Below are 143,629 nucleotides of genomic sequence, written 5' to 3' on the forward strand. Positions count from 1 at the left end.
AGGAGAGGACCTGAACAAATCGCTTCCATGACTCACAGCCAAGTAGGTAGCCGTCATGTTAGCATAATGGAAATGGCAGTGATGTCAAATTTACATGTTGTTCAATTGTCAATACTTCGGGATTCTCCTACTTCCACTCTTAAATCGTTGCCCGATATTATAAAACCAGATTTCAATATCTATTTGCTTTGCAAGATCTGAAGGTTGTTACGGCAGAAAATATTGCCGTGGTGGTTATTGGAAATACGAAGGGCAAAACTGCCTGTAGACTTTCTTCACTCAGGTCCTATTGAAATGAATGGGAGCCGTGTGGGAGCTCCTAATCATTTCAGTGGTGCTTTCCAGAATAACATCTCCATGGACCATGTCCTGAAGCAGGGGCAGGTAGGAGAACTGTCGGGATCTACTAGATGTGATTTGATCTCCATTCTGACTCCCATTTGCTTAGCCTCAGCAAAATGACTTTTCCTTCTTTTGTCAATTATGTTGTTCAAATGAAGAAAGCTTGAGGTGGTGGCAGAAACCAAGAATGGATTTTTATGCAAAAGGATTGTGAGCTTAGGAAGTGGAAGAGGGCAAGCAGAATATAAAATGGAAGAATGGTATAAAGAGGTGTGGAATATAGCTATTAAAGATAGATTAACATGTACCATTAAGGTAAGACGGGGAATGTGCAGGAGAAATGATTTTGAGGAGAGAGAGGGCGTTTGTAGAATTTGTACTGTTAAAACCGAAAGGGGTCAAACCATCGCAAGTGGTGTTGAAATTTTGGGAGGTTGGATAGTTACAATGGAATGGTCTCGGTGGTGCAGTGCACATTTTTATTCCTATTTATTTATGATTATAGTCAAAATAATTTTCAAAAAAGAACTGAGGGAAAAAAGGATTGTGAGCCTAACTCTTTTTAAAATCATATTTTATTGAATTTTCAAAATAATAATAATAACATATACACTCTAATACATTGTGAATTTTCCTTTTGTTTATTGACCTCCCACCCCGTTTTCCACAGGATTTTTTATTGCTGCACCTTTGCTGAACCTTATCTTCTGCCCCACAACACAACGATCTCCAATTCCTTCCATTGCTCACAGTTCAAATCCTGCTTGTTTGTTCGGCACACTAAAATATTTCTTAATAATCCGAAAAAGGCTTCCATTCTTGCATAAAACAATCATCATTAGGTGATTGTGACCTCAGCTCTTGTACTGAAAAGAGATTCCTGGGCAGAGAATGCGGGCCTTAATTCTAAGAGCAATTTGCCCTCCCATTATTTTGCTTCTGGTTCTTATTGGTGGATCTTGGGGTTCTTCTTAAAAACAACAACAACACAAAACCCCCAAAAGTGGATCCCACATGCCAGAAGTCTTCCTTCCCCTGCCCTAGAGGATCCTTTGAAATTCAGCAGTGTAGTGTATTGCAAGAGAGTTGGGAAGCCTGGTGGGAGCTGCTAGATCAATAAACATAAGAACGAGTGTAGTGCAAGCTAATGAGATTATTGTTGCAGAGAAAGGAAGTTGCGCAGTGAGAGAGAGAGAGAGAATGTTCCTGCCAGCGCCATAAATCTCAAGCAGATGCTCGGCATTTAATTTTTACTACAGGGTCCCTGCGCCGGATAGTTGGGAAACGACTATAAATATCTGCTTTTTTTATTATGTCTCTGTGAAGGCAAGAAAACACCGCAAAGGGAAGGAGAGCTCACAGTGTGTCGTTTGACGGGGAGCCCCCAGCTTTAGGAAGCACGAACCCACAATTTTATGAGCTGGACCCCCAGGCTAAGCTAAAAGGAAATCGCTCCCCAAGACAATTTAGCCTCCTGTACATCCGATTCTCAGGTACCGGTCATTCCATAGGTTCGAGACAACTCTCTTTGTATGCTCTGTGCTCCATGACAGCAATGGCGGCTTCATAATTCAGTATCCTAAGGGCCACATTCTTAATGTGATAGATATTTGCCTTACGACACAAATGTGACAAGATCAGTGTATTATTTAAAGAATGCATTGTAATTTGGGGGGGGGGCGTCTAAAGAAGCGAAATGAAGTTACCAGGGCCGGATTTAGATTTGATGAAGCCCTAAGCTATTGAAGGTAATGGGGCCCTGAGATGTCCAGCTGTCCTGCGTCAACAATTTTTTGCTGTTTTTTGTGTTGAATATATGCTATATGGTAATTCATGGACCTGATAGGGAACTAAAGACATTTGCGCATAACAAAATATATATTTTATCAAAGTAATTGTTGAACTGAAATACAACTGGAAATGTACATCCAGGTTTTTTCGCTTAATTTTTTTTGGGTGGGCCCCAACAGAGTGGGGCCCTAAGTTATAGCTTTTTTAGCTTATACGTAAATCTGGCATTGGAAGTTACAGGGAACCAGGAAGAGGCCCTTCTTGGTAGTGGCGCCCACCCTGTGGAACGCCCTCACATCAGATGTCAAAGAAATAAACAACTATCTGACGTTTAAAAGACATCTGTTGGCAGCCCTGTTTAGGGAAGATTTAAATGACTGATGTTTTAATGTATTTTTAATCTTTTGTTGGAAGCTGCCCAGAGTGACTAGGAAAACTCAGCCAGATGGGGGGGTTTAAAGAAATTATTATTATTATTATTATTATTATTATTATTATTATTATGGATTTGTGGGGGAACTCAACACCCTGGCTGGTCTCCTCAGGCTGGAGCATGTGCTTGCCCAGAGTTTTGCAAACCAATCTGATCTTTTGATGTTATTGCAGCTTTATAAACCAACAGACAAATAAAATTCAATTGGACAGTAAAAGGTTTTCATTGTCTAATCTATTTAAATGATAGCTATCTGCATGCAACTGAATTAGCAGAAAAAAATTAAAGCTGTGCTTTGCTTTAAAACTGGCAAGGGAATTATTATTATTGTTGTTGTTGTTAATTTATATACCATCCTATACCCACAGGTCTGAGGGCGGTTCACAGGATAAAATCACGATATAGAAACACAAAATACACAATCAAAATAAAAACAAGAACAACCCAGTAACACCCTCTCAACTAATCAGAGAGGGAAAACAGAATTTAAAGCACATATTCACAATATTTCTAACAAAGCGTATAAATATAAGCATCCATCAGACATCGTCAAGGAGTAGATTAAAAGATCAATTTAACTGTCTTTCAAATAAAAACATTTTAGCCAATGGTCCCGTCCATCTCCACCAATTGCAACCATTCATAGAAGCTCTTTGATCCAGAGGAGGCTTCTATGAAGGCCCTCTGGGAGGCAATCCTCTATCATCCCTCCCTTCCTTTGCTCCCATCCCCAAATCTGATCCAAGGGTTGGTGCAACCTTTGGGACGGAATTTGGTGGGAGCAGGAGAGATGGCCTTGAGGGCTGCAAGAGAAAGGTGGCATTTGCAAAAACTGCCTCCTACCTGTTAAGTTGTGGGTGAACCTATCAGACAACACAGTGATTTTTCAAACACCTCTTGTTTATTCACAGGCCAGAACAGAACTGAGCTGAAGGGTTCAGCCAACCTGCTTATATAGAGCTCAACTACAACGCAACAGTAACCACTTTCTGTAACTATCCAACCACTGAACGTCACTTTCAATTCCTTATTTGCATATGTGGACCTGAGTGAAAACTATCTACAGTATCCCCCTGCTGGCCCAGGGTGAGAACTTCAGTACATAACACTACCATCCATGAAACTGGGGTTTGGGGTGGGGGCTCGTAGGGTCCAGTCCCACTGTGTATATTCCTCCACCCAGTGGCAACATGAGAAAAATAACTGGGGAGGGGGGCCCAGAAGGAGCAAAGCATATTTCTAGGTGAACAAGGAAGAAAAATAACAGCACGTGCTAATGACAGGAGTTCAGAAATGGGGGGCAGGAAAATAAATGCAGGGTGATCTCCTTTAATTGGGGGGGGGTCATTTGTCCCCCTCCTGTGCGAAGCCTGTCACAAAAACATTCAGCCTTCATTATTTTATATCTTAAAGCGAAGTGTGGGCTGTGGAGATATTTTGTTTGTTTGTTTCATAAAAAATTATGCACTGCTTGATTGTAAAACAAAAACAAAAACCAACTCAAAGCAGTTTACAAAATACACACACAAGTTAAAGTACTACAGTGGTACCTCAGGTTAAGAACTTAATTCGTTCTGGAGGTCCATTCTTAACCTGAAATTGTTCTTAACCTGAGGTACCACTTTAACTAATGGGGCCTCCCGCTGCGGCCGCGCGATTTCTGTTCTCGTCCTGAAGCAAAGTTCTTAACCCAAGGTACTATTTCTGGGTTAGCGGAGTCTGTAACCTGAAGTGTCTGTAACCTGAGGTACCACTGTATTAAAATTACCTGAAATTTCTAAGCCTCTGGGGAGGGTTACCAAAACAGGAATGATTTGAGCACGTGCCAAAAAGATACAGAGATGCGGATGCACACAAACAAATAATGCATATACAGGTATACACTCCTACAGTGCTTTTTTTCTGGGGGTACACAGGGGTACGCATACCCCTAAGCATTTTGTGAATCTAAATTTGGCCTCATTGAGGGGCAGTATTTCAGTACGAGTAGGAAAATGAGAGTACCCCTAAACTTTTTTTAAAAAAAGAAAAAAGCAGAACTAATGTTAGCAGGCAGAACATCCAACACAGCTATAACCATATTGGTTCTAAGGTTGGGAGGAAAGGCAGGCAGCTGACAAATGTGCCACAGAGGGAGGGGAGACGGGAAATGTGGGCTGCCCCATAGATCACCGTGTTACAAGCTTGCGCAGGGAAGGAAGTGGTTTTCTGTAACTGATAATTTCTTATTTAAAAGCCTAGAAAGCGGGGAATGATAGCAGTGATTGTTTGTGGTATATTCCTGCCATCTAGTGGCAAATTGGAAACATTAGTGGAAATTGATAGCTGCTTCCTTTGCTTGCTTGCTTGCTTGCTTGCTTCCTAGAATTAAATAAGGGATCATAGAATTGTGTAATTGTAAGGTTGGAAGGGGAAGGGATGTGGGTGGCGCTGTGGGTTAAACCACAGAGCCTAGGACTTGCCGATCAGAAGGTTGGCGGTTCAAATCCCCATGACGGGGTGAGCTCCCGTTGCTCGGTCCCTGCTCCTGCCCCCCTAGCAGTTCAAAAGCATGTGAGTGCAAGTAGATAAATAGGTACCGCTCCGGCGGGAAGGTAAACGGCCTTTCGGTGCGCTGCTCTGGTTCGCCAGAAGGGCTTAGTCATGCTGGCCACATGACCTGGAAGCTGTACGCCGGCTCCCTCGGCCAGTAAAGCGAGATGAGCGCCGCAACCCCAGAGTCGGCCACGACTGGACCTAATGGTCAGGGGTCCCTTTACCTACCTTTTTAAGGTTGGAAGGGACCACAAGGGTCATCTAGCCCAACCCGCTTCAATGCAGGAATCTTTTTCCCAGTGTGGGGCTTGAACCCACCATGTTCTACCAACGGAACTATGGTTTTCTCTTTCACTCAAGAAAGGCTCATAAAACAAACAGGCCTGCAGCCTCCTTGAACATGCAAGGTTAATGGGAGCCATAGGAAGGCAGAATGCAAGACACTGTATTGTATTTGGTCTTTAAACATTGCGTTTATAATCCACCTTTTTCTCCAAGGAACTGCAAGTGGTCATCATGTATGTGGTTCTCCCCCAACGCCACAACAACCCTGTGAGGTAGGCCAGGGTGAGAGGCAGTGATTGTGACCCAACGTCACCAAGCGAGCCTCATGACCAAGTGGGAATTTGAATCCTGTCTCGCAGGTCTTAGTCTGACACAAATCAATACACAGTGCTGCCTATTTATTTATTTCTGACTTGGAAAATGGGCTCTGCAAAACACCTATTATTATAATTACTTTATACCACATAATGCCAAAATAGGATTTTAAATGGCTCAGGACCACAGTGCCTCAAGGGCTGCCTCTCCCCACGTGAACCGATCTGGACTCTGAGATCATCTTCTGAGGCCCTTCTCCGTGTGCCTCCTCCATGAGAGGTCCAGGGGGTGGCAACACGAGAATGGGGCCTTTTCTTCTTCTTTTTTTATAATTAATTTTTATTCAAATTTCCAATAACCAATCCAGTTACAATTTAACATCCAATTTAACTATACATCTTATAGACTTCCGTCAGCCTATCTGACAATTTCCATAATTTTCACAACTTTTCACATTCCTTAAATTTATGTTGCACTTTAACAATCCTTATTTTATCTTTTCATTTAAGCGACATTCCTTACTATTCTCTTCACAAAGCTTCCTGAAATCCAACAAGCGTTATTTCCTGATCACACATAGTTTTGATATACTCTGTAAATTTGTTCCAGTCCTCGGTGAATCTCTGATCGCGTTGGTTTCGAATTTTACATGTTAATTTGTCCATTTCTGCGTATTCCATCAATTTCATTCTCCATTCCTCCCTCGTTGGCATTTCTTCCTGTTTCCATTTTTGGGCCATCAAAATTCTAGCAGCTGCAACTGAATATCTAAATAACTTCACATCTTTCTTTTCAACATCGTTACCTAATATGCCTAGTAACAATGCTTCTGGTTTCTTTACAAAAGTATATCTCAGCATTTTTTTCATCTCGAGACGAGAGAATGGGGCCATTTCTGCAGTGGCTTCCCATTTGTGCAATGCTCTCCCTAGGGACAGATCCTGAAGCTGAGGCTCCAATACTTTGGCCACCTCATGAGAAGAGAAGACTCCCTGGAAAAGACCCTGATGTTGGGAAAGATGGAGGGCACAAGGAGAAGGGGGCGACAGAGGACGAGATGGTTGGACAGTGTTCTCGAAGTTACCAGCATGAGTTTGACCAAACTGCGGGAGGCAGTGGAAGACAGGAGGGCCTGGCGTGCTCTGGTCCATGGGGTCACGAAGAGTCGGACACAACTAAACGACTAAACAGCAACTCCCTAGGGAAAATACAAAACACAATTGTATAGAAAAGAAAAAGAGCAAAAGTAATAGAAAAAGAGTAACTTATAACACTCTCTATCACATTTATATTGTATACATCTTATCATTTATCTACACATAGAAAGGCAGACTCCCTTCCTGTCTATGTCCTCTTTGATCCATCATAAAGGAATACATCCCTCACTATTAGCCATAGGTCCAGTCATGGCCGACTCTGGGGTTGCTGCGCTCATCTCGCTTTATTGGCTGAAGGAGCCGGTGTACAGCTTCCGGGTCATGTGGCCAGCATGACTAAGCCGCTTCTGGCGAACCAGAGCAGCACACGGAAACGCCGTTTACCTTCCCGCCGGAGCGGTACCTATTTATCTACTTGCACTTTGACGTGCTTTCGCACTGCTAGGGTGGCAGGAGCAGGGACTGAGCAACAGGAGCTCACCCTGTTGTGGGGATTCTAATCGCCGACCTTCTGATCAGCAAGCCCAAGGCTCTGTGGTTTAACCCACAGCGCCACCCGCGTCCCTCACTATTAGCCATACTGGCTGGTACAGATGAGAATTGGAGTCTGCCCACATCTGGGTTGCCACCATTTCCCCATCCCTGTATTTATGACGGCCAACACCTTTGCCTGTTTGTGCGATTCATTTATTCCAGAAGGGTGCCTCTCATTAATGGACATTTTTGCAATGGGTGCTGCCAAAACTGATGCTGCCAAACCAAACCAGCCCTCCCAGAGCATCCCCAGTGGGACAGCGGTGGCCTCAGCCTGAGAAGACACCTGTTCCTGGCTTTGCTCTCCTCCCGAGTGAAGGAATGGCAGTGCCAGGCCACAGACCTTGGCAGCGGTACAGCACTTGGAGCCTGGTCTGCAAAGGATCCTTCTCGTCTCTGCCTGCCCTCTTCGTAGCCTGCAGGAGAAGTCGAGATCTGTGTGCAGAGGAAAAGTGTGAAGACTTTGCCCCCTTGTACAGAGTCTCTCTCTCTCTCTCTCTCCCTCTCTCTCTCTGTGTATATGTGGCAGGGGACTGGAAGAGGTCAGGCGGAATCCGGAGCCTGGGAAAGCTTTCTTTTGCAACGGGAAGGATGTGGAGCTCCCTGCATGCTGCCACCGAGCCCAGCTACGCAAGGGGCAACAGGAGCCGTTCCTGGGTGCTGGCCGTGGGGGTGGCAGTTGGCGTGTTCCTCCTCGGATTCCTCATTGGTATGGTGCAGGCTGAGCCAAGAGTCTCGTTTTATCTGCGAAAGGGCTTGGAGAGGAGGAGGCTGGAGGTCGAATTGCATGCGCTGCTGCTCTGTCACTCATTACGGGAGGGAAATAATTGCCTTCACATTCCAGGGAGCGAGTTCTCCTCCTGGAACTTGTTAGGAGGGGGAAGAAGAAAGTTGTTTAAAAAGTTGTTTTAGTCTGCAAGCAAGAAGCTTTGTTTCTTTAAAGATCTGAACAGATGAGTTTTTTTAAAAGACATGGAAAGCTCTCGCCTTCCTCTCTTGCAGCTTACTAAGAACAGGCAAAGTGGATTTGCGGTATTCGCTCAGCAGCATAAGTCAGTGGCTTTTAAAAAGCGGAAAGATTCATGGAGGGCAAAGTCAACAGTGACAAGCTGTGATCATTCAAGAGAACCTCTGCATACAGCAGCAAAATACCTTTGAGTGCTGGTAGCTAAGGACAGAGTGCTGTTTTTGTGGCTTGCTTGTGGGTTTGGCAGAGGGGCTGGTATGGTTGTGGTTGCACTTTACCTGCTGAGAGTAAGCCCCCTTGAATACTGAAGGGACTTACTTCTGAGTAATGTTGTGCCATTTTATTGTTGTTAGCCGCCCTGAGCCCGGCTTCGGCTGGGGAGGGCGGGATATAAATAAAATTTATTATTATTATTATTATTATTATTATTATTATTATTATTATTAAACATGCAGGTGGACTGGACTGCAGGTGGATCTTTGATCTGATGTGCCAAGGCATTGCTTGTGTCCGTCTGTTCTCTTGCCTGTTAAAGGCACATTTGCTTTGCTTTGAACAGAACAGAACAAAAACAAAATTCAATTTCTGCGTGTTAAAATCATTTCAGACTTCTCTACTCCATCCCTTTGCGTCTTCAAGGGGAGACTCCCATTGCTTATGGAGCCTAATGGCACCGCAGACATACACTCAGTATCGTCAGGCTTTGGGGACAAAAAAAACCTGTGGGGCACCTCAAAAACAAACCCATGAGAACTGGACATGCTCAGTGGGTTCCTTGTGTTTTGGATTCCTGAATGGAAGCACTTCACACTGCAACATTTTGTTGCAGGGTCCTGCTTGCTATTTATTTACACTAGAACCAACGCGCATAAATAAACCCTTTACAAAGGCTGCATGCACACAATTAAAGCTCATGTCTTATCCCCCAAAATCCTGGGTATTGTGGCTTGTTGAGGGTGCTGGGAATTGTAGCTTCATGAGGGGTGAACTACAGCGCCTAGGGGGGTTTTTTTGGGGGGGGAGAATTGTGCTTTAACCCGTGCTTCAAATGTCTGGTAGACATTAACCCTAGGTGAACAAACCAAAATGGTATGCATTTGCCCCAAAGGAGCTTATAATTTATTTATTTATTTTAAAATAAAGACTATAGAGGGAGGGGACAAAGAAACAAATTAGGAGGGGAAAATGTTTCTCTCTCCAGCCTTCCCAGTTTCTGAAATTGTAGCAATCAGTAAAAATGAATGGATTTCCTTTGGCATTTTTTCATATTCCATGAAGGTGAATGCATGGTTAACATTTGTTGTTGTTGTTGTTTAGTCGTTTAGTCGTGTCCGACTCTTCGTGACCCCATGGACCAGAGCACGCCAGGCACCTCTGTCCTCCACTACCTCCCGCAGTTTAGTCAAACTCATGCTGGTAACCTCGAAAACACTATCCAACCATCTCATCCTCTGTCGCCCCCTTCTCCTTGTGCCCTCCATCTTTCCCAGCATCAGTGTCTTCTCCAGGGAGTCTTCTCTTCTCATGAGGTGGCCAAAGTACTGGAGCCTCAGCTTCACGATCTGTCCTTCCAGTGAGCACTCAGGGCTGATTTCATTAAGAATGGATGCATTTGATCTTCTTGCAGTCCATGGGACTCTCAAGAGTCTTCTCCAGCACCATAATTCAAAAGCATCAATTCTTCGGCGATCAGCCTTCTTTATGGTCCAGCTCTCACTTCCATACATCACTACTGGGAAAACCATGGCTTTAACTATACGGACCTTTGTTGGCAAGGTGACGTCTCTACTTCTCAAGATGCTGTCTAGGCCTGTCATTGCCCTTCTCCCAAGAAGCAGGCGTCTTTTAATTTCGTGGCTGCTGTCACCATCTGCAGTGATCATGGAGCCCAAGAAAGTAAAATCTCTCACTGCCTCCATTTCTTCCCCTTCTATTTGCCAGGAGGTGATGGGACCAGTGGCCATGATCTTCGTTTTTTTGATGTTGAGCTTCAGACCATATTTTGCCCTCTCCTCTTTCACCCTCATTAAAAGGCCCTTTAATTCCTCCTCACTTTCTGCCATCAAGGTTGTGTCATCTGCATATCTGAGGTTGTTGATATTTCTTCCGGCAATCTTAATTCCGGCTTGGGATTCATCCAGCCCAGCCTTTCGCATGATGTATTCTGCGTATAAATTAAATAAGCAGGGAGACAAAATACAGCCTTGTTGTACGCCTTTCCCAATTTTGAACCAATCAGTTGTTCCATATCCAGTTCTAACTGTAGCTTCTTGTCCCACATAGAGATTTCTCAGGAGACAGATGAGGTGATCAGGCACTCCCATTTCTTTAAGAACTTGCCATAGTTTGCTGTGGTTGACAGTCAAAGGCTTTTGCATAGTCAATGAAGCAGAAGTAGATGTCTTTCTGGAACTCTCTAGCTTTCTCCATAATCCAGCGCATGTTTGCAATTTGGTCTCTGGTTCCTCTGCCTCTTCTAAATCCAGCTTGCACTTCTGGGAGTTCTCGATCCACATACTGTTTGAGCCTTCCTTGTAGAATTTTAAGCATAACCTTGCTAGCGTGTGAAATGAGTGCAATTGTGCGGTAGTTGGAGCATTCTTTGGCACTGCCCTTCTTTGGGATTGGGATGTAGACTGATCTTCTCCAATCTTCTGGCCACTGCTGAGTTTTCCAAATTTGCTGGCATATTGAGTGTAGCACCTTAACAGCATCATCTTTTAAAATTTTAAATAGTTCAGCTGGAATACCATCACTTCCACTGGCCTTGTTATTTGCAGTGCTTTCTAAGGCCCATTTGACTTCACTTTCCAGGATGTCTGGCTCAAGGTCAGCAACCACACTACCTGGGGTGTACGAGACATCCATATCTTTCTGGTATAATTCCTCTGTGTATTCTTGCCACCTCTTCTTGATGTCTTCTGCTTCTGTTAGGTCCTTACCACTTTTGTCCTTTATTATGGTAATCTTTGTACGAAATGTTCCTTTCATATCTCCAATTTTCTTGAACAGATCTCTGGTTCTTCCCATTCTGTTGTTTTCCTCTATTTGTTTGCACTGCTCGTTTAAGAAGGCCTTCTTGTCTCTCCTTGCTATTCTTTGGAAATCTGCATTCAATTTCCTGTATCTTTCACTATCTCCCTCGCATTTTGCTTGCCTTCTCTCCTCCGCTATTTGTAAGGCCTCGTTGGACAGCCACTTTGCTTTCTTGCATTTCCTTTTCATTGGGATGGTTTTCGTTGCTGCCTCCTGTACAATGTTACGAGCCTCCATCCATAGTTCTTCAGGCACTCTGTCCAGCAAATCTAAATCCTTAAACCTGTTCCTCACTTCCACTGTGTATTCATAAGGGATTTGACTTAGATTGTATCTTACCAGCCCAGTGGTTTTTCCTACTTTCTTCAGTTTAAGCTTGAATTTTGCTATAAGAAGCTGATGATCTGAGCCACAGTCAGCTCCAGGTCTTGTTTTTGCTGACTGTATAGAGCTTCTCCATCTTTGGCTGCAGAGAATATAATCAATCTGATTTCGATACTGCCCATCTGGTGATGTCCATGTGTAGAGACGTCTCTTGTGTTGTTGGAAAAGCGTGTTTGTGATGACCAGCTTGTTCTCTTGACAGAACTCTATTAGCCTTTGCCCTGCTTCGTTTTGATCTCCAAGGCCAAACTTGCCAGTTGTTCCTTTTATCTCTTGATTCCCTACTTTAGCATTCCAATCCCCTATAATGAGAAGAACGTCCTTCTTTGGTGTCACTTCTATAAGGTCTTGTAAGTCTTCATAAAATTGGTCTATTTCAGTTTCTTCAGCACCAGTGGTTGGTGCATAAACTTGGATTACTGTGATGTTAAAAGGTCTGCCTTGGATTCGTATCGAGGTCATTCTATCATTTTTGAGATTGCATCCCAGTACAGTTTTCGCCACTCTTTTGTTGACTATGAGGGCCACTCCATTTCTTTTACGGGTTTCTTGCCCACAGTAGTAGATGTGATGGTCATCCGAACTGAATTCGCCCATTCCCGTCCATTTTAGTTCACTGATGCCCAGGATGTCAATATTTATTCTTGCCATCTCATTTTTGACCACCTCCAACTTACCTAGGTTCATGGTTCTTACATTCCAGGTTCCTATGCAATATTTTTCTTTACAGCATTGGACTTTCCTTTTGCTTCCAGGCATATCCGCAACTGAGCGTCCTTTCGGCTTTGGCCCAGCCGCTTCATCAGCTGCATGGTTAACATTATGAACCTCAAAGGTTGTATGGCTAAAACTCACTCCGTAACAAGCAAATGGCCTTTAAGCCATGTCTGTCTAGGATTTGGGTCTTCAGTCAATGAGTTGACACTGCCACCGGCATGTTGGATTCCATGTTTTTAAGCAGATGGGTGGACTAGAAGACCCTTGGGGTCCCTTGCAAATGTACAATTCTGTGATGGCAGGTGCAGTTGTTGCAGCTCTCTCTGGTCTATCTTGCAGGTTGGCTGAGCAAACCTGAAGGTCAATTGACAGCAACAGGTTCTCACGAGAAGATGAAGAAGGCGTTTATGACAGAAATGAAAGCTGCAAATATCAAGCAATTTTTATAGTAAGCAAAGTGCACTGCGTTGATTTGTGTGTGTGCCTTTAAATTGACCCAGAAACCACTTTTTGCGACTCTTTTGGAACAAGGTGGTTTTAGCAAATGACAATAAGCTCAGTCACCAGAGATCTATCAGAAATGGTAGATTTCTGATCTCTGATTCTAGTTATACAGGATTATTTATTTGTTTGGAATCTTTACTTTTCCCATCCCAAGGGGGGAAAAAACAAGACAGGGCAAAAGAGAATTAGATTGATGCCTAAATTCACCCCCAAGCTGGTGATACATAATAGCTTTTTTGAGAGTTAGAAGTGGCAAGATAAGGGGTTCATTGTCTGCGATGTGCACACTCATTTCTTTTGTCTGGCTATCATCCCTGATCAAACACTAGAAAAAAAAGAAAAGACTGATGCACAGTCCTGAACTTGTGGCACTGAACTGAAAAATAACAACCCTGTATTTGAATAACAGATACAAGAAGGCAGATATGGGTAACTGCTCTAGCCATGCATCTCTATGGTGAAAATATTCCTGGTATATGCTGTCATTTTTAGGTAAAAGTAAAGGGACCCCTGACCATTAGGTCCAGTCGTAGCCGACTCTGGGATTGCGGCACTCATCTTGCTTTATTGGCCGAGAGAGCCGGCGTACAGCTTCCAGGTCATATGGCCAGCATGACTAAGCCACTTCTGGCGAACCAGAGCAGCGCACAGAAATGCCTTTTACCTTCCCGCCGGAGCGGTACCTATTTATCTACTTGCACTTTGAGGTGCTTTCGAACTGCTAGGTGGGCAGGAGCAGGGACCGAGCAATGGGAGCTCACCCCCTTGCGGGGATCCGAATCACCGACCTACTGATCGGCAAGTCCTAGGCTCTGTGGTTTAACCCACAGCGCCACCCGCATCCCTTGTCATTTTTAGAGACTGCCTTAAATTAGATACTTCAAGTGCATTGCAGCTAGGAGCCCTTAAGTAAGGGGTAGGTAACCTCCAGGAGGAAAAAAAGAGGAAAAATTAAAAGTAGACTGGGCTTAAGGCTTAAGCCAACCAGACCCATGTAGCTTTCCTATGTACAAGAAGCTGGTGTAAATTTACATCAGATGTAAACCCTGTTCAGCAGCAGGGCTGTTGCTCTTCCTATGCCTGGTAGAGGGAAAGCAAGCCTTTAAAATAATGTTCTTTGCCAAGCAGGCAGGCGAGATGTTCTGGCCTTGCCTCAGCCAGATTCAGCTTAGCTGGTTGAGCTGCAGGTGAGCCAGGATGAACAAGCTATACTGAAGTACCTCTGATGGTGCCAGGACTGCAGGCTAAAATATATTTTTCAGTTTGGTAGCATTTCCTGAGATTAACTTAGCGGCATACATTTGTAATTACAGCGTTTTTAGTCCATGGTAGCATTTAGTAATCAAAAAGCTGGCACGCAGAGCACGTTTTCAAGTAGGAAAGAAAACTATCGCTCAGACTTATTTAGCAAATGAGTCAATGTTCCAGTTATAAATGCTAATATGTTGACGTTTGTCCACCCACTGCCAGCTCAGTGTGTTTTGTGATTGTTAAGCAGTGTTAAAGAGGAACCTTTCCCTCCTTTTATTCATACTTGTTCATGAGGGTGTGTTACACATTTTAGATGCCTACAAAATAGATGCAGGCTGAAGGAAGGAATGAATGAATCTTTATTTGCGTCAGCCATCGGCCATAGCAATAAACCAACAATACAATATACAATGCCACTTAAAGGCCAAAAGAATAAGCATGTAGGTTTGAATTGCTTAGTCAATCACAGTTTTATTTAAGCACATAAGAACCTTAGACAAGCCTGCTGGATTAGGTCAATGGCCCATCTAAGTCCAGCATCATGTTCTCAAAGTGGCCAGGCCAGATGTCTGTGAGATACCTCTGTCAAGTCTGAGCCAAGGGGTGAGCTGGAGTTCTATGCGCTACACGCATAATACCCGCATTCAGGATCCAAGCAATAGAGCATTTCCTCTCCTGTGGTTTCCAGCAACTGGTGAATTCCTGCCTCCAACCGGAGCTTTGCATCTCCAGAATTGCTTTTGGCCAAGTTGTAGATCTATCCTTAGAGATGCAGAGAGGTTCTAATTCACTTCTTGCCCATTGTGCAACAAATCCGAGTTAAGCAGAAAGCATAGCTCATATATAATAATAATTTATTATTTGTACCCCGCCCATCTGGCTGGGTTTCCCCAGCCACTCTGGGCGGCTTCCAGCAAAATATTAAAATACAGTAATTCATCAGATATTCAAAGCTTCCCTTAACAGGGCTGCCTTCAGATGTCTTCTAAAGGTCAGATAGTTGGGAGGGCGTTCCACAGGGCAGGCGCCACTACCAAGAAGGCCCTCTGCCTGGTTCCCTGCAGCCTCACTTCTTGTAGTGAGGGAACCACCAGAAGCCCCTTGGAGCTGGACCTCAGTGTCCGGGCTGAACAATGGGGGTGGAGACGTTCCTTCAGGTATCCGGGCCGAGGCTGTTTAGGGCTTTAGCAAGCATGCCAACCGGCCAAACCAACCAACATACTTAGGGTACATTTCAGAACATTCTCAAGACGAGGTAACCCCATGCCATCAAAGGCCCATGGGCAGCACCTAAAAATGATCAGGGTGGAGCCCACAAGGTGGAGATGAAGTTAGTGCTGAGCTGGTAATAGTCTGGAAGCGCATCCTGTGTATTTTATCTTATCTTAAACTTCTTGTACAATGAGTTGGTAGCTTTTTCCTTTTTCTTTTTTTTTGCCACAAAGCAGTTTAGAAACCTGCGAGAGAAAAATAATTAACCTGCACGGTTGCAGGGCTGAGAGAGATTGGAAATGTGCAGTAGTTCAAATCAGCCAGAGGGCACCAGGTTGCGGAAGGCTGCCTTAAACAAAGAAACAGAAATAGTGATGGTGCGAGCTGAGTGACTGAAGAGGTAACAGGGCCTAGGGATTGAGGAGTGTCCAGAATCTAGGCAGAAGCTGATGCAGGAGAGGAAGGATGATGAGAAGCAGAGATGGGTCAGGCTTGTGAAGAAGCCTTGGTGTCTCCCCATCCGGCTGCGACAAGCTCTCTTCCTGTTTGGTCTCCCAGAACCAGGAGAGGCATGAAGCGGGAGAAGCAAAGAGAGAGAGACAGATGCAGTCTCTGATTGCTTGGGGGGAGCTGGAGAGGAGGAGACATACCTGGCTGTGGGAAGTTGTGGATCTTTAGTCTCAGCAATTTGATTCATGAGAGCAAGACATGGGCATAGCCAAAGGGGGGGGCAGGGGGACAACTGCCCCCCCCCCCTAGATCAAGTAAAACAATAGGAGGTCCCAACTAAAGAAGAATGGCAACTTAAACTGATGGAATATGCGCAGCTTGCGGACCTAACATATAGAATAAGAGAACAAGGAGAACATACGTATAAAGAAGATTGGAAAATGTTTATTGAATATATGGGGGGAGATTGTGTACACTTGAAAACGTTGGCAGCATTAAGATAAATTCAACAGTGTAAATAAGTTTTGATGGATGTAATAATGGAATAGTGAATGGTTTCGTTTATGTAAAATATGCAGGGATTTATGATATGCAAAGTGAAGCATAGAAAGAGAAGAAGGGAAGTTATTGGTATCTTAAGGTTGTTTAATATTCTAAATTGCAAAACAGAATATGTATATGTATATGTATATGTATAATGTGTGTGTGTGTGTGTGTGTGTAAATACTTAACTAACTGACCAGTCACATCAGTTTTGCTCCCCTAACAAAGTCCTGCCCCCCCAAAAAAAATCCTGGCTACATCCATGGAGCAAAACCTGTTTCTGTGCTCATTAGGCCTGACACTCTTTTAGACATCCTGTTTTGCTATTAAAGAGTTAACTCCTGCTGGATTGGTGTGATTTGCTGCTGGCTCGCTCCTGTCAGTGACCCACCTTTGGTCAAGATGGTCACCTGGCTGTGATTTGTGCAACTTGCACAGCGAGGACCGACGTCCAACAGCAGCAGCAAGCCCAATGAAAAAATAAGTAAATGTGATTTCATTCATTATACCCTTCTCCTCTTTTGCAGTAATTTCACTCGGCTGCCTCACTTGGCAGGCACACCAGAGAACCTGCTCCTGGCCAAACAAATACAGGCCCAGTGGAAGGAATTTGGCCTGGATTCTGTTCAACTGGCTGCCTACGACGTTCTGCTGTCCTACCCAAATGAAACAAATCCCAACTACATCTCAATTGTGGATGACCAAGGGCATGAGGTAAAGGGGAGAGGGAGAGAAAATGGATTTCCCCATCTGGCTTTAGCGTTTTTTTAAGTCAACCATCCCTGTCCCTTTCAGAACATTCAGTTTAACAGATAACGATGCAGTTATGAGAGGTAAATTCTGCTGAGCTTTGAAAAGAGGAAAACACCTGGAAGAGATCTTTTCTCCAGGTGAACCTGCCCACACTTTGAGGTGACGATTCCTTAAATGCCAGTGTGGTGTAGTGGTTAAGAGCGGTGGACTCGTAATCTGGTGAACCGGGTTCGATTCCCCGCTCCTCCACATGCAGCTGTTGGGTAACCTTAAGCTAGTCACACTTCTCTGAGGTCTCTCAGCCTCACTCACCTTGCAGAGTGTTTGTTGTGAGGGAGGAAGGGAAAGGAGATGGTTAGTCGCTTTGAGACTCCTTAGGGTAGTGATACAGCGGGAGATCAAATCCAAACTCTTCTTAAATGGCTTTCCCACCTTCCCCCAAAAGGAGTTCACACCAGCAGTGGAACAAAGCGAATAGAATAAAATGAAAACATATTTTATAGCTTTTAATTTCAGTCACATACCCTCACAGGTAATAATTTCAAGGATGCCAGGGTAGTGTCTTTCAGCCGTCAAATGCCTGGGTGAATAGTACTGTATTTCCATTCCTTCTGAATGTTAATAATGAGGAAGACAGGCACATCTCTCCAGAGAGAGCCTTCTTTGTCACAGAATCCCAACCTTTCCTCAGATATATATGCCCAGTGCCTACTTTCTGTGTGCATTGTGGAGGGAGGGACTGACCACATTTTCTTTTCTCAAGCTTTTAGCAACATCTTCTCTCATTCTGCTAGGTTGTTTGCTTACAGTTGTGATACCCCAAGTTGATTTTGGGGCCTGGTCATAGATGCCACCTGCAGCCCTAACATGAATGCAATGCGGGACGTTAACTGCGATTCCTGAATTGCAGGCGGTTGGACCAGAAGGGAAACCCTTTGGATCCTTTCCAACTCCACAATTCTATGAAATTTAACAAATGGACTGACAACATGATAGCGCTCGCAACCTATGAACGGACTGCTTACAGACGTTGACTTGGATCAATATGGCAATATTTGGAATGAGCTTCTATGAAATGTAGTAGGCTATTAATATTTGCATATGTCTTAGGATAAGAGTATCAATTTCATATAAGAATGTATGGGCTAGGGTGTTTTCCATATATTGTATATATTCGTATACTGCTTCTTTCTATGTGTTTTTGAGCCTTTTTCTTTTTTATTTTCTTTTTCCACATACATCACTTTATTTCTTTATATTCAAAACCTTTGCAATTAAAATATTAATACTGGGGAAAACAATTATATGAAATTAGTCTAAACCTGACCTTAATATTCTGCCTCCTCCTCTGCTCCCTCTTAACTGCCCAGATTTTCAACACCTCATTATCTGAGCCTCTCCCTCCGGGGTATACACACATTGAAGATGTTGTTCCACCCTACAGTGCTTTCTCTGCTCAGGGCATGCCGGAGGTAAGGACTGATGTGGGGTAATGGGTTGTGTGAATGTGCCCTTTGGTTATGCGAATGACCCTCTCTCTCTGGATCAGGAGTGGTGATCACTTTTCAGATCCAGTGTCTCTTTCCCTTGTGTGCAACCTTCTGGGGACCACGTACCAGAGGTGGGCGGGGCCAGAGGCAAGAGTAGGCGGAGCATCTGATGTAAATTTTTTACTTTAGTGCAGCAGTAAGCTAGTTTCCGCACATACACACACTCTGCCCTCCACCCAGACAAGCAGGAGGCATGGTCAGATCTTAAGGACATATTCCAAGTAGGCAGATGTGTGTGCATCCAAGGCAGCAAGCGGTGTGGTCTGGGGAAGATTCAGGGGCCAGATAGAGAGACCTCGGGAGCCACATGTGGTCCTCCTAACCTGAGTGTCAGGGGCTGGTCTGAATCGGAAGATTGGGGAATGGAGTCACAGGGAGATCAGCTCCTAACAGAAGAGGAGGAAGACTATTTGCCTCCCCTGCTTCCAGCGTTTCCAGAAACAGAGAGACAGGTAGACACAGCAGCTGCTCAGTTGAGAGGAGCTACCCAGCTATGAGATAGTAGCTAAGCAACCAGAAGGGAGGGAGCAGCTGGGTGATACATCAATAGAGAGTGGGGGAACCCCTCCCCCCCTGAACTCAGAGGTCCAAACCTGTCAAAGAACAAAGGAGACGCAGAGGGGGAGGAACTTCCCGTTGGCACGCTTCTTGCTGTGGAAGTGGGGAGGAGTCAGAGTAAGGCAGTATGGTGTAGTGGTTAAGAGCGGCAGACTTTTAATCTGGTGAACCAGGTTCGCTTCCCCGCTCCTCCACATGCAGCTGCTGGGTGACCTTGGGCTAGTCACACTTCTCTGAAGTCTCTCAGCCCCGCTCACCTCACAGAGTGTTTGTTGTGGGGGAGGAAGGGAAAGGAGAATGTTAGCCGCTTTGAGACTCCTTAGGGTAATGATATAGCAGGATATCAAATCCAAACTCTTCTTCTATCCTTGCGGAGGGTTGCCTGCTTGTGCTTGCAACATAATGCTGTAATAAAAGGCCTATAAATCTACCAAATGCTCGTTAATTCTTATCATTGAGCTCCCAGAAGAGAGAGGGGAACTTGAGTACCTGACACTGAGGTTCTCCACCCCTGCTCTAGGTTTTTATATCTCCCAAGTTTGTTGCTATACAAGAGGATTGTGACTAAACTTGATGGCCAGCAAGAATTTCAAGCTACTAGGTTTCTGCCTCACCTCTCCTGCCTAGGTGGGAGCTAAAATAAGCCAGTTCCTAAATTTGGGTATCTGGGCTGGATCTACACTGACCTGTTTAACATTATTTTCCCCCATTAGACTAATAATAGATATATCATTCTGAAACATCACGGGCTATACTTGTTGATTAAAAGGTTTACTACCTTGGTTTGTTGGTTTGGCAAATGAAAGTTATACCCGGCCACACTGTTTTCCAAAACACTGTTTCTTTCCCTGCTGATGATTTCTGGTTGCTCTGCTCTGCCCTCCAGTATCACATTTTAATTCTCCCTCCCTCCATTTTTAAATAAAATTTATTTAATCATTTTTTCAATACAAACAACAACCGCAAAAGACACATACAACAAAAACCATAATAATACTAATAGCACAATTTGACAATTCAGATTTGAATACACTGATATACCTATGACTACACCTTTTTAACAATATTTTCCCACCTCTCTCTCCTCCCCCTACTTCCCACCACTATCCACCTTATCGCTTAAATATTCCTTCCAGATTTCTTCATATTTATCCATTCTTAATTTGCGTCAACATGCAATTCGTTCATATGTAGCTAATCTGTCCATATTATAAATCCATGTGCTCAATGGAATCTTTTTGCCACAAAATTCTCGCTCCCTCTGTGTCCTTTGTTATCTGCACATGCCACCACCCCTCAAATTCCACTGGAGGGCGGTCAGCGTTTGAATGCAGTGGAACATTACACAGGGACATATATAGAAGCATAAGACACAGGGACCAATATAGCAGCATAAAACTATTAAAAACTAAGTGATAAAAAAGGCAAGGTGATAAAGCATTATGAACATAAAAAGTAGGATGGCATGTGCCCATCTACATTATCAAAACCCTGCCTTAAACCTTCCTTAACGTTAAAAACCATGAGTGTAGATCTGTCCCTCATCAGAGAAAGATATTTTTGAAAAAGATATGAGGGTTCTTTTGTGCTCCCTAGGAAGAAGCAGCCCCCCAGAACTGCAAAGGCATACAGCTGATATTGGGGGAACTGCTGTTGGCTGAAAGATTCTGGGCACCACAAACTGATGTTTTAGCATTATACAGAGCAAACAGCAATCTGGGGAAACCCGACTGCTGTTTATCCGATTCAGTGCTAAACCACAGGTTTTCCCAGGGGAAATGGCAGGGCAAACTGGCGTGGATGAACCCTTGATCTTGACACAAGAATAGCGCATTGTTGGTAGATTTATTCTGCTCTAGTTTGTATTCTGCTGCTTCTCCAATGCCATCATATTGGGTGCATTCACACAGAAGCATATTCTTTTTTCCCTCCGTTGTTTTCTGCTATTCTCTGCATTTGAGCTTTCAGATGCCACAAAAACTTCTGGAAATATAGCAGAATATAACTTAGTGCAAGTTTAGCACTCATATCTGTGTTCTGTGCAAGTAAAGGTATGGTAAAGTAAAGGACCCCTCGGGGGTTAAGTCCAGTCAAATGTGACTATGGGGCTGTCGCTTTTCAGGCTGAGCAAGCCGGCGTTTGTCCACAGACCGCTTTCCGGGTCATGTGGCCAGCAGGACTAAACCACTTCTGGCACAATGGGGCACTGTGCCGAGTGCCAGAGCGCACAGAAACGCTGTTTACCTTCCTGCCACAGTAGTACCTATTTATCTACTTGCGCCGGTGTGCTTTCGAACTGCTAAGTGGGCAGAAGCTGGGACAGAGCAACAGGAGCTCACACCGTTGCAGGGATTCGAACCGCTGTCCTTCTGATCTGTGCAAGTAATACAGAATTCAGCACTAAACTTCTTCTATCGAGCAGGCTCTTCTTACATTCTGGTGTTCTTATACCCCAGGGAGATCTGGTTTACGTGAACTATGGAAGCATAGAAGATTTCCAAAGGTTAGAACGAGAGCTCGGAATTAATTGCTCTGGGAAAATTGTCATTGTCAGATATGGGAAAATCTTCAGAGGAAACAAGGTAATAATGATTATATCCCATCTCAGAGTGTAGGGGATGCTTTGACACACAGACGGAATTTGCCCAAATGTGAGAGCTGCTTTTATATTGTTAAAACAACAACTACGAAGGCAGAAACTTACGGAGAGTAACTTAATACTGATGTGTGATATTTGGATATTTTTTCAGGTGAACATAACAACAGTGAAGGAGGGATCTCAGCATAGAGGAGGGCCTGGGGGCACTTTGATCATGCCCCCCAACACACCCATTTCACAGAAGGAAAATGGGGAATTCTCAAAATGCACACACTTCAAAACCAGTAGAACAAGTACAGTGGTAGCTTGCTTCTCAAACTCAATCCATTCCGGGAGTCCGTTTGACTTCTGAAACCATTTGAAAACCAAGGCACAGCTTCTGATTGGCTGCAGGAGCTTCCTGCACTCAAGCGGAAGCCGTGTCGGACGTTTGGCTTCTGAAAAACATTCGCATACTGGAACAGCTACTTCCGGGTTTGCGGCGTTTGGGAGCTAATTTGTTCTGCAGCTGAGCCGTTCAGGAACCAAGGTACCCCTGTACAACAAAAACCTTGCACCCCTTTGAACAGAAACAGAACCTGCAAAGCATTCCCACAACAAGCAAACAAAAAACACCTCCCAAACATTTTTTATCTTAAACATTAATGTTTGGGAGGTGTTTTTTGTTTGCTTGTTGTGGGAATGGACGGCCAGGGAACCCTTGGAGGCAGCAAGGATGCTATGGTGCCCACCAGTACCACATTGGGGACTCCAGGTTTAGGGGGCAATCCTATGTCCTGATTCCCCATGATAAATAGGATGCAGCCAATTTCCAGCTCAGGCAGCTGATTCCTGGCTCTGCCAGCATTAAGTCTCCAACCTCAGTTCAACCAATGAACACGCCACCGGTGTAGCTTGCTGATCCCGCCTCAGCCAGGGCTCAGACAGCTAAGCCAAAGCTCGCTGAACAAAGGCCAGTGCCAGTCCCCAAAAAGAGGTGTTCTGGCGGAGCTATGTGGATGGGACCAGCGAGGGCAGGGGCTGAGGCTGTATCCTGGCAACTCAGCACAGAATACTAATTTAAAAGGCTTGTTTTCTGACTGCCAGCCTTTGGCAGAGCAGCAACCTGCTGCTGAACAGGGTTTGGACGTGCTGTAATTTTACACCAGCCTAACTTACGCCGGCATCTCACACATAGAATTACTTCTTTAGTGTTGGAGCTCATGATTTCCTTACGCCTTCGGTCCTGGTTGGCAGAAGTTCTGGAGAGCTGGTCCAATACATTTTGTTGCCCGAAGCGAACAGCAAGAAGCCAGCTCTCCACCTGCCTCCCCACCAGTGTCCAGGGCTGGATTTAGGTTTGATGAGGCCCTAAGCTACTGGAGATAATGGGGCCCTTGATATGTCCAGCTGTCCTTTGTCAACCACAAATTGACATTGTTTTTTGTGTTGAATGTGTGCTATATGGTAATTTATGGACCTAATAGGTATCTAAAGCCATTTGCACATAACAAAATATGTATTTTATCAAAGTAATTGTTGAACTGAAATTAATCTGGAATGGATTAATCTCTTTTGCATTACTTTCTATGGGAAAGTGCGGCTTGGTTTTGGAATGCTTTGGTTTTGGAACAGACTTCCAAAATGGATTAAGTCTGAGAACCAAGGTACCACTGTATATAGAAATGAGCAAACCAGTGATATTTTAGGGAGCAGGCTAGCAGGCGGGGCCCATTACTTACATCATAGGAGCCTACCCAACACAGAACACTGTTGCTGTATGTAGGTTTTATTTTATTTGTTTTTTATCTTATATTTTGGAAATGTACATCCAGGTTCTTTTCCTTTCAATTTTTTTGTGGCTCCCAAGAGAGTGCAGCCTTAAGCTATAGCTTGTTTAGGTTATGCATAAATCTGGCACTGCAAGTGGTTCAGCAGTGGAATCTTATTTGAGCACTGGGATCTGGTGGGGATGGGATAGAATCCCATTAGGTTAGGATTTCAATGCAAACCTACCTCCTTTGCACTGCCTAAAACTGTATGCAAAAATGAAGCGCAGTGGTCTGAATTATGTGATGCAGTTCTCCAACCAAATAATGTGTACAAAAATGTTATATTGGGGAGGAGGGATGTGTGCATAAAAACATGAAAATATATTTTAAAAAATAGCATGAACTGCATAGTTTTAGGGTAAATTGCTTGCAAAAAAAAGCCCTAACATGTTGATGAATTTTCATGAGCTTTTTTTTAAAAAAGAAACAAACTGATCCAGAACAGTAGAGAACTAACATAAGACTGGAAACTGGGATAAATTGGAAGCAATAGATTCATCCATCCCTAGAGACTGCTGACACCATCAAACTTTGAAGGCAGCATATTAGGGAATGTCGTACGCAAACTGGGGGGGGGGGAATGTCCCCATTGGCTGCTATGGTGTCTGGCTGTGTCCACAGATAAAGACTTGGCCATCTCTGGCAACTACCAGGCTGTGCCATATGGAGGCAGCCTCTCACCTTTGCACGAAGGAACAAACTAACAGCAGCATCAATGTGATTCCCGCCCCCACCAGGTGAAGAATGCTGCTGCTGCTGGTGCCAAAGGGGTCATTTTATACTCCGACCCAGCTGACTCTTGTGCCCCTGGAGTAGAGCCTTACCCAGCAGGGTGGAATCTTCCGGAAGGTGGAGCTCAGCGTGGGAATGTCCTGATTCTGGATGGTGCTGGGGACCCCCTCACGCCGGGGTATCCCGCCAAAGGTGAATGAGACTGAAAATTGCATGGCTTTATTTTGCATTCCCCCATTGCATTAGAGGGATACATTCTGAAATGTGGTTAACCGGGGATTGGGGGAAATGGCAAGACAATGCCATAAGGTGATATATGTTTGGAAGGATAGTGGAGATTGCGGATTATAATCGCAGTTCTGTATCCCAGATTTAGGGACACGGGTGGCGCTGTGGGTTAAACCACAGAGCCTAGGACTTGCCAATCAGAAGGCCGGCGGTTTGAATCCCACGACGGGGTGAGCTCCCGTTGCTCGGTCCCTGCTCCTGCCCACCTAGCAATTCGAAAGCACGTCAAAGTGCAAGTAGATCAATAGGTACCGCTCCGGCGGGAAGGTAAACGGCCACATGACCCGGAAGCTGTATACTGGCTCCCTCGGCCAATAAAGCGAGATGAGCGCCACAACCCCAGAGTCAGTCACAACTGGACCTAATGGTCAGAGGTCCCTTTACCTTTATCCCAGATTTAAACTGGATTAGCAGTGTTTCCTCTGCTCAGGAAAATTTAGGAATGTTTTTTCCCCCATTCCTCAGAAAAGTTTATTTGTGTATGCCACTACTGCAGCCCATATTTTGTTAGTCCCAAAATGGAAAATGAGCGAGGCCCCAGCTAAAGAAGAATGGTAACTTAAGCTGACAGAATATGTGCAGCTTGCAGATTTACCATATAGAATAAGAGAACAAGAAGAACGCATGTTTAGAGAAGATTGGAAAATGTTTATTGACTATATGGAGGGAAATTGTGTACACTTGGAAATGTTGGCAGCATCAAGATGAATTCAGCAGTGTAAATAAGCTTTGATAGATGTAATAATGGAATGCTGAATGGTTTCATTTATGCAAAATATGCAGGGGTTTATGATATGCAAAATGAACCGTGGAAAGAGAAGAAGGGAAGTCATTGATATTTTAACGATGTTTAAATGAGTATTCTAAATTGTAAAACAGAAAATTTAATAAAAATTAGAGAGAGAGAGAGGAAGCCAGGGCTCTCTAGAAGAGGGATGGGGAAGAGGTGGCCTACCAGATGCACCAGCAGTTGCGCCTCCTTTTCCTTTCCCATCATGCACCAGCTTCAGTGCAGAGATCCTTTCTTATGGGGCATTTTATGCAGATCAGGAAGCGCAAGGAACGGGCTAGACTGCAGAATGCTGGAGAAATGTTTTTAGTGGGAACAAAAACGCATGCGCTCCCCATGACCACCTTACTTTGATAAGATAAGCCCAAGCCTGCACCCACCTAAACTCGAAAGGGCTCTGAGAAACAGTGGAAATGTCTTTCACAGGGGGAAAAGGGGTTTGAGAAGTTGGAGCACAGTAAGCAAACAATATTGACAGTACCGAACCATCTGCCAATGAGTGATTCCTTTTATATGACAAACCTGCGGGCGAGGTTTCTTGCTTTTAACTTGGCTGGCAAGGAGTTTGAAGCCCTTCGTAATTAAGCAATATTGTAATTAAATACCTGGGGTGATACTCCAAAACATTTCTCTTCAAAGGAACTGCTAATGGTTTCTGGTAGCTGCCAGACTTTCTATTGCACACAAAAAAATGGAAGAACTTAAATGATGTGCCTCTTGATCATTGTGGCATAAGAACTTATGAAACCTCGGAATTGCTGAAAAGATAACTCACGGGATTCATGTGGTGGAAGGCAAAGAACCAGCAGAACAATTTTATGCAACTTGGTGGGACTTTTTCATCCTTACCTGCACCTAAAAAAAGAAATACGGTCCTCCAAAATTATGCTTTTGTTTAATGTATCTATACTTACCGTTGTTGCATAAGCAACTTTCTGGTGACTTTCTGCATACTTGTGTTGGAAACTTAATTAATTAATTAATAAGCGAGCAATGTTGTAATTATTATTTTCAATATTTCCTCACCCCACCCCTTGACCCAGAGTACACCTACCGCTACGATGAAGCCCAGGCGACAGCCCAGTTGAACATTCCTGTCCACCCTATCGGTTACCATGATGCTGAGATGTTGCTGAGGTAAGCACACCCGGTGGTTAACATTTACAGGTTTAGTCGATTCCACAATCAGCTTGTGGGCCAGCATGGCAGGTTTCATTCACCTTGCTCCCACCCAGCCCGGGCACCAACAGATGCGCAACACCACTGGTGTTTACTCCCGAAGCCTATATAAAAAATGGCAAAGGACTGTACAGTCTATTTACAATTGTTTGTCTCCCCCCTCCCCCGCTCTTATATTGCTTTCAGGTAGGCAAAGTTATTGCCCTTCCACAGTGATGAAACATATCTGATACATAAACCACTGAGCCTCTTGGGCTTGCCGATCTGAAAGTTGGCAGTTCGAATCCCCGTGACAGGGTGATTCCTGTTGCTCTGTCCCAGCTCCTGCCAACCTAGCAGTTTGAAAGCACACCAGTGCAAGTAGATAAATAGGTACTGCTATGGTGGGAAGGTAAATGGCGTTTCTGTGCGCTCCGGTTTCCGTCACAGTGTTCTGTTGTGCCAGAGGAGTTTAGTCATGCTGGCCACATGACCCGGAAAGCTGTCTGTGTACAAACGCCAGCTCCCTCGGCCTGAAAGCAAGATGAGCACAGCAACCCCATAGTCGCCTTTGACTGGACTTAATCGTCCAGGGGTCCTTTACCTTTACCTATGTATCAAACTCCTTTCCTATGTGATGTTTGCCATAATGCACCGCTGTGTTTTGTCTTGACTCAATCAACTGTGATTTCTGTACTTGCCTTGCCAATTATGGGATTGTTCGTCTGCTTGCAGAGCCTGATTTCTGTGTAAGGGTAAGATCTGCAGTGCTGTGAAAGCATAAATATGCAGGCTAGCAAAGCTTTCCCTTTCTCAACAGACTGTCACTTTCCCCAGCACTACAAAAAGGGTCAGGCTAGTCGGTTAAACAAACACCACACCCTTGATTTACTGATAAGCCCTGCATTCGTCACTGAACAAGGTAGAACCCACATATACCCAAGTGACTTGTTTATTTTTGAAAGGGCTCGGAGCAGAGCCATTGAGCTTTCCAGAGCATGGCTTAGCTCCAAGACATCAATCTCCAGTAAGCTAAAGCCAGTTAAAATCCTAAATGTCCAGTTTTGAGCAAAAGGTTAACTTGTGCGTCTACTCACAGTGACTGACAAAGCCAGCCGGGGTTACCGTTCCCAGGCCGAGACCAGTTCCTTGACATTGGAGGTGCCTATCTGAAGATATGTGGGGCAACAAATAATTACAAATTATAGGAAAATTAATAGGGAGGGAGGAGGATGGACAGAAAACAGGGAAATGGCTTTCAAAAAAACTATTTCACTTCAAGCATCAAGGAAGCTGATGGAAAAGAGACTTATCTGCACTATACTTAAAGAGTCCTTGTATTAGAACAATTAGTTATAAGAGAGATCATTCTTTTTTAAAAAAAAAACATTAAGAGAACACTCTGTGCTGGTACATGTTTTTCATCCTTTCCCCACTTTTCCTTGTCTTACAATGGCAGAAACCTTGAGCCAAAAAGAGAAAAGTCAAGGGGTGGGAGAGGAAACCAGGGCTTAATATAGCGAACAAAAAGGTCATAGAATCATAGAATTGTAGACCCCAAGAGTCATGATTTTAAGATGAAGAGTGCCATGCTTTACCGACTGAGCTGTCCTAGCAGCTTCGGAGATGAAGTTCTCAAATATATTTTCAAAGAACACATTCCCCTCTTTTCCTAAATTTATCATGAACTTTATTCTCACTGTGGCAAGTTTGGGTTTCTTGAAGTATGTGGTTCATTGTGTAACTCCCAGTCCCTTTTCTGCAACTCCATCTTAGATGCTGCCCCCTGCCCCAGTTTAAGCTATGATGCTAAACCTGCTTGTTAGGAAGCAAACCACATTGACCACAGTGGGATTTCTTTCTCACTTAGACATGCATTGGGTTATGTGATAATAATAATAATTTTTTATTTATACCCCACCCTTCCCGGTTCAAAAACCAGGCTCAGGGCGGCTAACAACAAGTTTAAAACAATTATAAAAGCAGCATAAAATACAGTATAAAAACATGAATAACAATAAAATTCAAAAATCAATTTAGGGAAAATAAGCATTAGATAATCCCCAGGGCTAGCTGGCTAAATTGGTCCTACTTGGGCCAGTGAGGAGGCCAGGGGAGAATTAGCTGTGGGGTCTCAGAGCAGGTAATCTTCATAAAAGGGGAGGAGGAGGGAAGAGAAGGGAAATAAAAGATCAGGCTGAATTCAAATTAAAGGCCAAGTGGAATAGTTCTGTCTTACAGGCCCAACAGAAGGAGGTTAAATCCTGAAGGGCCCTAGTCTCATGGGACAGAGCATTCCACCAGGTCGGAGCCATCACTGAAAAGGCCCTGGCCCTGGTGGAGGATCGTCTGACTTCCTTAGGGCCCGGGACCCCTAAACTATGGTTGTTCATGGACCTTAAGGTCCTCTGCGGGGCATACAAGGAGAGGCGGTCCCGTAAATACGTTCTGTTGCCATAGAATCCTAGTTGGAAGGAACCTGAAGATCATCTAGTTCAACCCCCTGGGATTCAGGAATCTTTCACCAAATGTGGGGCTTGAACCCACAACCCCCTAGGTTAAGAGTCCCACGCTCTACCAACTGAGCCATGAGTGATCTTGTCAATGTATGTCTACGTGGTTGTCAGCCACATTATTGCACTAGGAAGATTTTTGCTTGCAGTCTTCCCACAGAGGTTTGGTTGGCTGCTAGTGGGAAGTAAAAGATGAGCTTGCCAAAGCCTCAATGACACACTGGGCAATAGATATAGGTCACAATATAGATTTTAACCTCTGGGGGGAAAACTCTGGAAAAGCAATTTGAAGTTCACAGCATGTTCCTCTTTGAAGGAGAACTACTTGAAAATGATTTACAGATGGTGTTTAACTTCGAGTAGGCTTGCTAATACGTATGAGACTGACTCAGATAAGTGCTGGAGATGTAATGAGTTTGAGGGAATGAGAGCCAGTGTGGTGTAGTGGTTAAGAGCGGTAGACTCGTAATCTGGGGAACCGGGTTCGCCTCCCCGCTCCTCCACATGCAGCTGCTGGGTGACCTTGGGCTAGTCACACTTCTTTGAAGTCTCTCAGCCCCACTCACCTCACAGAGTGTTTGTTGTGGGGGAGGAAGGGAAAGGAGAACGTTAGCCGCTTTGCGACTCCTTCAGGTAGTGATAAAGCGGGATATCAAATCCAAACTCTCCTTCTCCTTCTCCTTCTCCTTCTCCTTCTCCTTCTCCTTCTCCTTCTCCTTCTCCTTCTCCTCCTCCTCCTTCTCCTTCTCCTTCCTCTTCTTCTTCTTCTTCTTCTTCTTCTTCTTCTTCTTCTTTCACATGTGGTAGACTTGTAAAAGGGTAAAAGAGTACAGTGGACGCTCGGGTTGCGAACGTGATCCATGCGGGATGCACGTTCACAACCCGCAGTGTTCGCAACCCGCGTCTCTGCGTCTGCGCATGCGTGGGTTGCAATTTGGTGCTTCTGCGCATGCACGACCACCGAAACCCGGAAGTAACCCATTTCGGTACTTCCAGGTTTTGGCAGTCCGCAACCCGAAAAAACACAACCTGAAGCATCTGTAATCCGAGGTGTGACTGTATTGGGGAATGATCCATAATGAATTAAAAAAATGTTTAAAAGTACTTCCCCTCCCCCCCCAAAAAAACCCAGAGTCCTTTCTTTTGGGGATAATTCAGACTGAAATTCCCAGGTGTCAAAAAAGGTTATTTATGTATGTCACTACTGCAGCCCGTGTTTTATTAGCCCAAAAATGGAAAACGAGCGAGGTCCCAACCAAAGAAGAATGGCAACTTAAGTTGACAGAATATGTGCAGCTTGCAGACTTAACATATAGAATAAGAGAACAAGAAGAACATACGTTTAGAGAAGATTGGAAAACATTTATTGAATATACGGGAAATAACTGTATAACTTAATGCTGTATAAGTTAATGCTGGCAGCATTAAGATAAGTTCAACAGTGTAAATAAGGTATGATGGATGTAATAATGGAATGCTGAATGGTATAGTTTCTGTAAACTAGGCAATGATTTATGATATGTAAAATGAACCATGGAAAGAGAAGAAGGGAAGTCATTGATATTTTAAGGATGTAAAAACGAGTACTTTAAATTGTAAAACAGAAATTTTTTTAAAAAAATATTATATACAAACATTTGGTTGGTTGCTGTGAAAACAGGATATTGGACTAGATGGGCAAAACACCTTATCCAGAAGGCTCTTTTTTATGTTCTGATGTTGCTTATGGCACAGAAGGGCATAAACAGGGAGAGCAATTTATCCCTTTTGGGGAGAACTAGCCATCTGAGTGGCACCACAGCAGTAAAGGCCCTACTCTGTGCCTTAGCAGTTCTGACATTGGAACACTACTAAATTTGGATCAAGGCCTTATTTGATGGTGTGGGGAAATAGGGAGGTGAAAGAGAGAAGTTTTTCCCCTTAGAGATGAAAATCCCGGGCCGTTAAAGAGAGGGGGAAATACCTTGAATCTGGGAGTTAATAGGGAAGGAGTGCAAATATTTTAAGACTGGTGAGACATGTTCTTTGTGAGCCCAGCTCCATTCTGTGACGCTCCATTCTGCGCAGGGCAGAATTTTCTTAAGGAAATGTATAAGATGATGGCAGAATCAGAAGTACACACACAACACTTAATAAAATAAAAGGAAGTGGGATTTTGGAGGGAGGATTTCTGATGAGACATGGAAATAAGATTGGTGGCTGGTCCCTTCCAAAACTCCACGTCTTTATCATGAAAAAAGCTTCCACAAAGCTCTTGTTGTCTAAAAGAATGAGCTACCTATTTCCAGAAGTTGAAGATAAATATTGGGTATATCAAGGTGTAAGAGCTGACTTGGTGCTTATTTTGGGGAAGTGTGCTAGTATTATTTTTTTAAAAAAGAAGAAGAAGCAATGCCAAGAAAATGAAAGGATATTGATTAACTCCTGTTCTGATAGTTATCTTGTTTGGCAATCTTAAAAGTGAAGTATTGGATGGAGATGGAGAAATGATTGCCACGCTGGCCAACTGCTGTACGTAGATAAGCAATCAGCCATAAGTACAGACAAAAAGTACCCTCTATTAATCAGAGATCCATTGAGCAGGATATAGGCCGTGAAAGCAGGATTTATGTTGAAAATGACTGACAGTATTAAATATAGAGAAGGCAGGCAAAGGAAGAAAAAGTTTCATTGGAAAAATGGCCAGTGGTTATTATTGTACTGGAACAGATAATGTGCAACCATATAGCTTATTTTGGTGCGCTGTAATCCTATGTTATTTTCTTCATTTTCTCCTCCTCCTTTATATGGAAACTGTATATATACAGGAATCGTAAAGTTATTTTTTCATTTCAGGTTTTTTCTTACTTTTTCTTTTGCCTTGCACGTTTCTGCATCACAGACTTTTGCATTCCAGATTTTCCTTCAAAAAGTAATAAGGGGGAAATGATGCACTTTTCTGCATTAGCATTCAATGGCTTGGGAACTATCTTCAAGGGCAGATCCACAAGGAGTGTGTTGTAGTAATCTGTGTTGGAGATTCCTAGGGTCTTGTTTCTCAGGTCATAACACATGGTATCCCTGTACCAAAAGCAATAGTGTCCAGTGGAACCATCCTATGCCTCCAAAACTGCCTCCTTTCACTCCCCCAAAAAGTACCGATGGCCACCAACTTAGATGGTTTTGTAAGAGGGTTAGACAATTTCCCCTGGCTACTTCCCATGCTGACTGTGTTTCACATCCACTGTTGGAAGCAGTAGGTCTCTGAATACCAGTTGCTGGAAACAGTGGCGGAGGAACCCTTTCCATCACCCGGGGAAGGACGAACCACCTGGTGACGCATGCGCGACAGACCGTACACAAGCACCAGCCCATACAGACACCGTGTGGACGCCCACACTGACTGCATGCATGCCCTCTGCCGCTCTACAGCTGGGGGGAGGCAGCGGGCCATCTTGTCACCCCTCCCGGGGCGAACCACCCCTTCCACCCCTCACTTCGTACACCCCTGGCTGGAAATCACAAATACAGTGGTACCTTGGGTTACATACGCTTCAGGTTACAGACGCTTCAGGTTACAGACTCCGCTAACCCAGAAATAGTGCTTCAGGTTAAGAAATTTGTTTCAGAATAAGAACAGAAATCGTGCAGCGGTGGCGCGGCGGCAGCAGGAGGCCCCATTAGCTAAAGTGGTGCTTCAAGTTAAGAACAGTTTCAGGTTAAGAACGGACCTCTGGAACGAATTAAGTACTTAACACGAGGTACCACTGTAGGGTGAATTCAGGTCCTGATTGCAGGCTTCCCATAGACATGTGGTAAGTCACTGTGAGAACATGATTCTGGAATGGATAGGGATTTGTATTGATCCAGGAAGTCTCCTCTTAAGTTCTTGTGTTCCTTATGGTCACTGGTAAGATTGGGTTTTCCTCTTCTCTCTTGATCCTTCTGCAGCAGGTGGGTCTTCCTAGTGGATCACCCATCTCTAGCCAAAGGCATTCTAGGAAATAAGGTCTTCCACCCTGTGGCACTCAGCTGGCAAGCGATCTTCCAGACTGAAAGACAAAACAACCCATGACCAAGTTTGAAAGCTTGGTTATGCCTGAAGTCTTTTTGCCTTCCGATTTTTATTTGCCAATCATTACCTCTTGTGGTTCCACAGCTACAAAATGGAAGCGCCAAAAGAGGGACTTGGGGAAAAAAATATTCTGGAAGCCTACATGCCAAAAGTTACTTTAGTTTTGGAATTTGTGTATGGAGAAACACACAATTGCTCCTACTTCTTTTTCGGATGGATGCCAACTGTAATGTTATCTTTTTCCAACAGGGACATGGGAGGACCAGCCCCGCCAGATGACAGCTGGAAGGGAAATCTCTCTGTGCCTTACAACGTTGGGCCAGGCTTCATAGGAAGTTCTTCAAAAAGGTGGGAAGAGAATATAATCTTGTGATGTTGAGTAAATGGTCAATAGGAAAATGGAGCCACAGAACCTGCACTGAATAAGAAAGGTTTAGTTGGTTAGGGTAATGTCGGCTGTCTGTCAATACTCTTTCTTTGGGACCAAATGAAGATCCCTCCTTAAGACCAACTTATTGTACTTGTATGAGCCTACCTGAACTTTATTTATTTACTTACCGTATATTTTTCTCTATAGGATGCCCTTTTTCCCCTCCAAAAATGAAGGGGAAATGTGTGTGCGTCCTATGGAGCGAATGCAGGCTCCTTGGCTTCAGCGATAGCAACGTGAAGCCTCCGGAACATGGGGGGAGCTCTCCCTCTGCACTTCAGAGGCTTTGTATTGCTTTCGCTGAAGCCGCCTGAAGCCCCCGGAGCGCAGGGAACTCCTGCTGCGCTCTGGGGGCTTCAGGCAGCTATCCGCAAGCCTTCGGAGTGCAGCAGGAGTTCCCACCGCGCTCCGAAGGCTTGCTGATAGCCGCCTGAAGCCTGGAGAGTGAGAGGGGTCGGTGCACACCGATCACTCTTGCTCTCCAGGCTTCGCTTTGCTGGAGAGGCGCTGCACAGTTTTCCCTCTCTGCGCAGTGCCCCTTCAGCGAAGCGGGAGGAGAAATGGAAGGTGCTCCGTTTCTCCTGTCGCTTCGCTGAAGGGGCACTGAGCAGAGAGGGGGAGAATTTTTCCCCCCCTGTTCTCTCCCTCCTATGGTCTGGTGCGTCCTATGGTCCGGTGCACCCTATAGAGCAAAAAATATGGTATATGCCACCTTATCCCTGACAGGACTCAAGGCAGCTTACATATAAACTCAAGAACCACTAAAAACATAGAAAAACCAATCATTAAAATACAGTTACATATTGATGGAATTAAAATGATGTGTGTATATAAAACCTGTTCAAAACATACCAATAATTATAATTTTAAAAAACAGCATGGTACCAGCCCTTTAATGGAAAGCATTCAGTTCCCAAAATCCTGTTGGAACAAAAAAAAGTCACTTGCTGGAAGAAGAACAATAAGAAGGGAGCAAGTCAATAACTTTTCTAGGGAGGGAGTTTCAAAGTCAGGGAGCAGCTACTGAGAAGATCGGGGTTTGTACTCTTGCTTTCTGGCTGACTGGTAGAAAGGTAAAGGTAAAGGACTCCTGGACAGTTAAGTCTAGTCAAAGGCGACTGTGGGGTTGCGGTGCTCATCTCGCTTTCAGGCCGAGGGAGCCAGTGTCATGTGGGTCACATGGCCAGCATGACTAAACTGCTTCTGGCACAATCGAATGCCATGACAGAAGCCAGAGCACACAGAAACGCCGTTTACCTACCCACCACAATGGTACCTATTTATCTACTTGCACTGGCGTGCTTTTGAACTGCTAGGTTGGCAGGAGCTGGAACAGAGCAACGGGAGCTCACTCCATTGCGGGGATTCGAACCACTGACCTTCTGATCGGCAAGCCCAAGAGGCTCAGTGGTTTAGACCACAGCGGTACCCTTTACCTTTTTGACCGGTAGAAGATGCTAGAGTAGCAGATACATAAACACGGTCTTCTCGGTGGTGGCCCCTCAACTTTGGCATTCCCTCACTAGGGAAATATATATGACCTCATTGCTGCTGGTTTTGCATATGACCTCATCACTGCTGGGACTTCCGCTTTCTTTCTTCCCTCTGCAGCCCACAGCACCCCCTTCCCCTCAGATCTGCTTCAAATGGTTGCCTCAAACCCTTCAGAGCACTTTGGGTGGGGCGGGGACTGCAGAGGGAAGGGGAATCCATTCTGCCAACAATTTCTGTTTTGCTGACGGATGCTTACATGTTGGACTCCATCTAGAAAGATGAGCACACAGGTTCAAAAAAAAGTGGCTCTTATGCTGAAGGCTGGTGTTAAAACTAAGTCCACCTTCTGAAAATGATATTTCGTAATTTATAACTATGCAGAATTTCAGCCCTAATCCGTTCTGACTTTAAAGTCTAAAGCATGCATTTATTTCTTAACCTGACATTTAACACTTGATTTTTTCTATATGTTGCACTTGCATTAGCAAAGTCAAAATGCATGTCCACAGCATCAAAGAAGTAAGAAGAATTTACAATGTGATCGGTACTCTCCAAGGTGCAAGAGAGCCAGGTAAAGCCACTCCCTTGCTCATTCTCTGTGGGGTCAAGCCAGCGGAAGGGTTGTAGTTCAGAGGTAGAATGCATGGTTTGTATGATAAATGCCCCTGGCATTCCTGTGTAGAGCTAAGAAAGGCTTTCACCTGAAATCCAGGAAGTCCTTCAAATTTAGCCAGTCCTCCAGACTAGGTGGACCAATGAGCCAACCCCTATTTTAATAATAATGCTATATTTTCCTAATACAGTCGTACCTTTGTACTCAAACGGAATCTGTTCCGGAAGCCCATTAGACTTCCGAAAATGTTCAGAAACCAAGGCATGGCTTCCGATTGGCTTCAGGAGCTTCCTGCACTCAATTGGAAGCCATGTCAGCCGTTTGGCTTCCAAAAAAAGTTTACAAACTGCAACACTCAAGCCAAAACACTCGACCTACAAGGCATTTGTGTAAAAAGTCTTAAAGTAACTTTAAGAGCATAGAAAAGCTGGGGGGGGGGTTAAGAAATGCCATGCAATAACCTATAAAATAAATCCAGCGAAACAACAGTAAAAACTTCAGTGGCAAAAAAGTACTATCATAGACACCATAATTGTCATAATCAATCAGATGCTTGCTAGAAGATGCTACAGGAAATTAATGATGGTGCCTGGTTGGTGCCTTTTTGGGAACAGCATTAGACATGCAGGGAGCCACAACTGAAAAGGCCCCCTCGCTTTAAACTTCCCTCAGAGGCGGAAGAGGGACCTCAGATTGAAGGGTCTGGGTAGGTATGTTCTGAAGATATGTTCTGAAAGATATTGAGGTCTTGAGCCATGCAAGGCTGTCTAGTCAAAACCACGTCTATTTATTTGTTTTTATCCTGCTATTCCTCCTTTCAACATGGAACCAAAGACCAGCCATCCTTCAAAATTCACACGTCTCCAAAGTGAAGTGCACTTCTCCAGCTACAGAAAAATGTGCTACAGAAAAAAAAGGCACATACTGTGGTGAAGTGTGCATTTAATGCATTTATTACTGAACATAGCCTATAAAAATGCAATTTATGAGGGGGAATGTCTCTGCAAAAATGTATATCAGACAAAACGGCATATAAAAACGTACACTCAGGGAAAGTGACACTAAAACGCTGGTGAATTTTCATGAGGACTTTTTAAATCACATTGCAAACTGATGTGGGAACTGAACTAAAGATTGGAAGGATGAGAAAGGGAGACCAAAATGGTCAGATCCTCTCATCTCTAGCTCCAGATTTTCCTCAGAGGGGCCCTTAAGTAGAACTCTCGTCGTGATTTATTGCGCCCATTAAAAAATTAATCCTCATTTCCGTTGATCCAGACAGGTACGTTATTCTAGGTGGCCACCGAGACTCTTGGGTCTTTGGTGGGATTGACCCGCAGAGCGGAGCGGCTGTCGTTCACGAGATTGTCCGAAACTTTGGAAAGCTGAAACAGCAAGGTGAGGCAAGAAGAATGCAGAACCTAAAAATCTGTCGGTTCGGGGATCCATCCATCCATCCATCCATCCATCCAACATCTCCTCTTCCTCTGTGCTGTTCTGCGGGCTCTTCCACCCACTACCCTGAGCTTTTTTGAGGGGTGCACAGGGAGGAGGAGATGGAGGGGAAAGCCTAGGCTTCTACTAGCAGAACTTGGTACTTGAGTCCAGCCCAGTCATAGGTGCCAATTCCCTGGGTGCCCAAGCACCCACAAAATTCCCCATGAAGGGGCTTGGTTGCTGTGCATGAAGGGGAGCAGGAAAAAACTCAAACATGTAGCAGAGTTTCCAAAAAAATAGACCAGAGGCAATTGTACTTCACCCAACAGAGCTTTACTTGCTACTGAAGGTGAGTAGCTGTGCCGAAATGCCGGAGGAGCCTGGGCCCATAACCTGTCGTCTATGAAGGGGAAGCAGGAAAAAACTTAAACACATAGCATTTTCCGTACGTCCCCTGTACGGACGACACTGCGACACACATCCAGTGGAGTTGTGTGCACGCTTTAGCAGAGTTCTGCAAGTAGCCAGACGGTGAAGGAATGTGTCATCACGATTTTATTCTTTATAGCAAATTAAAACAACAAAACATGGCTGGTGTGAACGGCATCTCTCAGACACGTCTTCTCTGTCGGAGAGCAGAGAACAAAAAGGACAAAGAACAGAAGTTCTCTAGTCTGAGTTCCATTCCCACACTTGCAGCAGTATGGAATGTAAACATGGAATAATGTGACCCAGCAATGGAAGAACGAATTACTGACATTCATGGGCAGCCATGGTCGTGGGAGCTCCTGGATCCAGGTGCAAAATACTGGTATGGGTGGGATGCAAGACATTCAGCCATGCAGCCAATCACCTTTTGGACCCTATAATCCGTACACTGGGATGTTTTGCATATATGATTCTTCATCTGGGATAGTAAAGATTGGGCGTCTAATGTAAGGTTGGGGGAAGGGTTCCTCATTTTATCCTTGTATGATCTACATCTTCCCTGCCACCCCCTGGTGTAAACACTGTGTAGCAAAATAGTTTTTTCTGTTTATTAGTTTGTCACTTTGTAAAATGAGTTCTGTAGGACAGCAGTTCAAATTCTGCGCTCTGGGAGGGGGACGACCTGAATTCTGCAACCTGAATAACTGATAACAATAGAACGCATTAGGGCGATTTCTCCTATTTAGACATAATTTATTCTGGTTTGGGCTATCTTGGGGATGTGATTTTGGGTACAGATTTTTTATTTTTATTTTTATTACTATATTGTGTGTGTCTTTTGATCTGTCTAATATGCAATGTTATGTAGCAACATGCAGAACCTTTGCAAGGAAAGGCCACTGCTCAGCAGCAGAGCAGAAGGTCCTGGGTTCAAATCCCAGCATCTCTAGGTAGGGCTGGGAGATACTCCTGCCTAAAATCCCGCAGAGCTGCTGCCAGTCAGTGCAGACAATGCTGGGGTAGATGGAGCAATGGTCTGCTTTGGTATAAGGAAGCTTCCTAAAATCCAAAACGAAACAAAAATTGAAGCAAAAATCCTTGCAATTTAGAGGGTTTCAGTCTTTTTTCATTATTTCCTGTAACAGCGGCAATCCTGCATGCACTGAGATTGCTCAGGTCTGATTGAAATCAATGGGATTTAAGCAGCCACAAGGACTGACAAGCAGAAAAGAACAGGGCATGCAAATGTCTTGCCTTTGAATTGTTTTATTGATGATGGAGAGGCTTTAAGGAACAATGGCTTGTTGTTGTTGTTAAACGACCAAGTCAGAACTGCAAAGGACTTGCTAGATTTGGTGTGAATAACATTTTGCAGAAGAATACGGCATCTTAATGGGTAAAGAAGCATGATACAAATCACTCCAGTCGATAGCAAGCTCAGGTTGTGAGTGCTGATAGGAATGTAGCCAAAATGGGACACTGACAACATGGCCTTTTTATAATGGTTTGGGGGGAGGTTATTGGGTTGTTGTTGTTGTTGTTTTGATTATGTATTTTGTGGTTTTATATTCTGATTTTATCCTGTGAACTGCCCTGAAACCTGCGGTTATATGACAGAATAATAATAATAATAATAATAATAATAATAATAATAATAATAATAGGAGGAGGAGGAATAAACATGCCTGAGGGAACCTGAGATTGGCAGTAGTACAAAAAATCTGCAAAAGGAACTTCAGAAGGGCAAAACTTCCCCTCAAAAAAAAAAATATGCCTTAGCCCTCTGAAACTGAGCCCATTCAGTAGCCACAGAACGCTGACTGTCAGTTGGAGAGGAAAACATGCAAACCCAAAACGGGATGTGATGGTGGAAAGCTCTGCTTGAAGTCCTTGCAGCTTGTAGTATCCTGGATGAAGGCACGGTTGGTAGACGCGCAACCCTGAATGGGATTCCCTCTTACAACAAATCAAGGAGCATACATTGAAACATACTCTTGCAGGTCCCTCTTGTTAAATTCTGGCCCTGATCCCACTCAGAAAAAGGCCTCAAGGTTATTTTCACCACTAGCTTCATCCTCTGATGAGCTGTGTGTGTGTGTGTGTGTGTGTGTGAGAGAGAGAGAGAGAGAGAGAGAGAGAGAGAGAGAGAGAGAGAGAGAGAGCTGGCGCAGAATGCAATGGCCAGACTGTTGTCTAAAACACCTAGACCATGGGTAGGCAAACTAAGGCCTGGGGGCCGGATCTGGCCCAGTCGCCTTCTAAATCCGGCCCGCGGACGGCCCGGGAATCAGCGTGTTTTTACATGAGTAGAATGTGCCCTTTTATTTAAAATGTGTCTCTGGGTTATTTGTGGGGCATAGGGATTCATTCATCCCCCCCAAAATATATATATATAGTCCAGCCCCCCACAAGGTCAGAGGGACAGTGAACCAGCCCCCTGCTGAAAAAGTTTGCTGACCCCTGACGTAGACACACACATATTGCACCTGTGCCAAGTTTTTCCTGGCTTTTGATCAGCTGCCAAGGTCTTCTAGTTAACATATAATTTTCTTAAGAACTCAGGACCAGGTGACTTGAAAGACCACTTGCCCCTGTATAGACCTGGCATAGCTGTCAACCTTTTCCCTTTTTTTAAGGGAAATTCCCTTATTCCAAATAGGATTCCTCGCAAGAAAAGGGAAAAGTTGACAGCTATGGTGTGAGATCATTTCCAGGGAAATTATATTCATGGCATCGCACCCTACAGAATCTCACATCGCAGTGAACCCCAAGAATGGCCTTTTTTTTTTGCTGCTGGCCCTATACTGTGGAATGCCCTTTCAGAATGTCTTCCCCCTGCCGTACACGACACAGCAATCGTTCATTGCTCCAGACGTCTTGTAAAGCCTTCTCCTTTTGCCTAGGCCACCCCTGACCCACAAGACAGGACCCTGTGTTTCATGTATGAATCCCCTGAATTTCTGTTTTAGGTGCTTTTATTTTAGTTTTATTTTATTTGCCTTTGTTTTATGGTTTCCATTTGTATTTTTGTTTTAAATCAATAGTGGTTTTTATATCTCGCGTGTCATGCGCTGCTGAGGAGGTTTTTGAAATGCTAAGTGGTTTAGAAATGGTTTTTAATAAACAAATATATTGTGTTCGTAATGATGCTCTCAATATCTCAACTGCAGGATGGAGACCTAGGAGAACGGTGATATTTGCCAGCTGGGATGCTGAGGAGTTTGGCTTGATAGGATCTACGGAGTGGGCTGAGGTAAATCAATAGGAACTACACTTCCAGGTGGTCGCTGTCTCTGACTAGGATCCATTCACATACAGTGGTACCTTGCTTCTCAAATGCCTTGGTACTCAAACAACTTGGAACCCAAACACTGCAAACCCGGAAGTAAGTGTTGCGGTTTGCGAACTTTTTCCAGAAGCCGAACATGCTCCGTTTGGAGTGTTATGCTTCTGTTTTGAGTGCCACACTTCTGTATTGAGTGTTATGCTGAGGTCTGTCTGTTTTTGCGTGGACAGGCGGAGTCCCCAGATCCCGCGCGGTCCCCCCGTCATGTGGAATAACGACTCAAGACAACGTGCTATGGGATTAAATTGGCCACAACTTTATTAAATTTCAAATGTGGGTATAGACCTTGGCTCAGGCATTGGGCGTTCTCCCTCCCCAGTCCCCAGCTGGGGACCTAGGGAGCATCAGGGTTATCCAGTGTGTGTGTGGGGGGGGATGGGCCGGCTCTGGAGAACATATGTTCAAGCAGAGATAGCCGCCCCCGTAACGCCGACGCCGCAGGGGAGAGCAATGACGACCTTTTGGCGTATGGTCAAAGCCTCCCTTCAGAAAACCCCTTTAAGGGGAACCCTGGTATCGCCGCCGCAAAGAGGAAGATGGACAAAAGGATTCCGCCCAAGGCCTGATACCGCCAAAGTTGTGACGTTTTGCTACGGGAAAGGCGAAACCTGCCAATGCAGGGAAATTCCTTTCCAGCCCTTTAACAGCGACCTTAACGTAGCAGCGCCCGCATACCTGTGAAGAAAAGTTAACCTGCAAAACCTGTGAAGAAAAGTTAACCTGCAAAATAAGACACTAACTGAGGGTGGGTAGGGTGGGAGAAGCTCTGGAGCCAAGTGAGGATTCCCAGGTAAGATCCTCCCTCTATTGTGTGGGCAGGTAATCCCTCCCCTACCTGGCCTGGTCTCCTTGGCAACGCTTCCCCCAGGTGGGATTGGACAACTGACTGAGGTAGGCGGAGACCTCCAGGTATCCCACCTGAGGGAAGGCAAAGCCAAGCCTATGCTGTTGGAGCCGCTCCAGATCTAGGGGCTGCACGCGTCCACGCAAAGGGCGCCCCCCGTTTTAAGCGGGGAGCGGTCATTGCTATTTATTTTGCTTTTTTGCAGCTCTTTTTGTTTTGTTTTTCTGACTGTGTGGAACCCAGTTCAGCTACTGATTGATTGATTGATTGATTGATTGTGTGGCTACAGTGTTTATTGCTTTCATTTTATGGATCAATGGTCTCGTTAGATAGAAAAATTCATGTTAAATCGCTGTTTTATGGGTTGTTTTTAAAAGTCTGGAACGGATCAATCTGTTTTGCATTACTTTCTATGGGAAAGCGCGCCTTGGTTTTGGAACGCTTTGGTTTTGGAACAGACTTCTGGAATGGATTAAGTTTGAGAAGCAAGGTACCACTGTAGTGCCCAGTTCAGACTGCATAGTTACAGCCGATTTGGAACTCTTGTACAATAAACGCACGTCCTAAAAAGATCAGATTTTTTTGTGATAAGGAAAATGCTGAGGAAATTGGGCTAATACTATTCTTGCTGCAGTTGTCACATATATAAACAATTTTTAATCATGCTTGTGAATCTCTGTACCTACTATACCTAGTAAAAGGGCTTCTTGTTTTTTTACAAATGTATATTTCAACATTTTAAAAATCTCATTATAAATCATTTCCCAGAAGTCTTTTACTTTCTTACATTCCCACCACATATGGTAAAAAGTACCTTCTTTTCCCTTACATTTCTAGCATTTATTATTTGTTTTGTACATTTTAGCTAATTTCATCTGTCCATCATTTTCACCATGGAGAAATGTTTTAGGCATGAACATGAACAAACATTTTCTTCATTTCCATTGTAGGAAAATGTCAAAATACTGCAGGAGCGTGGCGTGGCCTATATCAATGCTGATTCCTCCATAGAAGGTAAAATATATGCAAGTTTTAATAGAGAATGAGAAGGCTGTGGTCACTGAGTTGTCTTTTGTGGTTAAACTTCATAAACATGTAATCCTTGGGTTGGGGAACTGTGGATTTTTTAAAAAATCAATATACCACCACGTCATGCTAAATTTCATTCGCACCAGTGGGTGTAATGTGATGCAACAGCGACCTCATTTGCACTTCTGTTCCTCCACTAAAATGAATATTTGGTCCATTAAGTTCATTGGGGGTGGATCTAGACACAGGGGGGAAACCGGGGTAAATAAGTCAAAGACTAGATTGTTATGACAAAAGGAAGAAATCTCTATGGAAAGTCGCGTTTTAAAATTTCCTGCTCTCTGGCGCCATCAGGTGTTACATTTTTATAGTGCATTCAAATCGCTGTATCTTTGCTAATGTAGCTGAGTCCTGGGTTTGATCTGAATAAAACTTAGTTGAATACCACCCAATAAAGCATTCAGGCCAGTGTGCATCAGAAAATACAACATCATGCAGTGAAACTCAAAAGAGAAGAAGATAGTGAATTGAAGCAGTTAATTTTATTAGAAATATGATTTTGGAGAACTGTTACAATGTGATACAATGAAATTCAGTTAGGGAGGATTTGAGGAAGTCAATAAACAATGAAAGTTAAATTAGGTCTTAGAAGTAATAAGTGTTTTTCTTGTTTTTCTTTAGTATTGTAATGTGTTTCTCTTTTTTATGTGTTTTGTATGTACGGTAATTTCTGTTATAAATGTGGAAAATTAATTTTAAAAAATTGAAGAAGAAAAAAGAAACTCAAACTAGAAATTTAAAAAGATGGGTTGTATCCTCTGCTCTTTGGAGGCTAGTGGAGGCTTCTGGGATTGGGGAAAAAAAGGTCTTAAATTTCTGTTGCCTCCCACAGTTCCAAATGGCCCCCAACTCTATGGAACAGATTAAGGGGGTGCAGGGATTGCAGATACATAGCTGTCAACATTTCCTTTTTTAAAGGGAAATTCCCTTATTCCGAATAGAATTCCTCGCAAGAAAAGGGAGAAGTTGACAGCTAGAATCCCCTCCTTTCCCTTCTGTTTATGGAAGCTGTCCCTTGGATTAAAGAGCCTTCCATTAGTGGAGTTTGGTGCATGCTCTGCCACTGGTTGCACAAATGCGCATGTTGTTGTTTAGTCGTTTAGTCGTGTCCAACTCTTCATGACCCCATGGACCAGAGCACGCCAGGCACTCCTGTCTTCCACTGCCTCCCGCAGTTTGGGCAAACTCATGCTGGTAGCTTCAAGACCACTGTCCAACCATCTCATCCTCTGTCGTCCCCTTCTCCTTGTGCCCTCAATCTTTCCCAACATCAGGGTATTTTCCAGGGAGTCTTCTCTTCTCATGAGGTGGCCAAGGTACTGGAGCCTCAGCTTCAGGATCTGTCCTTCCAGTGAGCACTCAGGGCTGATTTCCTTCAGAATGGATCGGTTTGATCTTCTTGCAGTCCATGGGACTCTCAAGAGTCTCCTCCAGCACCATAATTCAAAAGCATCCATTCTTTGGCGATCAGCCTTCTTTATGGTCCAGCTCTCACTTCCATACATCACTACTGGACAAATGTGCATATGAATTTTCCACCTCTATGATTCTATTCCATGACTATTAAATGGGGCCTGAATATGAAAATCATGAAGTTGTTTTAAAGGTCTATATACAAATGTGCATATAGACCTTTAAAACAACTTCATGATTTTCATATTCAGGCCCCATTTAATAGTCATGGAATAGAATCATAGAGTTGGAAGATTCTTCCAGTCCAACCTTCTGCAATGCAGGAGCCCCTTGCCCAACGTGGGGCTCAAACCCACGTCCCTAAGATCCAGAGTCTCGTGCTCTACCAACTGAGCTATCTAAAAGACAGTAGAGTGGCAACTACCCGTGTGGCATAGTGGTTAGGCTGACGGGCTATGATCCAGGAGACCAGGGTTCTAATCCCCACCCAGCTGTGAAGATTGCTGGGCAACTTTGATTGAGTCACTGCCTCTCCGCCCAACCTACCTCACAGGATAAAATGGGGAGGAGAGCTTGACCTCCCCGGAGGAAAGGCATGATACAACTGCAATTAATTGATATTACTTCTCTTTCAGGCAACTACACCCTTCGAGTTGACTGCACCCCACTGATGTATAGCCTGGTATATAATCTGACTAAAGAGGTAAAATAAAAGAAGAGGAAGGGGGGAAATGAACTCTAAGAAGAAACATCATAGATTTATAATATTAATAATAATTTATTATTTATTACCACTGTACTTACAATCAAGCGGTGTATAAATTTTAGGAAATGAATGAACGGACACATTTATGGAACTCCCAGCTGGGCAAAAAAACCCACCTGGCCTCTAACAGTGCAATCTGAAAACTTTTTTATTTGCTTTGAGATACAGCCATTGTTGTCTCCGACTTTGTTGCTGTTCTGTCTTTGATTGGCAGGTGCTAATGTGGTGGTTAGGGACGCGGGTGGCGCTGTGGGTAAAACCTCAGCGCCTAGGACTTGCCGATCGCATGGTCGGCGGTTCGAATCCCCGCGGCGGGGTGTGCTCCCGTCGTTCGGTCCCAGCGCCTGCCAACCTAGCAGTTCGAAAGCACCCCCGGGTGCAAGTAGATAAATAGGGACCGCTTACCAGCGGGAAGGTAAACGGCGTTCCGTGTGCTGCGCTGGCTCGCCAGATGCAGCTTGTCACGCTGGCCACGTGACCCGGAAGTGTCTGCGGACAACGCTGGCTCCCGGCCTATAGAGTGAGATGAGCGCACAACTAGAGTCTGGCAAGACTGGCCCGAACGGGCAGGGGTACCTTTACCTTTACCTTAATGTGGTGGTTGTTTTTCAAATTACTGTTTTGTGATTGCATTTCTGTTCTTTTATATCACTACCTGCTCTGTGGTGCTTTGGGAATGGGGTGGGGGACGGCAAGCAATAAAACTGATGGGGGGGGGAGGAGGTTCTTTCTGCTTCCTGTCTCTTGTTTCCCATGCAATAGGAAGAGGGCAGCTTGTTTGTTGCCCATCGCTTTCGTTTTCACGTTTGCAAAACTTACTATGTTTTAATAGATACCAAGCCCCGATGAAGGCTTTGAAGGCAGATCTCTTTATGAAAGCTGGCATGAGAAAAACCCCTCAACGGAGCAGGAAGGTGTGCCCAGGTAAATTCCAGGGGGCTTGGGATGGAGAGGGGATGGCGGAGGAAACAACCGTGGTTCCCTCCAGAAGTGGGGTTTCTTCATTTACCTGTTATGTCACAAGGACCAAAGTGCAAAACAAGCAGGGCAGAAGTGGGACAGCTGTGCCTCGTTGGCCTTCACTGGATCTCCCTAGAGAGACAGTGTGGTGTAGTGGTTAGAGTATAGGACTAGGAGCTGGGACACTAGGGTTCAAATCCCTGCCTGGCCATGTAACCTCACTAGTGTTGTTGGACCAGTCAGACTACCTCACTGGGTTGTTGCGAGGATGAAATGAGAACAGAGAGAGCCAAGTACACCACTGTGAGCTGTTTGGAGGAAAGAAGGGTTATGCATTTGTTACTATGCTTTCAATTGATTAGTCACTTACTATGTAAAACAAATTGGGACGCGGGTGGCACTGTGGGTTAAACCACAGAGCCTAGGACTTGCCGATCAGAAGGTCGGCGGTTTGAATCCCCGCGACGGGGTGAGCTCCCATTGCTCAGTCCCTGTTCCTGCCAACCTAGCAGTTCGAAAGCACGTCAAAATTGCAAGTAGATAAATAGGTACCACTCTGGTGGGAAGGTGAACAGCGTTTCTGTGCAGTGCTGTGGTTCTCTGGTTTGGCCAATTAAACGAGATGAGCGCCGCAACCCCAGAGTCGGCCACAACCGGACCTAATGGTCAGGGGTCCCTTTACCTTTACCTTTATGTAAAACAAAATAAAAAAATTCCTTCCAGTAGCACCTTCGAGACCAACTAAGTTAGTTATTGGTGTGAGCTTTTGTGTGCATGCGCACTTCTTCAGATACTTTTAACTCTTTACTATGTAAAGAGTCTCTAAGTGGCAACCCAGCCAGATGGACGGAGTATTATTATTATTATTATTATTATTATTATTATTATTATTTGCAGTAGTATTTATTACTACTTCTAAGTCACCCTCCCTTGTGGAGTGTTCCCTCAGCCTCCTCTCTTTTCCCCTCTCCTTGGGAGTCTTTTGGGCAGTCACAGCTGACGCCTCTGGTCCCTGATCTGCCCCCCCCCTGCCTCAAAGAGAGGTGCTTCTTCACACTGCCTCACAGAAGCCTGGGAAGCACCCCCTGGCCAGCCCCAGAGGCACCGTTCACCTGGGGAGCTTATAGCCAGGGCTGCTGCTGCAACAAACAGCCATGCAAGCCTTTGGGAGGCAGAGACAATAGCAGAATTTTAAAAGCATAACATAAAATTAGAAAAAAAAGAGCAATGTGTTACAATGAAAGCTAGACAATAACCCCTAAAAAAGAGCAGTGTGTACAGTGTGTTGCTTTGAAAACAACAGTTTTATGGCAATGTTTACCCAGTTTGCCCTCTCTCCTGTCTTTTTTTTTTTTCCCCATTTCACAAAAGGATTAACAAGCTGGGCTCTGGCAATGATTTTGAAGTCTTTTTCCAGAGGTTGGGCATCGCTTCTGGAAGAGCTCGATACACGAAAAACTGGGTAAGCCTGTTCTGTTACTTCCACAGCATCTTGAAATAAGCATCCTGGGGGATTTGGATATAAATCCCTTTATTTATTTATTTATTTATTTATTTATTTATTTAATAAAATGTTTATTAAAGATTTTTTAAAATTATACAAAAGAAAAAACAGAAAAAAGACAAAACAGAAAAATAAGAAGAAAAAAATACATCCATCCTTCTCAAATTTTTAACTTTCATTACCTTCTTTCTTTGACCTCCTCCTCCTCCCCTTTCTTGTATCCTGGTTAATAATTATCACAGCAAATCCTATCCATAATTCATAATATTTTGTCCTTACATTATCTTAATCTATTTTCATCTTGTCTTATAGCAAACCTTGAAACTTAAAACTTATATCTTATTTTGACCGACTTCTCATAACCATACCATTAACCTAATTCTTTAAACATTTTTACTAGAACCAAGTAGTTCCATTTCAACATTTTTCTAACATTCATCAATTATTTTAAAACAGTCCTAATGATAAAAAAAGAAAAGTAAGACAATCCAATCTTCATCCAGCGTCCCTTCCTCCTGGTTCCAGATTTTGTCAGTCCTTTTTGTCCCATTTATCTAGCGCATTAACCTGGTGTCCTTATATCCGAGGCCCTCAAGTCTCTTCCATGTCCCTTCCGCGGCTCTTCTTCATATTTTCCTTCCACTCGTAGGAACTCCAGCTTAATAATATTTTTTACCCTTTTCAACAGATCAGCCCCATTTCCATAGTCCAGACTAAACTCCATGTGATATTTAAACACCTGTTTCAAATTCCCTCCAAAATTAAAATCCCCCACAGCTCCAAACATCTGACAGCCCATTACCAGACTCAGAAAGTCCACACATCCCGGCATGGGAGGGTCATTCCAACCCCCCATTTCCAAACCAAACTTAACTTTATCTTTCCAAGCCTGGTTTTTTCCAAATTCATTTATCAAATCCAAAGGCTCATGATCCTGCAGGGCCGCAGCTCCCTCCATTTCTGACACCCAAAATTCAGCAATATCCTCTTCTCTCATCTGTGCTGTCATGTCACACTCCTGTTTTAGTTCCTGGGTAGGCTCCATGTAGTTTCCTACTGCCTGTTCAAAATTTCTGGTCGCATTAGTCATCAAGTCAGTCTTCTGGCTTAGCTGATCCAATAGGGCATTTATTTTACAGAAAGCACCCAACAGAGCTTCTGAAAACATTGTCCTGCAAGGTCACCAGTCCTTTCCCACGATTGTAATCTGTAACAGCTGCAAGCTCCTGAAGTTGGTTACAATTTCACAGTCTCCCTCTAGGGGGACAACTTGTTTATTCTTTCTTTTAAGAACAATAGCAACAAAGTTTCTTTTTTAAAATATTCAGTCAATATTTGTTCCTTTAAAATGCGAAAGGAAACAATGGAGTCACTATGTTACTTTTCTTTTAACTATCTGTCAGAAACATTTGTCTCTGGTCAATGAGCTTCAAACGTCAGTCCTGACACTCCGCTCCAGGATCAGGACGGTGGAAAGTTACTTTACTTTAAACTCACTTCTGCAGGTTTAAACAATTAAAAAAAAATGTCCCCCTTCTTCTCCTGCTGCCGAAGGGGGGTTCCACGATTTTAAATGATGAAAGCCAGTCCTTTAAAGGTGAATTTCTATGCTCTAGTTACGTTGCTTTATTCTGGCTACAAAGAAACGGAAGGCTGACTTCCTGTTTAGACCTTCCCGTTTCAGTACCAAATTGAAGTAAATTTTAAGTCCAATTCCTCTCTGCTGGCCAATCCTTATTTAAAGTCCAATTGTTCAAGTTTTAAGTACTCACGGGTGATTCTTTAGATGCCAAATTGTCCCAGGAAAAAGGCAGCACTCTCCCGCAACGGCTATGCGGCTTCGCTCCACGGAAAAAGCAGTAGACTCACAGCACCGCGCCACTTCCCCCTCTTCGCTCCGGAGCCCGTTAGTGGGTTCCTTTACGGGTTGGGGGGGCGCTAAAGGTGCCCGCCGAGTCCCATGGTCACAGGCTTCATCCGCCTGTGATTTTTGAAAGGGTCCCCGCTTCGCCGTAGCGGAAAAGACCCGTTTCGCGCGGAGCTGGTCCCTCCGGTTCAGAGGGAGTCCGCCATTGCCGATGGCGCCACCCCGGAAGTCCTGGATATAAATCCCTTTAAAAGCTCACTGTGATTTATTGTTGTTGGCATATGTATATCTGGGAAGACGATGGAGGAGTTCGCCTTTTGGGGGTGAAGTCAAACTGTTGGAAGCTTGCAGCGCGTGCTGTGGCTGGAGAGAGGGATACGGGAGAGACATGTTTTGTTGCAGCTGGGGCAGATGAAGGCGTCCGGTTGTGCTGCTGCAGATGCACCATGACATTTCATCTCTCTCTTTTTTTTTTTCATTGACATGACATTTCATCTCTCTGTACTCCTCCCAGCCGTCATTCCCTCTCTGGTCAGCACTGTGGATTCACAACCTGCCTGTCTGTCTCCAGCATAGGAGCCAATTCCTAGGGGCCGAGGTCCCTTCAGCCCCCCTGGTAAAATATTTGAGGGGCTGGTGAGCACTGCCATTTGAATAGTGTGCATCTTGTGAGTGATTACGTGCCCCCCTCCCTCAATATTTTATTCAAGCTGGCATCCCTGGTCTCCAGGCACTGCAGATTTATTGTAGACGCCAAGTTAACCTGGCAAAATTCACTGGAAGCGAAAGGCTGTGGAGTTCTGTAAGACTAAAACAGACTCCAAAGATTATTTAAGACCAATGGAGGCTGGCACTCATTCAGATTCACAGGGCGGAAGCCACTGACAGGTTGTTGTTGTTTCGTTGTTTAGTTGTTTAGTCGTGACTGACTCTTTGTGACCCCATGGACGCCAGGCACTCCTGTCTTCCACTGCCTCCCGCAGTTTGGTCAAACTCATGCTGGTAGCTTTGAGAACACTGTCCAACCATCTCGTCCTCTGTCGTCCCCTTCTCCTTGTGCCCTCCATCTTCCCAACATCAGGGTCTTTTCCAGGCAGTTTTCTCTTCTCATGAGGTGGCCAAAGTATTGGAGCCTCAGCTTCAGGATCTGTCCTTCCAGTGAGCACTCAGGGCTGATTTCCTTCAGAATGGATCTGTTTGATCTTCTTGCAGTTCATGAGACTCTCCAGAGTCTCCTCCAGCACCATAATTCAAAACCACTGACACGTAGAGGAAAGCTATTCTGCTTTTGTCTCTGTCCTCCTCCCAAATCTATAAAGGCTACACTAAGGAGGAGATCCTATGACAAGATGTGTCAGGATGAGCAGTTTAGGATTCATTGCATCTTTGGCTCAATCAGCCAATCCCTGGCTCAGCTCGGCTCGGCCAGAGAGTTAAGCCAGTTGCTGCAAAGGACAGGAGAGAAAAGCGCCCTTGGGGTCAAATCCTGCTTGTGGGTTTCTGGTTGGCCACTGTGGAAACAGGATGCTGGACTAGGTGGGCCATTGACCTGACCCAGCAGGGGTGTTCTTACATTCTTAAGAATGTAACTAACCTGACGGAGTCCAGCCGTCATTAAATGGCGCACAGCATAGAAAAATGACACAGAAAGCCAGCTATATTTTCATGATGGATAAGAGCAGCTCCTTTCTCTGCTCTCCTCCGATTTATTCTCCTTTGTTCTCTCCAGCCGCATGGCCGTTTGCCAATGTCTCACGTTACCTCATTCGGTCTAGGCTTTTATTACACACATCACCATATAAGGTCATCACTGCCCAGAGGAAACACAACTCCATTTAAGATCAATACATTCCAATACATTGTAAAGCTCAGAGTGCTGGTCAGCCGAGGTCAGGGGGCACCCTGCAATATTACAAGCCTCTGCTATGGCTTTATGACTCCCACATGCCCTCTTTCTTTATTTTATTAATCAGAGTCATAAATGTCAGTACCAATATGGTTATATCGAGTGCGATTAGCGACTCTTGGTATAAGCTTTCATGTGCATGTATCTGAAGAAGTGTGCATGCACACAATAGCTTATATCAAGAACAAACTTAGTTGGTCTCTAAGGTGCTACTGGACAATTTTTTATTTTTTTTATATATATACAGTGGACGCTCAGGTTGTGAATGTGATCCGTGCAGGAGGCATGTTCGCAACCTGCAGTGTTCGCAACCCACAGCACCGCGTCTGTGCACGTGCTGGTCACGATTCGGCACTTCTGTGCATGCGCAAAGTGTGATTTAGTGCTTCTGCGCATGCATGAGCACCAAAACCCGGATGTAACCTGTTCCGGTACTTCCGGGCTTGGCGTGGTGCCATTATTTCCCAGCTTTGCCCCTCTTCTATCTCTGAGCTGTGACCCTCCTCAAGCCACTGTTTTAAATCTATACTGTCCTCCTCTTCTTGGGAAGGTTCAGGAAAAGGGGGAGGCGGTCTCCAACTTTCCTCCTCTGATGTCCAGTCCCTGACAGTGAGGCAAGGCTGAGCTGACCCATATCCCCTGGATGCTGAGCTGATCTCACAGCCAGTGCTGGCCAGCATGGGGCTTGATCTATCTCCCACCACAGCACCTCGTGATCCTGCCATGAGTGAGCAGGCAGCTGATGTGGCAGTGGCTGCCAAGAGTTTGCAAAGTTTGGGTGGCTACACATTTCACCCAACCCAGCTCATAGGGCAGGCTTCCTCAACCTCGGCCCTCCAGATGTTTTTGACCTAAAACTCCCATGATCCCTAGCTAGCAGGACCAGTGGTCAGGGATGATGGGAATTGTAGTCTCAAAACATCTGGAGGGCCGAGGTCGAGGAAGCCTGTTGTAAGGTTTTTTTGGCAGCACATAAAAACCAATGAGATGTGAAAATGCACTCTGAATGTGCCCACTTCTTACTTTTCAGAGGGTGGACAAATACGACAGCTACCCTGTTTATCACAGCGTCTACGAGACCTACGAGATCGTGGAACAGTTTTATGACCCCACTTTTAAGAACCACCTTGTTGTGGCTCAGGTGCGTGGAGGAATGGTGTTTGAACTGGCCGATTCCGTCGTCCTTCCTTTCGACTGCCGGGATTACGCCAAGGCACTCAGCAGTTACGTGAACGTCATTCACAACATGACCCTGAAACACCAGGAAGCCCTGGTGACGTACAACGTGTCGTTAGGTATGTGCTACCAGGCATAAGACAAGAATCAGAGAACAGCAGGGTTGGAAACAATCTTGGAGGTCATTTGTTCCAGGGATAGCTAACAACTAGATGTTGGGGACTACATATCCCATCGGTTCCGGCCAGCATGGACCAATGGATGGTCAGGGATGATGGAAGGTGGAGCCCAACAAAACCCGTAGCAAACCACATTATTCATCATGTTGGCTATCCGTGTTTTCCTCCTACCAGAACCCCAAGAGGCTAAAGACATTCCGTTAGAATTTTATTTTATTTTCTCATTTAACAACATTCGTATACTAACTTGATTGTAATAAGACCTCTAAGAGTGAGTATGGAGGTCTGGCTGGAAGAAACATGGATCCCATTCGGCTAGAGCTTCTCCGAGATCTGGTGTTTAATATTAAGGACTATCAAAAAAACCGGCAGAGAGGAATTGAGAGAGAATTAAGAGCCTCGGATGTGAGATCTCTAGGCTGATAGTAGATTAAGACTGATGGACATTTGTTGGGGATTGAAACCGGGAAAGGGGGGGTGGAGTTTGGGGATCCAAAGGGTGCATAATTACAATCTGTTTTTGCTTTTACTCTGTTTTGCTATTCGTATGAAAATTGGGGAAGTCGTGGAAGGGCATTTGGGTCGACTTTAGAAAGAGGTTTTAAGAATGAGTATTGATATATAAATATTGATGTTTATAAGGTAAAATTGGCTTTTTTAAAATGAACTAAATAGAAAAAGGTCAAAAATTGGGGATAAGAACTTGTTGAACTAACAATTTGAATTGGAATATAAGAAGGGGAGGTGTGGGGAGGTCAGGGAAATATGTTATAGAAAAATAAGGATTGTAAACTTTATGTGTTTTTAACTTTTTTTGTTTTTTCTTTTTTGATTTTTTAATGTATTAAAGTGGAAAATTTCAATAAATATCTTATAAAAAAAAAGACCTCTAAGAGTGGCTGGGGAAACCCAGCCAGATGGGCAGGGTATAAATAATAATATATCATCATCATCATCATCATCATCATCATCTAAGCAGATTGGGGGGGCACAAACAATTAAAATGATAAATAAAAAACATTTTTAAAAAGGCTGTTGAAAACATACAAAAATAATTAAAATCAACACTGAGCAAAAAGGTTAAAACACCTGCCAGTAGTCTGCATGACTGGATAGGCTTGCCTAAATAAAACGTTTTTAAACAGGCACCCAAAAGTGTACAAGAAAACCCCCCTCAGATATCAATAGGCAGGGAGTTCCAAAGTGTTGTCACAGAGGGATTTCTTCCAAGTGCAGAACAGTGTATGGGGTGCATCTGTAACTGTGCCAGTTCCACAGATCAAAGGGGTTCAGAGAACATGGATGGGGTAAGGACATCCTGCCGTCCAAATGGTCCCAAGCTGTTATGGTCCTTACATGCTAATAGTAACATTTTGTACTTGTCCCGGAAACAAATCAGCACCCACTGCAGATCTCTGAGCAGAATTAATGAACCGGGTGGCACTGAGCACACTCTGAGCCTAGGGATTTGTTTTCATTACCCTAACTGAACTGAACTTGCAGTCCTTTCACACGCCCTGGTTACTTTACTTTATTTCAGCAGCCTGATTTAGATGGGGAAAGTAATTTTGTTTATTGCCGTGGTCAAAGTCCATTGCTGACCACTGCGAAATCACCCAAGGATCTACCAGGTAAACCTTCTGCCCACCTTTGCCTTGCTGCAATGCAGGGATCTTGCAGCAAAGACTCATAGAGGGACCTTGGAAAATCTCCAGAGGAAGGTTGCAAAGTGGGACTCCTAAAAAGACAAGATTCACAAAATCCAATGATGAGCTTTCCCCCCTCTTTGCTGTCCCAGGTTCTCTCCTTGATGCAGTGAGGAAGTTTTCAGAATCTGCCAGTGACTTTCACAAGAGATCTCAACTACTGGACATCAATAAGTAAGTCGCCTAGAATTATTAGACACCTGGCCTGTTCTGTCCAGGGGCAGAATTCTTCAGGCTGAGGTCTGCTGATAAATGCATGCTAAAGAGAGATGTCCCCTCAGTGGACTGGGAGGGTCTAGCTAGGAAAGTCCAGGGCTCAACTTCCAAGAAGCTGTTGAATAGACCTGTGTGCATTTGAGAATATCGGCTTTTGTGTTGGCTCCCAAAGGGCAGCGCCGAATGACTCTGTTGGAGCAGCTTTGATGATTTTTTTTTTTGTCCCTGTGGTCTGATTTGCAGCCCTATCGCAGTGAGATCTTGGAACGATCAGCTGATGTTGCTGGAAAGAGCATTTATCGATCCCCTTGGATTACCTGGCAGGCCGTTCTATAGGTAAGAAAACATATGCTCTTTATAGCTCATGAGATTCTTAATCTCCGGGTTCTGGGATCAACTTTCAGCAAAAGATTCCTGCATTGCAGAATGTTGGACTAGATGACCCTTGGGGTCCTTTCCAAGACTACAATTGTATGATTTATGACCCCTACATTCCCTTCCCTTCCTTAAAAGTCTTTAGATTCTCCACCCCTTTCATTACAAAAAAAGAACAAAAAACTACCTCTGAGTTGGATGCAGTTTGTCTCACATACAGAGACATTTATCTCGTAGTTTTAAAGTGTTTAACAAGTGATGGGGAGCCTCCAACACCAGCCTATGTTACAATGGCATGTAAATAACCCAAATGCCAAAAACAAATCATAATTGGGAAACGGCTCATTTGATTTCCAAGCATTTCTAAATGTGACCTGAGCTTTTGCCCCCAAACCCCTCAACTCCCTTCCTCCTACCTATCCTAATCCATCCCCTTTTCCCTTCGAACCTCACTTACTGGGGCCAGCAATGGTGGCAGGAGTGATGGTTCTCCAACCGCCTTGAGAAGGAAAAACAAGTTGTCTTTCCACCTTTCCTTCTTCGGCTGATGTTGGAGTCAGACCTGGTATAAATCACCCTTCCTGTCTTCCTAAGTGTTAGGTGCATCTATCAGAGACAAGAAAACGCTTTTGCCTCTGGTCCATGGCAGAAAGAAATTCCCCACTCCTGACAAAGTGGAACAATGGGATGGATATTGAAAGATAGGACTTGAGTCCCTGAAAAATTTCAGTAGGGTGGTTTAAGGTTCCTCACCAGGCACAACCTCCCCAGATGTTACCATGAGCTCTGCTTTTTAAATATGGTTGCTTGTGTTTCCAGACACATCATCTTTGCTCCGAACAGCCACAACAAGTATGCTGGAGTGTCCTTTCCTGGTATCTACGATGCCCTGTTTGACATTGCCCATGCAGAGGACCAGCAGAAGGCCTGGGAGGAAGTCAAGAGACAGATCTCCATTGCAGCCTTCACAGTCACCGCCGCAGCTGGGACTCTGAAAGAAACAGTGTGAATCCCTAGAGGGTCCAAGGAACTTGCTTTACTTGCCAAAGTCCTCCTGAGTTTGGAACTTGGTGGCCGTAGAGACTTTCCTTGGGGAGGTTTGTTCACATGTTGCACTGAACACAGCTACAAGCTGCCTTTACCCATGTACAAGTGATTGTGTGAAAGAGTGCGCCCTTGTTGATTTGTTCAGCTCAACCATTGTGCACACAGACAACACAGGCATTGAACATTACTGTGCACATAGGTACACAGGTTGTACACTCATAAATCCCAGGGATTTCAGTGGGCACTTAATCATGGATAACCATATAGGTTTTCAGCTCAGAGAACTTAACACCAAAAGAGAAATCATAGCTATTCACACCATCACAACCCAATCTTGACAGGCATCTCTTTCATTGCCTTCCCTGCGTTGAGGTTTTGAGGGCCATCAAAGCCAATTTCTTGATGGAAAAACAAACAAGTAGTTCAATTGGCGCGGACCTTGATGCAGAAGAAAGCCCACCTTCCAGATTCCCAAAGATGTGATCTGATGGCACACCACTGTGTTGATGGATCTCAGTTCCCTTGAAGGCATGAGGGGTGTTCACACATTACATTCAATATGAGTCACTTTGCAAAGGATTTAAATTTGGGCTTTATTTTAAAACTTACTTTTAAATTCCATGGCTTTATTATCTAATTGCACCCCAAAGTTTTGGGTGCATCTTTACAAATTTGTACGCAACCAAAACCAAAACCAAACAAAAGTTCTATGGAAAGGAGGGTGAATGAGCTACAGAACTTTTGGATATCTACTTTTAGAACTTAGAAGCTGAAAAGTCCCATCATGGTTGGTATTCTCACTGGTGGTGAGCACATGTTATATGCCATTTTAAATTTCCCACAATGCCACAGAACAAGTCTACATTGGCTATTCTGGGGTACTGTGTGAAACTTAAATGCTGGAAATTTAAATAAAATTAAGTTCTGGTGCTACCTGGAGTGCCATCACCATGGAAGTCATATGGAGAGGGGACCATTGGGCATAGGAGTGGCCCCACAGACAGATGTGGCCCTGGGGGCCCCTATTGGCTTTGAAAAGCAAATAATCCCAAGCTCAATACCTTCTGGAACATACACTGAAAAACGACAGATGAAGTTGCTGTACTCAGTTTCCCCATCAATAGAAACTCCCTTTAGAAATTGGTTTTGCTTTTGTGCCTTTACAAATCAAAATAAAGTTCCCTCTAAAAAGATTGCTGAGTGTGGCATATTGTTCTCCCAGGATGTTGGTTTACAGAGCAAATGCTTTAAACTTAAAGCTGACCTGTTACAGGATGAGAAGGTTGCTGATCCATTGATGAGAAAATAATTACTATTATTAAGATGAAATACACCTTACCACCTTTGGGAAGAGCAACCAGATGACCTCTGATAGCTACTGATGAGCACCTGCAAGGCCCTGGAGCTGTCCTTTGTAGTCCTCTATCTTTAAATTGGACTTCAACCGTACAGGACTTCAGATGGAGGCAGTTCAAGCTGTGACTGACTCAAGGTCACCCAGTAAGAGTAGTGGATTTTTGAACCCAGGTCTCCCAAGTCCTGTTCTGATTCTCTAATCATTACACCACACCAGCTGCAGAAACAAAGAGATGAACAAGGACAGACTGACCAAGGCACTTGCCAAAAAGCTTTCTGCTATCCTGTCATTTTCTCATCCCTCACCCTTGAAGTATTGACCTGAGCCCCAACTCTGATACAACATTTATGGCTACGCATCTTCTGCTTTTCGTGGAGTGAAGCTTTCCTAACATCACCACCTAAAGGCTTACATAACGCTGCAAATAATACATGTTGCTTTCACAGTTATGGTTTGTGGAGGTGGCATCCCATCTGGTTAGACGTATCTTTGGCGAGATTTGTTGAAGCAGGGGCACCTCGGATTTGTCCGTGTTTTGACGAGGGCATCACAAGATGCCCTCAAAGGGCATAGTGACAAACCTCGAGGACAGCTAGGTTTTGAGAAATCAGTAGGATAGCTGAAAGCAACTGATACAGCTCGTATCTTGAAGGAAACAAGAACTGCGGCAGAATCACATCCAAGGAGCATCAAGCAAAGTCTCAGCTGCCTTATGTTGAGTCGGGCCATTAGCTGACTGGCAGTGGCTCTGTAGCAGGATTGAAAGCAAGCTTGGACATAGCCACCCCTATTCAATGGGGATGCTTAATGGAAAGGACATGTGGAGAAGTCCATGTGCAGCATCTGCAACATGACTTAAAGCTGCAACTGGGCATCCAAAATACCTGATTCAGCTAGTACAAAAAGTAACTAAAGGAAGCAGCAGAAGATATTTATTTGCTGTGGCTACAAAGAGGACAGCTTTTAAAACAAGAGCAGCAAATGGGACACCTACACAATTTTTGCCCCTGGGGGTGGGAGGAACATATGTTTCAGACATTTTGGAAGAGTATTCTTCATATTTTCTTGATAGTATTTTCTTGGCATATGGGTGTTAGGAGAGAAATAAACGCCACTTCATCAGGCTTTTTCTTTCTGTTCTTTCTTGCAGAGATTAATCTTTGTCTCCAGGCAAACTACATACGGCGAAGGAAATCTGATTGGCTCTCCCAATCTCTCTTTTTAACTCTTATCTGCAGTCGTGGTGTTGGGAGGGGAAAGGTTTAATGTTTCTCCCCACGTACTCCCTGCTGCAAAGCTTCTAGAGGAGGGGGAATGTTATGTATGGAGTTGAATAGGATCCAAAATGCAGCAGTCTGATTGGTCCTAGAACAATAGGATCCATAATGCAGCAGTCTGATTGGCCCACAGGAGCCATGCAATCCAGCTCCAGGTAGAAGTGAATCCGCAACCTGATTGGCCTACAAGAGAATCCCAGAATTAGCCAATCACGTGGGGCCCATTGTGTAAATAATGTATATAAAGCAAACATTATGGGGGAACTTCCATTCCTTCTCACCACTATGAGCTGAATAAAGAGCATGAAATCCACTCTCGACTCCGAGTATATTTCAGGGAAACAGGTACAAGTGGGCGTTGCTTCTTGGTCCTGCCACAGCGACCGTTAAAGGCTAATAATATAACACAAGAGATTTCATTTTCCACATCAGATGTGACTTGTCCAATGCCTGCCTTTGCCTGCCTCATACCTAATATCGTTTCCAACATCAGGTGTAGGGCGGGTGGACATAGCTTGGATAAAAAGACCTCACGGGTCAAACTGAGAGAAATGGTAGAACACAGAGATCAATGCCCATCTGCACTATACATTTAAAGCGGTATCATCCCACTTTAAACAGCCATGGCTGCCCCCCACCCCAAAGAATCCTGAGAAAGTGTAGCTTGCTAAAGCTGCTGAGAGTAGTTAGGAGACCCCTGCTCCCCTCGCAAAGTTACAATTCTCAGAGTTCCTCAAGAAGAGGACTTGACCGTTAAAGCACTGAACAGAGCCTCCTTCATAAACTAAAATCTGTACATGCTTGGCTTTGACAAGGATAGAACCTGGGACCACGGCTGGTCCAAAACATCTTGGAACCTGAGGCAGAACCTAAGAAGGGAGGAAGGGACAAAGGAAGACCTAGTTCTTGTAACTCAAAGCCATTGGTTCAAGTCCTACCCTCCGGAGCAGGAGAAAACAAGCTTTCTCCATCTTCCACATGACAGCCCTTAAGACAGGCTTCCTCAAACTTGGCCCTCCAGATGTTTTTGGCCTACAACTCCCATGATCCCTAGTTAGCAGGACCAGTGGTCAAGGATGATGGGAATTGTAGTCTCAAAACATCTGGAGGGTTGAGTTTGAGGAAGCCTGCTGTGCTGGTCCCGTGGGTTACCCAAGAGGTGAGGTCCAAGTCCGGTCCGTGGTCAAAGGTGCAACGTGGAGGCAGTCCGTAGTAGCTGAAGCTGGGTGCAGGGCAGGGAGTCGGGTGAAGTCAGCAACAGGCAAGCAAGCAGAGAGCCAGGGCGGGTCAGGAGCTCTGGCAGAAAAGCACGACAGGGTTCAGGCAGGAACTAGCAACCAACAATGTTGCTCCCGCAACTTGGGACTGGGGCAGGCTGGCTTTTATCTGCCCCAAGGCATAGGGCGGCCCTGATCCTCTGGTGACTCGCCTCTCCTGGCCTGGAGGCAAGCACTCCTCCTGTGGGAACTTAGTTCCCTCCGCCTCTCTGCCCTGAGCCTCTGCAGCTCAGGAGAGACTGGAGGGTTACCGGACCCAGAGGCAACCTCAGCTTCCTCTGACGGGGCTGAGAGTGGAGCACCTGCAGGCAATGGGTCCTCCATCACCTCAGGAGCCCAAGCAGACTCAGCTGGAGCCTGCACCTCAGAACCCAGCACAGGTGAGGACCCTTTAGCCTCATGCCCCAGCCCCAGCTCAGCTGGTTCTGGAGGCAGGGAATCCTGTGCAGGCTGGGATCCCTCAGGTTCAGCATCCGAGTCCGAATCCTAGGCCATCACACCTGCCTTTAGATATTTGAAGGTGGCCATCATCATCTCCCCTTCAGTCTCCTCTTTTCCAGGCCAAACATATCCAACTCCCTCAACTGTTCCTCATAAGGCTTTGTTTCCAGTTAGTGGTGGGTTGCCCCTTGCATCTTGTATTTCTGCAGCTGGTTCTTCCTGCCTGGGTGCAGAACCTGACATTTGTCCCTGTTGAAAGTTTCCTTCCAAAGGGAGAGAGAGTTGCAGGAAGCCCCACACTCAACCAGCGCAACGGAAAGGCACTTTGCACATGCTTGAGGGCCGTCTCTCCCTGATTATCCGCCACAGATGTCCCAGGCCCAGCCACTACAAAACAAACTCAAAACTCCCTCAAAACAAGCCCTGCTTTGCAGGTGCCGAGTCTTAGAGTAATCATTAAGGCAAACCACAACCCTCTAATTATTATTTACCTGATTCCTATACTGCCCTTTATCCAAAGATCCCAGGGCAGTGTAATGTACAGAGAGGGGGGGGGGGAGAGAAAAACATCTTGATCTTTCCTTGTTTTCTTTTTTAATGGCAGTTTTGCAAACTTCTGAAGGAGGGAACCTTTGCGTCTTGCCGGCAGGAGACGTCCCGTGCCCACACAGGGGCCCCCTCCTGGCCTGGAGCGCCCCTCCAGCAACCTCGGCTCAACTCTCCCCTGCCCCCTTTCTTTCGACGTGAGAAAGATCTCACAGTGGGAGGAGGGACGGCTCGGATCCTCTCCCAGGAGGGTTGCGAAAGCCCGTCCCGTCCTGAGTAAGCCTCCTTTCGCTCCGGGACGCGCCATGGCCAGGAGGAAGGTGGCTATTTGCAGCTGGCTGGGCTTCGTGGCTCTCCTTGCGATCTTCCTGCTGGGGCTCTTGGTGGGTGAGTCGAGAGAGGATCCTGGCTTGTGGGCTCCGGGAAAGGGGGCAGCCCCCTACTTGGAACAGGGCGCGCGAGGTGGGGTGGGCGAGGCGGAAATCAGAGCTGGGCTTCGCGCGCGTCAAAGCAGCCAGACGGGCTTCCCTGAGCGCACGGATAAGGGGAAGGGCTACGGCTCAGTGGTTAGAACAAGAAGGTCGCGGGTTCTATCCCCGGCATCTCCAGGGAGGGTCGGTGAGAGAAACCTGTCTGAAATCCCTATTTGCTGCTGCCAGTCCTGCGCTGGGCGCAGCGCACAGCGAGAGGAGAGGTGGCGATGGGGTGGTCAGGTAGCAACAACAGAAGGGGGAAATCTCTGCTGTCTGACTGTGCACCCTCGCTGCATGGGACAAGCGCTTTGCACATGCTCCGAGGCGCTCTTGTTGCTCCCGCTTTGCACATGCTCCATGGCTGAGCGCAAGCATTCCAAACGGACTCTGCCGTTTGCTGGAAGTCCCAGCGAACCCCAATAATAATAATAACAATAATTTATTTATACCCGCCCATCTGGCTGGGTTTCCCCAGCCACCCTGGGCGGCTTCCAACAAAACACTAAAATACAATAACCTATTAAACATTAAAAGCTTCCCTAAAAAGGGCTGCCTTCAGATATCTTCTAAAAGTTTGGTAGTTATTTTTCTCTTTGACATCTGGTGGGAGGGTGTTCCACAGGGTGGGTGCCACTACCGAGAAGGCCCTCTGCCTGGTTCCCTGTAACTTTGCTTCTGGCAGCGAGGGAACCGCCCGAAGGCCTTCAGCACTGGACCTCAGTGTCCGGGTAGAATGATGTGGATGGAGACGCTCCTTCAGATATACTGGACTGAGACTTTTTGTATTCCTGTTATGTACTGACCTTGTCACAGGCACCCTTTGGATTCGGAACCTCTCCCCACCAAGGTTATCCAATGCTTGGATAATCAGATGCCCTTTATTCTTCCAAAGCAACACAACCAATTACAAAGGAAGGACACCCATTTTGTCATCTAGGACCTAGATAATAACAGAGTAATCAATATGTTTCTGGCATCACATTCTCAAATTTCCCATTTCTAACGTATTTATAGGGCATCAGAAAACAAGCCTCATGTAAAGCATCATGGCTTTTTTTTAAAAAAAAAATGTTGACAGGTGATGAGTGTGACCTGCAACAGAGTGTTGCAGCTCATCTTCCCTCTGAAGAGGAGTGCTCCTGTTGAGAGCAGCCATTCATTCCAAACAGGTTATCCCAATCCTCCCAAATCCTGGTTTTCTGTTTGTTTGTTTCCCAACTGATAGTCAATATTCTGTGGATATTAAGCATGCAGAGCAGTCTCCTATTTTGTGTGCGACCCTTGAGGTTTTGTACTTCCTCAAGTTTCAGGAGATGCCTTGAATACGCTGGACAACTCTGTTTTGGCTCCAGTCCTGTCGGCACCTGAGTTCACTGTTAGAAGGACTAATGAGAAAGACCTGAGACCTTGGGGAACTGCTACCAGCCAGAGCAGACTATATTGGCCTAGATGAATTGGCCAAAACGATAAGCTGGGCTCCCTGTGTTTTGTAGCAGTGAGACTGTTTTGGCTCAATGCATATTTATGCTTTTTTTTAAACAGTCCTCTTTATGGGGGAGGATAGAGGTGAAGCTTTGAAACAGCCCAACTCTTAATACAGGCAGGCCTTTTGCTGAGACTGAACACTTACATAACCCTTCCCGGTAAAGGAAGCAAGTCTGTCAAGGCAAGATTGTTGCAGTTGTTGTTTTTCCCCCTTCCGTCTGCTCACAAATACCGGTACACAAAAGGAGTAATTTGGAAAGCTCTGTGTTATGTTAGATAAGCTGACAGTGGGGGCTTTTATTTCCTTAGCAAAGACATCGTGTCATGCTGGTTCCTCACCCCCACCCCACCCAAGCCCATCATCCAAAGCTTCTGTTTTTGCTTTAAGCTGCTGAGGGTTTTTCTAAAGAAGGGAGGCCTGTAGCTTTCTAGCAGTGGTGCTCTCTGAACAGGACTTTGTGGCAGATGCCCCAGGCTCCACTCAGCAGAAGGGACAGCCCCAGCATTGGCTTATCACATTTTGAAACCAGTGAAGCAATGCGCAAGTAATGTATGGGGTGTTAGGGGAGGGGTCGTATTTCTGGTGGGGACACATCATGCTCCTTCTGTGGTAGTTTGTCTACCTTTTGTTCCCACCCTGCATTCAGCTCTCACCTGTGGTGACAGTACAGTGGTACCTCGGGTTAAGAACTTAATTTGTTCCAGAGGTCTGTTCTTAACCTGAAACTGTTCTTAACCTGAAGCACCACTTTAGCTAGTGGGGCCTCCCGCTGCTGCTGCGCCGCTGGAGCATGATTTCTGTTCTTATACTGAACCCGAGGTACTATTTCTGGGTTAGTGGAGTCTGTAACCGGAAGTGTCTGTAACCCGAGGTAACACTGCAGTCACAACCTGGGGAACAGCTTCCCCTGGCCAGCTAAACCAGGTAATGGTAGCTGGTGGGTTTCAAACTAGCCTACTGCACAGTGGTAAAATGCACATTCATTGCCTTAATAATAATAATAATAATAATAATAATAATAATAATAAATTTACTCCCCAGCCACTCTGGGCGGCTTCCAACAGGATATTAAAAACACAATGAAACATCAAACACAAAAAACTTCCCTAAACTGTGCTGCCTTCAGATGTCTTTTAAAAGTCAGGTACAGTAGTTGTTTATTTCCTTGACATCTGATGGGAGGATGTTCCACTAGGCGGGCACCACTACCAAGAAGGCCCTCTGCCTGGTTCCCTGTAACCTCACTTCTTGCAGGGAGGGAACTACCAGAAGGCCCTTGGAGCTGGACCTCAGTGAACTATGGGGGTGGAGATGCTCCTTCAGGTATACTGGGGCGAGGCCGTTTAGGGCTTTAAAGGTCAGCACCAACACTTTGAATTGTGCTCAGAAACGTACTGGGAGCCAATGTAGGTCTTTCAGGACTGGTGTTATATGGTCTTGGCAGCCACTCCCAGTCACTGGCTCTGCCCACCCCGGCATGTGGCCCCCAGAAAGTTGCCTCAAAGAGAATGTGGCCCTCAGACTGAAAAATCTTTCCCACCCCTCACTCTAGAGTGGATTCATTTTCCTCCTGCAGCTCCTCTTGCTGACAACTCTCCTTTGCGATCCCTGAGCGAGGGAAGGCATCTGAGCAATGCCACCGAACCAGCCGAAGCTCTGCTCATCTCTTTATTAGGCAGCCCAAGGGAGCAGTGACTCAGATAGCTCGTGCTCAGCTCAAGGGCTTTCTAAATTTATTTTTAATAAACAGAATGAAACAGAAATGCGGGCCGCTTACTGGTTTAGCTCCAAACTTGCCTCAGTGTATATACAAGATTCTTTCCTGCGTCTTGGCAGCTTGTTTCGTTTAGCCTGGTGTTGCCAACTTTTGAAGTGGCTCCTATAGCTGTCCGTTTGCTCACTAGAGTACATGGGGAGGAGTTAACTGTTCCATCCCCAGCTGCGAGCCTTCCCCAAAGATGCCCCCTATAGCCGCTGGACTGAATACAGTCTTCCATTGGCTCTAATCGGAGGCCAATTCCAAGCCTAACTGCCACACCATGGCCAGTTTGAGCTCCTTTGAGAAAATACAGGGTGATTCATAATGGAAGCTGTATACTTCATTATGAATCACCCTGTAATAAGACCTAAATATAGATATATACGCAGTATATACCTGAGGTGTGAGGACACATTGGGGGGGAGAGAGGGAGGCTGCTCTAACCATTACATTACACTGCCTCCCATCGGATGCCAAGGAAATAAGCAGCTATCTTATTTTTAAAAGACATCTGAAGGCAGCCCTGTTTAGGGGAGTTTTAAATATTTAATGCTGCATTGTTTTTAACACTCGATTGGGAGCTGCCCAGAGTGGCTGGGGAAACTCAGCCAGATGGGCGGGGTATAAATAATATATTATTATTATTATTATTATTATTATTATTATTATTATTATTATTGCATGACCTTGGGCCAGTAACAACCTCTCATGGGGTGGTTTTGAGGGTGAAAGCAAGGGGGGAACGACATCTGGGTAGGCCCCCTTGAGCTCCTCGGAAAAAAGAGAACACACACACACACACACACACGAAACTGGGGGATTAGGACACATCGAGAAGGAGGGAGGGAGAGAGAGAGAGAGAGAGAGAGAGAGAGAGACTGTTCTAACCATTGTGCCCCACTCCCTTGCATGACCTTGGGCGAGTCACTGTCTCTCCCTCTCTGTCTCAGCCTGAAGCCAGAAGAGGAGGCCACTGCGGTTACATATGGCCCATGGAGCAGAGATTCATCACTCCTCCTTTAACAGATGCAGAACTTCCCAAGGATAGTGTTTTGTTCCACAGTATGAGAAGCCTACTGATTTCTCTGGTCACATCCACATGGCACATTTAAAGCACACGTCTTCCCTGCAAATAATCCCATTGCATTGGATGATGGGCAAGTGAAAGGAACCTTGATAGCTTGGCTGGTGCAATCCCATAATAGTAGCGCTTGGAAGGACGGGGGGACAGAACTGACGGTTGTCATTGCGACGGCATTGCAGGATGGTGCGTGAAATCGGCGAACAAGCCAGCTGGCACGACACACGTCTTTCGAAATGCAAGAAGGCAACTTTTTGCAGAACTGAAGGCGGAAAACATCCGGGAATTTCTGCGGTGAGTTTTGCTGCTTTCTTTGGTGACTAACTGTTTTAAAAGTTGTAAAAATGCAGAGCAAGCTCCAGACGCTTCTCCCCAGATGATATCAACAGACTGCCAGGTGAAAGGCAGTGGCAGCCAAAACAGGATCAGGCCCCTGCTTCGGTCTGTTATAGGAAAAAATGGGGTTGGCATATGCAGCCCAACTCCCCATCGAGGGACTCTGTGTCCTCTAAATCCATTATCAGTCAGAGAAGAATGGATGGAGGCAAAATCCAGTGAAATCAAGGCAGATATTTATTTCTCTGTTGCAACAGAGTTCCCTCCCCACCCCCATTGCAAGGAGGTGAGGACCCAGAACAAAGGTGTGCAAGAACTTTTAAAGACTTTAGAAATTGCCCGGCCCCTTAGCCAAAAAACACCCAAAAAGCATCACACATAACATCACAGAAAGAGGCAGTCTACAACAGAAATTAGAGTGTGTGGCTGAGAGCCATATTTCCTTCTGGGCAGTCTTCCAAGTATCCACACGTCAGTGGTGGGTGGGGCCCCAAGCAAAAGTGGGGAGAGCAATAAATGTGAATTTTACTTTTGTGCAGGAGGCTAGCTTCTGCACATGCTCACACACCCTTCTCTATGTGGTGGAATGCTCTGTCACAAGAGACTAGGGCCCTGCGGGACTTGACATCTTTTGGCAGGGCCTGCAAGACAGAGCTGTTCCTCCTGGCCTTTGGTTTGGACTCGGTCTGACCCTTATGTTTCCCTCCCCTCATGGTCTTGATTTATCAGCTGCTTTAAAATGAGGCTGCATTTTAAATTGAATTTTATAAAGGTAAAGGGACCCCTGACCATTAGGTCCAGTCGTGGATGACTCTGGGGTTGCGGTGCTCATCTCGCTTTATTGGCCGAGGGAGCAGGCGTACAGCTTCCGGGTCATGTGGCCAGCATGACTAAGCCGCTTCTGGCAAACCAGAGCAGCGCACAGAAACGCCGTTTACCTTCCCGCCGGAGCAGTACCTATTTATCTACATGCACTTTGACGTGCTTTCAAACTGCTAGGTTGGCAGGAGCAGGGACTGAGCAACGGGAGCTCACCCCGTCACGGGGATTCGAACCGCCGACCTTCAGATCGGCAAGTCCTAGGATCTGTGGTTTAACCCACAGCACCACCCGCTTCCCTTTAACCTGTATTTTAATTTGGTTCCCTCCCTCTCTTTCCCCCCTATTATTACTGTGATTTTATTGGTGTTAGCCGCCCTGAGCCTTGCTCTGGCTGGGGAGGGAAGGGTATTAATTTTTATTTTATTTTATTTTATTTTATTTTATTTTATTTTATTTTATTTTATTTTATTTTATTATTTTATTTTATTTTATTTTATTTTATTTTATTTTGCATTCAGATGAGCAAAAGGTGCCATCAGAGGTCAGGCAGAAGTGCTCCAGGTACAAGGCAGGGGGTGGGTGGCCTAAGGAGATTTCCAAAACCCAGAGAGAGAAGCTTGGAGGGCAACATTTGACCCCCAGGCCTGAGGGTTCCCCCACCTCTGTCCTAGAGGGTGACAGGGGTGGTGCTTAGCACTCTTTCCCCCTGTTCTTGCTGCTCAAACATTGAACATCTGGGGAGAGATAAAGGAGGTACAGATTGGAAACCTTCTCAGATGAAGAGCATCACATGAAGAACAGACTCAGCTGACTAACCATCAGAGTTGCTTGGACTAATTTGCTGCAGACGTTGATTAATCATTGAACCACAATGTCTGCCTTTGGAGAGGAGGCAGTCATGTGCCTCCATCCTATCTAACCTGGTTTTCTTTTATCCTTCACCACCCCCACACATATTCCACATACCCTACTGACCACAACCCTGCAATTTCACATATAGACATAGCACTCGTTTAAACTTTAACCCACTTGAGAATCCACTCTTGGAAAATACCCTGAAAAAGGCTGCATTTCAGTTGAAATTTTTTCAGTTTGCCACATATCTGCTCTGCTTAAGGCAGCAGTTAACTATTCTTGCCCCTTGCCAAATTATTACTACTTAATTTGTTTGCTTTTGGACACGGCAGTACAGACTTGTGGAACTGTAAGCATTATCTTACTATATATAAAGAAAAGTAAGGCTGTCGTCACGCTGCAGTTTTCATGGCCAGAAGCAGGCGGCCCAGGCAAGCTGTAGAATAAAGAATCATAGAGGGAGGAAGATACTTCACAGATGGTTTGGCTGGACTAGATAGGCTTCTGGTCTGATGCAGCAGGATCTCAGGTTCAGAGTAGTACAATAGTTCGCTAGATGGATTGATGAATTTTCTTAAATAAGGGGTAGGCAACTGCTTTCAGACCAAGGACTGTATTACTGTCTGGGAAACCTTCTGAGGGGCAGATACCCAGGCCAGAAAGGATCAGAGGCAAAGTGGGCAGAGCAATGCATGCAAATAGTGCCTTTACACAGCAGGCTAGTCACGCTCAAACACCCCATTCTATCTTTCATCCAGGAAAACAAGAAACATCCTAGAATCATAGAATTGTAGAGTTTGGAAGGGGTCATGAGGGTCATCTAGTCCAACCCCCTGCAATGCAGGAATCTTCTGCCAAATGTGGGGCTTGAACCCACAACTCTGAGATTAAGAGTCTTGTGCTCTACTGGCTGAGCTATCCCAGCAGAGTTCAGGCCAGAGCTCAGCCAGGCAAATAAACCCAAGGCCCAAAGTAAGGGCCAGTGAGAACAGTGGCCCCTGAGGAGAGTTTTGAGGGCCAGATTCAGAGGGCCACATTCAAGCCCCTGGACCAGTCCCTCCCCAGCTGTTGTTAGACCACAATTCCCATCATCCTTAGCTAGCAGGACCAGTGGTCAGGAATGATGGGAGTTGTAGTCTCACAACAGCTGGGGAGCTAAGCTTGAGAATAAAACTGCCCTGGACTGTCTTAAACCCCCACACCCATTTTTTAACACAAATATGCATCTTTGGGGGGGGGAGAGATGATATGGAATAGAATTATTTTGGAATCATCTACCTTGGCTGTTCTAAACCATTTTGGAAAAGGTTTGCCTGCTTTGCCCTTTGGGGAACAAGAGATCCCAATGCTTATCCTCTCTCCTTTTTTTAATAATAAAAAACCCAACCTCTGTGGTTCATTTCAGCTCTTTCACGAAGCTCCCTCATGTGGCAGGAACAGAACAAAATCTTCACCTGGCAAGACGAATACAAGCCCAGTGGAAGGAATTTGGCTTGGATACAGCCGAGCTGGTTCATTACGATGTCCTACTTTCCTACCCAAATCAAAGCACCCCCAACTATGTTGCCATTACCGATGATCATGGAAACGAGGTAAAGAGGGCAGAATGTTCCCTCTGCTGCATGCGAGCTGAAAGAAAAGAAAGAATCGCATTCAGGAGGGCTAAACTGTGTCAGATCTCGGAATCAAATTTGAAAGCGGGTGGCTTTTGTATTCCAGGCGCTGCCAATCTTTCTTGGGGGGGAGGGGTTTCCACGGGGACATTTGGATTTTTGAGAGGGGGCCAAGAGTACCGCCTCTTCAGGTTGCTTCTCTCCCCTGCCCTGGAAGACACACAGAAAGAGAGGAACCACACACATGTGTGTGCAAAGACAGAGAGTGTCTTTACTGGGTAAAAAATGGATCCGGTAGAATGAAGAAGGATTCACGTTAGTTTGCATGATTTCATATGATCTCCTCTCCAACACACACATACACACACACACCCCACTATCAAATCAAACCTTTGTGAGGCACTACAAAGTAAGAAGAGCAGTGCAGGATCAGGCCCAAGGCCCATCTTGTCCAGCACTCTGTTCTCACAGTGGCCAGTCTTATGGGAAGCCCATAAACAGAACCTGTGAAAAATCACAGATCTAGTGTGTTTGCCAGAGCCAGAAAAACATTGGAATGCTTCTGTTAGGTCAAGGCTTTCCACCTGTGCATGGGAATCAGTGTTTTGAAGAACTGAACCAGTGTAATAGTTAGTGTCAGACTAGGACCCGGGAGAGCAGGGATCAAGTCCCCGCTTAGTCAGGGAACTCCCTGAGTGACCTTAGGTGCAGCACAGCCTCTTACTATAACCTACCTCGATAATAATAATAATGATGATGATGATGATGATAATAATTTATCTATACCCCGCCCATCTGGCTGGCTTCCAACAAAATATTAAAATACAGTAATGCATCAAACATTAAAAGCTTCTCTAAACAGGGCTGCCTTCAGATGTCTTCTAAAAATCTGGTAGTTGTTTTTCCTCTTTGACATCTGGTGGGACGGCGTTCCACAGGGCGGGTGCCACTACCAAGAAGGCCCTCTGCCTGGTTCCCTGTAACTTGGCTTCTCGCAGTGAGGGAACCGCCAGAAGGCCTTCGGTGCTGGACCTCAGTGGTAGAACGATGGGGATGGAGACGCTCCTTCAGATATACTGGACGGAAGCCGTTTATACTACCTCAGTGGGTTGTTGGGTGGATTCAATGAGGAGAGATAGAACCATACCCACCACCTTGAACTAGTGAGTGAGAAAGGTGGTTATAAACCAACAAACCTTCCTTCCCTCTCCTCTACCTGAACAGATTTTTTTTTGGGGGGGGTGCAGGAAAGGGAAGGAAAATTCTGTTGGACAGCCAAAATTCCCTGCATTAACCCAAGGCACAGGTCGTCAAGTTTTCAATATTTTTTTAAGCAGTGTGACCAACAAATTATGCCACACATCATGGACCAAAATGTTTGGTGACCCCTGTTTTAGCTGCTCAGGTACCAACCTGAGCCTTGAGAAGAACACAGAGTTAGGAGAGGAGCTGGGAAAGGCAGTACTCTCCCAATTCCCTCCTTTCATTCTGTGTGTTTTTCAAGAGGGGTAGCCATGCTCACCACTTTGACCAGTGAGCAAGGTCGTTGGAGGACTTGGAGAGTTTGTGGACACCAGCGAGGTCCTCAAACCATGGGCACCTAGCTGGTAGCCCAGCTCTTTCCAGAAACAACAACAACAACAGAGGCTATTTGGCATTCAAAATATCAAATTCCAATTCTCAAAGGGTACAAACCTTTTCTGAATGTATGTGACATGCTACTTCAGCTTTCTAATAGTGTCTCTTCTTGCGAACAGATTTTCAACACGTCACTCTTTGAGCTTCCTCCTCCAGGATATGAAAACGTCTCAGAGGTGCTGCCGCCATATAACGCTTTTTCGGCGCAAGGCACACCAACGGTAAGGAGTGGGAAAACACAAATCCAGCCCTCAGAAGTCAGTGTGGGAAGGGGAGTGAAAAGTTTGCAAGCAATAGTTTCTTGCGTTTTAAACGGTAAAGAAAAATGGAAAATTGGTTGTGGGACACAACGGAGTGTCCTGGAAGAAGGCATGGCTGGAATCCTGAACAAGGAATATTCTGCCAGGAGCTAAGAACACAATACAACATTTTGTAGCAGGTCTTACTTATTCATTTTCTGGACCATCTGCAAGGGCAGCCCCCTGTATAATGTATCACAGTAGTCTGGATGGGAGTTGACCATTTCAAGACTCCCCAAGTTCATGTGTTTTGATATAGGTGTTTTAAAGACTATTACTCTACACAAGTACAGTGGTACCTCGGGTTACAGACACTTCAGGTTACAGATGCTCCAGGTTACAGACTCCGCTAACCAGGAAATAGTACCTCAGGTTAAGAACTTTGCTTCAGGATGAGAACAGAAATTGTGCTCAGGCGGCGTGGTGGCAGCAGAAGGCCCCATTAGCTAAAGTGGTACCTCAGGTTAAGAACAGTTTCAGGTTAAGAATGGACCTCCAGAACAAATTAAGTTCTTAACCCGAGGTACCACTGTAATTGTATTGATAGTGAGTATCTCCACGTTGTGCCTCTGAGCATGGGCGAAGTGTAAAGGGAGGGTTTGAGGTTGGTGAGCGATATGAGCAGGGGTGCCAAGCCCTAGTAAGAGTTTGGATTTGATATCCCGCCTTTCACTCCCTTTTAAGGAGTCTCAAAGTGGCTAACAATCTCCTTTCCCTTCCTCCCCCACAACAAACACTCTGTGAGGTGAGTGGGGCTGAGAGACTTCAGAGAAGTGTGACTGGCCCAAGGTCACCCAGCAGCTGCATGTGGAGGAGCGGGGAATCAAACCTGGTTCCCCAGATTACAAGACTACCGCTCTTAACCACTACACCACACTGGCTCTCGTTCTTTTCTTACCTCAATCCTGCAGATCATAAACCACAAGTTTCATTTTTTTATAAGATATTTATTAAGATTTTTTAAAGTATTACAATAAAAATGAAAAAATAACAAAAATACAAAATAAAAATAGTTAAAAACACACAGATTTTCCATTGCTTATTTTCCTTTAGCTTGTTTCCCGGACCTCCTCATACCTCCCTTTTTTGTATTCCACTTCAAATTGTTGGTTCAGCAAATCCTTACCATTAGATTTTTACCTATTTATAACCCTTTTTTCATATTCTCTTAAAGCATTACAGCTGGAAACCACTTAATTTCTATCCAACATCATTCTAACATTCATTAATTTTACAATATTTCTGTAGATAGTCTTTGAATTTCTTCCAATCTTCTTCCACCGACTCTTCTCCCTGGTCTCGGATTCTGCCAGTCATTTCTGCCAATTCCATATAGTCCATCACCTTCGTCTGCCATTCTTCCAAAGTGGGTAGATCTTGTGTCTTCCAATACTTTGCAATGAGTATTCTTGCTGCTGTTGTAGCATACATAAAAAAAGTTCTGTCCTTCTTTGGCACCAATTGGCAGACAATGCCCAGAAGAAAGGCCTCTGGTTTCTTCAGGAAGGTATATTTAAATACCTTTTTCATTTCATTATAGATCATTTCCCAGAAAGCCTTAATCCTTGGGCACGTCCACCAAAGGTGAAAGAATGTACCTTCAGTTTCTTTACATTTCCAACATTTATTATCGGGCAAATGATAGATTTTTGCAAGCTTGACTGGGGTCATGTACCACCTGTATATCATTTTCATAATATTCTCTCTTAAGGCATTGCATGCCGTAAACTTCATACCTGTGGTCCATAACTGTTCCCAGTCAGCAAATATAATGTTATGTCCAACATCTTGTGCCCATTTAATCATAGCAGATTTCACCGTTTCATCCTGAGTATTCCATTTCAACAGCAAGTTATACATCTTTGACAAAATCTTAGTTTTGGGTTCTAACAGTTCTGTTTCTAATTTTGATTTTTCCACCTGGAAGCCAATTTTCTTATCCAAATTATATGCCTCCATTATCTGATAATAATGAAGCCAATCTCGCACTTTGTTTTTTAGTTTCTCAAAACTCTGCAATTTCAGTCTATCTCCCTCTTGTTCCAAAATTTCCCAATATTTCGGCCATTTGGCCTCCATATTGAGCTTTTTCTGGGCTTTTGCTTCCATTGGTGACAGCCACCTTGGGGTTTTGTTTTCCAATAATTCCTTATATCTTATCCAAACGTTAAACAATGCTTTCCTGACAATATGGTTTTTAAATACTTTATGCGCTTTGACCTTGTCATACCACAGATATGCATGCCATCCAAATACATTGTTAAAACCTTCTAAGTCCCAAATGTCTGTGTTTTCCAGAAGCAGCCATTCTTTCAACCAGCAAAAGGATGCTGATTCATAGTAAAGTTTAAAGTCTGGCAGGGCAAATCCACCCCTTTCCGTTGCATCAGTTAATATTCTAAATTTTATTCTGAGAAACAAGAGGGAGATATCAATATGTTCAAACTTACTGTGGAAGAAGGAACCCCCATCACCAAAGCAGGCAAAAAAAACCAATAGTTTCTTGCGTTTTAAACGGTAAAGAAAAATGGAAAATTGGTTGTGGGACACAACGGAGTGTCCTGGAAGAAGGCATGGCTGGAATCCTGAACAAGGAATATTCTGCCAGGAGCTAAGAACACAATACAACATTTTGTAGCAGGTCTTACTTATTCATTTTCTGGACCATCTGCAAGGGCAGCCCCCTGTATAATGTATCACAGTAGTCTGGATGGGAGTTGACCATTTCAAGACTCCCCAAGTTCATGTGTTTTGATATAGGTGTTTTAAAGACTATTACTCTACACAAGTACAGTGGTACCTCGGGTTACATACGCTTCAGGTTACATACGCTTCAGGTTACAGACTCAGCTAACCCAGAAATAGTACCTCGGGTTAAGAACTTTGCTTCAGAATAAGAACAGAAATCGTGCTCCGGCGGCGCAGCAGCAGCAGGAGGCCCCATTAGCTAAAGTGGTGCTTCAGGTTAAGAACAGTTTCAGGTTAAGAACGGACCTCCAGAACGAATTAAGTACTTAACCCGAGGTACCACTGTACAGTGGAAACTCGGTTTTCAAACGTAATCCATTTCAGAAGACTGTTTGACTTTCGAAACATTCAAAAACTGAGGCGCAAAGGGCTGAGAAAATTGAAAAACATGCAGCGGGAGCCATTCGACTTCCAAGGCACGTTCAAAAACGGAAGCATTTCCTTCCGGGTTTTGGGCGTTCGAGAACCAATGTTCCACTGTATAAGAGATTCCCAATGTAACCATGGACAGTGACATCAAATGTAATATTTTTCCCCCCACTCCACAAAAAGGCAGATCTGGTGTATGTGAATTACGGCCGCACCGAAGACTTTTTCAAACTAGAGCGTGAGATGGGAATCAACTGTACAGGAAAGATTGTCATTGCCCGATATGGGAAAATATTCCGAGGAAACAAAGTAAGTTGATGATATCTCTGCTGCTGCTGCTGCTGCTGCTGCTGCATTCTCTTTCCTTCTCCCCCCCCCCCATTTCCTTCCCTAATAATAAATCTTTTCAGAGGCTGCTTTTCAGGTTTCTGTGTGGAAATACATCAGGTGGGAATGAGGGAGCAAACTCCCCGGGTGAGGGGAGGGGGTTAGGGTGGATCATACCACTTCAGTTTGCAGGTAGAGATCCCATTTTTGAGTTCTCCCTGCTATAAAAACACCTCCCCACAAGTAGAAACCTGCATAGCATAAAGCAAATTATGCCAGAAGCAATATTCCTAATATTACTGCGGTTTGTTTTTACCTGAAAAGCTTTGTTTCGTTGTTAATGCCAGGGAGTGTTTGAATATGTTATGTTCCCCTATAGTCTGCAGTGGTGTGTTCCATTTCATCATATAGTTGTATGACAGGCTCTCCCATTAAAGGTGGCAGATGGGTAGCCAGTGTTCTGGGTGTTTAAAAGAGTCAACTCTCCCTCTTAGCTCTAATGGAGATGTCTGTTTTAACTGTTTGTTGTAAGGTTCCTTTATTAAAGAGCAGCCGGGGTATTTTGTTCAAGTGAAGAATGCCTTGTGTCCACTTATATCCCACCCAGAGGGCATAGCTGTCAACTTTTCCCTTTTCTTGTGAGGAATCCTATTCAGAATAAGGGAATTTCACTTAAAAAAAGGAAAAAGTTGACAGCTGTACCAGAGGGTAACATTAAAGAGGAGGCACTTCTGAAACAAAACTATATATTTTTAATTTATTTACACTCAATGAGGGTTTCAAGCTTTATGGTTTATTCATGTGAGGCGCAATCCTTAGCTTCAGGCAAATGCTCTTTACAGAGAACTTCAAAAGCTTTTCAGCTTATTTAAACATAGAGTGGATCTACACACAGGGAAAAAACGTTATAAATAAGTCAGAAATTAAATTGTTATAACAAAAGAAAAAAACGATATGGAAATTGCTTAATGTTTATTATTTTTTTGCTCTCTGGTTCCACCTGGTGTTGCATGTTTATAACGCATCCCAAACGTTGTTTCTCGGCTAATGTAGCTGAGTCCCTAGTCTCAGGATAGACTCTTTCCACCTATTAATATTACCACACCAGGAACACTCTCACTGTCCCTTCTAGGAATTTGACTTGGAATGAAACTGAGTTGTGCTGCCTAGCTAACCCCAGATCCCTATCCGGGCAGATCCTTCTGTTCCCCAGAGGCGAGGGGGTGTCAGGGGAGACAAAAACTTGGCCCCCATTGGAGAGGAGCTGCGGGATGCAGCCAGAGGGGCTCCCCCAATTTCAGCAGGGTGGGCAGCTCTTCTCTGCCTCCTCCTCCTCCCTGCTGCTCCAACGCCACCTCAGAGTAGACCACTTTGAACTTCTCCTCCTGCAGGTCCCACTGCAGCAGGAGGCACAAATTTTGTCCTTGCTCCAGGCACCATATTACCAAAGTCCGCCTCGATAGTAGCTGGGGGTTCAAGCACATCTAAAATGGCCACAGGTTCTCCAGTCACATCATCATAATAATAATAATAATAATAATAATAATAATAATAATAATAATAATAACAACTTTTATTTATACCCTGCCCTCCCCAGCCAAGACCTGGCTCAGGGAAGCCAACACCATGTATAAAACAATTGATAAAATACAACTTAAAAACAAGATTAAACTACAACATTAAAATGCAGCCTCATTTCAGTAAAGGTAAAGGGACCCCTGACCATTAGGTCTAGTCGTGGCCAACTCTGGGTTTGCAGCGCTCATCTCGCTTTATTGGCCGAGGGAGCCGGCGTACAGCTTCCGGGTCATGTGGCCAGCATGACTAAGCTGCTTCTGGCGAACCAGAGCAGCGCACAAAACCACCGGAGCAGTACCTATTTATCTACTTGCACTTTGACGTGCTTTTGAACTGCTAGGTTGGCAGGAGCAGGGACCGAGCAACGGGAGCTCACCCCATTGCGGGGATTCGAACCAACATCCTTCTGATCGGCAAGTCCTAGGCTCTGTGGTTTACCCCACAGCGCCACCCGCATAGAAACTCAAATCAAAAACGTTTTGGGGGTGAAAACGTCAAATCTCTACCAAGGCCAACTATCCAGACTGGTCTTACATGAGCCAGAAAAAAAGCCAAGGAAGTCCCCAAATAGGAGTTCCATCACAGAAGGGGAAAGGAAAAAGGATAGAGGGGAAGGGGATCAAGTTAATTCCAAGCCAGTGGCAACAAGACAAGGAACGAATGCCACTGATTTCTCGGGCTATGGCAACGCACCTTTTGAAAACCACTTCTTAATGTTTGGCTGCTCTGTAGGTTAAAAATGCCATGTTAGCTGGAGCTAAAGGGATTATCCTTTACTCAGACTCTGCGGATTACTGTGCCCCTGGAATCGAGCCCTATCCGCATGGGTGGAATCTCCCTGGAGGAGGAGTGCAGCGCGGGAATGTCTTAAACCTCAACGGTGCAGGAGATCCCCTTACCCCGGGGTATCCAGCCAAAGGTTAGTGATGTACCCAGCACAGTCTTACACTTGGGAAGTAAGTTTAACTATTTGCTTCACGGGGTGAGTTTCAAGGTTTCCTGCCTGTTCAGGATTCACCCAGATTTGCTTGCACAAAGCTTAAAGGTAAAGGTAAAGGTAAAGGGACCCCTAAAGGGTTGCGGCGCTCATCTCGCTTTATTGGCCGAGGGAGCTGGCGTACAGCTTCCGGGTCATGTGGCCAGCATGACTAAGCCGCTTCTGGCAAACCAGAGCAGTGTACGGAAACGCCGTTGTCCTTCCTGCCAGAGCGGTACCTATTTATCTACTTGCACTTTGACATGCTTTCGAACTGCTAGGTGGGCAGGAGCAGGGACCGAACAACGGGAGCTCACCCCGTTGCGGAGATTCAAACCGCCAACCTTCTGATCAGCAAGTCCTAGGCTCTGTGGTTTTACCCACAGCGCCACCTGCATCCCTTGCACAAAGCTTACACAGTGGTTATCTCGAAACTCTTCTTGGTTCCTCAGAATATACCTTCAGATACGGAGTTGACGATGGAGTAGGGATTCCCAGAATCCCAGTTCATCCCATTGGCTACCACGATGCTGAAATTTTATTACGGTATGTAGATTTCAGTCATCTTTGGTGTTTGCAGAAAGCAGGGTGAGCTCATACAGTTATTCTAGCAATATTAAAATATCGTTGTTTTACCCACCCCCCACCCCCCACCCCCCTGTTTTTATTGATATGGAAAAAGAACTGGCATGACACCGTATTTATCTTGGAAATATGAGCTTGGCTCCTAATCTCACACTGCTTAAACTAAGATTTAGGCTCAAATCTCCATTTAGCCATGAAGGTCACTGGATGGGTCAGCCTAGTTTACTTTTAGCCTAACTAAATTTCAACGTATCTGTGAGGACAACATTGTGAGGTGGGCATGCTTTATATGCTCTCCTGAGCTCCTTGGAGGAAGGATTGGATTGAAAACATTATAAGTAAAGAAAATAAGTTAAACTGGATGTTTCCTCTGAAAGGGACAGTGAAACAGAATCATTTTGACATAGTAGGACCGCTACCTGCAATACAGCAATTCACAAGGGGCAGCTGCATGCATATCCAGAAGCCCTGACCCTAAAACAGAAAACATACCACATATTAATTTGATGACAAGCCCTAAAGCCACTAAATGTTGGGCCCCCTTCATACTTGCCATTTGGGAATCACTGTGTTAAGGAGATGATGGCTGCTAATTCAACAACCTTGCCAAGATCTGTCTGCCTGCTTTCACTCCTGCAGGTCCATGGCAGGTCCTCCACCTCCAGATGAGAGTTGGAAGGGAAATCTCAATGTGTCCTATAACATTGGGCCCGGATTTTCCGGCACCTACTCCAGAAGGTCAGTCTGAACACTTCTACCATCCAGCTGCCGTTCCAAACCCTATGAAACAGCCTATGAAATATGAGAGTTGCTGCCATTTCCTGGAAGGTCTTCTGTGTCTTTCACATAGCATATTGCCTACACAAATGGCATATCCCATTGGGACTGGCAAGGCAGAAGGTATGGAGGCCAACAGTAGGTGGTGCCAAAGCCAAGGACGGGCAGAGTCAACTCATTCTGTTTTTGTCCTTGTTCTCCCTGCAGAGTTCAACAAGGGGAAAACTTTAGACTAAGGAGAAATAGAAGAACATAGGAAGTGGACTTATACTGAGGCAAACCATTGGGTCCCTCTAGCTCTGCTACTGAGCTATGGCCCTTTCCCACAATCAGGGCCAGCCCTATCATTAGGCAGAAGGATGTGACCATCTCAGGTGGTGGATGCTGGAGTGCTGGAAGTGGTGGTGAGGTGTTGTGGGACACATGACCTGTTTTGCACCTCCCTCAGCTACCTGGCAGTGGAAGATGCCATCCTGGCACCAGTGTCAAGGTTTCTACTGCCACTTGAGTCAACTTTGAGTGGTGGTAGCAGGTTCCATGTTGCCTTTTGCCTCAGTCGGCAAAATCTCTTGCACTGACCCAGTTCATGAATTTGCTCTTTGCTCCCAGAAAGAGGTTGCATGAGCCAGAGCAGGAGTTCCTGAAGGCTTGATCCAAGGAACAGCTTATCCAGGGCAGCTTCTCACAGTACCAAAGCCTTGTTTTCTTGTAGAGTCATACCTTGGAAGCCGAACGCCTTGGCTCCCGAACGATCGAAACCCAGAAGTGCTTGTTCCGGTTTCCGAACTATTTTCAGAAGCTGAACGTTCGGCGCGGCTTCTGCAGCTTCTGATTGGTTGCAGGACATTCCTGCAGCCAATCGGAAGCCAAGCTTTGGTTTTTGAATGGTTCCGGGAGTCAAATGGACTCCCGGAAAGCATTCTGTTTGAGAACCAAGGTATGACTGTACAAGAAAACAAGGCTTTGGTACTGCGAGAAGCTGCCCTGGATAAGCTGTTCCTTGGATCAAGCCTTCAGGTACTTCACTCTTTGGCACCAGGAGCAGACCCCCAATGCTAATTCATCCCCTCACTGTTGATCTGGCAAGTCTTAGTTTGGTTGATACTACTATGCTCTCACAGAATACTGTGTTTTTATTCTACAGGAAAGTCAGAATGCACGTTCACACAATCAATAAAATCACGCGAATATACAACGTTATTGGGACCATCAAAGGAGCCGTGGAACCTGGTGAGCTGTTTCTGGCCTAACGGCTATTGGTTTTAAAATGTTCCTAGAGTGAAAGGAAATTAAAAGACGCCTGCTCCTTGGGAGAAAGGCGAGGGCAAACCTAAGACAGCATCTTAAAAAGCAGAGACATCACTTTGCCAACAAAGGTCCGTTAGAGTTAAAGCTATGGTTTTCCCAGTAGTGATGTATGGAAGTGAGAGCTGGACCATAAAGAAGGCTGATCGCCAAAGAATTGATGCTTTTGAATTATGGTGCTGGAGGAGACTCTTGAGAGTCCCATGGAGTGCAAGAAGATCAAACCTATCCATTCTGAAGGAAATCAGCCCTGAGTGCTCACTGGAAGGACAGATCGTGAAGCTGAGGCTCCAATACTTTGGCCACCTCATGAGAAGAGAAGACTCCCTGGAAAAGACCCTGATGTTGGGAAAGATGGAGGGCACAAGGAGAAGGGGACGACAGAGGACGAGATGGTTGGACAGTGTTCTCGAAGCTACTAACATGAGTTTGACCAAGCTGCTGGTGGCAGTGGAAGACAGGAGTGCCTGGCGTGCTCTGGTCCATGGGGTCACAAAGAGTCGGACACGACTAAACAACAACAACAGAGTGAAAGGTCCACCCAGAGGCCCATTTTGCCATCTTGTCCCTCCTTGAGATGGAGGTTTTTTTTAACATTGTAGTGCAAGCTCAGTCCCCATAAAGCGATTTGCAGTTATTGGGGTTCCTGATTTATACAGCCCCTTGGAAACCCTACTTGGAAGAGTTTGTCGGAACCCTGCAGAACAGCATGAGAGATGGTAGAAGGGGCTGCTGTTAGAAAGGGGGGAGATCAGCAAATAAATGCCGCTCCTTCCTGGACTGCAGCAGGAGCTTCTGCCAGACCCCAGTTCCTTCTGCTTTTTTTTGGAAGTTGAGTGGGGCTCTAGGATTCTGCCCCTGAGCCTTACCCCTGCCGACGCCACTGTGGGGAGCTGCAAACACAGCTAGCAAAGCCAATCCTTCATAGATCACTTCGGCTCAACCCTGGTTTTGAGCCTGTTAGTGCTTTGCAGTCATTTCTTTTGCAGACGCTTCAGAGGTAACCGGAATTTGAGACTCCGAAAGAACACTTTTTGCAGCATTGCTGAATGGAATGAATTGGGTTTCCTCTTATTCTTCCTCTGAAAAATTCTATTCTTCTCCCACCCCACTAGCCCCTTTGGGGGGAAAAGTCTGATCAGAATAAGGAAAGAAACATCTGCCAAGTATATTTTGAGTTAGATCCAGTTCTTTGTAACGTTTCTCTCTTATATTTTTGTTTTGTTTTTGCTCCCTCTCCCTAGATAGGTATATAATTTTGGGAGGCCACAGAGATTCTTGGGTCTTTGGCGGCATCGACCCAACCACTGGGGCAGCCATCCTTCAAGAAGTGGCTCGGAGTTTTGGCAAGTTGGTGAAGAAAGGTAATGAACTGCACAATTAGAAAATAAAACATGAAGCATGCTGCCCAGGCTATATCTTTCTAGACCCAATTCATCGTAATAGTGATTCACTTTACAGCAATATCCTGTTCCTAGAAATAAGTCTTGGCAAGTCTAGCGCAACTTTCATAAAGTTTAATGGGTACAGGATTGCAGACTTATATAAGCCTAAGACAGGCTTCCCCTCTAGAAATTGTTGGACTTAAGTTACCATCAGTCCCTCCCAGAATGACCAGGGGACATGAATTATGGGAGTTGTAGTCCAACAATATATACTAGTAGCCAAAATTGTGGAAACCTTTTGGGAAAAGTGCATTTCTGAGGTTTGATGGCTCATAACACCATTTTATCTTGGGAGTAATACCATAAAATTACATATCAATGAAAAGATAATTTAATGAGGAATGTAATGCAACAACGTTTGTTCAGTTATCTGTATTCTAGTAAAAGTTTTAGCCAAATAACCAGAAAAAGGAAGCACAGCTTGCTTAGGTTGATATGCAGTAATTTTTCTTCATTTGAATGTAGCCAATGAGCACGAGTGTTTAGAGAGCCAATTAGGTGTTATGAGCCATCAAACCTCAGAAATACACTTTCCCCAAAACATTTTCACAATATTGGCCACTAGTGTATGTCACCAGGTTGGGGAAGCTGGTTTAGACCCTAAAGTCCATTCTGAGCTCACAAAGTATTTCTTCCTAAGTCCTAAGATCTGGAGATGATTTGGGTCCCAACACTTAGGTTTCATGTGCACTTCCATGGGGTGTGAGAATTTCTTTGGTGGAACAGTTTCCTGAAAGATGCTTACAGTGGTACCTCGGGTTACATATGCTTCAGGTTACATACGCTTCAGGTTACAGATTCTGCTAACCCAGAAATAGTACCTCAGGTTAAGAACTTTGCTTCAGGATGAGAACAGAAATCGTGCTCCGGCTGTGCAGCAGCAGCAGGAGGCCCCATTAGCTAAAGTGGTGCTTCAGATTAAGAACAGTTTCAGGTTAAGAACGGACCTCCAGAATGAATTAAGTACTTTACCCGAGGTACCACTGTATTAGTCTTATCATCATCATCATCATCATCATCATCATCATCATCATCATGTTTCAAAAGCATTTCTAAAACCCGATTCCATTTTTGTAATGGCATTGCCTTTTCAATTTTGATTGCTCTTGTTGATCAGAGTGCGAGTTGAAATTTTAAATGCTTTTTTTTTATAAAGAGGTTATAAGGCTGCTTGGTCCTTTGCTTAAGGAATATAATTGCCGGCAGATGGAATGAAAAGCAACAAATAAAACAAAATCCTGATCCCAAACTAAGGCAATCAGAAACAGATCCTTATTTTATAGAGGTTACTGGAGCATGGTTTTTAACTGCCCTGGGGCTGTGTTTAAAAAGCAGGCATGGGAAAAGCTTTGGTCCTCCAGGTGTTGCTAGACTACAACTCCTATCCTCCCTGGCCATTGGCCATGCTAGCTGAGGCTGATGGGAGTTGTAGTCCAATCCAGCTGGAAGCCCACAGATTCCTCAGCCTTGTTATAAGTTGAACCATCCAGAGAGATGATTACCTTTTCAATGCCAACAGGTTGGAAGCCTAGGAGAACAATAATTTTTGCCAGCTGGGATGCGGAAGAATTTGGGCTGTTGGGTTCCACCGAATGGGCAGAGGTAAGTGGTTAACCGGTTCCAGAATATTTTGCTGAGACTTGCAGGAACTCTCTATTTTCCCCCCTCAGAACAGACCCATGGAAGTTAAGGATCTAACCTAGTCATTGATTGCAATGTGCCTCTCCAGACAGCAAGAATACACTGGTCTGAAGGGGCCCTGAGTTTTCCCACAAACAGCACAAACATCTTTTACAACGTGGATTATTAGCAGATTTGGGGGTCTGCATTAGCAGTGATGGGATGACCCCATGGGGGAGCCCCCCTTCTATTGACTTCATTTCACTCTGCCCCCAATCCTGCTCTATGTGGTGATTATTATTATCATTAATTAAAGGAGCATCTCCTCCCCAATCGTTCAGCCCGGAAACTGAGATCCAGCCCTGAGGGCATTCTGGCGGTTCCCCCATTGCGAGAAGTGAGGTTACAGGGAAGCAGACAGAGGGCCTTCTCGGTAGTGGCGCCCACCCTGTGGAACACCCTCCCACCAGATGTCAAGGAAATAAGCAGCTATCATATCTTTAGAAGACATTTGAAGGCAGCCCTGTTTCGGGAAGTCTTTACTATTGTATGCTGTATTGTTTTTAACACTCGATTGGGAGCCGCCCAGAGTGGCTGGGGAAACTCAGCCAGATGGGCGGGGTATAAATATATTATTATTATTATTATTATTATTATTATTATTATTATTATTATTATTTCTATATCACCCTTCATCCAAAGATCACAGGGCAGCTTATAATCAAACAACAACACAGAAATACATACAGTAAGAAAAGACTAAACATTTGGAAGAACCTTCTGGTGGTAAGAGCTGTTCCACAGTGGAACAGACTCCCTTGGACAGTGATGGAGCGTCCTTCCTTGGAGGTTTTTAAACAGAGGTCGGGTGGCCATCTGTCCGAGATGCTTTAGCTGTGATTCCTGCATTGCAGGGGACTGGCTGGACTAGATGACGCTTGGGGTGCCTTTGAACTCTAAAGTTCATTCATATATATATATATATATATATATATATATATATATATATATATTGACATATCATTTTCATCAATCATTTAACCTAATTTCATAACTTATACCATTTTTTTTACTTCTATCAATCACATCTGAGAATTTTCCAATCTTTTTCACTTAATTTACATTTCTTAATTTCACTATTACTTTCAATTATCTTAACTAATAACTCTCTTCATAATCTTCTCTACAATGTTTCTCAAAATCCTCCTTAGAAAACTTCTTGTAGTCCTACTAGCGTAATCTGTTTATTACGGTTGCTTTTCAAATAGTTTGAATATTTGCTCCAGTCCTCTGTGCATCTCTGGTCCGGCAGGTTTCCAATCCTTCCTGTCATCTTATCTAATTCTGCATAGTCCATTAATTTCATCTGCCATTCTTCTTTCGTCGGTAGTTCTTCTTGTTTCCATTTCTGGGCCAACAATACTCTTGCTGCTGTTATTGCATATAAAAAGAGTATGTTGTCCTGTCTGTTAATATCCTCACGTACAATACCAAGTAAAAATGATTCTGGTTTTTTTACTCTAAAGTTCTATTGTTCTATCCCTGTGGCAACTGGAGAAATGCACATAGCTATCACAGTTCATACATGTGATTGCACTTGCATGTCCATTTTATATGCAACTGCTGCTGTTGCTGTTGTGAAAAACAACCCAGTTAACTTTGTCATACACCTGGCGGTGCTTGTATCCTTTTGTAACTGCAGGAGAATACCAAAATTCTTCAAGCACGGGCTGTGGCTTACATCAACTCGGACTCTTCTATAGAAGGTGAGCATCGTTTGACCATCTTCAGTTCTGTGCCCTTTTACATTCAGAGAGATAAAGGTAACCCCTGACTGTTAGGTCCAGTTGTGGCCAACTCTGGGGTTGCGGCGCTCATCTCGCTTTATTGGCAGAGGGAGCCGGCGTACAGCTTCCGGGTCATGTGGCCAGCATGACTAAGCCGCTTCTGGCGAACCAGAGCAACGCACAGAAACGCCGTTTACCTTCCCGCCGGAGCAGTACCTATTTATCTACTTGAACTTTGATGTGCTTTCGAACTGCTAGATTGGCAGGAGCAGGGACCAAGCAACAGGAGTTCACCCCGTCACGGGAATTCGAACCGCCGACCTTCTGATCGGCAAGTCCTAGGCTCTGTAGTTTAACAGAGATACCGGTGCTTAAATAGCCAGTACTGAGAGACGGCACTCGAATAGCCAATGTCGAGAGAGGTAGATTTAGATTTGATGAGGCCCTAAGCTACTGAAGGTAATGGGGCCCTTGATATGTCCAGCTGTCCTTTGTCAACAACAAATTGTTGCTGTTTTTCGTGTTGAATATATAATGTATGGTAATTTATGGACCTAATAAGCAGTGGCGTAGTGTGGGGGGTGCAGGGGGGGCCAGCCGCACTGGGCGCAACATCTGGGGGGGAGGCGCTCGCTAAAATCCACGGGTTAGGGGGCGCAAATTACTTGCCTTGCCCCGGGTACTGACAACCCACGCTATGCCACTGCTAATAAGTATCTAAAGCCATTTTATTTGTTTTTTATCTTATATTTTGGAAATGTACATCCAGGTGTTTTTTTCCTTTAATTTTTTGGGGAGCCCCAAGAGAGTGGGTCTCTAAGCTATAGCTTGTTTAGCTTATACAGTGGTATCTCTGGTTGCGAATGGGATCCCTTCCGGAGGCCTGTTCGCAACATGAAAAGCCCGCAACCTGAAGTGCTATATTTGCGCAGGTGCGCGGCACGATTTGGCGCTTGTGTGCATGCACAAGTGGCGAAACCCAGAAGTAACCCTTTCTGGTACTTCCGGGTCGCCACGGGACGCAACCTGAAAAAACGTAACATGAAGCAAACGTAACATGAGATATGACTGTACATAAATCTGGTATTGTCTGTTATGACGTAGACTATTATAATTTTTTTAAGTCAAATTTTATTTTTTGAAGAGTGTCCCATTAGTATTAATACAAATGTCTATATATACTTTGGTTTTCAGGCAACTACACATTAAGAGTAGACTGTACTCCTCTTCTCAATCGATTGGTGTATGATCTGACGAAAGAGGTACAAATCATCTCATTTTTCTGGCTCCGCCCCAACCCTCCCTTTTCCTTCTCCTAGTTTCATCTGTCCTTGTGTGGCTGGAAGAAGCACTTGAGGTGAACGATGACAGGGATCCTCGGTGCAGGGAATGCTTCTTAAGGAATCACAGTTTTTTAAAATAAAAAAATTCAAGTTTCTAGACCTCATGGTTCTGAGGACAGGTGCAAACGCAGGTCTCGCGTTTGTGCACCGTTTCGTGCTGAATCAACATTCCAAAGGAGGCAGGGTTCCCACAGTTCCCTGGGAAGTGGAATTGGCTGTTAAACCACTCAGAATTTCGGCTTCCCAGAGAGAATAGGGGTTTTCTAAGAACTCTTGGCATTCTTAACAAAACTACAGTTCCCAGAGTTCTTTGGGGGAACTGGCTGTTTAAAGTGAAAGGATACTGCTTTAAACGTATAGGACAGGTGGCACCTCTCTTATAATGCTGAAATCGCCATATTCAGACACATTGTTTTCCTTCCCTAGATAGCAAACCCTGATGATGGATATGGAAGCAAAACCCTCTATGAAAGCTGGCTTGAGAAAGACCCATCCCCAGAAAGTAAGACTCTGCCCAGGTAAGAGAATCCCTTGCTTAATCCACACATGCAAGCCCATTACTTTTTATTTTTAATTAAAAGTTTATTGGCATAAACTAGGATTGCCAAATTTGTTTTTGGAGGGTTGTTGTTGAACTTTTTATACAAAGGCTCACACACACAAAAAGTTTTGAGCTATTTTTAAGGAAATTCACCAAAATCTACACTTCCAACATGAACTTGGGTTGCCATGTGTCCAGATTTTCCCGGACGATTGCTGCGCTGATGCTGTTGTGAGGGCCGAATCCAGGCTATGTCTGGGAAATTCCGGACGTATGGCAGCCCTAGCAGGAACATCCATTACTTAAATAATTGCAGGTATGCGTGTGCCATCAAAATTCCCACACAAAGGGCAGGTAGGGCTTTCATATCCCTGTTTCATTCATTTAGTGCAGGCATAGGCAACCTCGGCCCTCGCTTTTTATTTTCAGAAGTTCCTTGAACAACCATTTATGCCCGCAGACGTTTCTGCACTTTAATTTTCATCTTAATTAGCCAGTCACCTTAATAATTATTTGTGGAATGCCCTCCCCAGGGAGGCTTGCCTGGTGCCTTCATTACACCAGGCAAAAAACCACGTTTCTCTTCAACCAGGAGTTCGTCTATGGCTTTTAATATGTGTCTGTGGGATGTGGGTCATTGGTTTGCTTTGGTTTTATTATGTATCTTATTTTTGTATCTTATGTTTCACTTGTCAGCCGCCCTGAGATCTTTGGATGAAGGGTGGTATACAAATTTTAATAAATAAATGATGGTTGGACACTGTTCTCGAAGCTACCAGCATGAGTTTGACCAAACTGCAGGAGGCAGTGGAAGACAGGAGTGCCAGGCGTGCTCTGGTCCAGGGGGTCACGAAGAGTCGGACACGACTAAACAAGTTGTAGTCCAAAAACAGCTGGAGGGCCGAGTTTGCCCATGCCTGATCTAACTAGTACTTTTTTTCTATATATATAAAAAAAAGGTTTAGGGGTACTCTCATTTTCCTTCTCATATTGAAATACTGCCCCTCAAGGCCAAACATAGATTCACAAAATGTTTAGGGGTATACGAATCCCTGCTTCCCTAGGGGAAAAAAGCACTGGATCTAACTATTGCAACGTCTTCCTCTCTCTCTCTGGGCAGGATCAGCAAGCTCGGATCAGGCAGCGATTTCGAAGCTTTCTTCCAGCGGTTGGGGATCGCGTCCGGCAGAGCCCGGTACACTAAGAATAGGGTAAGCCGGACAGGCTGTCCGAAAGATGATACCCTTCTGTTTATTTCTGGACAGCTGTGATCACATCACAACAGTTGGGTCTCCTTTTTTATTTTTGGGAAAGCTCCCACTGGGGGAAAAATGGACGGGGAAGCACCAATCCAGTTTTCTGCAAAAAAAAAAAAAAATGTAAAACAATAAAGCAGCAGTCCATTGCACACTTACATGGGATAAGTCATAAGCCCCGCTGAGTGGCAGAGCTTTTGAAAAAGGTCTCAGTTTCCATCTCCCTGCTTGAAATACTGGGGTGCTGCTGACAGTCAGTGTAGACATTATGGAGGTAGATGTACCAATGATCTGACTCTGTATAAGACAGCTCCCTATATCCCTGTGCCCAATTTGCCCCTTAGTGCTTGAACTTGCCTTCACCAAACTGACAGTGAGCCGAGTTGGACTGGGCCTGTGATGTGGGAAAACTTTAATACAGAGGTACCTTGGTTCTCAAACTTAATCCATTCTGGGAGTCCGTTCCAATCCCGAAACCGTTCAAAAACCAAGGCGCAGCTTCCGATTGGCTGTGGGAGCTTCCTAAACTCAGACAGAAGCCGCGTCAGACATTCGGCTCCGGAAAACGTTCACAAACCAGAACACTTACTTCCGGGTTTGCAGTGTTTGGGAGCAGATTTGTTCAGCAACTAAGCCATTTGAGAACCAAGGTATGACTGTAATTGAGTTTCCACCTTTCTTAGAATCATAGAACTGTAGTTTGAAGGAACCCCAACGGTCACCCCCTTCAATGCAGGAATCTACACTAAAGGGTCCAGGACAGGCACATTTGACCCATTTTTTTGCTCTCCTTTTCCAGAAAGTAGACAAATTCAGTAACTACCCTCTCTACCACACCACGTACGAGACCTTTGAATTAGTCGAGCGGTTTTACGACCCCGAATTCAGGAAGCAGCTTGCCGTCGCTCACCTCCGGGCAGGCTTGGTCTACGAACTGGCCGATTCCCAGGTCCTTCCTCTCCATTGCCGAGATTATGCAGAAGCGTTGAGGACCTACGCCGACGGAATCTACAATGTGGCCAAGGGGCACAAAGCGCAGCTGGGAACCTACCAAGTATCGTTTGGTGAGCCTGACGCAAAAGGGGTACAAAGTCTGTACAGATGTGCTTCCTGTTGCTACAGGCCTCTGTTAGCGACAGATATTGGTCACACCTACACCTTTAAAGCACATAGCTTCCCCCCAGAGCATCCTGGGAGCTGTAGTTTGTTATTTGAAAGACCGTATTCTCTCCTGTGAACTTGCCCAGGTTCTGAGATCTTCAGAAGATCTCTAGGTCCCACCTTCTCTTGGTTCCACCACCCTCACCAGGATGTTCGGTCCAGGAGAGGGCCTTCTCGGTGGTTGCTCCCAAACAACTCTGAAACTCCTTCCCTGGGGGAGACAGACTGGCTCCCTCCTTGTGGTCCTCCCACCAGCAGGTGAAGACCTTCTTGTTCCAACAAACTTTGGGAAACTCACTGCTTTTAACGAAAGGGCTGGTACTGTGCTATTTTTATGGTAGTTATTTGTAGGTTTATATATGTGTATCTATAATCACTTTAATTCTATTAATGTTTCATTCTCTTTTTTTAATGGCATTTCCCCCAATGTTTTTAGTTGTTCCTATTTTATTTGTCCACTACTCCATTTGGTTCGGCTTTAGAACTGCTCTTACCTTCCAAGATCTCCCCCTAATGCTCAGCCAACAAACTACTCTTCTGTGATTTAATACAAGAACTTAAGACAAGCCTGCTGGATCAAGCCAACGACCCATCAAGTCCAGAAGCCTGTTCTTACAGTGGCTGAACAGATTCCTGTGGGAAGCCTGAAAGTTGGGCATGAGCGCAAGAGCACTCCGTCCACCTGTGATTTTCCTGCAACTAGCATTTAGAAGTGTAATGCTTCTTTCAGTGGAGATGGAACATAGAACATAGTACTCACTGATAGCCCAATTCTCTATGGTAAAAAAGTAAAGGACCCCTGGATGGTTATGTCCAGTCAAAGGCAACTATGAGGTTGCGGCGCTCATCTCGCTTTCAGGCCAAGGGAGCCGGTGTTTGTCCACAGACAGCTTTCCAGGTCATGTGGCCAGCAGGACTAAACTGCCTCCGGTGCAATGGGACACTGTGATGGAAGCCAGAGCGCACGGAAATGCCGTTTACCTTCCCGCTGCAGTGGTACCTATTTATCTACTTGCACCGGTGTGCTTTTGAACTGCTAGGTTGGCAAGAGCTGGGACAGAGCAACGGGAGCTCACTACACTGTGGGGTTTCGAACCGCTGACCAGCAAGCCCAAGAGGCTCTGTGGTTTAGACCACAGCGCCGTCCTCTATGACACATTTGAAACCACCACTCATCAGCATAGTCAATACTGAACTAGATCTGATTGGCCACCTTAAGGCAGCTTCCTGTTTGTTTGGAACTGGAGGTGACCAGGATTTAAGCCTGGGACCCCCTGACACTGAACTGTGAGCTTTACTCTTTTCTAAATTAGGAAATTGACTTATCAACTCTGTATTTGCAGATCCTCTCTTTTCTGCTGTGGCTAATTTCACAGAGGCAGCTGCTGATTTTCACCACAGATTATCACAGCTTGATCAGAACGAGTGAGTATGTGTTTGCAAAACTGGTTTTTCTTTTTTTAAAAAATAAACAGACGGAATGCGCTGCTGTTCAGCATTTTTCAAATACTCTATTTTTAAGAAATTTATGTAACAGAGATGGAGATCAATGTTGAGTCGCAAGAAAAACGCAAGGCACATTTAAAAGCAATAAGCAACTAGAAAATAAAAATAAATGGTTTGGGGTTAATAAAGAGCCTGGCAAACTTAAGTCCATATCCCTGATTTGCAAACCACAGTTTACTTGGAACCGGCATTGCATTTTCATCGGACCCAAGATTCCTACACTGTTGCTGAAATGAGAATGCCTTTATGCAACTTAAGTAAAGCTGCAGGTGCAGCTACCATCACTTGTATTCTTCTTCTTCTTCTTTGGCGATCACTCGTAGCCGAGTAAGAGTGTCTTCCATAAACACGGTTTTAACAATGAATCCGTAAGTGACTGTGGAGGCCAATTCTGGAACCACACGTCCTTCCACAGTGGGGACATTGCTTTCCGGGCGGGAGTTCATCACGGTGTGGATTTGCCAAGCATGCCTTCCTCTTAGTACGTTTCTCCCTTGTGTCCTGAGTTCGAGTGTCTTCAAAGCCCATGACACCTTTGGTAAAGGCTGTTCTCCAATTGGAGCGCTCACAGGCCAGTGTTTCCCAGTCATCAGTGTTTACACTACATTTTTTTTTTTAGATTTGCCTTGAGACAGTCTTTAAACCTCTTTTGTTGACCACCAGCATTACGCTTTCCATTTTTAAGCTCGGAATGGAGTAGTTGCTTTAGAAGATGATAATCAGGCATCCGCACAACATGACCAGTCCAATGAAGTTGATGTTGAAGAATCATTGCTTCAACAGTAGTACGGCTCGATAAATTTATATATGGAAACAAAGCCACAGAGACCGCTTCTGTATGTCACAGGCTCTGTTGACACCAGATGGAATGCAGGTGAGCAGCTGAGTGGGTGAATGAAAAAGCAAGGAAAGGCAAAACAGCCTGGATCTTCTAAGCAACATGATTGCTAAAAATACATCAACTCCCAAGCTGGTTGGAATGTAGTATCACACTTTAGGAGAGAGCCTATGGAAAGCAGAACATTAGGCTAAAGTGCCTTCCATGTGCCCATAATCGTCTGATGTCATACAAACTTACAGATCTAAGAAGGGACTGGACAAACTCATTGAGGATAAGGCTAGCATTGGAGGTAGCATATAGCCTGGAGACAATAATGGGCATAATGTTTGTCTTCTACCTCCAGGCTGTGTACCTCTGAAGACCCATCGCTGGGTATTGTCCTCTTGTTGTGCTTGTGGGCTTTCCCAGAGGCATGCTTGACCATTGGAAGAAACGGTCACTGGTGTGATCCAACAGGGTTTTCCTATGTTCTTATGATGTCTCTCTCACTTTACAGCCCCATTGCTGTGCGGATGGCGAATGATCAGCTGATGCTTCTGGAGAGAGCGTTCATTGATCCCCTTGGGTTGCCAGGCAGGCGGTTTTACAGGTAAGCCTTCATAACACAGAGAGGGGTTGTTTGCAGGGCATAGGGCAGTAGACCTGTTTCCCCGCTCTCTCAGACAAATGGATTAGAGCTGTGGTTCCCTGCCTCTGACACCCAACAGACCACTCAAAATTTGCTAATGGCCTTGGAGGGAGGGGGTGGGGACTTAATAGTTTTTCTGCCTTTTGTAGCAATTGTAATGTTCTGGGAAAGACACTTCATGATTTTTAAATTTTATTTTGTGTTGCTTCTTTTATTTCAACGATGCTGTATTTCATTGTATTACAACCTGAATTCCACGGAACTCAAAATTGCATTACAATAAAAAGCAATGTAAGAAATGATAAGTGCTATAAAAACCAGAATGTATATTTAATACAGTCATGCAGACCACCTGAATGAAGTTCACAGGCCACCGGTGGTCTGGGAAACCTTGAATGAAGGTACCCATTTTCCCACACAATGCCCATAGTTACCCCAATAGGAGGACAAGTTGGGTAGCTTCTAAAAGCAATGTTTTCTGTGATAACAGTTGAGCAGATGGATGTGGAACCATAATTAATGCCAGCAAGGAAAAAGAGGAAGCACCCATTCCAGAGACAGAATTTATTATTATTTATTATTATTATTTATATACCACTCTTTATCAAAGGAAACCCAGGGTGGAAAGTAGGGAGTTGGGAATATGCATTCCTGCACCTGCAGATTTCCAAACCAAAAATTAAATGCCTTTGCATAGTCCAAGTGAGGCTGACCCCTCATGTGAGCAATGGGCACCTTCACTGACCACATACTGTACTAAAACAACCCAGGCGACTAAGCACCTAGCATTGGGACAGGTCTTTGCCAACCTATCTTGCCAGTAATGTCTTGCACAATTTCTAAGCCAGGTGCTGCTTGACTCAACTCATAAAACCCAAATGCCTGACAGGTTTGCTGCATTTACTGGGCTATACATTAAGGTCATCAGAGGTGGTCCATTCCAGGGAGGGGAGGCAGTGCTGTAAGAGGAGAGGGAGTATTCTCAATTGTTGTGTCCTTGTTTGCACAGTTCATCCCTAAGAAGGTTCATACAGCAGCCATGCCATTATCATTTGTGTCAGGAAAGATGTACGGTATTTTAATTATTTCAGGCTTCTAAAATGCTCACACTTGTGCTGCTTTAGTGTAACGCTCTCCCTGAACTGTAGCTTCCAATGTTTTATTGCTTTGGAAAATGGCCCTGGGAACCCTATAAAGGTCCAGCAACAGAAATAAAGACTTGGGGGGGGGGTTGTAGTCAGCTGTTTTACTCAAGTAGACCCACTGAAATTAATGAAACAAATTAGGTCCATTAATTTTAATAGGTCTACAGTGACTAAAACTTAGCTAACTTCCTGCAAGAGTTTGCTTGCTTTTTTGCTTTTTTTTTAAGTGTTCCCTTGCCCCACAGACACATCATCTTTGCTCCAAGCAGCCGCAACAAGTATGCAGGTGTGTCCTTCCCTGGAATCTATGATGCCATGTTTGATATCGACAGCAGGACAGATCAACGCAAAGCTTGGGAGGAAGTCAAGAGGCAAATCTCTATTGCAACTTTCGCGGTTCAGGCTGCTGCAGGGACACTGAAAACTGCGTTGTAGGATAGTTAGGAGCAGCAGGAACGAGAACAGAAACAATCTATTTGCATTGCATGCCCAGAAAGCTGATTCTTCTCAACACAGACATCATATTCAAACAGCAGCACCATGAGGCTACTTCCCTTGTCATGTTCAGTGATCATAGTCAGAAAGACCCATCAGAAAGTTTGACTGGAGGGGATGGAAAGTTAGACTGCCCCCCCCAGGACCTTGGAAGAAGGGGTGGGATAAACACCATTAAAAAATGGACTTAGCAAGAGATCATCTTTGCTGCTCATCTACACTTTCAACCCAGACTGACGACAATAATACTTTTTAATCAGACAGTGCTACTTGTGGCAGTTTTAAGCATTCACTCACATGCCATTTCTAAGCTGTCCTAAGCCAGCTCTAAAGCTCTCGTTTACAGCAGGGGCCAAGACTGAGCACGTTTCCAGCAAAGTGTGCAGCTGCCAGTGATCCATTTCACCTTGCATTCATTTGACGCTACTCACTAGTTCATCTAATTCCACTCCTCCTTCCCTGACTGTTTGCAGTTTCCACCTCTATTCTACAACAGTGATATATGGATTGCATGAAATACTCAAGACTGCAGCTGGGCTACCGTAGAATAAATCCTCAACAATCATAACTCAGATGCTACTGGAAAGAGGGTTTCCCTTCAAAGCTGAGTAGAAGAAGCACCTGGATGTAGAACAAAAATGAAGAATGAAATGACTTTAAAATTCTATTAAATGTTCAGTTTGGTTGTGACTACAGTTACCCATTTAAAGAAGCACTATGTGTAACTGCTCTTAAAATAAAAATATATCAGTGTACCTTCTACATCATTTTACCACCATAAAGAAAGCCATTAAGTTGTGCAAGAAATGTTTTCTGACTGGGGTAGGCAGAACAGAAGGCAGGATGTTAGACCAAAAGAAATATTTACTGAATTTGTTTAATTGAATTCCTAATACATAACCAAAACTTGTTCAAACACCCATTCTACTCACACTGTAGAAATCAGAAACTGAATGAAACCAGCTCCAGGTTAACTGTTTATTCCATAAATTTATAAAAAGGTCTGAAGGGATGAGACCTTTAACAAATGTTCTTCATCAACAAAAATTAAACACACATCCATGCAGGGAAAAAACACTAGGAAAAGAAGTTGGTTTTTGTTTTTTTTAAAAAGAACCTTAATTATTATTTTTTTATAGGTGTTCCAGACACCTACTTTTTCCAGTTTCCCTATACAAATGAAATTCACGGCCGCAATATGGAAAACTTAACTTAACCACTGTTGTATATATATCTTTTTAATCCTCATGCTATAATTTAAAGCGAGTAGTTGCATTATTACACAGAATCAATTCTTTTCAAGGCAAAACAATTAAAAAGCACAGGCTGCTGAAGTGGTGACTTGGCTGAGTAACATTTCAAGCACTGAGGAAATCTTAACACAGTGTGGACCACAATGTGAACGTATGTTGATGCCGAACCAGGATGCACGTACAGCTTTGGAATTCTAAAACTCAAAGTCGTGGTCCAGGGTTGATTGCTGCAGCAGCTGCCAAAACTGACAGCTGTATTAGGTCGTGAGCATTGAGCCCGGCCCTACGCACTGCCAGTAAGCACCCCTGACAGAGTACTCACAATAAAACACAGGCTTAAGCAAATAAACGGTTGCATAACTCTGCCCTACAATAGGGAGCAATAAACAACTTCCTCAGCCCTTTTCTGGTGTTAAAAACAGGGACTTGCCAGGGGGAGAGAATCAGCGAGCAACGGCAGTGCTGAGAGGGTGACAAAGGGCATCTTCCTCGGGTGCCTGTGGCTACTGGTTCCAACGGCTGCTGCTCACACCCACAACACTTCCATCAGCGCCAGCCTTAACCGTCTGGGGAAGATCCAGTACAACAAACAAAACAAACAGTGTGCTACTGAAAAGCCTAGAACTACACCCAATCTGGAATGCAACTTTTTTGTGATTATGCAGAAAATTAAGTTACATTAAAACAGCAAAGTCACCACTTCACCAGGGGCAAAAACTGGCCTCTTCTCAGATTTCAAGCTTGCGCCGCAATTTCTTGCTGCTCTTTTGGTTTTACTTTGGATACTGGGAGTTCCAAGCCTGCCCATAACATGGGCTCAGCTTTCCTCATCGTGAGCTCAATCTTTGTAGCCGTCATATTTACGTAACTCCTTTTCACATCAATTACCTGGAAGAAGACATGTACATTTCAGTTTGCTACTTAACTGCATGCCTGATTAACACTACAGAATTGAGTTTATTCAACTTGCTGCTATAAAGTAACTGTTTTTAAAAAACAAAGAAGCAAAACCCAGAAAAAATAATGTAACTAACTATTCGTAAGAGAAAATTTTAACACTGCTCTGTGTAACATAGGAATAGAAAAATTAGCCTAAGTGTAAGGTCTCATGAATACAGGTAAACAAATAAGTGCTGTCCCTTGACACATGTTCCAAGATACAAATTGCCTCCTATGTTGAACACACACCCCTGACTGTTTTGCGCACAGATTATGATGCTATTGAGGAAAGAGTGAATTGTTTAAGGGCTGGCATTTACTTAAGAGCATTTTATTCTAAACCAGATACTTACTAATTCAGCCAAAACTGAAAAGCAGAAAGTTATGTTCAGCAAACTAAGCATAGAACTACAGCAAGACTGAGGAGCAGGAGAAGCTTTAATATTACTCATCACAATGCCAGGATTTTTATTTATTTTTACACAAAAGTGGACTATTTTAAATGCTTCAGGTTTGCAATAAATCAGAATACAAAAGGAACAAGGAAAGTGTAGATTTTATGATTTGTATCTTCAATTGCATTGAGATTAGTAGAAGATTGAATGAGAGGTATTCTGTAGTTAGCATCTACTTATCCAACTAAGTTTTACTCAGAAGTTAGTCATGTCCATTAATTTCAATGGAAGAACTCTGAGCAGGACAAATGCAAGATATACATATTTTGTTGTAGTACTTAATCTTGGCACTTAATCCTTCTACAAGTGCCTGACTGTGATTTTGAACCTGCCTGAAGTTTAATTGAATGCAAATATGTATGTACTTACACCCCATAGATTCAGATTCTGATTAAATTCCTTATCACCTTCGAAGACGATATGAATATTTAACTGGAAGAGAAGGAGAAGTTTATGCAGTAGCAGTAGCAGCTAAACATGCAGTATTTATTTCAGCTTGCAATACTAGAAAGCAGAGAGTTTTCATTCACTCACTCACTCATTCCATAAAATTTATACATTGCTTGATTGTGAAAAAGACAGATAAAACAGTAAAATGAAGAAGTATTTACAACCCTGCTTTAAAACATCCAAGTTGTAAAATGCTAAAACAGGTTAAAATTACCTAAACTTTCTAGGCAACTGAGTAGGTTCATCTAAACAGGAATGTTTTTAGCAGGCGCCGAGAAGAGTACAGTGAAGTTTCAAAATGCAGGTGCTGCCACACTAAACAATCAATTTGAATTTGGAGTTAAAACGGGAACAATACAGGCCATTTAGGGTAACTCACCACCGTGCTATTTGCTTCTACATGACTAAGTTCAGGAATGGAATTCTTGGCATAAATAGAAATTGTCACTTCACCTCCAGTTTGATGCCAATCGTGCCTGCATGGAACCACTTTTTTCTCCTGTAGGCGATTAGAGTTAAAGACACAAATCATGGTTTCAAACCCATTTGCAAATACTTTCCTTGCTACTTATCTTTTTCCAAAGTACACTGGGCTCTATGGAGGCATAGTCTAAGACTCTTTCCATACAGATTCTTTACAATCCCTTCAATGTCATTTATATTGCCCCCCCCCCCAAATGTTCTATGGCTGAAGCTCACTTTAACAAGACGGAAAGGGAGTCAATGTTTCAGCATTTGTCATCATTGTACAGTATATAGCCTAGGTAGAAGAAAACAAAAACAGAGAAACCCACAGAACCACCTTTCTGCAGAGGTGTTTAATTAATTGAGGCACAACTTCTATGTTATGGTTCTGTCTGGTTAGTTGCTCCACTAAACTTTGTGCCCTCTGTTTTATTCTGCAAAAGTCCAAATATTGTCAGGTAACATCTCACTGCATTCAAGTCGCTGTAAGGTACAAGTTGATTGACTAATGATGGAAAATGAAATATTCAAAGTTTCACACATAAGCCAGTCTATCCAAGCAGGTGTATTATTTTTAGCAACACAGGTAAGAATAGGTAGCTATTAATAAAACATCCCTTGCTACTTACAGCATCCTTCTTAATCCATGCATGTATTCCTGTCGCACAACCCTCTTGAGACAAGAAAGTATTGAAGTCTGATGTTTTCCTCTTGCAGCAACTCCAGTATTTCATCCTGTGTATTAAGATTTAAAGACGTCATATAAACAACTGCAACAAAACTAATCTCAAGTTTCATTGTGCCTAGCTAGCGGATGGTTAACAGAGAATTTGAGGAAGACACATATTACTAACCCTTCATGGAATATAGGGACACCTGCGTGGTATGTACATGTTTCTTCCATGCTGTGTGGTCCTTCAAATGTCTAAGGGAAAAATTAACAGACAAATAACGTTTTACTAGTCATTGCATTAGATTATTGCTCTACAGCTTCCACCCAACAGCTGAGGTAGCCACTTACAGTGCAATCCCAACCACATCTGCTCAAAAATTCTATAGAATTCAATGGAGCTTACTCCCAGGTAGGTAAATTTAGGACTGCAGTTGTATCAAGTAGAAGCTCAGTTTCCTCCGGCTGACTGGTCCAATCAGTGCCAAAGCATTCGTTTGGGGGTCTAAGCAGAAACTTGTAACAATGCCCCCCACCTCCCACATGACCCATAACATGACCCATCCCATCCATGCAACCTTTTGAGTCATGAAAGAGATTTCTCCTGTAATTCTAAAATTACGCTTTTAACATTTCTGAAACTACACCATGGCACCATAGCCCACAATGGGACTCTTCTGCCATGCCCTCAACTTCCTCTATTTTTGTGCTATTTTTGATTTAACATCTAAGCCTGAAGAATATACTCTTACGCTTGCTATTTTTTAACTTTTTAATTGGACCTAGGAAAGTCTCTAATATTAATTTGCTTGAAGTTTCCTTTCCTTTCCTAAGAGATTGTACTGTGTTATGATTGTTTTTAAATTGATTCAATTTTTTTGCATGCTGTTAATTTTGTTGAAAGTCGCCTGGAGACTGACTGATGTTACATGACTAAACTAAATTAATAATAAATGATTTTCTGAACAGTCTCTAAAAGCCATAAATGTTTACGTGTGCCAGTGCCGACCAAACACACCACAAAATTCTGATGGAAGTGTAATGCAGAAGCTTACACAATACTTTATAACTGGAAAAGAAATGAGTAACAGCTCACATTCTTGGCAGTGCAAAAACACATGCCCATACAAATATCCCTCACCTGTACTCAAGAACTAAATGCTACAATAATTACTGGTGCGTGCCGAAAGACATCATGCAATATTGGGTGATGTGATCTGTACTGAAGTGACAACTTACTGATTGGTTTTATTTATAAAGGTATTTTTATACCACTATACGTAAAATAAATCAAAGGAGTTAACAACATACATACATATATACAATAAATCTAAAATCCAAGACCACCTAATTCCCTGCATTAGCTTGGCAGCAAAGAAAAGTTCTCAGCAACTTATAAAATGATGGGGAACTAAGGGGTTTGAAGTGTGGCACATTTACATAACATTGAGATATTTACCTTTTTACAGCCTGCATTTTTACATGGAGTCCCAATCTTTATCTCATCACTATCATCCTCTGTAAAACAGGAATAGTTTGCATTATAAGTCTTAAGAATTCACTGTTCTTCTAAAGAAATGAGCAGAACTCAAGCATATAGGAGTATACAAATGACATTTTCTACCCAAGATGTTTATCTTTCAGGAACCATCTGCTACACAATCAGATAGGATACTTCCATGTTCAGTGCTCTGAACTCCAAGGAGGGGTTCAATAATAATAGCAATAGATTCACTGAACCTATCTAGCACTGAGCTACAACACACTCATTTAGGTAAAAACATGAACCCTATCAAGCTATATACCTTTTTTTATTTCATTTCCTGACGACAGCTTTAGCTTCTCTAATGCTTGCTTCAAGGAAGCAGATACTTTCAGCTCCAAGCAACTCATCGGCTCATCTGGGCTAAAGAAAGCAGAGGGAATAAGTTGTGTTACTTTTTAACGTGACAAAAGCAATTAGTTTCAAAATACTTATGAAGTCTTCTAGAACACTGGTATTTTGCAGGTGCATTAGGACAGATAAATAGGCTGCGGCCTGACCCAAGGTAGTTTGCACCAGCGGCACCAGCATGCGCACATAAGTAGTATATGAATACAGTGGTACCTTGACTAAAGTCCAGTCTATTATAAGTCCATTTTGGACCAAGTCCAATTGCAACCCGGAAATGAGTACTCAGAGTTCAGTCATTTTTTTGATATAAGTCGGGCCAGGCTTCTGTTTTAGGGGTCGCTTTTCACCATCTGGTTCCTGTTGAGTGTGTTTCGTTTGTTAATTGAGTCCCTCGCTGCTAATCAGAGGCTTCCTGTTGAGTCTGCCAGCTGTTGCAACACAGAGGTGATATTTGGAGGATTCGTTTTTCATTTTTTTTGTTGCGTTTTGGTTTGTGCAGCTTTTTTGGTTTTTTGACTGTGACTTTGTTTTATGGGACTGACCTGTGACTGTGGCGAACCCAGTTCAGCTACTGGCTGATTGTGTGACTGCAGAAATGGATAAAAGCCACCCATCCAAACAATGGCTATCATCAGTGCACGTAAGAAAAAAAATTAATGTTATTTTTTTCATCTACAATACTGTCTTATATATTTTATAGTACAGTACATTGATTATTGCCTTTTATGGATCAATGGTCTCGTTAAGACTGTAAAATTTGTGTTAAATTGCTGTTTTAGGGGGTGTTTTTCATTGTCTAGAACAGATCAATCCATTTTCAATTACTTTCTATGGTGTTTGCACACCTTGTTTTAAGTCCACTTTGTTTTAAACCGGACTTCCGGAACGGATTATGGTCTTAAAGCAAGATACCACTGTAAATGGAAAAACAGGGATTATAATTTGGATCTGACTAAAGGTACACCCAGGGTCTGAAAAGGTTGAAAAGTACTTTTCTGGAATTTTCATCGAGAACTTTCATATGAACACAGTAAGCTACCTTATAGCAGCTCATAAGACTGGACCCTCAAGCCCAATACTGTCTAGCCTGACAAGGAGTGGCTCTCCAATACCTTTCCCACTCTTGCCTCCAGGTCCTTTAACTGGAGGTGCCTGGGATAGAATGGGAACTTCCATTATGAAAAGCTTATGCTTATTTGGTAAGCTATAGTTGTTCTCTTTCCATTTCCCATGACTTTCATCCGTGCAAACTCTAAAAACAGCAAACCAATTTCAGTCCCAGAGAAGAGGAATAAGCCCCAAGACCCAGCAAGGATGCTTAGGCTCTGGAGGAAGAGAAATGGCTCTGCTGTCCTATACATTGTTTAAAGAAGCTTAGCCATCTGATTCAAGAGTTTCATCACTACTGGATGCATATTATTCCCCCCAGAGACAAGAAGCGCTTCTTTCCTTTGCCTGATATTTGGTCACAGAAACAAGGCACCTCCTGACTGCATCCTGAAGCTGCTCAGCTGCAAAATATACACATAAAGCAGGTTTTAACATATATATCCACTCCCAAAACGCTAGAAAACGGGGCATATATATGTAAGATAGATAGATAGTAATTTGGAACAAATGCCCGCTCACAGTACAATACCTTGGCCTCTGTATTGCTTCCACAGGCTTTGGTGCCTGAATTATGTGTTCTTGAAATTTAGGCTTCAGGTCAGCTAACTCCTTTCGCTCAGAGGTAGTTTTAACTTCAGGTTTGACAGGTTCAGGGGGCTTCTCACTATTATGGAAGCCCTTTGTACAGCCCTGATAACAACAACAACAACAACAACAACAACAATAATGTTATTATTTATACCCCGCCCATCTGGCTGGGTTTCCCCAGCTACTCTGGGCAGCTTACAGCACATAAAATCATGTATGTATACTAGTACAGTACCTAAGGTTGACTGTATATTCAGCTCTAACAATGCAATTGTTTAAGCTACTTCTGCCACTTCGCACTTATTATTTAGAAGTAAATACTAGGGTTAAGTACAGACATTCAGATCAACTTCCTCCTATCAGCTTCTCAAATGCAGCAATCTATGGTCTTTTAAGTTATCACATGCAGGCCTGTGCAGACAGGTACACTCGCCCCAAGCCTCAGAGGGCTAAGCTGGCAGGGGGACCTGTCAGACTCACGCTGTCATGCCAGGAACAAGACTCCTGCCCCGTGCCTCAGACAAGCTCAGCACAGCCCTGCACACACACATGGTTTTAAAGGTCTTCCATACTTATTAGAATCATACAAAGTAATAGCAGATTCAGTTATTCCACTGTCAATCATTATCTAGCCCAAACAGTAGCATTCATGTGTAAGAGGGAAGCAGCAGGTTCAGGGAAGCACAACAAAATATTTAGGGGGGAAACCAAAGAGCCTAGTGAGGACTAAGCATGCACGGTGACCTTGGAACAGAATGTTAGGGAGAGAAATGAAATGGAGAAACCCAGAAAATGGCATGGCTGGCACACACACTGCACACACGACAGCTTTTTGATTCAGGCCTCACTTTTATAATCAAAATGTCAAGAAATAATTGAAACACCTGCAGAGAAGACAACACACTTTCTTCACTTGAAGGCAGCAGTGGCAAACAGTTGTACAACATCTACAAGCTACAAGCAAATGCAGGTTTTTAGAACCTGATTTTTCTAAGTGTGTCTTGGGCAACCTGTGGCCCTAATGTTGTTGACTACAGTCTAAGCCAGGCATAGGCAAACTTGGCCCTCCAAATGTTTTGGGACTACAACTCCCATCATCCCTAGCTAACAGGACCAGTGGTCAGGGATGATGGGAGTTCTAGTCCCAAAAACATCTGGAGGGCTGAGTTTGCCTATGCCTAGTCTAAGCTAAAATGCGGGCCATAGTCTAGCAACAACTGGAAGGCCACATGTTGCCCATTCCTGTTCTAAGGGATTCCCACCCCCTCAAATGAGCAACTTTCAATTTTTCATTTGTAGTAAAATACAACCATTACAAAATATTAATACATACCGCAATGCTTAAGAAGTCAGAAAAGTCTGTGGTCCTTCTTTTACAGCATGACCAGCCCTGCAAGATACAAGCCATGAATTTACCATCTTAATATCAAAAACACCTAAGGAGAAAAAACTGAATGTTTCCCCAATGTGAGATAACAAAGCTACACGAAAAGACCATAAATTATTCAACAGCTGGTACAGCAATGTAGGGCCCAATTTTTCAAAATCCCAAGACATGTTATTTTTAGATAAAGTGATAATCATCACTTTGTTAAAAAGCAATAAAAACTTACTAAACATTCCAACCCTGGTATCCAGCAATACGCAATAACAAGTGTCACCAACATACTTTGGGAGAGATGTACTGTAGCATAAGGTTCAATAGAGACCTGGAACATGTTTAACACAATGCATTCAAGTGATCACTGCTGCCTGGAACAGCATATGTTTCTATAATAACTAAACAGGGTAAATCTTTTATTTCAGGAAAAAAGTGGGCATTCCACCAAACTCAAGCAGATTGATACATCAAAGGTCATGAAGGGAATTGAAATATTGCCATGAGCATGATTTAGTTGAAGTTTTGGAAGGCTTTTAAACAATTATGTTTGTACACCTACTTTAAGAGCATCATGAAAGACTGGTACTCCTGGGTGATAGGTACAGGACTCTAAAAGAAGGAGAAAAAAGAAGGATTAGCAGAGGACAGCAGTGATACCATCCCTAAAGCTACAGGTTATATTTAGCAAAGTAAGTTAATCAGTCTTATGATTGCTGTCAATATTATCATATTCATCAAGGCTCAATATCATGGAGCAGCACACTGCACGCTTTTTCAGTTGGAAACAGAACACAGAATTCAGGAAACACAAGCGGTTGTTACAAAATACTCCCTTTGGACGTTTGTGTGCTTTCCTGGATGGCATGTTATCTATAAAAGCCAGAAATGAATTGAGGCATAAAATTAAATATACATTTTAATAAGTAGAAATACCCAGCCTAACCTATTAGGTGGATTTGTAGTTGGGTTGAATGACCAAATCCAAAGAGTGCTCATTAATGGTTCCTCACCATCCTTGAAAAAAGGGACAAGTGGAGTGCCACAGGATTCTGTCCTGGGCCTGTTGTTGTTCAGCATCTTTATAAATTAATTGGATGAAGGAATTGAGGAGATGCTCAATTCTGCCGATGACACCAAACTGGGGGTAGGGGATGGGTGGACAGGTAGCCAATACCGCTGAATACTGAACTGGTTTCAATATGACCTTAACAGATTGGAGAACTGGGCCCAAACTAACATAATGAATTTCATGGGAAAAATACAAGGTTTTAAACTTAGGCCGAAAGAACCAGCAGCACAAATAGCAGACCACAATATGAACATGAATCAACAATGTGAAGCTACAGGGGAAAATGCTAATGCTACTCTAGGCTGCAACAACAGAAGTATAGTGTCAAGGGAAGTAATTGTACCACTCTATTCTGCCTTGGTCAGACCACACCTGGAATACTGTGTCCAGTTCTCGACTCCACAATTTAAGGAGGATACTAACAATCTGGAATGTGTGTAGAAGAGGGCAACCAAGATGATCAAGGGTCTGGAAACCAAGCTTTATGACGAATGGTTGAGGAATTAGGTATGATTACCCTATTAAGAAGGAGGTAAGAGAGGCATCTTCAAATATCTAAAGGGCTGTCACATGGAAGATGGAGCAACTTCTCCTACTCTGGAAGGTAGGACCCGAACAAATGGCTTCAAGTTATAAGAAGGGAGATTCCAACTAAACATCAGGAATAACTTTCTGAAGGTAAGAGCTGTTAGATATTGGAAGGACTCCTCCAGGAGGTGGTGGACACTCCATCACTAGAGGGTTTTAAGGAGAGGTTAAATTACCATCTGCCATTGATGCTTCAATTGAGATCCCTGCATTGAAGGGGGTTGGACTAGATGAGACCCCTAGGATCCCTTCCAACTCTATAATTACCGGTATATGATTCTATGACCCAGCTCCACTGGCACTGCCTATATCACATACAATCAAAACATGAATACCATACAAGAAAGAGGTCACGGCTAGGATTCAGAAAAGAAAATCAAGTAGAGTGTTTTGGGCTTGTATTTCTTTAAGCACTCTACTTGTAACTGATGGGGATTTCAAAGAAGAGGGCATTTAAAAGATGAGATCATACCAGGTGTGCCCAAATCATTTGACATGCCTAAAGTAGGTCTTTGGATTCCAGCTTAAGTGTTTGCAATGGACTCATGTACCACTTCTTAAGCATGCAAACAAGTTTCAAGGAGCTACATAACACTTTTCCAGAACAAGTAACCAAATAAATATAGGGCAATTTTGAAACCCACAATTTATATATAAAGTTCCACAATCCAACACCAAAATACTTGCCTGAAATGTCCAGGCAAAGCATACTTTGTGGAGTGGGGAGAAAGAGGAAATGGACTGTCTCTCTCTTTCTTCACTACCCCACCCCCTCGCACCCTGGAAGGATTTGCATCCTGAAAAGTGGGATGTAAGTAATTATAAGTATATAACTTGTGCCCGCTATCCAGGCAGTAGTAGTTCAGGTGATGCACGGCAAGCACTTATTCCTCAACAGGAAACACAATACAGCATCTCAACTTCACGAGTGATATCATCAGCTCAGCTTCAAAAGTTGTTGTTGTTTAGTCGTTTAGTTGTGTCCGACTCTTCGTGATCCCATGGACCAGAGCACGCCACGCACTCCTGTCTTCCACTGCCTCCTGCAGTTTGGTCAAACTCATGCTGGTAGCTTCGAGAACACTGTCCAACCATCTCGTCCTCTGTCGTCCCCTTCTCCTTGTGCCCTCCATCTTTCCCAACATCAGGGTCTTTTCCAGGGAGTCTTCTCTTATCATGAGGTGGCCAAAGTATTGGAGCCTCAGCTTCATGATCTGTCCTTCCAGTGAGCACTCAGGGCTGATTTGTTTCAGAATGGAGAGGTTTGATCTTCTTGCAGCCCATGGGACTCTCAAAAGTAAGGCACCTTAAACATTAAGTTTCAATTCCAGCAAAACACCTGACACATCCAGACCTCTCCCCATCCAAGATGTAGATCACTTTAGAAGCAGTCTGCTGAAACAATTAAAAATCTTCCACAGTCTAACTTCAACATATCTTTCTTCTTAAGCTTGCCAGTCAAACAAAAGTACTAACAGAATCTTTTACTAATGACAGTATATTCATATGATGCCTTTCTCACCATCCAGACCACCATGTAATACCAGCTTAGTGGGTACAGATCTGCTGTCTTAGCAGCAGGACCAGATGAGTTACTAAATGCCAGAAAACAGGTGAAAATGAGCATTATTTGCTTTCTGGAACTCATATAAATTGTGAAGCCATTCTGACAACAGAATTCCCATGCTTAGTAGAATATATACCGGTAAATTCAGAAGAAGTCGAAATGCCAGTTCTATTATATACTTGTTCCAAATAAGAATCATTAACTTGCTTACAGTTCTATCATACGTAGCACAGACCCAGTTGCTTCCAAGTTCAAGACGTCTTATCCTGTTATGATAAACAGTATGCCCAGTGCAATCAAACCTCAAAGCATTAAATATAATATAAAAGAAATTAAGCAGCATTTTTTTTACAATACTGAACATGCTACTGACATTCTTAGTCCTAACATTGAGCTCTTTGAAGTGAAAAAAGTTGTTACTGATCAGTATCTACAGTAGAACATCTGAATTACTATGGGTGTACCAGTCTAGATGGAAAAAATAAGCGAATTGCAGGTGCCACACATGTAATTATCCTAATGACTAACAGGAGTCTCAAAGGTGCTGAGTATTGCAAAGATGAAATGTTCGGATTTCTTCACAGTGGGACCACATTCATATCCACACTCAACTCTTCCTTCTTCTGCTCTTTTCAGTAATGCCAGATCACTTATGTCAGGCGTAGGTAACCTTTCACCCACCAGTTGTTGCTGAACAATAACTCCCATTGGCCCCAGCAAGCATGGCCAATGGCCAGGGATAATGGGAGTTGTAGTGCAGCAACATCTAGAGCAGGGATCAGCAAACTTTTTCAGCAGGGGGCCAGTCCACTGTCCCTCAGACCTTGTGGGGGGCCAGACTGTACTTTTTTTTGGGGGGGGGGAATGAACGAATTCCTATGCCCCACAAATAACCCAGAGATGCATTTTAAACAAAAGCACACATTGTCCTCATGTAAAAATACCAGGCAGGCCCCTCAAATAACCAAGAGATGCATTTTCAATAAAAGGACACATTCTACTCTTGTAAAAACACGCTGATTTCTGGATCGTCTGTGGGCTGGATTTAGAAGGCGATTGGGCCGGATCCAGCCCCCGGGCCTTAGTTTGCCTACCCATGATCTAGAGGGCCAAAGGTTCCCTACACCTGATTTACACAGCTCCACCCTGCTTCAAAACCACTCCATAAAGTCATTAGTTTCAACTTCTCAGTCCTCATCCCCAACTAAAGGAGCCCATATGTGTAACTGCATTTACTTGCAGTCACCCTGTTATTTGCCCATTCCCCCCTCTCTACAAGTTTATTATCCTTTCCCTCTCTTACTTCATTGTTCCCACGCCCTAGACTAAATTTACAGTTTAAGCTTGTCATGGTAAGATCATGGAATCAGATTTGGAGGCTGAGTGGGTTGTAAGACCTCTGGCCCACCCACCTCCCTGCTCAATTCAGGAAGTACAGAGTACTGTATGTGTTTCATTATCTTAGTATAATGCTATATTGTGATACCACCTCTCAGGGTTGTATGCTGGAAGTTTCCTGGGTGAAATCATAGATCTGTTATTTTTAAAACACCACTTGAACGGCACTCCCCCGCTTGCACCCCAGGACTCTGCATGGACATTTTATCACATGTGCTACTAAGGCTCATCTCCCAAGATAACTTAATGTTGCTTTGTAACTCAAGACCAGTATCAGTGCATGGCAACAAAACATGATGTTCCCAAAACAAGCACAAAACATTATCCATGCCAGGAGAGGACAAAACAACTGATGCAGGGTCTTCTCTATTGTTGACTTAAAGCCCTCAGAAACTATCCTGTTCCCACAGAAATATTTGAACAATGTTGCTGATAAGCAGCACAGAGCACCTGCCGTATCTTAGTTCAACCTACGTGATATGGGAGAGGAGGAACACGTTATTCTAATACAATTTAGTGTCAATTGTGTGTCTAACAAGTATTTCTTCTATATGTCTTTTACACATACATTTGTTACATTTATAACCACGATGCTATGGGGAGAGAAGAGTGTGCAAGTCGTACATAAACAAACACACTTTCCAAGTAGCCCTATCACTATACAGTATTAGGAAAAAATCCAAAAGAGATACAATACAGTGGTACCTCTGGTTACGAATTTAATTCGTTCCAAAGGTCCGTTCTTAACCTGAGGTACCATTTTAGCTAATGGGGCCTCCCGCTGCCGCCGCGCCGCCACAGAACGATTTCTGTTCTCATCGTGGGGCAAATTTCTTAACCCGAGGTACTACTTCTGGGTTAGCGGAGTCTGTAACCCGAAGTGTTTGTAACCCAAGGTACAAGAAGGGAGAGTCCTTCTCCCCACGCCAGCCTTCAGATGGCTGTTCTGAAGGCTGGCGGTGGACCGCCAGCCTTCAGAACAGGTCCAGGGACAGAGGAGAAGCGCAACGCGCCTTCCCCTCTGTTCCCGGACCTGTCCTAAAGACTTGCGGTGGGAGGAGGGTTTTCCTTCCCACCGCCAACATTCAGAATGCTGTTCTTAATGTTGGCGGTGGGGAGGAAAAACCCTCCTCCCACTGCAAGCCCCGGGAACAGAGGAGAAGCGCTGCACGCCTTCCCCTCTGTTCCCAGACCTGTCCTGAAGACTTGCGGTGGGAGGAGGGTTTTCCTTCCCACCGCCAACATTCAGAATGCTGTTCTGAATGTTGGCGGTGGGGAGGAAAGCCCTTCTCCTCACCGCAAGCCCCGCAAGCTCCGGGAACAGAGGAGAAGCGCAGCGTGCCTTCCCATCTGTTCCTGGACCTGTCCTGAAGGCTTGCGGTGGGGAGAAAAGCCCTTCTCCGCACCGCCAGCCCGGCATGCGGTTTCCATAGGAACGCATTAATTGATTTTCAATGCATTCCTATGGGAAACCGTGCTTCGCAAGACAAAAAACTCGCAAGAAGAAAAAACTTGCGGAACGAATTAATTTCGTCTTGTGAGGTACCACTGTACTGGAATACATTGCCCAACCTGCTGCCCTTCAGACCCTGCTGGGCTCCCAACTCCTTATCAGTTCCAGGCAACATGGCCAATGACCAGGGAAGTTGGAGGGCCGTAAGTTTCCCACCCCTGCATTACTTCATTCACATCTTAGTCATCCTCCACAGAGTTGGCATAAATAGCTCAACACTCTTTTATACTCACAACAATCTTGTGAAGTAGCTGAAGTGATGAACTTCATGGCTGAAAAGATAGGATTTGAACCTGGGTCTCCCTCGTTCTAATCTGTGTGCGCGCACGCGCGCACACACACACACGTATTTATGTGACTGGTCCATAGCTCAGCGTTAGAGCACCTGCTTTGGACAGTCCCCCAGTCCCTCCGACATCTCCAGATTGGGCTGGGAAAACTTCCTCTTTGAAACCCTGGAGAGCTGCTGACAGTCAGTGCAGATGATACTGAGCTAAATGGCCCAATCGTCTGTTCCAATTTAAGGCAGCTTCCTATACTCCATGGTCACCCAATGAGCTTCATAATAATAATAATTTATTATTTATATGCCTCCCATCTGACTGGGTTGCCCCAGCCACTCTGGGAGGTGATGACAAGGGGAGAAGCTGGATTTGCCTGGTCCTAACAGGACACTCAATTTCCCCTCATTCCTGGGCTGCCGCTCATGCTGGCCAGGACTGACAGGAGCTGGGAGTCCAGCCCTGACATGGAGGGTGAGGACTGATCAGGTTGGGGGGCGGGGAGAGAGAGAGAGAGAGACGAAGACTCCTCTAACCACTTGCTGTGAAGGTGGATTCAAGAGGGGAAGGAACATATGTAGGCCACCTTGAGCTCCTTGGAGAAAAGATAGGATATGAATAAAACACATATCTATAAGGTATAGAATAGGGGGGGTGAGGACATGCATAGGTGCATGAGGCTGCTCTAACCACTATGCCACACTCCCTTGCACGGCCTCAGGCCAGTCACTCCTCCCTCTCTCTCTCTCTCTCTCTCAGCCTGGCCCACCTCACGGGGTTGTTGTGAGTATGAAATCAAGGGGGGGGGGAGATCTGTGTAGCCCCCAACCTTGAGCTCCTTAGAGAAAAGATAATATATAACAGAATACAACACACACACACATATACAGTATACAACGGGATGAAGACACACGTTGTGTGTAGGGAGAGAGAGCGAGACTGCTCTAACCACCAGACCACACTCCCCTGCATGACCTTAGGCCAGTCACTCTTGATGAAATCAAGAGGGGGGAGCTCTGCATTGCCCCCCCAGCTCCATAGAGAATAAAATATAATACAATATAAACACATACACAAAGAGTATATGCTATGGGATGAGGACGTGTGCAGGGAGAGAGACCGAGACTGCTCTAACCACTATGCCACACTCCCCTGAATGACCTTAGGCCAGTCAAGAGGGGGGGGAGCTCTGCATAGCCCCCCCAGCTCCTTATAGAATAATATATAATACAGTATAAACACACACAGAGAGTGTATGCAACGGGATGAGGACGTGTGTAGGGAGAGCGAGCGAGACTGCTCTAACCACTATGCCACACTCCCTCGCATGGCCTCCTTGGGCCAGCCACTCTCTCAGCCTGGCCTACCTCACGGGGTGGTTGTGAGGGCGGAGTGGAGAGCAGAAAAGCTTAAAATACCATTGTAATAGAATAATATCCTATTATTCCTCACCGCCCACGTTGGCCTCGGGGTCGAAGCGCTGCCCGCAGCCCCGGTTGTAGCACAGCAGAGCCATGGCCGAGAAGCGACGAGGAAGGAGCCGGCGGTTGAGACCGAGGAGGGAGCCGAGGAGAAGCCGCCGCTGAGCTGACGGGAAAGGAAGAGGCTCTCTCGCGCTCTTTCCGGAAAAAGCCGGGCGGAAGCTTCGGCACGGGAGGGGGGGCCCTTCGCGAAACTTCGGAGGGGGGAATGCTCAGGGCGCACGCGCAGGGCGCTTCGGCCGGCGCGAAGGAAGGTAGACTGGAGAGGGCGGAACGGCGGCGCACATGCGCAGTGCGGGGTGAGGTAGGCGGTGTGTGTGTGAGAGACGGGGGAGGTATGGGGCGGGGCTTAAGAATTGCGTGAGCGTCGGAGGGCGGAGTCGTTGGAACGGCAGTGATTGGATGGCGGCACTTTTTTTAAAAAAAAAAAAGGGGGCGCAGGTTAGACGGAAATACGGTAACTGGCGCTGCAGATATTTATATGCATTTGTTCTGTCCGGATCAGTTTATTTGGAATGGTGCATACTCTACTTTTGTTTCTGGGATGCCTTGACCTTAGGCAGCTTTCCCCATCCTGGTGCCCTCTAGGTGTTTTGGAGCACATGCCAGGTTGTTGTTGTTGTTTAGTCGTTTAGTCGTGTCCGACTCTTCGTGACCCCGTGGACCAGAGCACGCCAGGCACTCCTGTCTTCCACTGCCTCCCGCAGTTTGGTCAGACTCATGCTGGTCGCTTCGAGAACACTATCCAACCATCTCATCCTCTGTCGCCCCCTTCTCCTTGTGCCCTCAATCTTTCCCAACATCAGGGTCTTTTCCAGGGAGTCTTCTCTTCTCATGAGGTGGCCAAAGTATTGGAGCCTCAGCTTCACGATCTGTCCTTCCAGTGAGCACTCAGGGCTGATTTCCTTAAGAATGGATCGGTTGGATCTTCTTGCAGTCCATGGGACTCTCAAGAGTCTCCTCCAGCAACATAATTCAAAGCATCAAGTCTTCGGCGATCAGCCTTCTTGATGGTCCAGCTCTCACTTCCATACATCACTACTGGGAAAACCATAGCTTTTACTATACAGACCTTTGTTGGCAAGGTGATGTCTCTGCTTTTTAAGGTGCTGTCTAGGTTTGTCATTGCTTTTCTCCCAAGAAGCAGGTGTCTTTTAATTTCATGACTGCTGTCACCATCTGCAGTGATCATGGAGCCCAAGAAAGTAAAATCTCTCATTGCCTCCATTTCTTCCCCTTCTATTTGCCAGGAGGTGATGGGCCCAGTGGCCATGATCTTCATTTTTTTGATGTTGAGCTTCAGACCATATTTTGCGTTCTCCTCTTTCACCCTCATTGAAAGGTTCTTTAATTCCTCCTCACTTTCTGCCATCAAGGTTGTGTCATCTGCATATCTGAGGTTGTTGATATTTCTTCCGGCAATCTTAATTCCGGCTAGTGATTCATCCAGTCCAGCCTTTCGCATGATGAGTTCTGCATATAAGTTAAATAAGCAGGGAGACAATATACAGCCTTGCCATACTCATTTCCCAGTTTTGAATCAATCAGTTGTTCCATATCCAGTTCTAACAGTAGTTCTAACATGCCAGGTTAGGGAAGGCTGTTACAAGGGATAACACTAAGCCTTCTCTACCTTTAAAAATTGTACAGTCAATAGGAATTTGGGCGTGTTCCAGCTGTCAGTCATGCAGGAGTGACAAAAGCTGCCTTTGCTTAAATTCTTTCTTATCACAAAGGAGACCTTTGTCCTCCTTTGTTTTTCCTTCATTCTCCGTCTGTCTCTTTAAAAAAAGGGGGTGGGGAGGGGAGGGAGCTCCAAGCAAAGAAGGAAAATGGGGTTGACAGGACCTTCTGCAGTCTATCTTTGAGTCAAGGTGTCAAAGACCAACAATACAGAAAATCAAAGTGAATTCTCTCCACCTTGAATCTTCAAAAACCCCATTGGACTATCCTGCATCTTAAGTTTTCAAAACTCGACGGACAAAGAAAATACCCTTAGATCTCCCCATAAACAGAACGCTTTAAATCCACAGCTGTGAACTGATCACAGAAATCCATAAAGGCTTATATTTTCATGAATTCTTACTTAACACACAAAATACCTGTGTTGGAGTCTCCTGTAGAGAGAACCATCTGTGATGTTAAACTGTCTTAAGCTTCTAACCCCCTCCGTGCTTTTTCTAAGCAAAAAAAATTTAAAAATTGCTTCTTTCATACCGCACAAGTATGTGCACGCAAAAAGGCCTTGGCTTTTGTTTTCTTAAAAAGGCATATTTTATTTTGCTCGTGACATGATGTGTTCCCAGCAAAGCGGTAGGTTTGGGATAATTAGCTCAGCGAAGCCTTTGTGGATTCAAATGTCTGGGCCAAGAGCTCTCTGGTGAAGCCAGATGTCGCCCTGTTGAAAATTTTCTAGCTCCTTGGTGGAGCTAGAAGCAGAATGATCTGTTTTGATGAGTGACATTCGTCAAAGTTTTCAAGGAAGCCTGGGGTTCTTTGGATGCATCAGACGATGACGACAATAGACGGTAAGTTTCCTTGAGAGAAAATGGCCTCCAAGGTCCATTTTCCCTTGCTCTTTGCAGCCTCAGGAGAGTGCTGGTATGTTCTAGGGTGTCATCCCAGTTCATGTGGATCACTGGACTGCTTTTGCACTCTAGAAAAAAGGATGGGGTACAATTTTATTCATTGCATTTATACCTTACCTTTTCCTCTAAGGAACTCAAGGTGTATGTTGTTCTCCCTCATTTCATCCCACAACAACCCTGTGAGGTCGTTTAGGCTGAGAGATGGCGACTGGCCTAGGGTTGCCATATTTCAAGAAGTAAAATTCCTGACATCCTCAAAGTTGGTGGACAGGGCGAGAGGCAAAAGTGGTCAGAGAGACAATTGTGATTGTTACCTTTATACAGCAGATTAGCAGTATCGGAGCTCAAGGGCACATTCCAGTCAGGCAAAAACCACTGAGGTGGGTACCAAGCAAGTTGGGTGTGGGGTTTTGCTTAGGGAGAGAGACCTGGAATAGCCCATTCATCCTCCTGGACTGAGGTTCCACATCTCTGCTCTCTTCCCAGCGGAGAGATGACGGTATATTCCCTTGCTGCATCCCCTTTGCCGGGTTGCTGTGCTGTGGGAACCACCACTTGAGGCTTCGTTTGGCTGCTGGCTGGGTTTTCTGCCTTTGGCTTGGAGGGGCTCAGAAGCTGAACATACCTGTGCTGGGAAAATGCCTTATTTTGGCTGCTGATCCCTTATTTTCGAGGCTGCTGGTCCCTTATTTTCAAATCTGTAAGTTTACAGCTATGGGCCTAATGAAGAGAGCAGCTCATTCGCGGGGGTCTTCCTCCATGAGAATCAGTTGCCAACACTGAAGGTCTCCGCCTCGTCACCAGGGCTTTCCCCAAGCAATTGGAGACTGTGCCTGCATTCAGACAACCTCTCCTCTGCTCTTTGCATGCCTCTTCTGGTTCTGGGAGACCAGCAAGGGAAGGGAGCTTGTCGTAGCACCATTCCTCTGCATCCAGCCAGTCTGTGACACAGAAACATGCACCCTCCACACCCACGATATGAAGATAATAGTTCTGAACTACCTTACGAGGCTGCTGTAAAAATTGCACAGGGGTTGCCAACATGGCAACCATGGATGCCCATGTGGTCTCAGAGCCCTTTTCTGGCAGCTACAGGTCACCTTCCCTTGCTTAAATCAATCTTGAAAGAAGCAGAATCAGTCTTGGATTCCAGCACGGTAATAATGTGCATGAAGCCCTTTGAACCCCAAAGCACTGTAGAGTATTGTTCTTGTCCGGTGTTTTTTCCTGGCATATATGAAAAAGGACTTGTGAACAAAAGCACCCCCCTGTGTTCCAGATTAATGGATGCTCACATTCCCCATATGTCGTATTGCTTTGCAATTTTTATCCAGTATGAAGTCTTACGAGGTCGGCTGTCAGATACTAAGTGCCACCGCGTGCCGCCAACTATCAAGCTCAGCGTTACATGCCAAGCCTTGTCAAACACCGACTGCCAAATATCAAGCCATGGAATGAAACGGAACCGGCTGCCAAATACGGGCAATATTTGGCAAATATTGAAATAGGCAGAGCATCCAGTGAGTATTCGAACCTTGAAATCAGATGTTATCAGACACCAAATGCAAACAACGTTTGGCAAATCTTGAATTATGCACAACATCCCGTGACTATTCAATTTTGGGAGAGGAGTATTCTAGACTTATGCACAGTCTTGGGGGTGCCAAGACCTCTTCAGTTTTCCTTGTCATTTTATGCAATAATCTTGCACGTTCCTTGTAATATGAGTTATTAGTCCGCATCAGAAAAACGTTCCCATTAGATGTTCCTGTTCCCACCAGGATGTTAAAGTCACCCTACTTAGAAGGGATGATTGCTCATTAACCCCACTTTTACTGCTCTTTCCGACTACACTGATGACATGCTTAATGACTGCGGCAGCCTGATAAATTGGACAACGACCATTTACGATGTCAGTGTGACATTCAAGAGCGTGTATACACGACTTCAAAGGACATGATGCGGGCTGTAATTTGCAGCTCCATTCACGTTGGCTGTAGCCCATTGGCAATAAGTCAAGGAGACAGTGACACTAAATCAAGGAGACAGTGTGGTGTAGTGGTTATAGTCTGAGACTAGAACTTGGGACACCAGGGTTCAAATCTGTTGATGAAGGGCAATATCATCATCAACATTTTGTCAGCTTCCTGCAAGTCCCTGACAAATGTCCCAAAATGTCTTGGGCTGGCTCTGCCATTCAGTGGGGCTGAGCAATGTCTGGCTTTCAAGATCATGATATATCACCAAGTAAACATTGTGATACACCAATATATCACAATGTTTGAAAAAAGAATGTAACAAACGAGAGGCGAACAGGGCAATGTGGAAACTGCTACTGCTTAGGGGTCTAAAATGATTTAATTTTTATTTACCTTTAACATATTGTTACAACTGTTATTTTATAGTACAGATCAACAGGGGCAACAGGAATCCTGAGAGAAGTGGTGACTGGCTTCACGGTTTTCCTCACATCATGATTTTTTTCACATAGCACACACACATGCGCACATTGCGATTTGCAGTATATCACCATGTTGAATATTATGAAACCATTACCATGATGTGGACTTGAAACCGATTTTTGGTGATGTATCGATAGATTGCCCAGCCCTACCAGTCAGCATGGTTGATGGTGAGGGACAACAAGGCCCTGACAAGGTCAGGAATCACAAAATGGCGCCCCACTCCCCACTAGGGAATAAGAGGTGAGAGAAGATCTACATTAGGAACAAGGGTGTAATAAAGTTCTTCGTCGGAATCTGCTGTCTCTCTGGATCCTCTCACCTCGGTTTACCTCATGGGTGGGCCACCCCCGGTGAGGGATTAGTCCACCTGGAGGCCACCACAATGGCTACCCCTGAGCTAGCTTATGAAGGAAGGTGCTTTTCACTCAGCTAGCATTGTCTTCTATGGTTGACAGTGGCTTTCCAGACTCTTGAGCTGAGGCCCATCTTATCCTGCTTCCCGAAATATTTTTTCTAGAGATCCCAGTAATTGATCCCAGGCCCTCTCTCATACAAAGAGGTGACAACCTCAAATAAGTGCATAGACCCCAATTTTGAATGTGCTCGAACATTTCGTTTTGCCAAAGTAATGAGCACAGCTTCTGCATGTACCAGTAGATGGCACTCCTGGGCTAAACTCTGAAAACTCTTGTAAATTAAAAACCCAAGCGATTATGACATATTATGGCAAGGCCTTTACTGAGGTGATGTAAAAACTGCCAATGATCAAATATATGGTTCGGCATTCTCCCCTCGTATCCCAGTCACAGTATTTAAAATAGCAAAGGCCTGGGATGCCTTCAGTCCTTGCATTCAGGTCCTGTCACCTCAAGGCGAACAATTCCATGTAAGCCCCCCTGATAAAGACAACCAATCAGCATTTATTTTATTTTATTAATAATTCTGAATTAGTTTAACATAAGAGTTATATACCACAAACATAACATTTTCACACATTAAAGAAAATGGTTCTTTCGAACCTTGAGACCTCCATGGGTTCCAGTTCTAAATTTTATTCCTGCATCTTCTACTGTAATCTACCTGTTATATAATCATAGTATCCAAAATCCATGTTGCGTTACAAGTGTGATTTTATTCCTGCCAGTGATTTCAACTGTTTACAGTGATCTCTCAAATATGTTAGAAAGTTATTCCAGTCTTTTAAAAAATGCTTGGTCTTCCTGATTTCTGATTTTTCCCGTCAGTCTTGCCATTTCTGCATATTTCATCAGCTTGGTCTGTCACTCTTCTCTGGTCGGAACTTCTTCTTCTTTCCATCTCTGGGCAAGAAGCATCCTTGCTGCTGTTGTTGCATACATAAGCATTCTTTTATTTTGCATACATAAGCATTCTTTTATTCTTTTATTTTGGTAGTTCTGCACCTATAACCAATCAGCTTTATTAGTAGCAGACAAAATGGACTAGTGGCCATTTTGTCCTGCGGGACAATATTGCTTCCTGGACCTCCCATCACCTCCATCGCTGTAGGAGGTATCAACGAGGTCAGCATGGTGCAAACACACCCAAGGGAGCACTGTATTGGCTCTGCCAGAGTGTTTGCACCATGCCGTCACCTTTCCAATGAAGGTCCGTATGGTTAAAGCTATTGTTTTCCCAGTAGTGATGTATGGAAGTGAGAGCTGGACCATAAAGAAGGCTGATCGCCGAAGAATTGATGCTTTTGAATTATGGTGCTGGAGGAGACTCTTGAGAGTCCCATGGACTGCAAAAAGATCCAACCTATCCATTCTGAAGGAAATAAGCCCTGAGTGCTCACTGGAAGGACAGATCCTGAAGCTGAGGCTCCAATACTTTGGCCACCTCATGAGAAGAGAAGACTCCCTGGAAAAGACCCTGATGTTGGGAAAGATTGAGGGCACAAGGAGAAGTGGACGACAGAGGACGAGATGGTTGGACAGTGTTCTCGAAGCTATGAACATGAGTTTGACCAAACTGCAGGAGGCAGTGGAAGACAGGAGTGCCTGGCGTGCTCTGGTCCAGGGGGTCACGAAGAGTCAGACACGACTAAACGACTAAACAACAACAACAAATTCACTGTTCCCTTGACCCTCCCTGTAAGCCGCAGCAATGCCAGTGATTGGAGGTCAAGTAAGTGCTGCCACCCTGTCCCGCTGAAACTGTATCATGAGGCGGCTTGTCTCTCCTGGATCAAGGAATGGCCGACGTTAAAAAATACTGACTTGCTGGATCTAGAAGAATTTGATAATAGATATGGTTGGCACGCCTACCTAGGATATGAGAAGGTCAAAGTCCACAAAGGCTTCTTGAACCATGTGGTTAAGAAATCGTTTTATATGGTGTTGGCTAAGTATAAGGACTTACTAGAACCAAAAATTCCATGGTGGCTTTCCCCGACAGAAGCATTGTCGGTTAAAAAACAGCAACATGCGAAGTAATTGGGCAACTTATAAAGATCTATTGGAGGAAAAAGAAAACAGGCTAAAATTTTAAGAAAATAAAGAAAGAAATTCGTACCTATTTGACTGATTGGTTGCAATATTTCCAACTACATGAAACATTTCAGAAGGACAAACACAAAGGCTTTTCCACAGAAATTTCAAGACTTGAGAAAGAGCTAATTCAAACACACTGAAATATACTCAGAGTCACAAAGTGATTTCATGCTCTTTATTCAGCTCATAGTGGTGAGGAGGAATGAATGAATGTCCCCTCAAAGTATCTGCTTTATATACATTATTTACACAATGGGCTGCACATGATTGGCTAATTCCGGAATTCTACTGTAAGCCAATCAGGTTGTGGATTCACTTCTATCTGGAGCATGATTGGGTGGTTCCTGCCAACCAATCATACTGCTGCATTGTTCTAGGACCAATCAGACTGCTGCATTCTGAATCCTATTGTTCTAGGACCAATCAGACTGCTGCCTTTTGGATCCTATTGTTCTAGGACCAATCAGACTGCTGCAGTTTGGATCCTATTCAACTCAGTACATAACACACACACAAAACCGCTCTCTAAAATGTATAGACTTCTCCTTGACTGGGAGGTCAAGGAGGAAGAAGTAAAATCTATTATGATACAATGGACCACAGATTTTGGTTATAACATCCAAATGGAATCATGGGAAAGGTTATGGAGGGAGGACCTGAAATTCACTGCATGCTATGATTTGAAAGAGAATTTCATGAAAATGCTCTACAGATGGTATTTAATACCTGTAAAATTGGTCAAAATTTACAAATCCAGGTCGAGCGTCTTTTGGAGATGCAGGGAGATGGAAGGCACTATGATCCACATGTGGTGGTATTGCAAAAAAAGGGGAATTTTGGGGAACACTATATAACGAGCTTAAAAAAATGTTTAAATGTTCTTTCCCTAAGAAGCCTGAAGCCTTGCTGCTGGGCATGATGAGTAAAGAAATTCCAAAAAGTGCAAGGGGAATTTTTATGCATGTGGTAGCAGCAGAAGAAATTCTAATTGCCAAGGTATGGAAAGGAGATTCTATTGCCTCTTAATTAAATTGGCAGAACAAAATGTTAGAATATGCAGAGTTAGCAAGATTCTGAGACCATACAGACCAAATATTCAATAGAGAGTGGAATATTTACAGAGAATACCTAAACGAACGTTGTAGAAATCTGAATTCTTTGGCAGGCCTGGATTGACCTCTGCATGAAATAAGAGAACTTTACAAAACTAACACAGCTGAATGACCTAGGAGAGATAAAGTTAAGTGCTCAATCAAAAAAATGTAATTTAGAATCACAGGGGGGATTGGAAGTCATGTTGGAATTAGTTATGTGTGAACTTAAATCCTTTTTTTTAAATCAGTGTTGATTTTGGATTGTCTTTTGTTGATTGTTTTGTATTGTTTTGTATTTGTATTGTTTTGTTTCTAAAACCAATAAAGCATATAAAAAAAGAATGCTGCTGCCGGCCATACCTCAAGGGAACGTACCCTCTAGTGGTCAAGAGACTGAGCTATGAACTATTCAGGTAGATATTCTTCTTGGACCCAAAATACTTTTTTAGAAGCAAAGTGAATTCCGACCTGCTTGCATATGATATAGGATGAACACAGACTGCAGCATCTGTGTTGGTAAGAGTCAACCTTTCGTGTTTTGGCTGAATTCTTTGGCACCCTCCTACTAGAATTCATTTGACTGCATCTTGTATTCCTTTGTAGTGTCTACAGGAACTTGACAATGCCTACGGCTGTCTGTTGTTTTTTTGCCCTCCTTTCGTGAACATATATTTCCTTTCTTCCCTCTGTGCACAGGGCTCACATTGGCCCACCTAAATGACTGCTTTATGTATCGGGCAATGTGGATTTTGGCCCGCGAAAGCTTTCACCACAATAAATAAATTTAGTCTTCAAGGCTGCAAGATTCTCCCTTGTTTTTGCTGCGAGAAGAAAGGGATTGAACCATAAACTAAAGGCAGATCAAAGGGAAAATAAACACTAGCAATTTATTTCATTTAAGGGTGGAATTCAGAGTTGAAATAAGCTTCAAATTTTTTTTTTGGGGGGGGGTTGTTGTTTAAAAACGAGGGGATTATAATGATATGTAAATAAAAGTAGGAAAAACAGAAGGCGAGGGCTCCGAACGCTTCATGAATAACATTTCCATAACTCTGAACAGGGAATAAAAATCGTTCTGCTAAAATTAAGATGCACACATCTTTTGAAATAACTAATTGTAGCTCTGGAGCTAGATCATTACATGTGCTGTAGTTTGTATTATCTGCAGCCCCCACTCCTGTTTGTCTTTTCAATCAATACAGTTAGTGGGAGAAAAACTTCAGTAACTAACTGGCCAGAACCAATCAGTTGTTCGAAATCTGCAACTCTGCAATGCCTAGGACTGCGGCTGTCAAATGTTCTACCTTCAAAATCCCCTTTCCGTATCAGCTTGTCTGTGGAAGGACCCCTGCACAAAGGATACAGAAACCCCGATACGCTACAGAGGATTCTGAAGTATGTTCAAGGTTGTATGTGTCCCAAGTTACATTTCTTGGGGAAGGGCCATAGGTCAGAAAGAGAGCATCTGTGTGCTGAAGGTCCAAAGTTCAGCATCTACTTCATTTCCTTATTGCATTTCTACCCCACATTTTCCTCTAAGGAGCTTAAGGTAGTATAAATGGTTCTTTCTCGCTGCTCATATAACAACAACAACATCAACAACAGTTTATTCTTTATATGCCACCCATATGACTGGGTTGCTCCAGCCGCTCTGGGTGGCTTCCAGCAAATTAAACCTCAAACAAAGTAAAACATTGAGCATTAAAAACTTCCCAATACAGGGCTGCCTCCAGATGTCTTCTAAAAGTCAGATACAGTGGCATCTTGGTTCTCAAATGCCTTGGTACTCAAACAACTTGGAACCCAAACACTGCAAACCCAGAAATAAGTGTTCCGGTTTGCGAACTTTGTTCGAAAGCTGAATGTGCTCCGTTTTGAGTGTTATGGTTCCAATTTGAGTGTTACGCTTCCGTTTTGAGTGTTAAGCTGAGGTCTGTCTGTTTTTGCTACTTATTTTGCATTTTTGTTTTTGCGGCTCTTTTTGTTTTGTTTTTGTGATTGTGTGGAACCCAGTTCAGCTTCTGACTGATTGATTGTGTGACTGCAGTACATTGTTTATTGCTTTCATTTTATGGATCAATGGTCTCATTAGATAGTAAAATTCATGTTAACTTGGTGTTTTAGGGGTTGTTTTTAAAAGTTTGGGACAGATTAATCCATTTTACATTACTTTCTATAGGAAAGCATGCCTTGGTTTTGGAACACTTTGGTTTCGGAATCAACTTCCGGAATGGATTAAGTTTGAGAACCCAGGTACCCCTGTAGTTGTTTATTTCCTTGACACCTGACTGGAGGGTGTTCCACAGGACGGGCCCCACTACCGAGAAGGCCCTCTGCCTGGATCCCTGTAACCTCACTTCTCACTGGGAGGGAACCACCAGAAGGCCCTTGGAGCTGGACCTCAGTGTCCAGGTTGGACGATGGAGGTGAAGATATTCCTTCAGGTATACAGGGCTAAGGCCTTTTAGGGCTTTAAAGGTCAGCACCAGGACCTGGAATTGTGCTCTGAATGTACATTGAGCCAATGTAGATATTTTAGTACTAGTGTTATATGGTCCTGGTAGCCGTTCCCAGACATCAATCTGGAAGCCGCATTCTGGATTTGTTAATAGTTTCCGAGTCATCTTCAAAAGTAGCCCCACGTAGAGCACATTGCAGTAGTCCAAGGGGGAGATAACCAGAGCATGCACCCTTCTGGTGAGACAGGGCATGGGCAGGTAGGATATCAGCTGTCATACCAGATGGAGTCGGTAGATAGCTACCCTGTGAGGTATTTTAGGCTGAGAGGCAGTGACTAGGCCAGGGTCACCCTGGCCTCCCTCTAACTGCCACACCACACCGCTAGGCCAGTCAAGGGTCTGTAACCCCAACACAGACCCACTGATGAGTTCTCTGCACTTGCTGGAGTAAGGAAGTAGCCTCATTGAAGAAGGGGATGCTGCGGAGGGCATCTCGCCCAAGGACCCTCCAAAACCTAGAGCTAAACCTGGTGATCACCACTGGTTCCTCCCTGGAGAACTTTGTATAGGAAGTCCGACCATTGGTCCAGCTAGCCCAGTGTTGCTCTACACCAGGGGTGAGAGGCCCACCCCTCACAGGCCAAGTCTGGCAGGCAAGTGAAACTCCCCACCTGTCAATCACCTGGTGTTGTAATGGGATTGGGTGACCTTTCCTGCTCTTTCCCTCAGCATTTCGAACTGGGCGTCTGACAATCCAACAACTTAGAAAATAGTGATTCCAGGCATCTTCAGAAGCCAATTTCAGAGCACTGTGTTGCCCTGTACTTTGAAAGGGGCTTTGTGGGCACCGTTGATCAACTGATTTGTGGGTTTTTTAAAGCTCATTTCTTCATCATGCTGTCTAATGATAGGGCCGGTCTTGGGGTATGCAGAGAATCTACAGGCCATGGGATCAGGCGCATAACACCTGGGGAACCAAGCTGTGAAAATAACTTCCCAGTCTACGTACGGGATTGCTTGATATTTTGATACTGCCTTTGAGCAAAGGGAAACACAGCAACCCCACAGCCTTGGAAATTGGTTTCTGTCTATTAAATAAGTCCATCTCTCACTTTGTCAGGCAGACATTCTGTGCCGTTTGTGTATTAAAATAAGATTGTTATATTTGTGTGTGTGTGTTTGCGTGTGTGTCCACAAAGCCCCTGCAAAATTGTACTTGTCCCTGGAAATGCTCTTCAATAACCAAGAGGTGGCACTGCAGCTATGTTTCCCTTTTGCTTTTTTTGGGGGGGGGGTTAACAAGAAGAAAGAGTAACATACACCAGACAACAGATTTCCCTCCTTCTTCAAACACATTTCCTTTGCTCTTAGGTATCTGCGTTTGAACGCTAAACGATGTGAAGGCCCCGGGAGTGAGGCCGTATCTTAAAATAATAATAAAAATAAATAAGTGAGAAAGCCACATGTGAGGCCAGCACAAATTGCCTGATGCTGACCTGTCAGATTTAATCCGGCCTGAACATCTTTGTTGGAGATGATAGAGGACATGCTAGCTTGGAAATTGAGATTAGCCAAAAGATAGCTGGATACTGCGGTTTCAAAGTGCTAGATGAGTTTAGTGACCGCTGTTTGGAAAATGGCAGGTTCCTTAGGAGAAATAAATTGAGGCTTGTTCTTTTTTCTTTTTTCCAAAAAATCTAATAGTGAAATTCGAAGATACTGGGGGTTGTATTGAATGAGGCACAATAGCAAATGTTCTGTCAGAATAAGGAAGTCTCCTTGCACAATTGAACATTCCCTCCCCCCCCCCCCCGTGTCTCCCCCTGTTCAAGGTTTCCCCCCAACTCTCTGGAGCAGATCTGGTGATGGGGAGAGAGGTTGCTCAGGGGTGGAGAATGGGAAGGCACCCCCTCTCCCCTCCGATGGGTCACTTACTGGGGCTGCCAAGATCTCAGAAGATATTGTGAGATCTCATGGAACTCTCATGAGATTTTGCCAGCGGCCACCGCCACTTCTCCTTGCTTCTATGGCAGTGGCAGTGGCAGGCAAGGGCACTGTCTCGTGAAATTCTGCCACCTGAGGCGACTGCCTTAGATTCCCTCATGGGTGGGCTGCTCCTGCTAATGGACCAGTCACCATGAGATGTGATCCAGCATGCTTGCCCTTACCTTATTTTCCCAGGAAACCTCAATTCTCCTTGCTACTTGGTAAGATGATACGGACAACCGAGAGCCGGTGTGGTGTAGCGGCTTGAGAGTTGGACTAGGGTCTGTGAGACCAGGGTTCGAATCCCCACGCAGCCATGAAGTTGACTGGGTAACCTACCTCATAGGGTTGTTTTTGTGGATTAAATAAGGAGAGGAAAACAATGCTCCTTATTTGAGCTCCTTGGAGAAAAAGGTGGGACATGAACGCAGTAAATAAATAAAATGAAAATAAGCTTTATTTGTGAAAATGCATGCCCCGCCAACGGTTCCTTGATAGGGGAAGCTTTTTCCCATGACAGTACCTCAGTCCTGGACAAACCTTTCCCCTTGAACCTGTGCTTGTCACAAGGATGCTTAGGAGCGGCACAGTCACACAGGTGGGAGAAGGAAGCTGGCAATCCTTTTCTCTATCAGCCTTATAAATCTCACAGAGGTCTTCTTTTTAGTTTAGTCCATCGCTGCTCCCAAAGGCTATTCTGAAAGAAATGACGGCCTTAAACACAAGAGAGCCAGTTTTCCACATGATTCGCTGTAGCCCATAATTTATTCTGTCCTCCTTTCCACCAACCACAGCAATATATACCGAGCCTGTAAATAGTCTTTAATCTACAGCCATTGTTAACTAAAGAATGCAGGTAGCCTCAGAAGCAAATTGCCACTGTCTGCTTGGAATGCCATGAAAGCGAAGATTTCTTGTGCAATCTTTCTCCCCTTCTAAAAATAATGCATAATATATATGGCTCAGTTATCTGTTTTCAGTCGCAATCAGTTTTGCATTTTCTCCCTTCCTTCTCCCCACCCAGCCCGTGCCTCCGCCCTTATGTCTCTTGTTAGGCATATGATGAATAAAACAGAGAGGGGGAGATGATTGAGCTGATAGGACTTATAGAGAGAAAGCGTAAAGTCAGAGACTCAGTATGACTCGGTGTCTTTCAGTCTTGTGGGTTCAGACACACCATGCACCCTCAGAGAAAGATGTGCAGCAGCATGCAGGTATGAGGATCAAGTTCTCTCATAATTCCTCCTTAATTAATTAATAATTCCTACCTACGGGACCGCCTCTCCTGGTATGCCCCACAGAGAAACCTACGGTCTGCAAATAAAAACATCCTGAAGGTCCCAGGCCTCAGAGAGGTTAGGCTGGCCTCAACTAGAGCCAGGGCCTTCTCGGCTGCGGCTCCAATCTGGTGGAACGCTCTGTCACAAGAGACTAGGGCCCTGCGGGACCTGACATCTTTCCGCAGGGCCTGCAAGACAGAGTTGTTCCACCAGGCCTTTGGTCAGGGCGCAGCCTGACTCCCTCCTCTGGCAACCTGCACAGAATTTTGCTTAATGGTTGCCATCAACTTGATTTTAATTAATTTTTATAATGAAATATTTTTAGAATGTTGGATTATTTGATTGTTTGATATTTGATTGTTGTTAGCCGCCCTGAGCCCGGCTTCGGCTGGGGAGGGCGGGATATAAATAAAATTTATTATTATTATTATTATTATTATTATTATTATTATTGACACAAGAGGAGCCTGCAGGATCAGGCCCGTGGTGCATCCAGTCCAGCATCCTATTATTATTATTATTATTATTATTATTATTATTATTATTATTTCTTTATACCCTGCCCATCTGGCTGGGCTTCCCCAGCCACTCTGGGCGGCTTCCAACAAAATATTAAAATACAGTAATGCATCAAACATTAAAAGCTTCCCTAAACAGGGCTGCATTCAGATGTCTTCTAAAAGTCTGGTAGTTGTTGTTCTCTTTGACATCTGGTGGGAGGGTGTTCCACAGGGCAGGTGCCACTACCGAGAAGGCCCTATACTCACAGTGGCCAACCAGATGCCTGCGGGAAACCCAGAAGCAGGAACTGAGTACAATAACACACTCCTGTGTTCTCCAGCAACCGATATTCAGAAGCATTACTGCTTCCGTCCATAGCAGTCATGAATAGCCCCAACCTCCATGAACTTTGAGGGACTTGGATGGCGCTGTGGGTTAAAACACAGAGCCTAGGGCTTGCTGATAAGAAGGTCAGTGGTTCGAATCCCCGCGACGGGGTGAGCTCCCATTGCTCGGTCCCTGCTCCTGCCAACCCAGCAGTTCGAAAGCACGTCAAAGTGCAAGTAGATAAATAAGTACCTCTCTGGCGGGAAGGTAAACGGTGTTTCCGTGCGCTGCTCTGGTTCACCAGAAGCAACTTAGTCATGCTGGCCACATGACCTGGAAGCTGTACACTGGCTCCCTTGGCCAATAAAGCGAGATGAGCGCTGCAACCCCAGAGTCGGCCACGATTGGACCTAATGGTCAAGGGTCCCTTTACCTTTTACTATGAACTTATCCAGTCCTCTTTTAAAGCCACAGTCTACACGATGCTTCCTTTGAAGGTGACCCGGAAACTACAACTGATCTAGAATGCGGCAGCTAGACTGGTGACTGGGAGCGGCCGCTGAGACCATATAACACCGGTCCTGAAAGACCTACATTGGCTCCCAGGGCTACACCCTGGGTCAAATGTGCAATGACGGTGTTTGAATTGCACAGAGGATGGCTCAATGCATTGCTCTTCTTCCCAGGACCAAAAAGCAGCTTGTACATAGATGGTCCTTTGGTAGCCTTCCATGTAGAACCAGATTCACTTTGTTTCCAAGGAGAGGATGCGGGCAAGACTGAAGTTGACTCCACCTGCCATTAATTCTGGTTCCACCTATGTACAGTTGGTCCTTCTGCCCCACCAGTCTCAATGGGCAACAGCCACCACTGTTGTCTTCCCTGACTGATGGCAGCTCTCCACAGACTCTGGCAGAGGCCATTCCCATCATTCCCTGCTCTCCAATCCTTTCAGTACGTTTCTGAGCGCAATTCAAAGTGTTGGTGCTGACCTTTAAAGCCCTAAAAGGCCTCAGCCCAGTATATCTGAAGGAGCGTCTCCACCCCCATCATTCAGCCCAGACACTGAGGTCCAGCTCTGAGGGCCTTCTGGTGGTTCCCTCACTGTGAGAAGTGAGGTTGCAGGGAACCAGGCAGAGGGCCTTCTCAGTAGTGGCACCTGCCCTATGGAATGCACTCCCATCAGATGTCAAGGAAATAATCAACTATCCTACTTTTAAAAGACATCTGAAGGCAGCCCTGTTTAGGGAAGTTTTTAATGTTTAATGCTGTATTGTGTTTTTAATATTCGATTGGGATCTGCCCAGAGTGGCTGGGGAAACCCAGCCAGATGGGCAGGGCAAAAATAATAAATTATTCTTATTATCCCAGTTAGCGGCCATCACTTTTTCCTGTGGCAGTGAGTTCCATAGTTTAACCATGCACTACATGAAGAAGTCCTTTCTTTTACCAGCCCTCATCGATCCTGCAGCTGGAATGGGGAACCTGCCGCCTTCTAGATGTTGCTGAACTCCAACTCCTAGCTGCCCAATCCAGTGCAGCCAACGGCCAGGAATGGTGGGGTGCTGCAGTCCAGCAAAACATCTGCAAGTCCATAGGCTCCCCCACTCCTGCTCCATGGGCTTGAATAGCAAGTCCCTACACAAATGTGCTGGTCCCGGGGGGGGGGTGTTACCATGCGGCGTGGTCTGAGTACGGTCCTGGGTTGAGGGTCTGGAGGCTGTCTGTCAAGGGCGAAGCGGGGTCCAAGGAAGGAGTCGGGTGTGGTCAGGAACTCCAGAAGAGCAGGTCAGGGTGCTGGCAGTAACAGGTTTCCAGCGATGTTGCTCCCACTACCTGGGACTGGGGCTGACTGGCCTTTATCTCCTCTGGGGCCTAGGGCAGTCCCGGCCCACAGGTGACCCGCCTCTCCTGGCCTGGAGGTGAGCACTCCTTCTGAGATAACTTAGTTCCCTCCCCCTCTCTGCCCTGAACCTCTGCAGCTCAGGAGAGGCTGGAGGGTTACTGGACCCAGAGGCAACCTCACCTTCCCCTGACAGGGCTGGGAGAGGAGCACCTGCAGGCAACGGGTCCTCAATCACCTCCGGAGCCAGAGTGGATTCATCTGGTGTCTGCTCCTGAGGATCCGGCACAGGTGCGGGCCCTTCAGATTCAAGCCCCTGCCCTGGCTCAGCTGGTCCTGGAGGCGGGGACTCCTGTGCAGGCTGGCATTCTTCAGGTTCAGCCTCTGAATCGGATTCCCAGGCCATCACAACAAGGCAGGTTGCTATTTTTGAATGCAAAGCAAGCCGATATTTCGCAGGAAAGCATATCAGTTATGACAGCCAAGGCAGGGAGTGGGGGTTAATTCCCTTTACTCAGTTTACAAGACTTTTTAGTTAAATGAGGTTGAGGGTAAAGATTAAAAAGCATTCGTCGGAATGACAGAACTTTCATCTGGAGGAAGAGAGACCACATAATTCTCAGCCAAGACTAAGTGACCTCCTCAAGGTTTTCATCTTAAGCCCTGCTACCAGTCCCTTTCATCTCTGACCTGGAGGATTGATTATCTGTTTCCAAAGCATTAATAAATTTGCCAGGCATCTTTGCCGCACTAAACGGCAGCACTGAATTGTTCCCTTTTCCTCCAAGAGCTTACCATGGGAAGCGGGCAATTTTTTATTTTATTTTTTAAAGTCCCTGGTTTAATCACCCATGCAAGTTGTGGGTTATTTGCTTGTGAAAGTTATCATCCTTTTGGGAAGATTATAGGGGCAGAACTACCCAGACTGTATAGAAATTTATTCATGTACCCGACCATAGCGGCAAGAATGTTATTTGCCCAAAAATGGAAAGAAGGAGAAAGCCCAGCGAAAGAAGAATGGATACAAAAACTGATGGAATATCCAGAAATGGCGAAACTTACCGGAAAAATAAGAAATCAAGATAACGAACTTTTTATAAAAGAATGGAAATGGTTTATGGAATATTTACAAACAAGCTGTAAACAGACAAGAACACTGGCAGGATTATTGTAATAACCTGCAGTTTTCTAAGAGTATATATTTAAAGTAGATGAATAAATTTGGAACATGCAGGAAGTTCAAAGAATAAATTTAAGGAACCGCAGAATGAGGGGGAAGGGAGTTTCGAAATGTTAAAATGATTGTAAAACTATTGAAATGTATATAACTGAAAATTATAAATTTTTTTTTTTAAAAAAGATAAGAACGTTATCTTGCACTACATGCTGAGGGATGTGTGCAAGAAGATAAGGGAAGTATTACCTTAATAAAATAAAACGTGTTCTCTCTGGGGTGCAGGAAGTGAGACAGCCAAGCCTTGCTGGCTATTGGAAAGAATGATTGGCTACAACATCTAGCCAAGATCTGTGGAACCCAGTTATAGTTTTCCTAAACTCTTTCACACTGGAGTTGTTGTTTAGTCGTATAGTTGTGTCCGACTCTTTGTGACCCCATGGACCAGAGCACGCCAGGCACTCCTGTCTTCCACGGCCTCCCGCAGTTTGGTCAAACTCATGCTGGTAGCTTCGAGAACACTGTCCAACCATCTCGTCCTCTGTCGTCCCCTTCTCCTTGTGCCCTCCATCTTTCCCAACATCAGGGTCTTTTCCAGGGAGTCTTCTCATGAGGTGGCCAAAGTATTGGAGCCTCAGCTTCAGGACCAGTGAGCACTCAGGGCTGATTTCCTTAAGAATGGATCGGTTGGATCTTCTTGCTGTCCATGGGACTCTCAAGAGTCTCCTCCAGCACCATAATTCAAAAGCATCAATTCTTCGGCAATCAGCCTTCAATCAGCTCTCACTTCCATACATCACTACTGGGAAAACCATAGCTTTAACTATACGGACCTTTGTTGGCAAGGTAATGTCTCTGCTTTTTAAGATGCTGTCTAGGTTTGTCATTGCTTTTCTCCCAAGAAGCAGGCGTCTTTTAATTTCATGACTGGAGTAGTGGGAGGTTATTGTTATGAGTCAGGCTAATGGTACATCCAGCTCAGTATTGCCTACACTGGCAAGTAATGATTCTCCAGGATTTCAGGCAAAGGACATTCCCAACCCTACTTGGAGATTCTGGGGATTAAACATGGGACCTTCTGTATAGGCTCTGCCATTGAGCTATGGCCCTTGCGCCCAATTCAAGAGGAATGATTCAAGGCACAATTAATAACACAAGAACAAAATGTGAGCTCTGTTGCTTCAGGCCAGTTTGGTCCATCATCCTGTTTCTCATTAGATGCCTACTGAAAGTCCCCAAGGAGCATATGAGGGTCATATCCCTCTCCTCCTGTTCTAGTGTCTAAATCATACAATGACACCCAGGAACAGGGTATTCAGAGGCACCATGCTCCTCTACAGTCATCCTGGCCATTGAGAACATTGTCCACAGTCAACATGTCTATTTTTAAAGTGATCTAAGTTGGCGGCCATCACCTTAACTTGAAGAAGGGAATCCCATCATTTACGCACGGTGTGAACTTTGAAGATGCACTTCCTCGGATCTCCTGTTAGAATTCATGCTCCATGATTGCAGTCATGGGGTTTATGTCTTTCACATGACGGTGTATGTTTTGACTCCACACAGTGGGAAGTGACAGAGACAGGATGTTTGTGTTACTGTGTTCCGTGAAGTGGGACTATTGTCCTTTGTCCTTTTCTCTTTGCTGTCTCATGCTAGAGAGAGAGGGAGCCATGTTGCAGTGCTCCGTGTGTGTTTATATGTAAATAAAGTAGATTAGCCAAAATGCTGAGTTGCTGAGGTCTGTTAAGCAAGCTGCAAAGAATCTGCGGATTCCTAAGTGTGCCGGTGTGTGTTGGCATCGGTCGCTGTGATGTTCGGGCAGAAGAAAGCTAATGAAGCTCCCGAATGATCAACGAAGAGGGAGAGAATATGCCAGTCGGGCATGTGTCTCTGCCAGGGTCCTACTCGAGTGTAGGATGAGCTCCTGACATCTCCTACCATTCATTTACATCAGTTGACCTTGGATTCTGGTATTAAGCAATTTTGCAAATCTCTGTCACCTCGAATCCCCCCTGGCGCAGGGCAATGGCTCAGTGGTGGAGCATCTGCTTTGCATGCAGAAAGCCCCAGATTCATTCTCCTGACACCTCCTAGTAGAGATGTCTGAAATTGTGGAGAGCTGTGTAGATAATTGTCAGGAGTGAGCCAGCTCCAAGCGAAGGTTTGCAGCCAACAGCAGAAAGCAGCCAGGAACAGAGAGGCTTAGTCAGACAGGGAGAGCCAGCAGCTGCAGACTCCAGCTTTTCCTGACCTTGACAGACAGGCTGATAAGGGAGTAGCTGAGAGCAGGCTAGAACACAGCCAAAGCTCGCAGGACTCACAAAAAGGCACGAACAGTCTCAGAGGCAGACTCTCAGACCAGGAAGAAGGTGGAGCTGATCCACTAAGTCCAAGGAGTTGGTGAATGGGAGGGCTGTTAGATAGGAAGCAAAACAAGAGACGTAAAGGTTGTAAGTTGAATATCTTCTGTAGACACTGGAAGCAGTCTTCAGAAGGGTCATCTTGAGTAATGATGCCGGAGGCTTTGTCAGAGCCATTCGGAGCTATCTGTTTGTTTTTGCAATAAATCCTCCTTTTTAATTACCTACACTTACTGTGTTATCAAGCTGAGAACCGGGACTCCTGACAATAATCCTGAGATGGCTGGGCCAAGGGTCTAACTTAGAATAAGACAGGCTCCTATGTTCCCCATACCCACCAGTTTGCTAAGCTAAAATTCCCCACGTGTTCTAGCATTTCCTCAAAGGGGAGTTGCTCCCATCCCATGACCGTTAAGCTGCCCTTTCCTGAACCTTTTCAAAGAACTTTGAGTTGTGCTTGGAGGACAGGATCACACCAGAAGATGCCTGCTGGATCAGGCCAAAGAAGGTTCAGCAAGGTCCCACATACTGTTCTCACGGTAGCCAACCAGCTGCTTCAGATGCAAAAGAGGACAGCACTCCCAAATTTGGAAGAGTTGGGTGAGAATTTGTAGCTGTGCAAGGCGTAGCTTCCCATGGTAGGCAAGATGTGCTGCAGCCCACACTTAAACCACCATTAGAGATGCAGGAGTTTTGACCCCTGTTGCATCTGGCAAAAACTCAAATGGCCAATGCATGGTTCCGCAGTCTTAAGAACATAAGGAATGCCTGTTGGATCGGGCCCAAGGCCCATACTGTTCTCACAGTGCCTAGTCAGCTGCTTCTGGGAAGCCTATAGTTTTGGCTCCCGAAACAATATGCAGAGTGTAGGACTGTGCAGAAGGAGGAGCGAAGGGGATCGATACACCTCCTTGACTTTCCTTCCTCGTGCTCTTCTTGGTGGCCTTTGAAGATACCCGGTTGTGAAGAACACTTGGAGATTTATCTCATGTTAATCACCATCAGTGGGTTTTTAATTTTATTTTCCTTAATGAACACATTACGCTTAATGTTTTTGGTGCTAAATGTACCAGCGCTCCACAAAACAACCAGGGCATGCCATGCAGTTGAGTTCATGATAATCGGCTAAAATTTCCACCCGTTCCTATAATGAACTTAATGGTGGGTGAACAATTACTCTTGGTTATTTGTGGGGGACCTGTTTGGATTTGTTCTTCTGACAAATGAGTTGATCTGGGATGGTTTGACAAGCAATGTTTCTGCTCCAGATGCAGGGACAGATGCTGTGAAAATACCCCCATTGGGGCCAGCGACAGTGCAAAAATGTTGCATCCACCCTTGGTATATCTGGCTATCTAGGTATTACTGGAAGGACAGAGCCTGAAGCTGAGGCTTCAATACTTTGGCCACCTCATGAGAAGAGAAGACTCCCTGGAAAAGACCCTGATGCTGGGAAAGATGGAGGGCACAAGGCGAGGGGGACGACAGAGAACGAGTTGGTTGGACAGTGTTCTCGAAGCTACCAGCATGAGTTTGACCAAACTGAGGGAGGCAGTGGAAGACAGGAGTGCCTGCCGTGCTCTGCTCCATGGGGTCACGAAGAGTCGGACACGACTAAATGACTAAACATATCATTTATATTTATTGGTTGCCTCATTTAAAAAATCCAGGCGATGTACAAATAGCTGAATTATTTACTATTCCTCACTTCAGACCATAGGACCATCTCCACTCCCTGTTCTTCAGCCCGGACACTGAGATTCAACTTTGAGGGCCTTCTGGCAGTTCCTTCATTGGCTCCCAGTACGTTTCCAAGCACAATTCAAAGTGTTGGTGCTCACCTTTAAAGCCCTAAACAGTCTCGGACCAGTATACCTGAAGGAGTGTCTCCACCCCCATTGTTCTGCCCAGTCACTGAGGTCCAGCTCCAAGGGCCTTCTGGCAGTTCCCTCACTGCAAAAAGTGAGGTTGCAGGGAACCAGACAGAGGGCCTTCTCGGTGGTGGCACCCGCCCTGTGGAACGCCCTTTCACCAGATGTCAAGGAGGTGAGTAACTATACAACCTTTAGAAGACATCTGAAGGCAGCCCTGTATTGGGAAGTTTGTTAATGTTTGATGTTTTATTATGTTTTTGTATATGTTGGAAGCTGCCCAGAGTGGCTGGGGCAACCCAGTCAGATGGGTGGAGTATAAACAATAAAAATTACTATATTATTATTATTATTATTATTATTATTATTATTATTATTATTATTACATCCCTATTTTCATCGGAGAGATGTTGGAGGAAATTGTTCTCCTACATATTTCTCATGTTAAAACTCTCCTTTTGTGTGCAAAAATCATTCCTTTATCTTTTTCAAGTTGCCTGACTGTCTGAGGCCCTGACAAACTCCACCATTCTTGTGTTTATCGCTGCAGCACAGAGACCGTCTTGTCTGGATCAGTGCTGCCTTTGCTTCTCACACTGGCATTTATTAAATTGTCAGCGAAAGGAGAAGGGGGACACAGCCTTTGTGCTTCAGTGGCATTGTTAGGGATAGGGACAGTCGGCACGCCGAAATGGCAAGCGATGGCTCAGGGCCAACCTCCCGTGATCCTCGCTTTATAGTATCTCCATTGCCTTGTGCAATATATATCCTGGCTGGATATTTACCTAAGCATCTCTTCATACAAGCCACTCCAGGTGTTCCCATATAATTGGCTTATGCATTCGAAACAGCCTGTGCGGTACATATCTAAATAAAGCACAATGCTTGTCTTCTCCTCGGTTTTTCTCTGCTGTCAAGCCCTTTAAAAGGAAAACAGAAAAGAAACAGAATGCAGATGTCAAGCTGCAAATTGCTTTTTGCACCTGAAGCAATCTCTCCTTTTCTTTCCTTTTCTTGGATGCTACCACTCTGCAACTCTTTGGTTCCTTATCAGCGAGCCTAAAGGGGACATAGACCTGGATGTCTATCCTTCAGGTTTTCTGGTTTCAATTTGCTTGGCCAATGGGACCCATTAAACTACAGTGGTACCTCTGGTTACGTACTTAATTTGTTCTGGAGGTCCGTTCTTAACCTGAAGCTGTTCTTAACCTGAAGCACCACTTTAGCTAATGGGGCCTCCTGCTGCCCCTGTGCGATTTCTGTTCTCATCCTGAAGCAAAGTTCTTAACCCAAGGTACTATTTCTGGGTTAGCGGAGTCTGTAACCTGAAGCGTATGTAACCTGAAGCATATGTAACCTGAGGTGCCACTGTATTGACTCTGATCCTGCCCCCTTATTGTCAAGCCCGTCTGATTCTCTCTTTAAAGCAGGGATGGGTGACCTGTGACCCTCCCGTGTTTTGTTGTACTCCCATCATCCCAGACCACATTGGCTGGTGCTGATGGGAGTTGGAGTCTAACAATCTCTGGAGGGCTGCAACTTCTCAGCCTTGCATTAATGCCTGCAGAGTGAGCTAGCGATAGTGTAAGCCAGTCTAGCACAATGGTTAGAGTGTCAGGCTAGGACCTGGGAGACCAGAGTTCAAATCCTGGCTCGCCATGAAGCTCAGCGAGTGACTTTGAGCCAGCCACTGTGTATCTATGTCATAGCTGTCCTCGCAAGAAAAGGGAGAAGTTGACAGCTATGATCTATGTTGTAGTGAGGATAAGATTGGGGTAGGGGAACCATCTAGACCAGCTCAAGTACATTAGAATAAAGGTGAAATATGAATGTAATAAAGAGAAAGCTAGTGTGGAGTGTCGAACTAGGAGCTGGGAGATCTGGGTTCAAATCCCCACTTAGCCATAAAGCTCTTTGGGTGACTTTAGACCAGTCACTACCTCTCAGCCTAACCTACCTCACAGGGTTGTTTTGGGGATCAAATGAGGATGGGGAGAACCATGTTTGCCAACTTGGAGAAAAAGGAAGGATAGAAACAGTGGTGTAATGTGGGGAGCACAGGGGCAGTTGTCCCAGGTGCAAAATTGTTAGGGGTGCACAATTTCAACACCTGGTGCTGCCTCAATACGGTGACCTCTCCAGACGATGGAACACCTCTTCTTTTTTTTAATGTCTGTGGCTGCCAGCTCCTGAGTGATGTGGATGATGTTAGGCTGTTGAATGCACATGCATACTCTGGCTGTTTCCCTTCCTCCCACCCACCCCTTCACATGGCCGTGGGCACTGGCAACCCACGCTATGCCACTGGACAGAAATGCAATGCAATAAAATATAAAGAAAACCAATAACTAAGTCTTAAGTGGCCTTAGGGTAAGGGAAGCGAATGTGATGCTCTCAGATGTCACTGGACTACAATTTCCAATCATTGGCTACCCTGCCTGGGGATGTGGGTGGCGCTGTGGGTTAAACCACAGAGCCTAGGACTTGCTGATCAGAAGGTCGGCGGTTCAAATCCCCGCGACGGGGTGAGCTCCCATTGCTCAGTCCCTGCTCCTGCCAACCTAGCAGTTTGAAAGCACATCAAAGTGCAAGTAGATAAATAGGTACCGCTCCAGCGGGAAGGTAAATGGTGTTTCCGTGTGCTGCTCTGGTTCGCCAGAAGCGGCTTAGTCATGCTGACCACATGACCCGGAAGCTGTACGCCAGCTCCCTCGGCCAGTAAAGCGAGATGAGCGCTGCAACCCCAGAGTTGGCCACGACTGGACCTAATGGTCAAGGGTCCCTTTACCTTTTAGCAATATGTTGTCACACCTGGACCAGTGTGACTAGCAAAGTATGTACAGCTCTGGCAAAGTAGTCCAGCCGAACATCAGGGTCTTCTTCCCCTGCAGTTGGTAGCTTTTCCAGGGTTGATGATTAAGAAAACTCCTTGCCCCCACAGTTCAACGTAAAGTGTTTATTGCCTCAAAGCCCCTGACAAGTCCAACACACTGTCTGAACTTAAAAGATGCTGGTGCATCACGAACTATTCTACTAAGTACAGCTCTCTGGTCTTAGAGGCAGAGGTTCAATGACACAGAGAGATCCAGCTCAATCCTTCCACAGTTGTGCATACAGCACAGCTCAGTAATGCAAGAGTGATGCTAAGTTTTGTTGTTGTTGTTGTTTAGTCCTTTAGTCGTGTCCGACTCTTCATGACCCCATGGACCAGAGCACGCCAGGCACTCCTGTCTTCTACCGCCTCCCGCAGTTCGGTCAGTTTGATGCTAAGTTTGCAGTTTGATGCTAGGTTTGGGCTTCCTGTAATCACAGCTGAACTGCAGCCTTGGCTTTCTAACTGCCAATATACATACACATATTCCTTAGAGGAAGGGAGGGTGGATGAGTAATACCAGAAGCCTTTAACCTTGAGCTGTTTCTAACAACCCAGTTGGCGTGCTAACCCTGAACAGAATTCAGACATGAGAGATGGGCTAATCCAGACGCCAACCAAGACGTTAGTGCAATTTCACCCGTATTGCCAAATTGCACCAACAGAGGGCACCATGTTCGCTGCCCTCTACCTTAGCCTGTGCCTTCTCCTCCCTAGCACCCTATAAATTGAGATTAGTTAAAGTGATATGGTTTCTGTTGTCTCTGCCATCTTAGACACTGCTTAAACCAGGCATAGGCAAACTCAGCCTTCCAGATGTTTTGGGACTACAACTCCCATGATCCCTAGCTAACAGGACTAGTGGTCAGGGATGATGGGAGTTGTAGTCCCAAAACATCTGGAGGGCCGAGTTTGCCTATGCCTGGCTGGTTAATGCCTGCAAGGAAGAACTGCCCCATCTCACCAAGGAAATGGTAAATTCCTACTTGAGAGAGGAAATCGCAACCCCCTCTCAAATATTCCAGAGACGTTTCCCCCCGCCCCAGCCAAATCTTGCAAGAATGTTTTGTTGTGGTGCACCCACTGCACCCAACAAATGACCAAAAGAGACTTTTTTGTCAAAAAATTTAGACGTGTCCAGTTATTAAAGGGAATGTATGTTGTCACCTGTTTGAATCACGAATGTGGGAATTCTTCCCATAGCAAACGACATACTTGAAATTCTTTGTTTCCATGTGGCATTAAAAAGAAAATCAATTTCCTTACTATCATTAGACCGAGTTGCCACCTATATCCCTGAATCCCTGTGGCCATTTCCAGCAGCATAAACTGGCATATTAGTTAAACTGAAAGAAGACCTCATATAAAATTTCATTAGCTGAGGAATTCTCACTATCCTCCTGGATGAGCCAAGTCTCTGACACGTGAATTATGAATTCACTCCGGGGGTCTTTTTCGGTTCTGAGTGTGTCGAATTTGCTAAGGGATTTTGGAGAGACAGCTCCAGTTAATTGAAATCATGGAGAATATATATATATATATATAGAGAGAGAGAGAGAGAGAGAGAGAGAACTGTGTGCCGGGTTCCCCTCCATCTGAAAGGAAGGAATTGTACTTTACGATTTGTTTTTGCCACTTAGTTATTACTTATAGCTGCTTCGTCTGCTCCTGGTGCAAATTCTCAGGTGGTACACAGAAAATGAGCATGAAGAGAGATTCAAAACATGTCGGCTACATGGTAAGGTTTCACACTAAAATCCCAAACCAGCAGAAACAGACAAAGCTGACACCAACCATAAAGAAACCGTTCAACTCATAAGGAAAGATGTTAAAATTATAAAACCTCCCAGTGATCGTGAATTACTATTTGGACTTAGGACTTAGCTATACAGCTGCAAATGTAACGTTTTAGGTGCATCTTAAGTGCATTATACAAATGGTGATGGTGAGCTTATGGCAAATTCTCTCTCTCTATATATATATATATTTTAAAAAAAATTATAAAGCATTTTCACAGCATTTTTAATAACTTTCTAGATTCTACCTTAGGATGGGGTTGTGGGGGGAACCTCCAGACCTTGAGGCAAATGACTAGCTGCAGATTCGAACCCTGATCTCCCACCTTAGTCTACGACTCCAACCACTACACCGCACTATCTCTCTATGCAGGGCCAGATTTAGGTTTGATGAGGCCCTAAGCTACTGAAGGTAATGGGGCCCTTTAGATGTCCAGCTGTCCTTTGTCAACAACAAATTGCCGCTGCTTTTTGTGTTGAGTATATGCTATATGGTAATTTATGGACCTAATAGGTATCTAAAGCCATTTGCACGTTGCCATGCAACTAGTCCATGCAGAATGTAGGCACCCTATATATAGAAATGAGCAAACCAGTGATATTTTAGGGAGCAGGCTAGAAGGCGGGGCCCACTACTTACATCATAGGAGCCTACACAACACAAAACACTGTTGCTGTATGTAGGTTTTATTTAGTTTGTTTTTTATCTTACATTTTGGAAATGTACATCCAGGGTTTTTTCCCCCTTTAAATTTTTTTGCCCCCCCCCAAGAGAGTGGGGCCCTAAGCTATAGCTTGTTTAGCTTATACGTAAATCTGGCACTGTCTCTCTGTGCTATGCACCCAGCTGTGCTTTTGTACCCCCAAACTCCGTCCTCCAGCTGTTTTGGGACTACAACTCCCATCATCCCTAGCTAACAGGACCAGTGGTCAGGGATGATGGGAATTGTAGTCCCAAAACAGCTGGAGTACCGAGTTTGTGGGCGCCTGCTTTAGATGGACCCGAGGAGATACAAGTGAACTCTGCAAGGCAAAGTGTAGCAGCATGAAGATCTGCCGTTTACAATTGCAGCCTCTCCACTCCCCCCATCCTACCCCTCCATTTCCCCGAACAGTCAGTCAGCATCCTGTGGACACTCAGCACACTTGGGTCCTCATTAGATTGTCCCCCCCCCCCACTTAATTATTTTTCCCACTAATGATTTTTTAGGCACTTCTGCAAATATCAGGGTTGTTGGGCGCCCACAGTTTCACCTTCTGCCTATCTGTTGCCCATTTGACCGCATAAGGACCGGCGCTCAGAGAACTGAACCAGATTTAGAATACAGGGTGACTCTTTTGCCTGCAAGCCACACAGTTCCATCCTTAACGCATCTCTGCCTGACTTTCTTTTCTTAAAACCGAGCCTCCAAAAATTCTGAAGGGCAGTTTTCCCCCCTCTAGGTCATCCACAGCCTCATTAAAATGTACAGGTAACAGTGCCAGGCTGCAAGTGTAACAGACAGCACTTGCCCTTTGCAATTACCAGAGGATTCCAAATCAAAGAGATTTATTCTTTTCTTGTTTGCGCATATATATATATATATATATATATATATATATATATGTAGCAGTTCCCCAGGGAACAAGCAAGAAAACAGTGCAATGTAATGAAGGGATTAATGTTAGCACAAAAGAAAGTTTGGTCCTTACATCCTTCCTGGCAAAACCTATCTCATCATAAATTAGATCCAGGATAGCAATTTGCAAAAAAATAATAATAATGTGTATCCAGGCTGTCTGGGAAACAGAGTTATCATCATAAGAATAGAAGTTTTTTTTATATATTCCCCCCCTTAAGAATGTGTTCTTCATTACAGCTCCCTTCCTATGCGGTTCTCATTTATTTAATATATTTGGGCGCAATTTAAGCTCCGATGAAATTTCTGATTTTGTACGCGTCTGGATGACGAAGAGCAGTTCATCGTTCGTGAATTCGTTTTTTAGAGAGGGATGTGAATGCTGATAAGAGACAATGGTTTTATGAAAAGCATGAAGAGGTATTGCTTTGGACGGTGGTGCCTTCGGGGAAGGACTTTGGGGGCAGATGTCAAGAGCCCCGATTCAGCAGAATGAGCTGAAGTGGCCCCAAATGGTTGGCCGCCTACATTTTGAAAGAAGTGCAATAAGGGCTTAGCCATTATTTCTCTTGTCCTGCTGTTTCCCCCCAGGGAAAACTGCTCTTTAGCACTCAATCGGAGCAAACAGCAAGTTGGGTTTTCTCTGGATTGATGTTTGCTGTGATTTAGAGCTAAAGAATAGAGTTTTCCCTGGGAAAGGAACAAGGCAAGGGGAAAACCACTAGGATCTGTACTTTCTGGGCATGGAACAAGTGTGACCAAGGCTTTATTCGCAGTGCTACCCAAAGAGGTGGAGCACAAGACCTTTAAATCCCGGGCTTAAACTTTCTGAACTGCACCATTGATTTCATACAGCCCTTCTGCAAGTCTTCATCTAAGGTCCTGTCCATCTAGACATCAGAAACATCATCAGAATTTCCTGCATGTGTCTCATATCCTCCAACATTTTCCCAATAAAAATAGGGATATCCTATTCCATCCCCTCCAATATTTCACGGGTGAAAATAGGGACATCCTATTGCATCCCCAGCAGCATTTCTCCAATGAAAACAGGGACATCCTAAAAGGACAAGTGGGACATTCTGGGATCAAATCAGAAACTGGGACGGCTTCTGTAATTCCGGGACTGTCCCTGGAAAATCGGGACACTTGGAGGGTATGACATCTTTCAGTTAGCATCTTCAAATACAAGGTTCTTTGGGGGCAGAATGTTTAATACTGCTTCCTGTATAATATGCTAGGCAGCATTGTTTGGGAATTCAAAAAAACAACAACCAGGAAAAAAAAGAATCAGTTGAGGTTTTAAATAGATGGCTAAAATCAGTATGGTTTTGAAGGGTTGTCTGCCATCTTTAATCAATTTTGAAAACTTTTTAATGTTTGCCACGTCCTTCATCCGACAATCACAGGGTGTTTTACAACATAGAAATACAAAATGAAAACACATAAATGCTTTTTAAAATTGTATTTGATGGCTTTATATATAACTGTTGTAAACTGCCCCAATATTTTTATGCACAGGGGTATATAAATTTATTATTATTATTATTATTATTATTATTATTATTATTATTATTATTATTTAAAGGCATCAGTCCAAACAGAGACCCAAACTTTCTCCTTGATCTCAGGAAGCAACACGCCAAATTTGCTCACCATATCGTAAGAGTTGTCGTAATATAGGGAGCTGCCTTACGCTAAGGCAGAACACTGCTCCATCTATCTTAGTACTGGCAGCACTGACTGGCAGCTGCTCTCTGTGGTTTAAGGCAGAACACCTTCCCTACCTGGGAAATGCCAGAAATTGAACCCAGGGTCTTCTGCAGATGGAGCACATGCTCTATAACTGAGCCACAAGCCTACTGCAAATCCTCTCATTTCAGCATCCATCTTTCTCGAAAGAAGCCATTACAATATACAGACAAGGCACACCCAAGGAGAGGTCCTCTTTTGGATTATTAAAGAACAATTAAGACTTCCCCTTTTGGAGAAAGCCATAGTCATATCCGCCAGCCCTTTGTTATGTGGATTTGCTTGAGCATATAAACAACGACCTGTGCATTATTTTCCATTAAGTGTGGCACGCTCATTTCTCCAGAGACGGACTTCCCAGGGCTCTTATTTGTCACTCCAGTGAAGCAAAATGGAATGAGCTATTTAAGCCATATAATAAAGTAACCAGGAAGGAGCCAAGAAAGCCTCTGCATCGGTGCCATTATTCTACCAAACCCCCTTTTTGTTGCAATTGCCTTTTTCATCATGAACAGCTCTGTGCCATTATTTCACCTTTGTGAAACTGTGAGTGTAATTACTTTGATTCAAGGCAGTGGGAGCTTACAGGTAACAAATTCCATTGGCCACCCGTGAGTAATAATTCAATTATTCAGTGGTCTTGTAACAGCTCTGAAATAGCCTCTTCCCATTTCGCAAACATCATATTTACTGCTGGAAATAAACCCTTTCTTCAGAGTGATATACGAGGTCCATCTGTCTCGGCCCATGTAAGCGTACAATAGGATCGACACATAACTACTTTCCTCTGGTATTTTCAATATTATAAGAGAAGCTGCCAACTTGCAGGAAACCTGTGGTGGTCCACCTTGTTTTGTCCATGTAGCACAGGGTAGGTAGTATGTGGCCCTCCAGATACTGTGGGGTCTTCCATCAGCTCTGGTCAGTATGACCAGTGGTTAGGGATGATGGGTGTCCAGAACACAGGAGCTCAGCTGCTGACACACATGGACCACATCACGGAGTGCCAACCTTTCATTGAGAAAGTGCCGCGGGTGCCAGTCACAAAATGGCGGCTGCAGGAAGTGACATCACAAAATGGCTTGGGGCGGGGGAGGCGTGGAATTATGGCATCAATGTAAGAGAGGCCGAGCCTGTGCAAAAAAGAACTGAACAGGAAGAGCAAAGCACCTCTAATGTATTGTGGATTTTTTTTTGAAATATTATTTATTTAAACATTTCACAGGCATTGTACTGTCAGCCTCTGGATTATATAGCTCAAATCATGCCAGCCTTGAAACACTTTCAAATGGTTTTCTATGTATCTCAAAGCACAATTCAAGGTTCTGTAAAGTCCTAGACAGTTTGGGAATACCACAGGGACCAACTCTGCCCATATGAAGCTGCCCCGTTCTCTAAGATCACCTAGATGAGGAGATCCTCCAGGTTTCCTACTTGCTGAAAGGTCAGATGAGATGAACAGAGAATGGCTATATCCTGCCTCCAAGGTTGGAAGCAGTGATGCTTCTGAATATCAGTCAGTTGCTGGTGTGGGAAATTGCAGCCATACATAACTATGTAGAAGTGCTGGTTAGTGCATGAAGGGGTTAAGACCAGAGAGGTCTGTTCCTAGACTCAGGTAAGCCACACCCCTTGACCTCGGTGACGGAAGAAGTGAAGCAGCTTCTCTTCCTTTCTCTCACCCTCTTCTTGCCATATAATCCATGAGGATGGATGTGTCTGAACTTGCTCCAAGTTCCGACCACATGTTGTGTATTTTGCACCCAAGAGTAATCTACCTGTGTTCTCCATGCTGATGCATGGAGCAATGCATGAATCTGACCTTTGGATTTAGTGAGTAAAGCTTTTAAAATTACTTAAGAGTGTGCGGTCCGCTCATTGCTAGAAGGATGGAGAGAGGGGGCAATCAGACTAAATGCAGACTAAAGGCAGACTAAAGGCAGACTAAATGCAAAAGGATTTAACAACCTATGTACCACACTATGCTGCTGATTGACTCTGAGAGTGTTTTTAAGCTGCTGTTTTTAAGCTCTCCTGCGGGAGTGTGTGCAAAGCCCTGTGTTTTTAATCCAGGCGCCCAGCTGATTCTTTTTGTTAATTACCCACATGTGGGTGAGATCTATTTCCTTCCCACTGCTGAAACCAGAGGAGGGAAGAGGGTTCTTGTGCTTGAGTCCTGGTTATGGGTTTCCCCCAGGTATCGCATTGGGCATAGTGAGAACAGGATGCTAGACTAGATGGGCCTTTGTAACCAAACAATTAAGCCCCCATG

General features: G+C 44.5%; 3 protein-coding genes across 6 annotated transcripts; 2 read left to right on the forward strand and 1 right to left on the reverse strand.

Annotated features, from left to right (window-relative positions):
• The first annotated feature begins 7,983 nt into the window (after positions 1 to 7,983).
• Positions 7,984 to 57,252, forward strand: LOC128412531 (glutamate carboxypeptidase 2-like). 4 transcript variants are annotated; one of them, XM_053385564.1, is made up of 19 exons: positions 7,984 to 8,101; positions 12,836 to 12,944; positions 16,984 to 17,170; positions 18,580 to 18,681; positions 21,774 to 21,899; positions 24,465 to 24,651; positions 26,581 to 26,674; positions 33,512 to 33,610; positions 35,672 to 35,757; positions 37,078 to 37,197; positions 40,836 to 40,918; positions 42,806 to 42,869; positions 44,993 to 45,060; positions 45,956 to 46,047; positions 47,455 to 47,545; positions 52,391 to 52,655; positions 54,514 to 54,595; positions 54,881 to 54,973; positions 55,832 to 57,252. In XM_053385564.1, the coding sequence occupies exons 1-19, from the start codon at positions 7,984 to 7,986 to the stop codon at positions 56,019 to 56,021; spliced, it is 2,256 nt and encodes a 751-aa protein (XP_053241539.1). In that variant the 3' UTR covers positions 56,022 to 57,252. The 4 variants fall into 4 exon arrangements, with proteins under 4 accessions (XP_053241539.1, XP_053241542.1, XP_053241540.1 ...); XM_053385565.1 differs by lacking the exon at positions 7,984 to 8,101 and adding an exon at positions 8,298 to 8,444; XM_053385567.1 differs by lacking the exons at positions 7,984 to 8,101; positions 33,512 to 33,610 and adding an exon at positions 8,297 to 8,444.
• A 3,895-nt stretch (positions 57,253 to 61,147) lies between these two features.
• On the forward strand, positions 61,148 to 94,143 carry LOC128412532 (N-acetylated-alpha-linked acidic dipeptidase 2-like). The gene is made up of 19 exons (XM_053385569.1): positions 61,148 to 61,344; positions 65,939 to 66,050; positions 69,175 to 69,361; positions 71,140 to 71,241; positions 74,620 to 74,745; positions 77,074 to 77,260; positions 77,770 to 77,863; positions 78,542 to 78,640; positions 79,824 to 79,909; positions 81,229 to 81,348; positions 82,949 to 83,031; positions 84,752 to 84,815; positions 86,031 to 86,098; positions 86,606 to 86,697; positions 87,841 to 87,931; positions 88,776 to 89,040; positions 90,481 to 90,562; positions 91,981 to 92,073; positions 93,503 to 94,143. Exons 1-19 carry the CDS (start codon positions 61,263 to 61,265, stop codon positions 93,690 to 93,692), a joined length of 2,223 nt encoding a protein of 740 aa, XP_053241544.1. The 5' UTR covers positions 61,148 to 61,262; the 3' UTR covers positions 93,693 to 94,143.
• A 455-nt stretch (positions 94,144 to 94,598) lies between these two features.
• Positions 94,599 to 111,098, reverse strand: CHORDC1 (cysteine and histidine rich domain containing 1). Its single transcript, XM_053385570.1, has 11 exons — positions 110,826 to 111,098; positions 103,517 to 103,566; positions 102,910 to 102,966; positions 101,518 to 101,678; positions 99,790 to 99,890; positions 99,444 to 99,502; positions 98,169 to 98,239; positions 97,944 to 98,049; positions 97,229 to 97,348; positions 96,769 to 96,831; positions 94,599 to 95,893 (listed from the first exon to the last, which is right to left on the reverse strand). The coding sequence occupies exons 1-11, from the start codon at positions 110,887 to 110,889 to the stop codon at positions 95,741 to 95,743; spliced, it is 1,005 nt and encodes a 334-aa protein (XP_053241545.1). The 5' UTR covers positions 110,890 to 111,098; the 3' UTR covers positions 94,599 to 95,740.
• Between the last annotated feature and the right edge of the window lie 32,531 nt (positions 111,099 to 143,629).

This window comes from Podarcis raffonei, chromosome 4, assembly GCF_027172205.1.
Source record: "Podarcis raffonei isolate rPodRaf1 chromosome 4, rPodRaf1.pri, whole genome shotgun sequence".
In the NCBI taxonomy this organism is placed as follows: domain Eukaryota; kingdom Metazoa; phylum Chordata; class Lepidosauria; order Squamata; family Lacertidae; genus Podarcis; species Podarcis raffonei.

What these genes read in the sequence shown, in the direction of transcription:
- LOC128412532 (XM_053385569.1), top strand. Translation starts at nt 61,263, where the DNA reads ATGGCCAGGAGGAAGGTGGCTATTTGCAGCTGGCTGGGCTTCGTGGCT. An exon ending in CGGCGCAAGGCACACCAACG is followed by an intron (nt 71,242 to 74,619) that starts GTAAGGAGTGGG and finishes CTCCACAAAAAG; the next exon opens with GCAGATCTGGTGTATGTGAA. An exon ending in GATGCTGAAATTTTATTACG is followed by an intron (nt 77,864 to 78,541) that starts GTATGTAGATTT and finishes TCACTCCTGCAG; the next exon opens with GTCCATGGCAGGTCCTCCAC.
- CHORDC1 (XM_053385570.1), bottom strand. Translation starts at nt 110,889, where the DNA reads ATGGCTCTGCTGTGCTACAACCGGGGCTGCGGGCAGCGCTTCGACCCC. An exon ending in CCCCGAGGCCAACGTGGGCG is followed by an intron (nt 103,567 to 110,825) that starts GTGAGGAATAAT and finishes TCCTTCTTTTAG; the next exon opens with AGTCCTGTACCTATCACCCA. An exon ending in AGAATCTGAATCTATGGGGT is followed by an intron (nt 95,894 to 96,768) that starts GTAAGTACATAC and finishes GTCTTCTTCCAG; the next exon opens with GTAATTGATGTGAAAAGGAG.
- LOC128412531 (XM_053385564.1), top strand. Translation starts at nt 7,984, where the DNA reads ATGTGGAGCTCCCTGCATGCTGCCACCGAGCCCAGCTACGCAAGGGGC. An exon ending in GAGCAGGAAGGTGTGCCCAG is followed by an intron (nt 46,048 to 47,454) that starts GTAAATTCCAGG and finishes ATTTCACAAAAG; the next exon opens with GATTAACAAGCTGGGCTCTG. An exon ending in GACGTACAACGTGTCGTTAG is followed by an intron (nt 52,656 to 54,513) that starts GTATGTGCTACC and finishes TTGCTGTCCCAG; the next exon opens with GTTCTCTCCTTGATGCAGTG.